Raw genomic sequence first — 128,339 nt, forward strand, 5'->3', positions numbered from 1 at the left:
TTTTCATCGGCATCTTTGAAACATAAACGTGTTTCTGCAAATGCAGCAATGTGTGAAGATAGTACATCATGATCAACCTTTATATCATCAAAATGCAAGTTTAAAGACCTGCACTTATTGAAAATTTTGAAAAACTGATTTGAATCAAGATGCTCAAAGGGTGTATAACACAGTTGAAGTGAAGCATGTTGTCGCAATCTTTCCATTTATGCATGCACCTGTTCATCAATGTGCAATGCAAGCTGATTGATATTCAAAATTTGTAATTTTGAAAGAGATCTTACTCTACTAAGTGCAACATAATGCAAATGTGGAACTTTTCTAATTTTGTGCAGTGATAAATTAATCACAACTTTGTCTTAAGTACTTCCTTGAGCTCTGTGCACAGAACGCCCTCCTGATGGCTGTAAAGGGAACTGAATTATTTGGAATATTTTTCTGTTATAAGTAAAAGATCTTTCAATATCAAAAATATGTGTCCAGTTAGCATCAAGTTCTACATGATAAAATCCACGATTCTTGTATTTCACTCTTGTTTCCTGTCCGGCTATTTCATTTTCTAACTGAACCCAAATAATGCTTGGACGAGTGATTTCTGTCTGTTTGTATTCAATATACTGGACAACACATGTTGCACCATTTGCAAGCCCATATTATGTATGAATGTTCACAGTTAAGTCATAAATCATGTACACAACTACAGTAAGGGAACTGTGAAGGTTTGAACTTTTATTTGGATCGTTGGGCAAAGTCCTAGTTGCATTTTCTTGCTTGTCTCTGGTAAGCTTTGGAGAAACCACACTGGTAAAACTTGATATTATAACCTTTTCTGTGGCCATTTTACTGATAAGGGAATCATTGAAAGAGTGCATGAGAAAGTTCTTTGCAAAGAGATGCGGGGCATTGATGTCATACAAAGGAGAACAAACGCTTATTTCACATAGTTTGAGTCTTGCCATATCAACATCTGTAGCCTGATTTACTCTGAGCCTGTTGAGTAACTCGGAGAACTCAAGGTCGTCTTTTTGTCTCATTCAGTTAGTTCAAAAATGTTAAAATGTTCTTTTCAAAGGTTGGAAGCTAATGCTGTAGCATCACAAGTAAAATCATTAAATATCCAATTTCCACTAACAGGTTTTAACTGATAGAGATCACCAACTGCAATGACACTTACACAACCAAACGATATTCTTGTTCCTTTCAGTTCTTGAAGTCTTTGATCAATGAAGCAGAGCATGGAATTGCTAACCATCGAAACTTCATCAATAATTACTACTGATAAACTCCTATATTTTGATCGAAATGATTCAAATTGTCACAAGTTAATGTTTGATCAGATTGCTTATACTTTTGCATAAATGCTGAGGACATAGTTAAGCCATTTATATTGAAAGCAGCTTTACCAGTAAAAGCACAAAGAAGCACTCTTACGTCATCAGCATTTTCCCCATCGTTCATGTTTAGAAATCGATATAATGTTTGGTACAACGCTTTTATAACAACACTTATTCCAACACCAGCACCACCTGTAAGAAATGTGTAAATGGGCTCATCTCTGGTTTTGATTCAATGAATGACATGATTGTAGAATTGCTTTTGTTTTTTATTTAGGTTGCATATGAGTTTTTTGTAGTAAGTTTCAGATAAAATGTTTTCATTTGTTACAGTCCTTTGAGCAGAAACATAACAACCTTGTTCATTACCAATATCATATTCTGTGTGTTTAAATACTCTATCAGGATTGAAGTAAATAAATGATTCAGAATCAATAGCTTCTTCCTCAGCAGTGTCGCCTTCCATTTGTTAGGTACTTGGTGCTATGTCATCAAAACCATCACAGTCTGCTTCAACTACATCTCTAGCAAGCTCTAATTCATCTGCAAAATGTTCATACTCTTTACATTTGGCATCAATTATTCTCTGCATATACAGATAGTGAGATTTGAAAGTATAAAATTTCCTGAGCAAATCTTTGTCTTCATCTTTCCATGGATAAAATAGCAGTAGCTTTTATCTGAAGTGATTGTCTTCATCAGTTTTTTTTATTGAAACGGACATAACGAATGACTTTTTTATTTTTCCTTCTACATATTTTTACACCATTTTTTAATGTAAGAATAGTATCATCAGTTCCAAATGTGACATCATCCTACTCATGAGAATCCTTGTCAATATCTGCAGCAAAATTGTCCTCATTTTCTTCATCATTTAATTTTGGAAAATTTTCTGGAAAATAAATGATGATCTGAGAAACATAATCAGCGAAGCACCAATTGTTTAAAGCTGATGGCCGAAGAATATCTTTTTAAGAGGTTGTCTGACCTTACATCTGTTGAATCATTTGGCATTTCATCAAGTAGTGATTTTTGCTTTAACAATCGAATACGTTTATTTTGGGGGGAAGTGTTTATGAATACAACATCTCTGGTGCTCTTTGCGAGTGACATTCCAAGAACTAAATACAGTTTCCTGGGCACTTACTTCAACACTTTTTGAAAAGACATTGCCAATATGTCGCACTTGTCTTTTGATATCAAGATTTCCATTTCTTGCTTCTTTTGCTGCAGCATGCATTAAAGTACTCATACCTCTCTGTGATTTACTTATGTATGAAACAATGTAAATCTTGCATGCATAAGGGTCAAGAACAAACTGAATGTCTATGTTTGCCTTCCAAGCTTTCAAACCAGATTCATTATATAAATTGACTCGTATGTCTTTAGGAGATCGCTTTAAGAAGACTTTGGAAGCTGACAAAGAACTTCATATGCACTTGATGTATTCTGCTTCAGGCATCTGCACAACAGTTTTGAGAAACTCTTCATATGTTATATCATACCCATCTTTGTGATCATTTATTTTCTTTTGAAGATTTTGATAAAATTTATAGTATTTGTCTTTTTCTTCTTCGAGAGGATCTAAAACCATGGTCTCAGAAAGTTGAGGCAGTGGATAACCAAAGCGACACAATTTTTCTTCTCCCTTGCGACAGGTTCTTGAGTGTTTATGAAGTTGAAGTTCAAGAGCATCAATTTTAGAAGAGCACTGCCAAAATTGATTCACATAAAGAGATATTTCTTCATTGCTGTTAACTCCAAACTTTGGAGCATTTTCTATCCATAAAAGCATGTGAATGTGTGGAGAACCACGCTGTTGGAATTCAACTCTGTAAAAATAATCTGTTAATTTACCAAGTGGTGTATGCTCACTTGTTAGCACAATGTTGATAAACTCCTGAACCCTGTGGTCAAAATATCTTGAACATATTTCAGGATCTTTTTGTATTAGCTTTATTTTTTCTTCCCATGTAAGATTTTCAATCTGTGTACTATTATTCAATTCCTTGCCTAAATTCAACGTTGAGAGCATTTTTAGTAGATCAGGCCACCTAGTATCAGCAGAAGATAGTGACATAAACCATGTTGGCAACCCTATTTGTCTAATCATAGCAAAGACATCTTTTTTCCTTGTTTCCAAATAGGCTGGAGAATTGCACAGTTGCTTGAATATGTAATAGCCCTTATCTTTTTTAACCATATTGTTCATGAAATTTAGATCTTTAGCCTGAATGACAGTAATTTTCTTGTTGCTATCTTTGCATCTTCGAACAGCAAGATTGACTTTATCATTTAATTGTTTCATTTACAATTTCTTCAGTTTGAAAAATATGTTTAGAACACTGTTAGCAGCCCGTCTATCTTTACTGCGTAATTCCCATTTAGCAATGTCGCTATAATGAACTGGAACAAGCCTTTGATCGTTATCCAATCGTCTCTGACCGAAGAAAATATAAGGAAAACAGAGATATTCTGCATCTATATCTTGATATTAACTCAATGGCCTTTAACTTCACCTGGTGCAAATGTGAATGATGCATTTCTATTTTCAATATTTGCATCATCTAATAGAGTATCAATGTTTCCGACATTTTCTTGAACCACTTCTTCAGCATCTGAATCATAAAGTTCTTGTTTTGATCCATTTTCATTACATTTTCATTACAAGACTCAGAGGTAGTGAGTTATCTGATGTGTTACACAAAAATGTTCGTCTTCATCAGACTTGGACTGAGTAACACTTCTATTCCAATCTGGATCTAATGCAATATTAGTGCTTTTATACAAATCACTATGTTTAATTTACCAGTCCAAAGCAGCTAAAACAATCAAAGGGCGAACATTTTCCGAAAAAGCACACAATTTATATGACATCTTTTTTTTTAATTTCACAGCCATTGTTATATTTTCATCAAGCGGTCTTGGAAGAGCGTTAAGATTCATGTAGAGGCTTCAGTTTGAAAAATGTGGGACCCCTAACATTGAACTCAAATTTGACTAAACGATGAGTGACACATTGAAAATGCTTACATATTTGCTTAAAAGGGTGGTTTTCCTTCAAACTGCTACCAATTTTGTGCAGCAAAATCTCATACCATCGACAAAATCAATCAAAATACAAAGCGATTTTAACACAACAAGGGCTGTTTGTAAAACATGCATGCCCCCCATACGGGCTGTCCGTTGTAGTGGCAGCCATTATGTGAAATGTTTTTTGTCACTGTGACCTTGACCTTTGACCTAGTGACCTGAAAATCAATATGGGTCATCTGCGAGTCATGATCAATGTACCTATGAAGTTTCATGATCCTAGGCGTAAGCGTTCTCGAGTTATCATCCGGAAACCATTTAACTATTTCGGGTCACTGTGACCTTGACCTTTGACCTAATGACCTCAAAATCAATAGGGGTCATCTGCGAGTCATGATCAATCTACCTATGAAGTTTCATGACCCTAGGTGTATGCGTTCTTGAGTTATCATCCAAAAAACCATTTTACTATTTCTGGTCACTGTGACCTTGACCTTTGACCTAGTGACCTCAAAATCAATAGGGGTCATCTGCGAGTCATGATCTATCTAACGATGGAGTTTCATGATCCTAGGCGTATGCGTTCTTGAGTTATCATCCGGAAACCATTTTACTATTTCAGGTCACTGTGACCTTGACCTTTGACCTAGTGACCTCAAAATCAATAGGGGTCATCTCCGAGTCATGATCAATCTACCTATGAAGTTTCATGATCCTAGGCATATGGGTTCTTGAGTTATCATCCGGAAACCATTTTACTATTTCGGATCACCGTGACCTTGACCTTTGACCTAGTGACCTCAAAATCAATAGGGGTCATCTGCGAGTCATGATCTATCTAACGATGAAGTTTCATGATCCTAGGCGTATGCATTCTTGAGTTATCATCCGGAAACCATTTTACTATTTCGGGTCACCGTGACCTTTGACCTAGTGACCTCAAAATCAATAGGGGTCATCTGCGAGTCATGATCAATCTACCTATGAAGTTTCATGATCCTAGGCATATGCGTTCTTGAGTTATCATCCGGAAACCATTTTACTATTCCAGGTCACCGTGACCTTTGACCTAGTGACCTCAAAATCAATAGGGGTCATCTGCGAGTCATGATCAATCTATCTATGAAGTTTTATGATCCTAGGCCCAAGCGTTCTTGAGTTATCATCAGGAAACCACCTGGTGGACGGACCGACAGACCAACATGTGCAAAGCAATATACCCCCTCTTCTTCGAAGGGGGGCATAAAAATAGACATTATTTTCAAAAATCTGAATGATGTTTATTCAACGTATTTCTGCGGAAAATTATATAACTTTTTAATAATATCAACATTTATGGGGGCAAGTTACGCTTAAATAGTAAAAAGAAAATTGCATATCTAGAAATATCAAAACTCGAACACATGTCATTTCATGACGATGGGGGCAGACATTTTTAGATTAATAAAATTGAAAGAAACATGCTAAAAACTCACTCAACGCCTTATTGACATTCCAAACGGTTGACGATGACAAATGCATTGGATTGTAAACATAAAACGGCAGGTCAAAGAGGCAATTAACATCAAACAACGAAGACCATCGCTTAACCGAGACGAGGAGCTGGAACTTCCGCCTGTGTACAATTCCCTCCTAGTGTCATGTGACCATCCTACGTCACATTACTCACTCAACTGACCAGCACATCGCTGATGAAGACTATGTGATATAGTCGAAATATCTGAGTAAGCAAATATTGCTCTGAGTTATGGAATTTATTGACTCAAACATTTTGGAAGTTATATGATACGTTTGTAATCAATAATATTTGACAGTTTTCTTCTTTTTGCAGTTTTCTTCTTTTTTATTCATAACAAATTAACCTGGCTTAATAAACACATAGCTCATACATGATATATATGTCTAACATCTATGAACTTAATAAGTCTGACTGTAGGAGGCCAATGCCAACCACTATTCCTATAAATGAAGGCAAAAGCAACATATGAATATGAATTCCCATCATCATAAGATAGTTATACCTGACTGCAAATACTTCACACTAGGCAAGATAGCTGCACAAAACCCAATGACATGTATTTTGGATATGAGCTGTGTTCTGTGAATAGGGGGTTTAATGCAAGTGCGTAGATGAGACTTTCTTGAAATGAAAAATATCATAAAAGCGAAAGGTGTAATCCATGATAAGCCTTTGCAGACTGCATAGGCTTAACTGGGACGACACTTGACAAGATGCATTGAACCCCCTTTTCACAGAGCACGGTTCATATAATTTCTTAGTCATGTAAATTGCTATATGTTATGCAAACCCCTTTAATCTCTTACAGCATTGTCAGTAAATTTCAAACTACTTTGTTAAGCAAATATTAACAGACTTCTGTTCAATAAAATAAGATTCATATGGCATGAGTAATTAGATAACAGCATTGAATAAAAATAACATATTTTGTAAATGAACATTAAGGTTATGAAAATATGAAAAGGAATAGCGTGTATGCTACAAATAAAAGAATGCAGACAGACACAAAAAACATATACTATATAACGCCCCCCCCCACCAAAAAATAAAAAGATGGGCTCTTCATCTACATTCCACACAAATCACTTATCACTGACATTGATTTGAAAATCCAATTTATAGTTTTAGATTTCATTTGAATTAATGAATAATAAAAATGGTTCAAATAGGACAATTACTTAAAAAGACATTTGACCTAACCAATAAATATACATTCATAACAAATGAATAAATACAAACTAATTGCAGACAAACCAATTAAGACATAACAAAACAAGAGGGCCTGAAAGGCCCAAAGTCGCTCACCTGAGATAAAAGAAATGACCTGGTTTTTGCAGCCCAAGATATCAATGGAACAAATGTTCTAACTAAGTTTCATGAAGAATGAACAACAAATGGCCCGCTGGCGGCCATGTTTTTCAACAGACCTGAACCAGTTTTGAACTCATCCAAGATAACATTGGGACAAATCTTCTGACAAAGTTTCATGAACATCTGACAATATATGTGGCCGCTACAGTGTTTACAAGGCAATTATTCATGACGCACAACGGAAGACAGAAAATTGATAAAAGGTGATCACAAAAGTTCACCATGAGCAAAAAATATTATGCTCAAAAAGATTGTCACCATGTTTGAAGATAATATTATTAAAACTAATTGAGTAAACTATATCAATATATGATAACAGCATTTGCCCTCAGCAAGTGTCATTCAAATTGAACTTAAAAAAATATTCACAATGTTTCACTATAAACAATTATAGACATACAAAACAAGATTTTATTATAGCCATATAAGGAAAAATGCCCTGCCCCTTGGAAGCCATTTTCTTCAAGCAAACATAATTTTTTTCGAACTCATCCAAGATATCATTGAGACCAATCTTCTAACAAAATTTCATGAAGATTGGACAATAAATGTGGCCTCTAGAGTGTTAACAAGGTTTTACTATAGCCATATAAGGAAAAATGCCCTGCCCCTGATGGCCATGTTTTTTAAGCAACCAAAACCATTGTTGTACTCATCCAAGATATCATTGGGACAAATCTTCTGACCAAGTTTCATGATGATCAGAAAATTAATTTGACCTCTAGAGTGTTAGCAAGATTTTACTATACATGTACCCATATAAGGAAAAAAGCCCCGCCCCCGTGGTGGCCATGTTTTTCAACCAACCGGCATCATTTTTTAAACTTGTCTAAGATATTATTGGGATGAGTCTTCTGACCGAGTTTCATGAAGATCGGTCTATAAATGTGGCCTGTAGAGTGTTAACAAGATTTTACTATAGCCTTATATAGCCATATAAGGAAAAATGCCCCGCCCCTTGGCGGCCATGATTTTAAAGCAAACGTAACCATTTTTGAACTCATCCAAGATATTACTAAGACAAATCTTCTGACCATATTTCATCAAGATTGGACAATAAATATGGTTTCTAGAGTGTTAACAAGGTTTTACTAAATATAGCCATATAAGGAAAATGCCCCGCCCCTGGCGGCCATGTTTTTAAACCAACCGGCATCATTTTCGAACTCATCCAATATATTGTTGGGATGAATCTTCTGACAAAGTTTCATGAAGATTGGACAATAAATGTGGCCTCTAGAGTGTTAACAAGATTTTACTTTAGCCATATATAGCCATATAAGGAAAAATGCCCCGCCCCTTGGCATCCATGTTTTTCAAGCAAAGGTTACCATTTTTGAACTCATCCAGGATATCAGTGGGACAAATCTTCTGAGCAAGTTTCATGAAGATTGGAAAATAAATGTGGACCCTAGAGTGTTAACAAGGTTTTACTATAGCCATATAAGGAAAAATGCCCCGCCCCCTGGCGGCCATGTTTTTCAATCAACCGGCATCATTTTCGAACTCATCCAAGATATTATTGGGATGAATCTTTTTACCAAGTTTTATGAAGATCAGACAATAAATGTGGCCTCTAGAATGTTAACAATATTTTACTATAGCCATATAAGGAAAAATGCCCTGCCCCTAATGGCAGCCATGTTTTTCAAGCAAACATAACCATTTTCCAACTCATCCAAGATATCATTGAAACCAATCTTCTGACCAAATTTCATGAAGATTGGACAATAAATGTGGCCTCACGGACGACGGACAAAAAGCGATCACAAAAGCTCACCATGAGCACGTTGTGCTCAGGTGAGCTAAAAATAAATAACACAAGAAGTCTGTTCAAACAGAAAAATTCCTTCAAAGAACACATATACAAATACAATTAATAATGTTTGAACAGTGACATTACAAATGTATTAATACATATTATATTGATTATTATATTTCCTCTTTAATTTAAGAAATAACAACAAGTATAAATGATCCCAAAATTGTTAAATGTTCTATTTATGTACAGTGCTTTAAACAATGATAATAAATATGCAGGTCTTTCATGGCTATTCTTGCAACGAAAGAACAAACAATAACTTTAATAGCTTATTTATGGAGTTCTCATGGTGCATCCACCGATAATTTCTGACCTAATCTTGAAGCAAAAGAACAGTTCTATCATCACTCAATAATCAAATGCTGGACTTAAATTAAAATGATTTGTATTTAAGAGATAACTTCATAAACCGCTTTTTTGTTTTATTGCATTTAAAGCCTCAGAAAATTAGAGTAGTTTTGGGAAATATGGAATAAAGAATTCATGTCAAGTATACAATATACACAATAAACCAAAAAAAAAATTAATTAAAATACAAATCAATAAAGAGGATGACAAAACTATCGAAAGGCAAGAATTAAGTCAGAAAAAAATCTGAACCAGAACAAGATAGAACCACAACCTAGACTGGAAAAGAACTACACAAATAATGTTCATCATTTGACAAAAATGTGTTTTCTATATCTTCTTTTTTATGGAAAAGAAGATAACAAGATAGTACTTTTATTTTGAATCCTTTCCTGTGTCATTCAGGGAATAAAAACCAGCCATGGACATGATGTAAAGAAAGGGGCACAATGTCATAAGGCACCTTATAGTGAGATGACATTGCCATACTGTGATCTTGTGTAGCAAAGTCTATTTCTTTTTAAGAAAAGTTGATATTGCTGGGAAGCTATGACGAAATGTAACGCAAAATTGGGTCTGATGCCATATGCGGCCAGCAAATTACCAGACACCATGATCTCAATTAATGACAACATGTGACCTTGCATAGATTTATATCAGCCAGCCAAACTACTATCCCGGCTCCACCAAAAAAAAAAACTAACTATTTTTCTAAAAATTTTAAGCAAATAATGAGTGTATCTATTAAACAATTGTTAACCATGTCTATATACATATATTTTGCAAATTTAAATGTATATTAAATATTTGCTCATCTAACCTATAGAAATGGTTTTGTCATTTATGTTAATTTATCACCTTTTTCCTTACTGTTGTTGTTTCTTTTTTATTTGACTCAATACCGAAATGAGGATATCTTATCATGTTGACATTCTTTGTAAATGTATGTGTTTTGAGTATGTAAGTCTTGAATGAAATGTCTGTCTTTCTGTTTGTCTGTCTTCACAAATGCATATTGCATAAGACCCATTTTTGCACTACACAGCACATGGTTGTTTTGTAACATTTTAAATTATTACAAAAGTATCAATATGCAGTCTAATTTTTTTTTGAAAACATGATAAAGAATTTGACATTGCCAACATGTTAAGTTTTTTAAGTGCAAATATGTACAAAATAACGCGGTTGTTGGTAAACAGACACTACTTAAAGTTAGAAAAACAAAACGGAATACAAAAGTCTTTTCATTTGACTTTGAATTTACATTCAAAATATAAACAGTGGTGCCAGCAGATGTCAGCAAGAGTACCTTGGCCATTCTAAACCCTCATGACTCGAAATAAGTTTAGGAAAGGACTGGGTTTTCTAGGTTTGGTTCCATCCACTCAATATCTACCATAATTGGGGTAATGAAGACCACGAGGTTAGTGATACAATATATTTAATAATACATGTATGTTCATAACACCCCTGGGGCTGGCTGTGGAGTTATGATTTTTTATATAATGGGCCTACTGCAAATTTTTCTCACATGAAAGGGCCCCCAGTACACTTCCCCGCAATAAAAACGTGCAGATGTGTTTTATTGCCCCTGCTACACAAGGGGATTAGCACTAATTTCCTCGAACAAACTGATATACATGTACAAAAAGAAGAGACACACCGTTTGGTCTATGCGCTCCTGAGATTTAATGGTAGCTTACTGAATCCTAAGTTTGGATACATGGACAAAAAATGAATTTGTATTATGTTAATTACATTTTGTGTCATATATTTAACAAAATTCTTATGTTTAGATTTTGGTTTGAGGCTTTAATTAATACATGTATGTAAAGTTTGAGATAGAACACAATAAAATAAAACAGAATCTAAACTAGAGCTTTGTCACAGACGTGACATATACCCCCACGTGCCGCATTGACACAGACTATTTTGCATGCTGTCTTCACAAAACAAGAGAATCAAATTTATGGCTATTTTTAAGAATTATAATGCCATTATCATTTATGGCCATTTTAACCTTTGAACTCTTGAATTCTTTCGCATGACATGCCATCCAAATTTATGGCCACTTTTTTAGTTTTGAATTCCAAGTGTGACCTAGACCTTGGAGTTATCGACATAATTCTTTCGCATGACTCATCGCTCAATGATTGTGAACAAATGAACCAGGTATTTTAAAAATCTCACAATAAATGACATAGTAATGGCCCAGACAAGATCATTTATGGCCATTTTTGGCCTTTAAACTCACAGTGTGACCATGACATTGCAGATATTGGCGTAATTCTTTTGCGGGACACACCGTCCAATAATAGTGAACAAATGTGCCAAATGATTTTAAAATTTCACAATGAACAAAATAGTAATGGCCCCCACAAACTCATTTATGGCCATTTTGACCTTTGAGCTCAGTGTGACCTTGACCTTGGAATTATCAACGTAATTCTTTCGCGCGACACACCGTCCAATGTGGGTGAACAAATATGCCAAATGATTTTTAAATTTCATAATGAACGACATAGTTATGGCCCGGACAAGCTCATTCATGGCCATTTTTGACCTTTGAACTCAAAGTGTGACCTTGACCTTGGAAATATCGACGTAATTCTTTTGCGCTACACACCATCCACTGATGGTGAACAAATATGACAAATGATTTTAAAATCTCACAATGAACGACATAGTTATTGCCCAGACAAGCTCATTTATGGCCATTTTTAATCTTTGAACTCAAAGTGTGACCTTGACCTTCATTATATCGACGTAGATCTTTCGCGCGACACACCATCCCATGATGGTGAACAAATTGGCCAAATGATTTAAAATCTCACAATAAATGAAAAAGTTATGGCCCGGACAAGCATTTGACCCTTGAACTCCAAGTGTGACCTTGACCTTGGAGATATCAACGTACTTTTTTCACACGACACACCGTCCCATGATGGTGAACAAATGTACTAAGTTATTTTAAAATCTAACGATAGATGACGTAGTTATGGTCCGGACAAACTTTCCATTTAAAACACACTAAGTGACCCCATGACCTAGTTTTTGACCCGGCATGATCCATATTCAAACTTGACCTATACATCATCAAGATACAACTTGTGACCAAGTTTGGTGAAGATCGGATGAAATGTCAGGACAGACCGACAGACCTACCGACCGACAAAGTGACTCCTATATAGACCCCATTACCAATGGTAATGGGGGTATAAATATTATGCATACCTAAGCCAGTGATTTGCTGAGAACAATAAAATGGCACTGTATGGAATATTGCTGAAAAAATAGCAAACCAAATAATACATAAAAATTTATAATGAGCTCAACTGAATAATGACCGTAATTTGGCCTACCAATAATTCCAAAAACATGCAGAAAACGCCAATTACAAGGGATAAACTCCCAAACCATCATATATTTATATCACAACTAACATCAGTTTAATAAACAGATAACAGGTATATTTGCTATTATCACAACACAGGAATATTGTAGTGCCTATCATCTTCTGCTAACAAAGTGACAACAGGCCAAGAGTCAGTGCCGTCCTCAGGGTAGTAGGCTACAAAATCTTCCTCGTTAAACTGACTCAGGCGGAGAACTCTAATACGGACACCCAGGCTGTAACCTAACAGGCACATTTCCACCTGAATAATGTAAGAGAACAAAATGTACTACAAAATCACAGGGTATTTTATAACTGCAACAATCAACAGAAATTTACATTTAAACATTTTGTTGCAATAGGATAAACAACTGAAATAGCCATTCAGAAGTATACAACTTTATTGAAATAGTGGGGTCTTCTCTAAACTATCTTTGTTCTGTCCATAGACTTTGCTGGAGATTGACCCAAGATGGCATGGATTAGTTGTAGCTCAATAACTTGCCAGAGATGTTCATGTTATTCATCAACATTTGGTATGGTTCCATTGGCAGTACAATGACTATTGCTTGGATGTATTGTTTTTTTTTATTTCCTTCACGAGTCATTTCAACTCAGGAAACACACAATTCTTTTTGTGGTAATTTAAATATATATTTATATGATTTTGTTTGTCCATATATTTTACTTACTTAACTTTATCAGCCAATATTTAATAATCCCACGCACTTCTAGTGCAGGTGAATAATTAAACAAACAAAACATTTAAATAACAAAGCAAATGAAAAACTGTGAGTGTTAGTGATACAAGCAATTACATTTGATTACCTGTTCCAGTCCACCAGAATTGCCGACACTATTAAGATGGTTTTTAATGAATGCTGCCACACTCTCCGAGGTGTCCCTCGCAAACAGCAGCCATGCAAACACAGGCACATTCCTGCCCTGCTCCATATCACCATGGAGACGTAGTGCACTCAGTGCCATCAGCAGTTTGACTCCTTCCATAAGGTCAAGGTCACAGTCAGGGTCAGAGTTCAGAGAGTCCACCAAGGATTGTTCCTTGTCTGCATTGCTGGAATGTTCTTTCATCTGTTCAATCTGAAACAGTCCATGTACAATGTGAAATGTACATAACATAATATGGTTCAATCTTTCAAGTTTAGAATTTCAGATTTTATTCAAGTTATTACAACAAGTAAAATTTGTGATTTTTATAACATAAATATTTTACTAAGTATTGGAATAGGTGCATTCATTCAACATATCTTATGCATAAAAACGTTCTTATTGCTTTAAAACACAAAATATAATATTTTATAAAGTTTTCAATGATTATATGAACAAAATCACTTCATTTTGTAAACTTTGCATTGCCACAATTGAATTTCAGACATTCAAATTCCTATAAACAAAAACATTCTTGGAACTGCTTAAAGCTTTGCATACTTTATGAAGCCTTTTTAACACACCTTTGCATAGTACGTGTTCAGACACTTGTTCATCAATTCAAGCTGATTTTGTGTTGTAAAATCCCTGCGTTTAGCAAATGTCCATTGACGAAGACCTGAAGATTTGTAATTGTAGGCCGAGGCAAGCGCTTGCATAGCATCATCTCTGGAAGACCAAGTGTTCAAGGGAGGTAATCCACTGATCAAAGTCTGAACAACAGCACTTCTAACACCGCAATAGTTGTCTCCCCTGATCCGACGTAGATGACAGGACCGGCAATGGTTGGGAATAGCTCTATAAGCCTGCATAACAAACAAGAACAATAGATTTTGTTCCATTAAAGTTGAAACACATGCATAGATTTTGCATTAAACTTGCAGTGCAATTTTAATTTTGATGCAATTTTAATTTTAATACATGATTTTTATATTTAGTATTAACTTATTAATATGCATGCATTACAAAACTGAATTAGTAAAAGAATATCTATGTTTAAAGCAAGTGAATGCAACTTATTAGTTTTATTCAGCACAAAAAACATTAATGATAAATATACAAGAATAAAAGTTAAAAAGAAGTGGTACCGGATCATCTACAAAATTAAGAGCTGAACACATCTTTTAGTTTGAACAGTCAACAATTCATTCATGTATTAAAAACAAGTATAAGATTTTTTCATATAACACATAGGTCAGTTTTGGGTTCTAAGCCAAATAGGAAAACATTTACCTGTATCTCTATAAACTAGATCGTTATTAATTTCATTTAAGTAAACACAATTTGATTAGGTACTATAAAAAGAGAATTATTTTTTATATTTAACATACCGATGATATGTGTTTATTTTCATACATTGCTTAAGAATCAGCAAATAAAATGTTTGATGTTAAAATGGTATATTCTTTCTTTAAAAGCTCAAAAAATAGCCTGTAAAATTCAAATCCTATTTCCCTGCTCCTTTCAAATGTTAGACCAACCTGTCTCATGAGGCAGGCTTTCGGAGTGTCCCCTCGCCATTCACTGTCTGCGTATTCCTCTATTGATACTCTGTCACAAATATTGAGAATCACGTTTAACTTTGTCTTCGATTCCTTGTCTAATGTTTCCACTTTCTCGGTCACTATTTTCTGAAATTCAAAACTCTGGGTTAGTCATTTCTATAGAGAATTTCTTAAAGGTCCTTAATGAAGTCTCCTCATAATCAATATTATCAATTATTATCTTCAGAAGAGCACAACATCATCAACAACATGATACTACAAATCAATGCAATCACCATTATCACCACAAGAATAAGGTAGATTGTAAATATAAATATTCGTGTTTACAATACAAAACCAAAAAAAAAATTCCTTGTGGATTGTATCCATGTCTTATACATAAAATTCTATCACAAAAGAAAAAAGAAAGGATATCATGTTTCTCATTTTATTAATCAGATTAGTTTGTTGAAGATTGCTAGTGATCGTGGTGTCCACAGAAAAAACAATTGGCTTAAATAAATGAATATCTGTCTACAAGTGAGATTTGTAATTGAGAAATTGTCCATGAAATTATTTTTTCTCTAGGAATTTGATTGCAAACAAATTGACAATTACTTTAATTCTATTTCTAATGGCTTACAATCTCCAGTTAAACTGATTATTTTAGGAGATTGGCAAGTTTTTTTCCCAACAAATGTGTGACAATTGTCTGTCATCAAGTTGTTAAGTGAACAAGATTAATCTGTTAAATTGATTTGTCAAATGATTTGTTGACAAGTTTAAGGTGAGATTACAATGTATACATTTAAAAAAAGCCTGCTTTGTTCTTTGATTTGAGTGGATGACAGGTAACTGGTAGACAACGCCAATCAGAATTATCTATTGTTTACATTTCTGCTTTTAGAATGCAGTACAGTCCACTCTCGTTATCTCGAAGTCGGTGGGAAGGAGAAACAAGATGTGTTTGTGAAACACCAATGTCCCCCTATATGATGTTTGACATTGTAAGATGACCTTGACCTTGTGAAGGATGACCTTGACCTTGACCTTTCACCACTCAAAATGTGCAGCTCCATGAGATACACATGCATGCCAAATATCAAGTTGCTATCTTCAATATTGCAAAAGTATTCATAAAATAAGCGATTTGGGCCACATATATTTGACCTCTGACCTTGAAGGATGACCTTGACCTTTCACCACTCAAAATGAGCAGCTCCATGAGATGCACATGCATGCCAAATATCAAGTTGCTTTCTTCAAAATTGCAAAAGTATTCATAAAATGAGCGATTTTGGCCACATATAATTGACCTCTGACCTTGAAGGATGACCTTGACCTTGACCTATCACCACTCAAAATGTGCAGCTCCATGAGATACACATGCATGCCAAATATCAAGTTGCTATCTTCAATATTGCAAAAGTATTCATAAAATGAGCGATTTTGGCCACATATATTTGACCTCTGACCTTGAAGGATGACCTTGACCTTTCACCACTCAAAATGTGCAGCTTCATGAGATACACATGCATGCCAAATATGAAGTTGCTATCTTCAATATAGCAAAAGTTATTGCAAAATGTTAAAGTTGGCGCAAACAGACAGACAGACAGACCAACACACCAACAAACAGGGCAAAAACAATATGTCCCCCACTACTATAGTGGGGGACATAAAAATATCGAGATAACGAGAGTTTGAGATATCCGATTAGGCGTTTTCAAAGACAAAATGAGACGAAAATTTACCTTGTTTTTAACATCTATATACCTGCTAAGTGGTCTAACTAAAGCCGTAAATATGTGGCATAATACTCTCTACTGACCTATCTATTACCTGATATATACTATTTTTACGATGCGCGATTAAATTTGCTATTTAAATGCTTAAAATGACGTTTTAAGTGTTACTGAATTGCATGAACACATGCGGTTATCATTTTCTAAACTGTCGAGTAAACATCTGGCTATTTAAAGTTATGATGCAATGGACGTCCAATCAAGACGAGGGTTTTTCATCTGAACATGCGTAAATCACGTTCCGGAATACTGAACTGTACATGTACATTGTGTAGTTTGAAATGCAAAGTTCAATCGATTATTAGTACAGGATAAAATAAACCCACGGGTTATAAAGTGACAGGCCTTACTCAAGTGTTAATGGCTAACGACATTACACACGTGTGGTCATTGATTCAATTAATGGATCAATTATCTGCCGCACAGTATCGAGAGCAGCCGGGCGAAGCAGGACGGTGAAGTATCAAAGAAAAATTTCTCACCTTAGCTGACACTGGGACAGTTATTCGCACTTCGAGATAAACCACAGTAAATACATGTAAAATTGGGACTCTGGACAAATTTTTATATCGAGATATCGAATTATTCGACATGATGATCAATGAGCAATCAACACATAAGCTTTAATTTCTATGGTTGAAATTAAGTGGAGTATTTCTTAATGTTTGCAGTTCTTGGGCCAGACTCACCAGATTTCCTGTGCCTGTATTGATTGGGTCACTATTTGTGATGGAGACACTGGCCAAGGGGGCGGTGCTGTACGTGTCACTGTCGCTGGGGGTTGTCTCACTGGCCGTGTCATCCACATCACTCAGCCTCTCCCCCTGGACCCCTCCATTTAAATCTGAGGTTACTGCGTTGTTCATCACTGGGGAAATTATGTGAATGCTTTAATGTCTCACTATTTCATTTATAACAAGAGATGTGTTTGTCAGAAACACAATGCCCCCTATTGCGCCGCTTGACCTTTGACCTTGAAGGATGACCTTGACCTTGAACTTCCACCACTTAAAATGTGCAGCTTCATGAGAATGCCGCTTTGAAAAAAAATTAGTGTTTTTTTTAACTTTGACCTTGAAGGATAACCTTGACCTTGAAGGATGACCTTGACCTTGAACTTCTACCACTCAAAATGTGCAGCTTCATGAGAACGCCGATTTTATTTTTTATTTTTATTTTACCTTTGACCTTGAAGGATGACCTTGACCTTGACGGATGATCTTGACCTTGAACTTCCATCACTCAAAATGTACAGCTTCATGAGAACGCCACTTAAAAACAATTATTTTTTTACCTTTGACCTTGAAGGATGACCTTGACCTTGAAGGATGACCTTGACCTTGAACTTCCACCACTCAAAATGTGCAGCTTCATGAAAACGCCGCTTTGAAGAAAAAAAAATTGACCTTGAAGGATGATCTTGACCTTGAACTTCCACCACTCAAATGTGCAGCTTCATGAGAATGCTGCTTTGAAACATTTTTTTTTAACCTTTGACCTTGAAGGATGACCTTGACCTTGAACTTCCACCACTCAAAATGTGCAGCTTCATTAAGATACACATGCATGCCAAATATCAAGTTGCTATCTTCAGTATTTAATAAAATTTCTATTTATCATTTGGCAGGTATAGAAATCATCTCCCTTTAAAGGTTATTACTTCCCTTGAATTTTGTCCAATGCAACCGGGGGGGGGGGGGGGGGGGGGGGGTCTCACAGTCAATTATGACCATGTCAGACATCACTGACAACCAAGGCCTGTGGTTTAAAAGAGATCATAGCCAGAGTTGATCATGCATCTATGGACATGACATAAGTCCACAGGTATGAAATGATCATCAAAGAAATTATAATTGTATCATTAAATAAAAAACTTTAAAAAATCAATCATTTGGGTTATAAATAATCAAAATAATAAATCTGTACAGTAACTGTAAAAAGAACTTCAATTCTTGGTAAGGAAATATATAATATGAGATTTATAATTATATAAATTACTTCCCTTGAAAATAATTGTCTGTAACAAATCTCTATTTTTAGAAGCAAATAATTAAAAGCCACTACCATGACTGTAGATTCACCCCTCAAAATGTGCAGCTCCATGAGATACACATGCATGCAAAATATATAAAGTGGCTATGTTCAATATTGAATAATTATCTCCTTTTAAAGCTTATTACTTCCCTTAAATGTGTATTTTTTACCGTAGATGTTGAAGGATGACCTTGACGTTGACCTTTTACCACAATGTGTTTGTCAGAAACACAATGCCGCCTACTGCGCCGCTTTGATTTATTTAACAAAAATATATACGTGGGCAGGTCTGATAACTATGTCAATTTAAAGCTTATTACTTCCCTTGATTTTGTTTTTTCGACCCTAGGCCTTGAAGGATGATGTTCATCTTGAAATTTTACCACTCAAAATGTGCAGCTCCATAAGATACACATGCATGCCAAATATCAAGGTACTATCTTCAATATTTAAAAAGTTATGGCCAATGTTAAAGTTTTTCGGGCGGAGGGACAGAGTGACACACTGACATACTGACTGACGGACAGTTCAACTGCTATATGCCACCCTACCGGGGTCATAAAAACTGCTGAGGTAAATATTTTCATGTGTCTAGTAGTTGCTACCACAATGTGCTAACAATCAGACAGGAATGAGGAGATGCTTATAAAACAGTAAATAACTAAATATTTCAAACAAGACCTTGGGGGATATTTAATTCAGCAAATAGAAATTATTAGTACATTATTGTAGGACTGATAACTACAGTATTTCCTCTGGTTGATTGGAAAGACTTAAGTTTCAGCATAATACAATTAATATAGGATTATAGGATAATGAAAGCAACACTTCTTCATTGGGTTGCACTATTGCTCTCCAAGAAAACAATGTGCATGTACTGTTCCTCACAAAGGCAGCCAACATAACTCACCAGGGGCCAAAGCAATGCGGTTATCCACGCCATCTACTGGAGAGACCAATTCAGAGCGCTCCTCGATTCTTGGCAACACTCTGGTGCCTGAATAAATAGAACTAATAGATGTCCAAGATCTGAGTGCAGCAAAAACAATAGGGTGGCTTCATACTGCAAAATCATTATTATACATTGTGTATGTGTAACATAAATTTTCACACATGGGTAAACCTATCAAAAAATTGAGTCGCGTTCTGAGAAAACTAGGCACAATGCATGTGCGTAAAGTGTCGTCCCAGATTAGCCTGTGCAGTCCACACATGCTAATCAGAGACGACATTTTCCACTTTTATGACATTTTTCGTTTAAATGAAGTCTCTTCTTAACTAAAATCCAATTTAGGCAGAAAGTGTCATCCCTGATTAGCCTGTGCGGACTGCTCAGGCTAATCTGGGATGACACTATACGCACATGCATTAAGCCCAGTTTTCTCAGAACAAGACTCAATTAAACATTATTGACAAACAATTATTCCCAAAGGTTAATGTGTGTACAGCCAAAATTACTGTATGCACGGACGACATTATTATCAAATGTAATCCACAAATACTTCCTACAATTGCAATTTGCAATTCAAATCACTTCTGAGTATGCATTACACTGTTTTTAGCTTACACTTAAGATTTCATGTGGAAAGAACGTAGTAAAACTGTATCTATACTACTAACTAAGAAGATTACTCTGTACTAGGGATTATAGCACATATTTGTCACATCCTTCATGCTCATTTTGTGTACTGTGTTTTTCCAGGAATGTTGTATCTCTATTAGTCAACACGCTGCAGATCACACAAAAATAAACATATGTGATCAAAACCTGATTGAACAAGTTTTTGTGATATCATTAGCAAGAATTAAAATCATAATAATTTGTATTAGTTGGCTTTATCATAACAATGGTCAAGTCAATTTGCACAAGATAAACAGGGCCCATTTCCTATAGTGACTAATCCAGCTGATAATCCACTAACACATTTCAGTTTTACCAATATAATTTCCACTATTTCTTTAGAAATTCAACAAATGCTGTGTACATGAAATTTCATGCAAATGAATATGGAATATTATGCAGTAAAAATTGCTAGCTTAAATTCATTCAGTTATATATAAAGCTTTTAACCCTTCCAGTGCTGGAACCGAATTTTGAAGGCCTTTGCAAACAGTTTGGATCCAGATGAGACGCCACAGAACGTGGCGTCTCATCAGGATCCAAACTGTTTGCTATTGTGATAGTATTTTTTGAAAAAAATCTAAGAAAATTCTAATTTTAGAAATTCAGCAGACAACATTTTAGCAGACCACAAATTTCCCAGCATGCAAAGGGTTAAGGTGAAACAGTTTATATGGAGCTACAGTTGGCGCTGGACCCTTAAATCATTCACATCTTTTCCAACAACAAATTTCTGGATTTTTTAGTTCATGCTACACTCTATAATGATCAAAACAATGCTTACAGAAAAGAAACAGCTGCACATAACGTAATGTACCTTTTCTATTTTCTATTTATGAATCTCCCTGCATAATAATAATGTACCACTTTCTCATGCATCAACAATAATTTTTTTTATCTCATGTAATATTTAACAGCGGAAATTTTATACTTTTTCAAAGTCTAGATATCTTAGTTTGTCCAGTTTCTTTATTATTCATATACGCTCATTACTTTCACAAAGCAGTTTTACATAAGATCTTTATTATCAAAATCACTACTAACATATTCTCCATGATCTACATAACACTTTTTTTGTAATCGTGGTCTTGTTGAGAAATCTTTAAAGACAAGATTTAAACAAAATAATAGCTATACATATCATTTTTCAAACGAAAAATATAAGTAATCCATGATAAAATGTCCCAACACAAAGCATAACCAGTAAATAAATGAAGGGATTAACAAGGATTAGTAAATTGAGGTCACTACAAAATTGAAATAATACAAAAAAGCTAATTTTATGTAATGCGCAAGGCATGCATTAGTGGTCCTTAACTCTTTCAGTGCTGGAACCAAATTTTGAAGGCATTTGAAACAGTTTGGCTCCAGATGAGACGCCACAGAACATGACGTCTCATCAGGATCCAAACTGTTTGCTATTCTGATAGTATTCTTTGAAAAAAACACGAAAAAAATGCTAATTTTAGAAATTCAGCAGACAGCCAATTAGCAGACGACAAATTTCCCAGCATGCAAATGGTTAAAAGTATTAAACCAAAATATATAGAAAACTTCAAAGAGTAACAGTATGCATATTTTTAAATCATAGTACCATAAACCATAAATATTTCACTAAAGTATTACCCTAGACAAATCATTTCACAGTGTTGACAGTCTGTGACAGTTAACAAGATTATTTTATGTTGCTGTTACAAAATTACAGTACAGCACAATCACGCTAGAAAATCCCTGGGCAAATTGGTATTAAGGAATATTCATCGATTTATTTCAGAAGTATAGTGTAGTCATTAACCCTGAATATTTCCTATAATCCTTTGATTCTCTATTATAGGCCAAATCTGCATATGTTACTAAAAGCCAAATGGCCTGAATGATGGAATGTAATATCCTATCATTACTAATGTGGCCGTGTTTTGCTACACATTATATTTGATTCAATTTAATCATCATGCAGAAAAGAAAAGACCAACTAAAACAAGAGATTGCCAAGCAAAATGGTCCCCTACCGTTGAAATTCCACCATTATCAGATTTTTTTTTTTTATTGTTGCCATAGCAACCAGAATTCTTGACGTAGGAACAAAATGAAATGACATGCATAATCTCCATATTGCCATCTATCCATGTTTAAAGTTTCATGAAAAAAATATCAAGAACTTTTAAAGTAATCGCAGGATCCAGAAAAGTGTGATGGACTGACAGACAGAGCCCAAACAGCAAGTCCCCTCCGGTTTCACCAGTAGGGGACAATAAGAGATGTCACAAGACAGCATTCTCTACTATTATTACGCTTTAATGGTATAATGTACTTTTTCCAATCACTTGATACAATAACCTTGAAGAGTTATGTGAAGCTCAATATGTATGGAGTTACCAGAGATAAATAAACCTGAATACACATGTATTCATATATGTTAAAAGGTGCTGTATTAAACTAAATACAGGTCACACTTTCAATATAATATCTTCAATCAAAACAGATCTGTATTTTCAAGTTAATTTTAATTAAAATTTTCTAAGTACATAATTGCTATTATTCTACTAAATTGAATGTCAAAGTTATGGACCTCAGAGTCAATGATCATACATGATTCCGGTGTTAGCTACTCAGAACTTGAGTTTTTTCATACAAACCTTAACCTGATATTTTTAAGTACATGACTTCTACTTACTTACTACTGGCAGCATGAACCAATGATTTTTTTAAACATAATTTAAATATGTCAAATGCCTGCAGGAATAATATTTAAGGTATTAGAAAGCATTTTCTTTTTGTTTTAATGGATTACTTTGAAAATTCTATTTTTTATGAATTTTTTAGCAACAAGGGGTAATGAACTTTAAAATAATGTTATTGAATTTCTAACCAAAAACTGGTTCCATGGGAATACTGGATGAAATGCACACTTTTTTTCAAAAGAATCCAAATTCTAATGCTTTTTCTTGATAAAATATCTCCTATACTAACTAGAAATACCACTTTTGATCAGAAAATTAATACAAAAAGATGTTTTAGTTGTTTTTAATTTCAATAAGCATACTGTTTACGTTCTGTTCATATCTTCCTAACAATCTGTTATGTCATCATTTTTATAGGACAATATTTAATGTATTGTTTTTTTATAATTTTGAAATGAAAACATTAATATTGTTTAAGACTAATAAACAAAACATACTATTTTAAAGTGATTTTTGTTGTAATTATTGGCATTTTATTTTACATGTTGAGCAAGTTTAGGTAAATCTTTACCTATGTATTTTTTTCAAACTATATATATACAATTAACATCTTTGTACCGAAAATGTGTTATAAGATAAAAGTTTCTCAATAAAAATAACTAAAACTAAATAATAACTCAATTTTAAACATATGTGTGTCATAATTTCAAAAATAAGTGGCTGGCTGAAGCTAAAGTAACTGATAAAACAATCATAAGAAGGATAAACTGAAGTATGATTTTTCAATGGTTTATGCGCTAAATTTGAGATGTCTTTTCTAGCAGTTAAATAAAGTGTTCCTGACCAAAATCAATGTTATATTACTTTCAAATCATTTATGTATTGGTATACAACAAGAAAGTGGTAAAATATTTGCGGAAAACATAAGAATTTTTTACGAAAACTTGTCTGCTGAAATTTACCGAGATGTTCCGGAAATGACCGATCGTCGGTTTCCGAAAATAATACATGTCGTGGTTTCTGAAAAACAAAATGGATGTACCCAAAGATTTTGGTGTTATTGACTATTACTGGTTGATAAATGTATGATTTTGCTTCTTTTTGAAAAAAGTGATGCTTTCAAGGCTGATAAACTTGAAATATGAAAGCTATTCGGTCGTTTGGCCTTTGTTTGTCAATACATCTGTACGATCGGTAATTTCCGTAACCACTCGTAAAATTGTAGCAGACACAAGTTTTAATCACAATACTTATGTTTTCCACTTATATTCGACAACTTTCTTGTTCAATATCAATACATAAATGATTTCAAAGCAATATTTTATTGATTTCAGCAAGAAACATCGTCTATAACCGCGAAAAAAAAAATTCCGAACTTTTTGGTTTACGATTTTAATTTTCTAAATAGCTTGCATAGAGCATGGCATTGAATGTTATGCAAGATAAATGTCTCTACTTTCTTGATTGGATGATTTCAGACTGTTTAATCCAATCAGAAAAGAGCTTTAAAACGTAATTTAGACCCATGTTAAGCGAGATAATAAAGAACCACTTTTTGGTTACTGCCGATTTGTGACATCACGAGTTGCCTCCCTTGTTGGTTCATGCTACTACTGGTCAAAGTTATGGGACTTGGGCAGTGACCTCACATCAGAAGGGGTAATCACACGAGGATCAAGATGGTGACGTCCTTGCTATATAACCTATATTAATCATGTTTGATTTGTAAATGATGCTCACTTTCCAGCCATATCAGTAAAAAAGTGAAAAGGGTTTATTTTGTATTAAACCATAGGATGACTTATGCCCCCTTTAAACGCTTGATAGAAGTTATGAGCTTTTTTCGAAACCTAAACGCAGATTTCGAATCCTAAGCGCGGACTCTAGGTTCAAGGTCAAGGTCACAGGGGTCAAAATTTGTGTGCGTATGGAAAGGCCTTGTCCATATACACATGCATACCAAATATGAAGGTTATATCTCAAGGGACATAGAAGTTATGAACATTTTTCGAAACCTAAACGCAGATTTCGAAACCTAAACGCGGACCCTATCTTCAAGGTCAAGGTCACAGGGGTCAAAATTTGTGTGCCTATGGAAAGGCCTTGTCCATTTACACATGCATACCAAATATGAAGGTTATATCTCAAGGGACATAGAAGTAATGAGCATTTTTCGAAACGTAGACGCAGTTTTCGAAACCTAAACGCGGACCCTAAGTTCAAGGTCAAGGTCACAGGGGTAGAAATGTGTGTGCGTATGGAAAGGCCTTGTCCATATTCACATGCATACCAAATATGAAGGTTATATCTCAAGGGACATAGAAGTTATGAGCATTTTTTGAAACCTAAACGCAAAGTATGAGGGAAAGACGGACAGACAGACGGATAGTCTGATCACTATATGCCCCCTTTTCTTCGAAAGGCGGCATAAAAATTGTTCCAGATTCGCAAATTTTCATTGTTATTATATTTGTAAGGAAACAGTAATACTGAACATTTACCATGCTCTAATATATCCATTATATGCATCTTTTGATGAATTAAAAACCTGAAAATTATAAAGCATTGCAATCTGAAACAATTGAATAAGTTGGAAAGTTCTGTTTTTGACGTTATATTTTGTAATACTATGAGGATTGCTTATATTTTTAGCATAAAATACGTGTCCTTCATTGCATGAGCACGGGCAGCCCAGTGGTCAAAGTGATACACTTTTACTCTAGAGCTCCAGGAGTCAGTGGTTCCAGCCCAGTTGAGGGTCACTTTTTTTTTCTTTTAGGCCAGAGTTTTATTATTTTCTGTTTAACGTGATATTTTTTGTAAAGTTTGAGTAGGAGGCAGAGCCCCAGATAAGGGTCGTATTTTCCTAATTACGAATTATTTTCAAGTCCGTTACGTATTTATTTTAAAATTTTGTCATACCATAAAGAATTACAAAATCAAGTTACAAATATTATTTTTACATCGGTTCGTATCGATTTTTATTGAGTTCTTTTCGCGTATTAAAGATCTTTTCGGTGCTTATATAGAATGGTTATCGGGTTTGTTTTACAAAGCGCATTTTTTTCCAATAAAAGCGGCGTGTACAGTCTATCTGTCAAAAAAACAATGGCGGCGCCCAGAGAGCGTCTTAAAAAACTGCAAAGCGTGCAAAAACACGCTTTTAACATATTGTACGCAAAGTGAGCCGAAGTTGAATGTTAAGAAAGACATTATAGAAAAGATTTTATACAATGTTGTATGTTCAGTTGCCGACACAGTCGGAAAAGCTAACAAAAATGCTGCACAAGGGGTCAAAACTTAAACCAAAAAAAACATTGAACGAGTGGAAGGGACAATTCCCGTTGCTAATCGTTGAATAGATTGAAGGGGATACCTGTTTTAATTGTGGAATGTGTAAAAATTCACCGAAGGCATGCGATGTAAGCACAGTTTGGGCATATGAAGGTATTTGAAAAATAAAATTGTATAATACTGAATAGACACTGCTGAACTCATATAAATAAAGTTGCTAGTATGTTTATTTTGATTTTTTGCATGAAAATAACCATTATTATTTATCTTTAGGTCATTTAGAAAAGTTAAGAATTATTTTCCAAAACTTAGTAGTAACGTTAAGAATAAAATTTCAGAGTTAAGAAATCTTTTTGAAAATCTGGTAGTAACGTTAAGAATTTCACAAAACCTTATCTGGAGCTCTGGTAGGAGAGAAAAAAATAAAAACTCAAAAAAGTTTCCTAGGAAAATAAAATAAAAATAAAGCATAATAAAAAAAAATATTTTTTATTTTTGGAAGTTACTGAAAACAGTAAAAATAACTACCTGTAAACTTGCCTAGTATTGCCAGACAGTGTCCAGTCAGTATAAAGTGTGAGGGGTCTCAAAAAAGTTTAAAAACATGAAAAGAAGTTAAATGTTTAAGCAAACTTTTGAGTACACACAAACTGTTGAAAAAGCAGATGGTGTCAATCACAACAGCATACCATGAGCATTTCTGCTCAGGTGAGCTAATAGTAAGAACAATTACAGCTAATTAACAGTTTTACAGGGGTCGACCTAGGGTCAAATTTTGGGGAGAAGTGACTTCTGTCTTGACTGGCATTTTTTAGGGAGAAGTCAGGAGAAATAAGGAGAAGTCTTGTTTTTTTGTTTTATCTTGTAATTATTTGCATTAGTGTTAACCCTTTTAAATTGCTGAATACAAGATGTGCATAATGAATCCTGCTTATTCAATCCTCTTTATAGTTAATTAAATCAACAACACAATAAACAACCCTCTTACGGCATTCAAGTGTGCAGGAAAGTGCTTAATATAAATTTTATTTATATACACAACCCATCCACCCCACAATTAAAAAAGTGTTCATTTTTTTTTGGGGGGGGGGGGGATTTTGGTATTATACATAAATATTTAATATTTATTTTGACTTCTAAATAAAACATTATTATTACCCTATACTCAAATTCCAGTAGAAACAACAATAAAAACATTTACATACACAAGTCTTTGACAATCACAACAGTGTTACCAAATGACTTCAATTAAACAAATCCCTCAAAAAGAAAGCTGTCAATTATGTCGGTAGATATCAAAAGTCTTTGATATTGGGGCCGATTTCTAGGAGTTAAAACTGTAAACTTGTAACACCTCAGCAGTTGGCAAATGGCCAAATTTTGTCTTCTAAATAAAACATTATTATTGCCCTATACTCAAATTCCAGTAGAAACAACAATAAAAACATTTACATACACAAGTCTTTGACAATCACAACAGTGTTACCAAATGACGTCAATTAAACAAATCCCTCAAAAAGAAAGCTGTCAATTATGTCAGTAGATATCAAAAGTCTTTGATATTGGGGCCGATTTCTAGGAGTTAAAACTGTAAACTTGTAACACCTCAGCAGGTGGCAAATGGCCAAAAGGCATTGATCAATATAATGCAGTACTGTCAGATACAGCATTAATACATTAGCTCCATAGAGGATGCAATATGTGAAAACTATCAGAGATTTAACTTTATTGGATTATTTGTATTTATTTTTATCGGGTGTGAGGAAATAAATTGTGTTTGCTGGAATTTTAATGGGAGGTTGCTTTACAGGTATTGTTTGTTTTATATGGATTTACTTGAAAATTAGGGCGAAATGAATTTCATTCAATATACAAAAACATGATGTAACACCAACCTATTTTTTGGATGTGTACTATATTCGGACATACTTTTTCGCCGATAAAGGTTTAGACTTCACTTTTTTTTTCAAAGTTATTTGTTTTGTAAAAACGGCATTGTTTTGTAAAATAGCCAAGGCTAAAATACACTTATAACTTTTTTAGAAGAACACTTTTTGTTGGATGCGGAGGAAAAAGTAAAAATAAAATTATTTCTTTCCGTTTTATTTTTATATCACTTTTCGGAAAATTGGATACGGCGCTCCCGTTAAACAGAAGATCAAAAAACTCTGGCCTTATGTTATTCTTGTTTGTTTTTTTACTGGAACTTTTAGATCTTATGTTTACATTTATCATTATAAAGCATTTAATGACAAACTTCAATACATGCCAAAATCTGTGAAAATGCCCCTTTAATAATGTTGCTTTCAATGGATTTTTTTTGTAGAAATGGATTAAATGTTTAGTTGAATAAACATTTGATTTTAAAAGAATTGCACAATTGTACAGCTTTTCACATTAAAGCACCCACATTCTGCGTAAGTGGATTTTTAACCCTGTAAGGTAACCTGAGCTTTTGCCTGTACAGAAACTTAATCAATAACAATCACATCTTTGATATTTGTTATAAATTAAATTTCATCATGGGTCCTCCAACCAATGATAATTAAATAGTGACCACCTTAATTATATGTTTACCAAAAATAAGGTGCTCAACTGTTTCTAAATAGTATAAAATGCTCAGCTGATACAACTGTCCTAATCACCAAGCTTCAAATGAGACATCAATTAGTAATTGACATCTATAGAATGTTTTTGATTTGTATGTTTTATTTAAAAAGTTTGCAAACATGTTTTCACGTTAAAATCTCTGTCTTTTTTGTATTTTAAATAGTGTTTCAATTAAAGTTTTTATTATTAGTTTGTATTTGCCATTACCTTCGAAATTGTAGCTTGTTTCAAAAACACAATTTGACAATTTTGGCAATAACTTAGGCCTTAGAACATGTGAGCATGTGGGTTTACTTAAACATTCTATGTTTAACTTCGTAAATTAAAGCAATCAATCATATTGATTAATACTTCTCACAGAGAATAGTATATACAAAATTATAAACTTTATCCCCAAGCTTTGTTATTTAGTGACTAGCAACCACAGAGCATACATAAAGTTACCTTTATTTCCTGAAATATTGGAAAATTACACTTTTAAATGAACTTAATGAAAACAAAGGTTTATATATTTATTAGAGCTTCAATAAAATGTGTAAAAACAATAAATACGTGCATGTATTATGATAAAAATTATTTTCTCAATATTGCTTATTGTTTGATTTTCTTTTAAGTCATAAACACAAGTACACACAACCAAATGATCCGATTACTAACATATGAACATAGACAACACAGTCTTTGAAACAACATGCACAGACAAATAATCAACACAAATTGAGAATATACACATGTATCACACTTCTAGGTTTATACACTTTAAATTTATTAAGTTACATGTATATATTTTTACATTTGACAAAATGTTTGTGTGTGACCCTTTGATTTTTATATCTGTTTGAATGACTTAAATGAAATATCGTGGCAAGTGAAATTCATGCACAAAAAAGCATTTACCAAGATGCTTAACAACCTCTAAATTGATCACTGTTACACTTGAACATTCTTTATGCACATTACCACACTGACACAACATTGTAAATATACAACATCACCACATCTTACCTAAATGTAGGTGAAACTCGTCCTCATACATGCTCCCATCCAGATCTACAGGGCAACTTATGGAGCTCGTATCCACGGAAGAAACGTTAACACTGTCCCCTTGCTGCTGGGAGAGGTTTCCCGCTGGAAAGGGGTCCAAACTCTCACTGAATATAGTGTCCATGATGTTCTCTAGGTCCCATGAGAGGTCAATACTCGCGTCCCCTGTTTCGCTGGTAGTTCGAGACTCACTGGAAGGTTCCTTTTCAAGGAAGATGCCTCGCTCTGTTTGCCGAAGTCGGATAGAAGGATACCGTTGAAAGATCTCTTGTAGTATTTCTGCAGCAGGATCTTTGTCAGAATTTGAATATTTGCTTGCTAAGGTCTGAATGTCTTTGCTTATTGTCTCGAACTCATCCTGAACAACATGAATATCATTTTCTATCCTGTTAAAAGTACTTGCATATACAATTGGAACTTCTGATTGCTCTGAATAAAGTAAGTCTAACTCAGGAGAACTGATGCCAGATATGCTATTCTCCTTTTCCCCTCCTACACTTTCTGGCCTTGGGCCTGAAACTTCAGGGGAAGTACAAGAACTAGAATTGTTACTCTTTGAGGTGTTAGCTATTTCATTCAGTTTGCGTTTCAATTTCCTTGGACACAAACCTTTGTCACCAACTGTTTGAGATGGCTGGTCAACAGGTAGGCTAGACGACAGGTCCCTATCATCATCAGTTTCAAATGTTTCAATGGATTCTAGATCGGCAATTTCACTGCGTATCTCTGAAATATCTGATCTAGTGGACTGGCGGCTGTGCTGACCCGATTTCAACCTTTTGGGCGAAAAATCGTTCTCAGAGGGTGGAGTCAGTAACACACTACTTGCCCCGTATTTATTATCTACAATTAGGTGTTCAGCGTTTCTACTACTACCAAACTCTGCTTCATACAGATTCTGATGCATATAAGTGTCAACCTCAAGATCAAGTCTTTCGTCATCTGACTGCAACCTCAAGTTTTTCTCACACAAAGAAGTTGGACTAAAATTACCTTTCAAAGAATTACTCAGCTTTTCTACATTTTCGTCAACATTTTCATCTTCTACGAATCCACTCTCATCTATTTTAAGTCTAAGAAGTCCCAAGTTTTGACCCCTTATTTGCAACCTGGAATTTTCTACTGATTCTGGCACATGAACTGCATCACCGCCCAGCAATGGCTGTGACTCTACCAGCCTATTGACTTGATGCTTGTCTAGATTCCCCTTTAAGATTTTCTCTTGATTTACGACCCTTGATTTGCGCTGACGCAGGTGTTCCTCTTTTACGGGGCTGTTGATGGAGACGACCCCACAGCGGTAGTATACAGGGATAGAGGAGAGAGAGGACTCGTTGTTTCCCATCTCAGTCTCACCAGTCTGAAACAATGAATCACAACATGTATTCAATAAACAAAATGACCTCATGGATATCTTGAAACACTACAAACAGCTGATTATAAACATATTAAAATAGGTATGTATTTATTAAATTGAACTCAAAATGCTGTCTGTTTGTAGCAATATACTATCAAGACAACCTTTATGATAACAAAACAAAACTATTTGTCTTAATACTTGGATAACAAACAAATGACAATTAACAAGGATTTAAATAAATTGTTACAACTTACTTAAACGAGATGTTGTTTAAAAATGTATTGAAAATGACAATTAATAAATCATTTAATTAAATGTCCAACAAATATGCTCAACAACTGTTACCCTTCACCAAATACAATATGAGAGCTTGATGCGCAATATGTTATTATACAAGTTCAGTGGCACTTTAATGGGTCATGTATTAGTTTATAATGATTCCATTTATAACTAAATAATACAAACAAGTAAACTGCATTGGACTGCTTCAAACAAGGACAAAATCTATAAAGGGAAAATTAACAACAACAAATACTACTACAGATAAGGATTATATTAGTTAATATATCTTTGAAGATATACATTTTAATCTTCAACTATTGTTACATAAAAGGTGTCAATATAATTTAAGCACCATACAAAACTTGTGATTGCTTTGTAGTTAGTAGGATTACAGCTGAAATCCTTAAAACTAAAGAAAATCAATCATCCATACACTCTAATAAATTTAAACTCAATATAAAGTGTTGTTTTTTTAGAAGTCATTGTTTCTTTATTATAACCTTTGAATGCCTGATTGTACAATTATGAAAATAAAACTTTCAAAAATCCTTCAAATAATATGAAATCTCTGATAACAATGAAACATACTGGTAAGATTATTTAAATCACAAATTCACTGGTAATTTTAAACAAAAAAAGAAAAAAAGTTATATGTTCAATTTCATTTTTGTTATATCTCAATAAATTCAAATAATTGTTTGAATATCATATATGTATAAAAATCATTTTGCAAAAACTATATTGATTTCATGAATTTACAACAGTTTCATCTATTATTGTAAATACCATAATACACTTTATAATCAATACATGTGTAGCCCTTAAAATTATATTGTACATCTTAATTTAAATTGTTCATTTACACTGGTATCAAATAACAAAATTCATAATGAGTTTTTTCTCATACACATAAAAAATTATTACACATAATAGGTACCTGTCTGTGAATATTATCACTCACTTTTTGAATTCCACTTTAAAATTGTGCCATAAAGTATTATGTGAAATGCATCAAATACATGTATGGAAACTATATACACAAATCCATGCATCAATAACCATAAAACATGATAAGATTGTGTCATACCTATTGTCATTGAAATGGATATTTGTTATTTAGCAGATACCAGTGTCAATATTATGCAGTACTTAAAAAGCATTTGAGTAAATCAAATTGACAAATTGATTCAATTGACCAAACAAATTTTAAGTCGTAAATATTTTGGTACTTTCATATGGCTTAAACTGCCATCATGGTGTGCCTGAAATAGTCCACTTAGTGCCACTTTATCTTCGGGAATTAACATTTCAGTTATATGATCTGGTTTTCAAACAATGCACATTGATGCATACCGATGAAGTTTAATCTTGACACTTCATATTATAGTAAACTCGAAAATATTTCATTGTGAACATTCACAACGGCAATAACTGTGAAATTATAAAGCAGAAGTCATGTTTAACATGCACTCCACATGCCTAATTGGGATCTACCTACATGTAAAATTTCAAGTTGATACCTCTTACAACTTTTAAGATATTCTCCTGAAAAAATTTAAGTAAAAAGGGGGAATAACTCGTAAAAAGCAATAGTAATGGTTATTGTGAAATTCACATCATCTAAATGAGATTACCTACCCTAGTTTCAAGTTGATACACTTAAAAATTGTCAAAATAAAATATTCACTGGACAAAAGTTCAATGCTGGAATATAAAAAAGGACAATAACTAAATAATTATTAAGGGAAGCTTTTTAGATTTTAAGCTTTTTCACATCACCTCAATGAGATCTAACAAGCTATTGAGTTGTAAGTTGAAACGGCTTTTAATTTCAAGATATGCTTGGTCAAAAGTTAAGTACAACAAGAGCTGTGTTTGTGAAACGCTATGACCCTACTGCTCCACTTTGAAGCCATATTTGACATTTGACCTTGAATGATGACCTTGACCTTCACCACTAAAAATGTGCAGCTCAATGAGATACATGTGCATGCTAAATATCAATTTGCTATCTTCAATATTGCAAAAGTTACGACCAAGGTTAAAGTTTTGGGACAGACACACACACATACAATGACAGACAGACAGGCAAAAAACAATATACCCCCCCTCCCGATCATTCGATCCGGGGGCATAAAAATAAACAAACAGCAATAACTTTACAAATATTGGTGCATGAGTTTATGCGTTTATGCATACACATCCCATTAAAAAGCTATCTAAATGTACCTTGTTTAAAGCTTCAGGCTGATGCCTTTTACAATTGTTCTGTATAAAATGTTTTTAATTATGTAACAGTGTACAAAGTGCATAATTGTGTAGAATGTTTAGGTATGAAAAGGTCATGACTTTAAGATAAGACTAAATGACAGACAGACAGACAGAAGGATGGAGGTCGATGGCAGTTCCAGTTACCCCACAAATAACTACATATACATAAACATCTTATGAAATACAATTATAACTTAAAGTGAAATATACTATTTATGATTTCTAATCCTAATTTTAAGCGAATGTATTTCACACAGAAAACTTTTTATTTACTGTCTGAGAGATTTTATGGCACATATATATCTTTGATGATTTTAGTCTGACTTAAACTGAGTGTAATCAACATAGACATTGTAAAACAAATAATCTGAACAATTTTGTGGAGAAATGAAACAGGTCAGAACTACATATTGTCATCAGTGACCAAAACAAACTTGATATGACACAATCATTTTTTTAATTCTTATTTTAAGTTTAACATGCATTCATAAAAAAAAAATCAAAAACATTATGGCCTACCTTTGTCTTTATTCGCCAACACAGGCAAGAACAAACACTGTTACAATTGCCCATCTAGACTTTAACCCTTACTGAAATACATGTACTTCCTATAAAAATTGAGTGCACTTTATTTGATTATTAGCTTAAAGACAACAACATGTATAACATATCCATTTAGTTTTACAAACTGCTACTAGTTGTATTATTCCTGTTAAGAATATTAAGTACTTGACTTATGATTACAGTAATTAAATCTTTTCCACTTCAAGTAATCTCATGTTCGTACAAAAACTTGTTGAATGCTGACAGTCACAGTTCTGTTTGTTATTGTAAATGAGGCTGTCTGTCTCCCACTGAAGAAGTCAAGTGTAAAGGACCTGATGTTCAGGTTATAACAATAATCTTGTAATAAATATCTGCCAAATAATTTCAAATTATCACTAAGAAAATCTTAAGAAAGCACAATTTACCTTAAATGGCAGATACTAGAAATATCTCCCCCAGAAGCTATGATTTTCAATTATTTTAGGAAAATACTAAAAATAGTTTAGGCACTGCGCTCATTACACCTTTAATCAGATAATGTTAAACAAAACAGACATTATATATCTTTCATTCACATCATCACACAATTAACCAGTATTAAGATAGACAAAAGTGTTACAAATAGTGTTTGCCATTTCAGATCTAATTGCAATTAAAGATGACCAAGTCTGCCACAGAGGACTGTTTGTAGCATGTTTCAATGACTTGAAAAACTATGTTTGGGAACTGAAGGGGTATTTGTAAAACTTAACTTCATGTTATAAATAATGACAGCACAAAAATGTATTGGAAGTTCTGTTTACATGTAGCAACTGCATCCCTGTATTCCTGATGAAGGTCTTGGGCCTAGACATGTGTTAAATAAATGAAATAATAGAAGTTGTTTCTATGTTTTTTATTACTTATTTTGACATAAAACTTACTTCAAACTAAATACATGATAAGCAACACACATTACTGTTAAATTATATTATTGTAAATATTGATCAAAATTATGCAATATAATAGGCTTGCAGTTTTTAGTTATTTGGTTAAGTTACTGGTGTGACCAATGTTATCAATAAGTTTTATAAATAATGATAAGATTAGTGATTATATTATGGCTAGATCTAAGAAACAATAAGCATCTGTGAACAAGTTACTAATGTATCACAATTTTGAATGACTGGTCAATGGTTTCTAATTTCTATCAAGTTCACTCATGTCATTAAAGGGATTTGTTCACAGCTTGTCAAAATGATAGCTTTCAATTATAGATGTCCGGCCCAGCTCTGCTGTGTATTATTATTTACATCACATATCATACTATTTTGGTCCTTCACTAAAATTTATTGCAGAACCAGTTTTCAGTATCTTTTTTTTAAACTCAATTGATTATGCAATTAATGACATATCTCATGTGACGTAACTTCTGTGACAAATCACACCAGTTTAAGTTAGACTCTCTGGATTATAGGGATAAAAACTTTGACTTGGAGGTTTTTTATTTTCAGTTATTTTTTTTTTTTAAAGGATCAAACGATTCAAAAACATATTTCCAATTAAGTATTTGTCAAGAATAATAGGAAGATTTGATAGGAATAAAATTATTGTAATCGCTCCGATTTTAAATCAATAAAGATTAAAGGAATTTGAATAACAGAAATTATAATGGCATATCGTGGTTATATTATGATTATACCCATCTGATTAATGTTGAGATCGAGGTCATTTGCTATAGATTTTGCTGTTTGATGAATTCTGTTGTTTAGAGCATATAAAGGCATCAAACGAATGTACAGAAGAATGCAGTTTCAATAATTATTTGTATTATCCAAATTGTGTGCTACGTTTCATTATAGTTATGTTTCATTATTTCGTTGAGTTGTGTCTTTAAGTTTATTGAAAGCCGCTGGCTAAGACTGAATGCGGACACCATTTTGTTCAGTTGAACCCGCGTGATTCGATTCTTTTCTTATATGAAAAATCAGCCAGGCTAAGCGGGCCAATATAATTTATATTGGCGGCTAGATACGAATAACGGCCTACTTTTTATAGTAACAATATGTTATATAGACTCATAATGAAAATACAAGTTAGTTACAGAATAATCATTGTTAGAAATTGATAAATTATAAAGCCTTACAAAGACGAAACAATTAACCCATTTATGCCTAGTGGACTCCCCAATCCTTTTAAATTGGATCAATTTATTTCCAAAATTAGGGATGTCTAGTATATTTATTTAGAATATTTCTTACAGAAATTTCTTTAAGCAAACAGCGCTGACCCTGATGAGATGCCGCATCATGCGGTGTCTCATCTGGGTCTACGCTGTTTGCCAAGGCCTTTTTCTAGACGCTAGGCATACATGGGTTAAATCATTTGGAGAGCTCTTTAAGTTTCTCTGCATGCATTTATCAAATCTGTGAACAAGTCCCTTTAATCACTTGATTCAAGGCTCTGCACATACAAATTACCTGCCAAAGTAATTTTGTAACACAACCCCAAAATGTTTGTTTAAATAACTAAAAACTGGTGTTTTCTTTCCAAAAAGTTTTATGTTACTGATGCTACTAGAAATGCTACGGTTGAAAAATAATGAAGAATTTCAACAGCATGAGAGATCTTGTAACATTTATTACAACTTATCTTGCTCATCATAAAATAACCACAAGAATTCATGTCTTACTGACACAATTCTTCATACTATAAATAAAATATTCTAGTTTTGAAAACGTGTTTTTATTTGAGAATTAAGCACACAGTAAACAAGTTTTACTATATATTTATTGAACTGATTTTTTTTAATTCTCATTGAGCACAAGCTTCAATGAGTCTATATTTAACATGTCATGTCATACCACATACAAGAATATTCTTCTTAACTATCATGTCAAACCTAGATCCATTTTGCTTGTAGCTCATCATAAACCGAGTCATGTACTGAGCTGTACTTAACTTGACATTTTTGTAAAACAAAAAATACAGTCAAACCTGAATTCAGCGGTCAGTCAAGGGAAATGATCAAAGTGACTGTTGTCCACAGGTGACCGTTGAATTCGGATCACAATTTTAAGAAGGTTGGTCAGTTGGTAGTATTACTACGTCGTTAACCCACCCAGTCGTTTGCATACAGTGTAAAACAAATGCTCATTGCATTAACAAAGCATAATAACAGCATTAACTTACGCGTGTACATTGAATAATAGAGAATTATATCTTTTAGATTGATTTTATTTCATAATGTTAAATTAAACAATGACTTTATCAACGCTGGTATAATTGTTTTCTCATGCATCTCATTCATTCAGTAAATAAAGCTTGTCACGTTCCGTTGAAGTCACGTCCGTAAAAGTCTAAAAAGCGGATTCGGTGTCATAAACCGATAGTACGGTGTAATTGTACCGTTCTAATTCAAAGAAATAGCGGTCATTTAATTAAGCGATAATTACTTTCAACAAGTCATAAACTCTGATAAATTCTCTTTAGAAGATACACCCACAATTATCCCCGGAAAAGAAACCTTCTCAACACCTTATAATTTGTTAACTCGCAGCGGGCCGCTTTTATGATATCATAGACAATTACCGCTTTCAGACGCTTTAAATGTTGCAAATCAGTCCATGTTTTGCCATTAAAGCTGATCACTAATCCTCTTATCGCCTTCTTATCAAAACACTCGCCAGCTTAATGTTGTTTTTAACACTTAATCAGCGATACAGATCAATTGACTTTGTCACGCGTTAATGCGTTAAGCATTCAGACAATAATTGCTATTAATACACATTGTTATTGTTAATGTCACCTGTTTAAAGTGATATTATGGGCATCTAACAGTTTATAGCTGGCTATCGCAACCGTTGTTTATTTTTGGTATTTTCACTTCATAGACAATGTAAACTTATATTTGTTAATTCAGCATCAACATACTAAAACACTATCCCGGAGAGAGAAAACAAATGCATTTGAATATCAACCGTCTTTTCGTTAAACAACTGATCATGCATGTACGATGTGAACCTAAATTTAGTTTTAGTGCAGATTCGTTTATACGACACAAAGACACAATTTTGTTTTACGGATCATTTCGGCTTAGAGGAGTGGGTTAGTCATGTAAAATAACGAATATAAAATATATTTTTTATAAACAACTCAGGTAGCAAAATGAGTTGCAGACAATTGGTCTTTAAATGCAATCAAAATGAAAATTCAATAATAATGGTGAAACAATTTTACATACCGGTCATGGATGCACAAATTGTTTGTTTACTTGCAGCGGGCCGCTTTTATAATATCAAAGACAATTACCGCTATCATACGCTTTTACCGCAAAATAGACGGACACATGATGTGCTGTGTTTTTAATTTTCGCGACTCGAGACGACTCGAGACGACTGACGCGTGACCGTTGATTTCAGGTCAAACATGAATTTCGGAGTGGAATGTAGTGGCCGTTGGCCGTTATGGACAGGTGGCCATTGAATTCAAGTGTAATATAGAGTGTTTTTCGTCGGGGGGATTCCAGACTGACCGTTGTCTGCAGGTGACCGGTAAATTCAGGTGGCCGTTAGGTCAGTTTCGACTGTACACATTTCCGTCAACACTAAAGACATACTTGCTACACTATTGCAAACAAAGCATACATTATATACTATGCAACCAAGGTGTTAACATAATCAGGAGTGTTAATTGACATTACAATCAAATATCAATAACAAATTGTTTTACAATTCAGATTAAGGGCTTTTCAAGAATCATCTTGAAGCATCAACAGAGGTTGGCTGTCTTTTTAATTAAGTAACTGGTACTTAAACACTGAGCTTACTTACCGTTTAATTTACCACTTGAAAACACCAATTGCTCAGCACACCTACTATTAGCATGAGCCAACAAGGGAGGCAACTCGTGTTGTCACAAATCAGCAGTAAACAAAAAAAAGGAATTTAATATCTTGCTTTACATGGGTCTTAATCATAACGTTTAAAATCTGACTTTTCTGGTTGGATTTAACAGTCCAAAATCATCCAATGAATAAAGCCTATTTATGTATCTTTAAGAAAATTCAATGCCATGCTGCATATAACCAATTTAAACAAGAGCACCGCATAACGGGCGCCACGATCGGCTGCAAAAGCTTGTCAGATTTTTTTTGATTTTTTTTTAGAGGTCACAGTGACCTTGACCTTTGACCTAGTGACCCAAAATGGGGTGGCGTGTAGAACTATTCAAGGTGCATCTACATATGAAGTTTCAAAGTTGTAGGTGGAAGCACTTGATTTTAGAGGCAATTTTAAGGTTTTTGTTAAAGTTTAATATTAGAGGTCACAGTGACCTTGACCTTTGACATAGTGTCCCAAAAATGGTTGTGGCATGTAGAACTCATTAAGGTGCAACTACATATGAAGTTTCAAAGTTGTAGGTGGAAGTACTTTGATTTTAGAGCCTATGTTAAAATTTGATATTAGAGGTCACAGTGACCTTGACCTTTGACCTAGTGACCCAAAAATGGGTGTGGCATGTAGAACTCATCAAGGTGCATCTACATACTATTATGAAGTTTCAAAGTTGTAGGTGTAAGCACTTTGATTTTAGAGCCAATGTTAAGGTTTTAGCACGACGCCTACAGCGGACGGCGGACGAGCTGGCTATGACAATAGCTCGGGTTTTCTCCGAAAACAGCCTCGCTAAAAATAAAAAAAAGTTTGTAATGTTTTTATTTCCGGTGTTCCTGGCTGAAATCAATTAAGTTTTAATTAAAATCATTTTTGTATTAGTATTCAGCAACAAAGTGGTAGAATATTTGTGAGAAACATAGGAATTTTTTTTCAAACGAGTGTCTGCTTCAATTTAAAGAGTGGTTGCGGAAATTACTGATCATACAGATGCATTGACAGACATTATACCGAATGACAGATAAACTTTCTTTTTTTTTAGTTTTAATATCAACCTTGAAATCACCAATGTATCGTATGAGAATAAAAATTATTCATTAAAAATTTTATCAACAAGTAATAGTCTAAATCTTTGAGTGCAACCATCGTGGTTTGCGGAAACTGCGGCATATTATTTTTCGGACCTATCGGTAATTTCCGAAACCACTCGAAAAATTTCAGCGGAAAAGTTTTCCTTAATATTGTTATGTTTTCCTCAAGTAGTCTACAAGGACGTATTCCAATACACAAATGAATTAAAAATTATATTTCATTGATTTTTGTGAGGAACACTTTCTATAAATGCTTATAAATACGCCTCAAGGTTCAACTTGAGTGCATAAAATATTGAAAAAAAAATTATATTTCAGTTTATCCTTCTATTGGATAGTTTCATCAATTCCCATAGCTTGGCCACTCAATTATTTTGCAAATTATGACCCATATATGATAAAACTTGAATTACTTATATTTATTTGTAAACTTACATAACATGAAAGGTTTTGTTGGTTTAAAAACTTTGATTTTATATAAAGTTTGAAGAACATATAGGCAGAGATTACGCATGTAATATAAAATGCCAATAGTTAAGAAAATATACCCTTTTAATCAGTATGTTGGTTTTATAAATCAATAACAAGATCACTTCATTAAATTATTTTTAAATTTATTACAAACTTTAAATGTTTTCTGATAAAATGATGACATACATAACAGATTGATAGGAAGATATTAACAAATCAGGGTAGCATGCCCGCCTAGAATGGTCATGTTAGTATGGAAGTACTTGATATCTTAATTTATTAGCCTTGGGTGTTGTTAAGACATAAAATATTTTATGTAAAGTCTCAAAGTGTGGAAAATATTTTAATTTAGTAAAAATAAGTCAATTTTACTCTTTAAGTGGCTGAGAAGAACTTGGGGTTGAATGAACAGGAAAAGGGGCTATATGCTTAATGATATTAAACACACAAACAATGACTATGTAACACCATTCTGTATGAATTTTCTGATCAAAAGTGGCATTTCTTGTTAATGGAGGAGATACTTAAACAAGGGCTGTTTGTAAAACATGCATGCCCCCAATATGGGCTCTCTATGGTTGTAGTGACAGCAATTGTGTGAATATGTTTTTTGTCACTGTGACCTTGACCTTTGACCTAGTGACCTGAAAATCAATAGGGGTCATCTGCCAGTCATAATCAATGTACCTATGAAGTTTCATGATCCTAGCCATAAGCGTTCTTGAGTTATCATTCGGAAACCATTTTACTATTTCGGGTGACCGTGACCTTGACCTTTGACCTAGTGACCTGAAAATCTATAGGGGTCATCTGCAAGTCATGATCAATCTACCTATCAAGTTTTATGATCCTAGGAATAAGCGTTCTTCAGTTATCATCCGGAAACCATTTTTCTATTTCGGGTCACCGTGAACTTGACCTTTGACCTAGTGACCTCAAAATCTATAGGGGTCATCTGCGAGTCATGATCAATGTACCTATGAAGTTTCATGATCCTAGGCCCAAGTGTTCTTGAGTTATCATCCGGAAACCACCTGGTGGACGGACCGACCGACAGACAGACCGACATGTGCAAAGCAATATACCCCTTCTTCTTCGAAGGGGGGCATAAAAACAAACAATATTATTATAAATGTTTTGGTGAATTTGTGTATTTCATTCACTATTATCATAGTACCAAGTTTTTTATTAAAAAACAATAACAGTTTTTGAAAGTTTGTAACCCGTTGTTGCCAAAAAAATCACACAAAAAAATATGCCTTCTTAAACCTTAAATATTATTCCTGCAAGGCCAATGCAAATGGAAAGTATCAAGCCAATTGATGATTCAGTTGACAAGTTATTGGTCAAAAAACGATTTCACACTTGGTGTGACAGTGACCTTGACCTTTGACCCGAAGTACATGTACTAAGAAAAGCCAATGCACATGGGAAGTATCAAGCCAACCGGACAATCCGTTCAAAAGTTTTATATGTGAAACCAACTGGACTACCGAACAATGGATATCTAGCAAAACAATTTACCCTCTCTTATTCAAAGGGAGGGGGGGGGGGGGGGCATAAAAAGGGTTAATTATCAATAACTTTATAAGGGTTAATTATCAATTACTTTAAATGGGTTAATTATCAATAACTTTATAAGGGTTAATTATCAATAACTTTATAAGGGTTAATTATCAATAACTTTATCAATAATTTTCACACCCCACTGAACCCTGTCATAATTCAGTTCTGTTTCATTAATTGCAGTATTGTATTTGGGGATTTGAATGTGTGTGCTACAGAAAAAGAACTCTTAAACATATAAGTGTTCCTTGCTTCAGGAGTGTTCTACAATTAGCACATAAAATAATATTGGATTTGACACAAAAACTGTGGCAAATTATCAGTGCAAATGGAAAATGTGATAAGAATATGAAAGAGCAACATTTTTTTTGGAAAGAATAAATGAACGTCCTAATCTAAAGACAAACATTATGCTCATGATGTTTTGATTTCAGCATACAAACATTATGCTCATGATGTATTGATTTCAGCATACAAACATTATGCTCATGATGTTTTGATTTCAGCATGCACTTATACTTCCATTATGCTCATGATGTTTTGATTTCAGCATGCACTTATACTTCCATTATGCTCATGATGTATTGATTTCAGCATGCACTTATACTTCTAAGTAAATCAATTTACTTACCAAATAGTGAATTATAAGAGCTCAGATTATTAACTCCATTTATTTAAAAACAAATTTCATGACTATAGAACTGCTACAATTGCTGCAAAATCCAATTTTGCATCCACTTAATTGATTACAAGTCACACTTTCTCCTTATATTAAAGACATATTTACTACCTCAAGAGAGAATCATTGTATGACACACCATCATATGATTGTCAGCACGGCAAAAACATGAAAAGTATACACTAAGCACGGTAGCTATTTATAACAACTGTTTGTTAAAGCTCTTAGGATAAGTACATCAAAAACGAATCAAGCCATAACCCAAACCCTATGCCACTGCAACACCAATACAACAACACAGACAAAGCAACACAATTCAAGATTCTTTAGAAACATCTTTTGCAATCAATGTTAACCAATACAGTGTGTTCGTCAATATTTTGATGGGAGGTAACTGCAATACATATAATTGGCAAATCAATACAAAGGGATAAAACCACACTTTAGAAAACAGCTGCTGCAGTACCATTTTAACCCTTTGCATGCTGGGAAATTTGTCATCTGCTAGAATGTCGTCTGCTGAATTTCTAAAATTAGCATTTTCTTAGATTTTTTTCAAAGAATACTATCAGAATGGCAAGCAGTTTGGATCCTGATGAGACGTCACGTTCTGTGGCATCTCTTCAGGATCCAAACTGTTTTCAAAGGCCTTCAAAATTGGGTTCCAGCACTGAAAGGGTTAACTCACATAACTACCATTAAATTAAAAATGTTATTGTTAACCCAATTCTGTAGTAAACAACAATGGTTGATGATTGCAACATTGTTATATTTAAATTATAAAATGTTGCTCTTTGTTCAAGAAAACATGATTACCTTCCTTAACTCTTCCTTCCTTTATTAGTTTTATCTTTGTCGACAGAAACACAAGTATCAATACAATTAAACACTCAGAACAGGCTACATGCAATATTAAAATGAGTTTCATCAAGTTTATCTAGTACTTTATCTATTAAGTCGTGTTTCTTAATGTGCAGAAAGATGATGTCCAAACAAAACAAATATGAACCAAAGCCACGTTAACCCTTTCAGTGCGGGAACCAAATTTTGAAGGCCTTTGCAAACAGTTTGGATCCAGATGAGACGCCACAGAACATGGCGTCACATCAGGATCCAAACTGTTTGCTATTCTGATAGTATTCTTTGAAAAAAATCTAAGAAAATGCTAATTTTAAAAATTCTGCAGATGACATATTAGCAGACGACAAATTTCCCAGCATGCAAAGGGTTAAGAGGGGGTAATTACATGATGATCTGAAGAATGTAAAGATTGCGACATCCATGCAGAGACAGCTATTTTTCATTGTTTTATACCTCTTATTGCTTTTATTAATTTTTAAATGCCGCTCACTTTTAAGCCATATCAGCAAGAAATTAGATTTTTTTTCTCCTGTAAATATTCACTCTATATCTTGACTTTGCTCACTATGAAATTTCTTAGCATTCATATTATTAACCCATTTATGCCTTTTATATAGCGTCTAGAAAATTGGCCTTGGCAAACAGCCTAGACTCTGATGAGACGTCGCATGCTGCAGCGTCTCATCAGGGTGTGCGCTGTTTGCTTAAAGGGATTTCTGTAAGAAATATTCTTAATATATAAATAAATATATGGGTTCATAAATGGGTTAAGCTCCTGCTAAAAATAGTGTACTGACAAAAGTTGAGATAAAAAAATAATAATACGACAAAAAGGCTAATAACTTTCTTACTGATAAGGCTGTAAAGTGAGCCGCATTAAAAAATTAAAAAAGTAATAAAGGTTAATAAAAACTGCAAAAAAAAAACACAAGTTTTGGCACCTAAGCCACTGTTTGATTGTCAGGTGATTACCCCCTCTGCCCATCTTCATACCTATGAGAATGTGCTAAGCAAGAGAATACATGTATACTACACTCAACAAAAGTCTTTAAACTGCAACAAATGTAACTTTAATATTATTTCTTTTTTGTTCCACAAATTGAAGCTTACAATTAATTAATTTATCAATAATTTGGAAAAATAATATTACCAATTTTGTTTCTGAAAAGGTTTTTAACTTGTCCAACTATTTTTTGAGATTGGATTTTCAACATGTCAAAACCAGAGTAATTTCAGGTCTAGTTTCAAATACAATTACTATTCAATTACAAAAGCTTTGTAGACTTGCTGTCCAAGTATTGCTGACAAAATTTGTTTGACCTTATATTCAAGTTTTTACAGGTACCTGTAGGGTCTGTCTTATAAAACAACTACAACATAATTTCAGAACTAAGTGCTTCATTATAACCTTTGCTAATGCTACAGCTATGCTTAACCCTTTGCATGCTGGGAAATTTGTCGTCTGCTAAAATGTAGTCTGCTGAATTTCTAAAATTAGCATTTTCTTCCATTTTTTTCAATGAATACAATCAGAATAGCTTTGTGGCGTCTCATCTGGTTCCAAACTGTTTGCAAAGGCCTTCAAAATTCTGTTCCAGTACTGAAAGAATTAATTGCAAGACGCTGCATCCTGCTGCACCAAGGTCACACCCTGCACCTTCAGACCCCCACCATTCCTTATTTTGATCTGATCAGATTAATATACAGCACATTTTATTTGAAGTTTCAATTCAATGAAATAACAACTTTTTGTACAGTGCTTAACACTGTTTTGAATGAAAATGCATGTAATATAAAAAAACTTGGTGTACAGAAAAAAACGTGATGTATTGTATACATGCCAAACCCTAGTTGGAGCACTGCTTTGCCTTCGCCTTGGGAGCCCTTATACCCAAAATAGTTAACCCATTTATGCCTAGTGGACTCTCCCATCCTTCTTAATTGGATCAATTTATATCCAAAATTAGGGATGTCTAGTATACTTATTTCTATATTTAGAATATTTCTTACAGAAATTCCTTTTATAAGCAAAGAGCGCAGACCCTGATGAGATGCCGCATCATGCGGCGTCTCATCTGAGTCTACGCTGTTTTCCAAGGCCTTTTTTCTTAGACGCTAGGCATAAATGGGTTAACAGGGTATCCTGTTATACAGGGTCTATTCTACTTACATACACTTCATGCTCGCCATATTTGTTAGTTGGACTGTCATATTGGTTGTGACCTCTGTACGACCAACCAGGGAGCTACCAAATGTTGTTAAACAAGCATGCGTATGCATTAAATTGTTAAATACCACTGACAATATTAACATGTATACATTAAGAGAAAGGACCTCCAAATTCTCTGATAAACAAACATGATTTTTTGAGATTTAACATATTTTTTCATGTTAAGGTATTTCAGAAATTCAATAAAATCATCTTATATAGTTATGTTTTGCAGTTGCTAAAAATTTTACAAACTCAGTGGTTAAAATAACTGTAAGAATCAGGAACATAAAACTTTTTATACTTTTGTAACAAAATTTAAAAAATCAAAAAAGCCAAATAATAAAGAATGAATAAAAAACTTTAAACAGACTCATAATGATACGGCCCAGTGCTTTGATTCTGACAAAAACTGATTTTCTAAATCTTCTGTTTAAGTTTTTGTCCTGAATATTTTTTTGCTAGAAATAGATTTTTTTTAAGTATGCAAACAAAATTGTGAAAAAACAAATTGCATGTTTGATTTTTTACTGCGGTAGGCTACCTGGGCAATTAGGAACCTAGAAATCTAGTGGAAACAAGAGCTGTCACCATAGGATGACATATGCCCCCTATAAACGCTTTGATAGAAGTTATAGCATTTTTCGAAACCTAGACGCAGATTTCGAAACCTACCAAACGCGGACCCTAAGTTCAAGGTCAAGGGGGTCAACAATTTTGTGCCTTTGGAAAGGCCTTGTCCATATAAACATGCATATCAAATATGAAGGTTAAATCTCAAGGGACATAGAAGTTATGAGCATTTTTCGAAACCTAAACGCAGATTTTGAAACCTAAACGCAGACCCTAAGTTCAAGGTCAAGGTCACAGGGGTCAAAATGTGTGTGCGTTTGGAAAGGCCTTGTCCATATAAACATGCATACCAAATATGAAGGTTATACTGTGAAACCATTTATTTTCGTCGGCACAAAATTTCGCCCTTTTCATAAAAATGACTATTTCGTCCGCTCTTAAATTCGTCCATTTCTGGTTTTGAAAAAAAACAACAGAAAACGTCCGATTTGTTTGTAATACATGTAATACGCGGTTGCGAAAAAATCGTACGGGTTTTTATGTATATGTACAAAAATAGTAGATGCAGTTAAAACCAAACAACCAAACACAAATCAAAATGTTCTTTATTAATTTGTAACAAAGCGCAGAATATATTTCAGTCAGTTGTTGATCACACATCGTCATATTTCAATTGCGTTTAATAGTATTGTCTTTAATCCGGATTCGCCGCGTGTAGGCTGTATAATCTGCAACACCAATAAAAAACACAATACACACAATGGGTAATAAAGTTGTTAACAATTAGCGCTAATCAACACTATTATACCTAAACGAAGTCGACGCATTCGATACAGCCTTATTGCATTCGCGTTTTACAGGAAATGTCAGTTGTCAGTACACTGTATAATGAACACCCCTTTGTGTCAAAACCGGATTTAACTTGAGTGTGAATAGTCGACTGTTTCATGTTCTTTGTATCAATACCATCTGTGTATCTGTATTATAAGTATACCAGTCAACAAACAAGGTGCGCGCTTCCGCATATGGGTATTCGGACGTTCAAAAAATTGACCTATGGTTTAGCGTTCATGCCGTCGAACGCATTAAGCAATATAACTCGTTTTTTTCACTATTTCTTTATTTGCAAAAAAATACTAGTGGCTTATCACTTACCTTGCAATCTTTTTTTCTCGCATTTTACGAGTGTGCGAGTGTTAATTTCGAGCCCTGTGTATATGCGTGGATTACGCTGGATTTAAATGCCTCATGCATACGGTAATTCATTCTTATTTGTTTCAAATATGGGACATGATTGTTCGTTAGGATCTTGAATTCATCCATCGGTCGAAGGACGAAAAAGGCGAAAATTAATGTCGGACGAATAATAATGGTTTCACAGTATCTCAAGGGACATAGAAGTTATGAGCATTTTTCGAAACCTAAACACAGATTTTGAAACCTAAACGCAGACCCTAAGTTCAAGGTCAATGTCACAGGGGTCAAAATGTGTGTGCTTATGGAAAGGCCTTGTCCATATACATATGCATACCAAATATGAAGGTTATATCTCAAGGGACATGGAAGTTATGAGCATTTTTTGAAACCTAAACGCAAAGTGTGACGGAAAGACGGACAGACAGACAGACGGACAGTCCGATCACTTTATGCCACTTCTTCGAAAGGGGGCATAAAAACAAAATCTTTCTTTTTATACTTCGAATTGATGAATTTGTGAATAATTATTGTACAAACTTGCCATATGACAAAAAAATACTTCATCATGAAGACAAAATGTTTTCACATATTTTGCAATAACAAGTGAGCCATGGGCCCTAAGGCGCTCACATGTTAGACCCAAAGGACCTAAACTCTTCTTAGATGTTGGAGTTCAGAAGAATAAAAGTGCATTATGAATCATAAAGTCTTAAACTATGAAAATCAAATGAACCTATGCAGGCAGAAAATAAAATATGAAAGGAAACTGTAAGAGCAAATCAATACACATATTTCTAGTTTACTAGTTTCTGCATTATCTGAATTCTATTTTTTTTAAACAATAAGGAGAACGGTTTATAAGTTATTAGATTACAAAAAAATATGGTCAATCTCTAAACAAACAAAAAATATTAAGGTAGTGATATTAGTACAGAAATTTGTCAAAAAAAAGGTGTATAAGAATGATCTCAAATATGTATCATGGCTCAATCACAAACTTTTATAATTGAAAGTATTTTCAATTTATTAAGAAACATATAAAAGGTGATCACAAAAGTTCATCATGAGCAAGTCATGCTCTAAAGTTTATAATGGAGGGTAAAGTTTAAATTATAAGACCTTTAAAAAAAATATGGCCAAGCACCGGAACAAAAAAGATAAATAAAATAATACGAAAAAAAAATGCTCACCAAAGAACTGAATCAGAATATTTGCTTGTTAAAGTTATTAGATTCTCTGAAAGTTTGGCTGTTTACCATGAGAAAATGGCGTCCTTGACAACACAAGAAGGGAGTATACCAGTTCCCAAAGGTCATTGTCCGCCTTTGAGTCCGCGACCTTTACCTTGCTTGGGACTTTAAAGGTCGTCGGGTAATCCTCATTCTTGGTTATGGAAGGCTTGCGACGAAATGTGGGACGAAAGAATTTGTGGTATATCTTGTACAAAACGTAGGTGCCGATACTGAAACTGATGCCAAGTACACACAAGACCCCTGCCGCCTTTACTGAAAACAACAGCATTCACAATTCAATGCTATGTATATTGAATGCTATCAGTATTGCAAGTCATTTGATAACAATAATCAGTAACATCTTTTGTATCGCATTTGAAAATCATTGAATACAACAAGATCTAGAGTATTTAAAATAACATTAAAAGGTTTTATTATTTTACACATAAGGTTTATATACAATGTTTCGAGTAAACTTTAAGTTAACTTAATTGTTTCTGTTTGATGACAATGTAACATTCAATAATTACATAACAGCTTAGCATGTAATATCTTATTTATAATATCTACAGCATACATGACGCATTTTTAGACCAAAGCAGGATAGGATAAATATATATATATATATTGTAATGGAAGCCTTGAGTCCTCATAAGATCTCATGAGTAACAAGTTAACGAGCTAATTCATTGAATTGATATTCTCGGCCAATTTCAAAATTTTGTTACAGACGAAATGACTGACAACACCCTATCTCAGGGGATAATGAAATCCATTAAATACATGATAATGCTAATAACCCTTTCCCACATAAGAAGCGAAGTGAAAATGGCTTTTGGGAAAACCATAAAAGCCTGCGAGTAACTTGCAGTCTGTTCAGGTTTTATGCTGTTTGCTGCTCATCATTAACTAAGGGTTGAAAATGCCTTTAAAATTTGAATTTAGTACGAAAGGTATATAATAAAATGTAACTTTCTGAGGGACTACAAATGTGTCAAAATAATCTAAGTGGTAAAAGTTAAAACAATAAGAACTCACAGTATGGTGGTACATCCATTATAACACAGGTGTCAGTATAAGGAGCCATTATAAGTGTTGGTTAAGAGTGAAATCTTAATATTTATTCTTATAAAAATCCAATAAATTACACATATAAATTCAAAATAACATTTCATTGGTATAAAACTTTATTAAATTTTACATCTGAATATTTTTAACTGAGCATATCACAACACAGATTTATAAGATTCCCAAATATAACTTAAGCTCTAGTATGGCAGATCTCAAGCATTTCAGCTATACATGGAATATTATGGATAACATGTGGTTGTGTACAAGACGCACATTTTATTTCAACACATGGCGACATATGTTATTGATACATGCAACAAACAAAAAATAATTACTGTATCAAAGAAGTTGCAAGTCACTTTCTGCAAGGATTATCTTTGCTTCAAACAGCACGTGCCACTACATGATAACTTACCAGTTGAATACTATCAATTTTATGTATTGTTTTGTTTCTTCTTATGCGATTATATAATAAAGAAAATTTTTGGGGTGTGATATTTAATACATATGGAACAATAAAAGAGCTAAACAGGATAGTTAAGTATGTGAATTGTACACAATATTTATTGTAAAAATTTAGCTTCCATCTGAACATTTAACACAATACCAATTACACTGTAAATTATTACCTTGTATAGTTTGACCATATACATTATCAATATAATATGAAATTAGTGTTACACTCTTAACCTGTTTACAGTATATTACAACATAGATCATGAGCATAAACAACATCAATAAAACTGTTACTTACACAATGAAAGGCATAACTCAAACAATAACATTTCACATAAGCATTCTCCAATACATTATTTCCCAACACAAACACTTATAATGAGTCAGCCCACAATACTGGTAAACTAATTCAATACTTCCTGACATTCTATTAATGGCATGAAATGGACAAGATCTTGAAGTGCAATGTCATGGCCTAGTTAAATCAATACATCCTGCTTCCAACATTCTGATGAATACAATTAAAATCAAATTTACTTTTGAATTGGCTGTTCTTGTGTCAAAATGCTCATTTTAGCAAATAATATTATTATATTCAGGGTATATATACATGCCTACTGTGAAAATTGATAATAATAATAACAAACTATGGCTATCAAAATGCTTTACCTCTTACCAAATAGACTTCATTCAGGTTATTGTGCAAACAACAGACTCCAACAGGTTATTAACGGGGATATTGGCTTATACCATTATTTTTTAACATTGACATGTATATTGTAAACATATTCATTTTTTCTGCTGCTCCCAAAGGGGCTGTAAACACTTAAGTTCTGGAAAAATCAAAATATGCTTAAACATTTATAAAAAATATAAAAAGTAATTAAAGAGAACTTGTTGACAAAAAATGTGTAACCAAGGGTTCTGTACATCACTGACATAGGACACCTTCTGACATGCATAAAATGACGTCCAGGCATTAGTAAGTGACTCAGTGTACAGCCTTGATTAAAGAGCAACTAATCCTGATCAATATGTCTCTCTACAGTGACTCACTAATACTACCTCAATACTATATAATACAACATGCACCACAGGTGATATTGATCCGGTGGGAAATATACATAAATTATATGACGTAAGTGGAAGTGCTAATCTGTTAAAATATGGTTGATATATTATGCTGCATGATTAACCAGTAGATAATCTTCCTGATAACATTTTTGTTAAATTTATACTAATAAGACATATTATGTTTCCTGGCAACCTAAAGAAGTATTAACTCTTTGACAAAGAAATACATGAAACAAGAGGGCCATGATGATCCTTCAAAGCTCACCTGATATTACCATTGAAGACTAAATCAGGTGATTTAGTTTTTTTACCACACTTGACCCAGATTCTAACATCGCCTCTAGAGTGTCAATATAAACATTATGACAAAGACTTCTGACATCGAGTCATTAAAATGGCCCTAGAGACAGTGTTGTTTTTTTTAACCTTTGACCCCTTTGACCAAAATCATTCACATCTTATCCATGTTCAAACTTGGCCAAGATCAGGGGAGTCAATTGTCCCAAATTTATAATCTGGAAAATTAAGGCCGGATGGGGAGGGTCTGCGTCCAGAGATAAAGGGCAGTGCCCCCCCACCCGCCCACTCGTGCCAGCCTTTATTGTGCTATTTTATTGTCTGGCAATTTCTGCTGAATACTATGCCTAATATTATAAATCAGACTGTCTATATCACTGCATGTGTATTCGTAATTCTATGTTTGTTGATTTGGGACGTCAAACATAAATAAATTCGGCGAAAAATACTTTATCCGAAAATGACAATTCGAAACATGTCTTAATAAATAACAATAAGGACATTACTTATGGATACTTTGTCTTACAGATTAGTCTCCCTTGATTTGCAATTATTTATAGTGCTATGTCTTATACATTAATTCTCAGTTGGAATTTCATTGAAATGCAATACAATTAAACAAGAGGGCCATGATGGCCCTGAATCGCTCACCTGACTAACCTTGCTACATCAACTTAAATTCTATCAGACCCATATACAATCCCAAGCCAGATTTCTTCAATTAATACATTCTGACAAAATTTCATTAAGACGTGATGAAAACTGTGACCTCTTTCATATACACAAGGTTTTACTAGAATAAGCCAAGTGACCTAATTTTTTAACCCAGATGACCCATATACGATCCAAAATCATATATTATCAAGATAAACATTCTGACAATATTTCATTAAGATCAGATGAAAATGATGACCTCTATTGTCTACACAAGGTTTTCCTACTATTTGACCTAGTGAGCTAGTTTTTGACCCCAGATGATCCAAATACAATACCAACCCAGATTTCATCAAGATTAACATTCTGGCCAAATTTTATTAAGTTGGGTTGAGAACTGTGACCTCTACTGTCTGCACAATTTTTTTAAACGTTGACCTAGTGACCTGGTTTTTGACCCTAGATGACCCAAATTCGATTACAACCCAGATTTTAACAAGACAAACATTCTGACCATATTTCATTAAGTTCAGATGAAAACTGTAACCTTTATTGTCTTCACAAGGTTTTTCTATGATTTGACCTAGTGACCTTGTTTCTGACCCCACATGACCCAAATTCATTCCCATCCCAGATTTTATCAAGATAAACATTCTGACCAAATTTAATAAAGATTGGATGAAAACTGTGACCTCTATTGTCTATACAAGGTTGTTTTTTTATTTGACCTAGTGACCTAGTTTTTGACCCCAGATGACCCAAATACAATCCCAACCAAGATTTCATCAAGATAAACATTCTGACCAAATTTCATAAAGATTGGATGAAAACTGTGACCTCTATTGTCCACACAAGCTTTTTCTATTATTTGACCTAGTGACCTAGTTTTTGACCCCAGATGACCAAAATACAATCCCAACCCATTCTGACCGAATTTCATAAAGATTGGATGAAAACTGTGACCTCTATTGTCTACACAAGGTTTTTCTATTATTTGACCTAGTGACCTAGTTTTTGACCCCAGATGACCCAAATACAATCCCAACCCAGATTTCATCAAGATAAACATTCTGACCAAATTTCATAAAGATTGGATGAAAACTGTGACCTCTACTGTCTACACAAACAAATTGTTGACGGACACACCCACACACGCACGCACACACGCACAACGGACGACGGACATCACACGGTCACATAAGCTCATGCAACTTTGTGACAGGTGAGCTAAAAACAAGAGCACCGCATAAAGGGTGCCAACGCTTGGCGCTGGGTGCATTTTTGAATAAATGAAAGCTTGTCAGATTTTATTTTTTTAGAGGTCACAGTGACCTTGACCTTTGACCTAGTGACCCAAATATGGGTGAGGCGTGTAGAACTCATCAAGGTGCAGCTACATATGAAGTTTCAGAGATGAAGGTGCAAGCACTTTGATTTTATAGCCAATGTTCAAAACCTTGACAAAATGTTAAGGTTTTAGCACGACGCGGACAGAGAACGACACAACACAACGAGCTGGCTATGACAATACCTTGGGTTTTCTCTGAAAACAGCCGTGCTAAAAATCATGCTTGTCAATTCTAGAAATTTAAGTCTACTATCATACTTTTTACAACAAATAAATAAAGCATACATAAAAGCAAATGCTAAGCATGTGAAACAATTATGACACACACATATATCAGGCTTTTCCCCAGGTTACAGTTTTAGCACAGTCGCACCGCTGTGCCTTAACTTCCAAATCAGGGTTACCACAACGCTGATAAATCAGTGCTTGAAAATTATAAGTCCTTGCAAGCTTTGATCCAAATGTACTTCGCTTTCTGCTAACAACCAATCAAAATATAAACGCCCTAATAAGCTGTTTGCAGGAGCTAAAACGTTTGTAAGACTAATGGGTTAGTTTAGTGACGTTTAGTTTGAAGGGGGTATGCACGATTTTGTCATTATTTTAGCTCTATTGCATACAGAGCCTAAGGCTTATTTGAAACTCTCTTTGAGAAAACAAGAACTTGTACTGGGTGTCTATGTGGGAAATTAAAACTAGAGCTTTGTCACAGACGTGATGAATACCCCCACATGCCGCATTGACACAGAATATTTTGCATGCTGCCTTCACAAAAAAGAGCGCACACCATGCTCAATGTTTAAAACGCACTAAGTGACCCTGTGACCTAGTTTTTAATCCAGCATGGCCCATGTTCGAACTTGGCCTAGACATCATCTAGATACAACTTCTGACCAAATTTGGTGAAGCTCTGATAAAACACTACTTGAATTAGAGAGCGGACACCATGCTCAATGTTTAAAACGCACTAAGTGACCCCGTGAATTTATAGTTTTTGACCCGGCATGACCCATATTCGAACTTGACCTAGACTTCATCTAGATACAACATCTGACCAAGTTTGGTGAAGATCGGATGAAAACAACTTTAATTAGAGAGCGGACTCTTCATACAGACCAACCAACCGACGGACCGACAGACAGACAGACCGACAGACAAGCTCAATCCTATATATCCCCCTAAACTTTGTTTGTGGGTTATAAAAAGCTCCCAAATTTGGGATCAAATACCTGACCTCCTGAACGCTAGGCAGACACCATATCCACTACACCACTGCAACCTAATGGGTTGTTTCACAACTAAATCTAGTTTGGTTAACATTATCCTTCCTAACTGTATATCATATTCACACTTGCGCATGCCAACTTTGAAAGCATCCTCTCTCTGAATTTGACATTATTCTAGCTTTGAATCTGTTCAATAATCTAATCAACCAATCAGCGCTCATGCAGCCTAATTCACACTTTCTACATGGAAATGTATACATTAACCGTTCTTGTAACAGATCAAAACTGACCTATCTAAAACAAGAGGGCCATGATGGCCTGAATCGCTCACCTGACTAACCAAATACCATCCCAACCCAGTTTTCATCAAGAAAAACATTCTGACCAAATTTAATAAAGATTGGATGAAAACTGTGACCTCTATTGTCTACACAAGGTTTTTCTAATATTTGACCTATTGACCTAGTTTTTTACCCCAGGTGACCCAAATACAATCCCAACAGATTTCATCAAGACAAACATTCTGATCAAATTTTATAAAGATTGGATGAAAACTGTGACCTCTATTGTCTACACATTGTTTTTCTATTATTTGACCTAGTGATCTAGTTTATGACCCCAGATGACCAAAATACAACCCCAACCCAGATTTCATCAAGACAAACATTCTGACCAAATTTCATGAAGACTGGATGAAAACTGTGACCTCTATTGTCTACACAAGGTTTTTCTATTATTTGACCTAGTGATCTAGTTTATGACCCCAGATGACCAAAATACAACCCCAACCCAGATTTCATCAAGACAAACATTCTGACCAAATTTCATGAAGACTGGATGAAAACTGTGACCTCTATTGTCTACACAAGGTTTTTCTATTATTTGACCTAGTGACCTAGTTTTTGACCCAAGATGACCCCCAACCCAGATTTCATCAAGATAAACATTCTGACCAAATTTCATAAAGATTGGATGAAAACTGTGACCTCAATTGTCTATACAAGGTTTTTATATTATTTCACATAGTAACCTAGTTTTTGACCTAGTGACCTAGTTTTTAACCCAATATGACCCAAATACAATCCCTACCCAGATTTCATCAAGATAAACATTCTGACTAAATTTCATAAAGATTGGATGAAAACTGTGACCTCTACTGTCTACACAAACAAATTGTTGACGGCTTTTCTATTATTTGACCTAGTGACCTATTTTTTGACCTCAGATGACCCAAATACAATCCCAACCCAGATTTCATCAAGATAAACATTCTGACCAAATTTCATAAAGATTGGATGAAAACTGCGACCTCTATTGTCTACACAAGGTTTTTCTATTATTTGACCTAGTTTTTGACCTAGCGACCTAGTTTTTGACCCCAGATGATCCAAATACATTCCCAAGCCAGATTTCATCAAGATAAACATTCTGACCAAATTTCTTAAAGATTGGATGAAAACTGCGACCTCTTAATTGTTTCCACAAGGTTTTTCTATTATTTGACCAAGTTTTTGACCTAGTGACCTTGTTTTTGACCCCAGATGACCCAAATACAATACCAACCCAGATTTCATCAAGATAAACATTCTGATTAAATTTCATAAACATTGGATAAAAACTGTGACCTCTACTGTCTACACAAACAAATTGTTGATGATTTTTCAATTATTTGACCTGGTGACCTAGTTTCTGACCCCAGATGACCCAAATACAATCCCAACCCAGTTTTCATCAAGATAAACATTCTGACCAAATTTCATAAAGATTGGATGAAAACTGCGACCTCTATTGTCTACACAAGGTTTTTCTATTATTTGACCTATTATGTGACCTAGTTTTTGACCCCAGATAACCCAAATACAATCCCAACCCAGATTTCATTACGATTAACATTCTGACCAAATTTCATAAAGATTGGATGAAAACTGTGCCCTCTACTGTCTACACAAACAAATTGTTGACGGACGCACACACGCACACACACAACGGACACCAGACATCACACGGTCACAAAAGCTCACCATGTCACTTCGTGACAGGTGAGCTAAAATATTGTAGTGAGAAAAGGTTTGCCATGTTATGTAAAAGTGCATTAAAGTTATTTAACTAAAGTGTTTATTCTTTCCAGGACGTAATCATGAAGACTCATTTTCGTACGCATTTAATCAGAACAAAGGATTTACATGAACTACATGCTTGCTAATCTTATTTGAAGTTAGAATTAGTACAAATGAAAATTCTGCTATGTGTTTCAAATTAAATGGAATATGGTCTAATTTGAACAATATCTAACATAGTACTTGATGCAACAAAAAAAATGTAGGTGAAGAACGTGTTTGAGATCGCCAAGCTATGCTTATGAATAAATATTTACATTAATAACCTGACAAATTATATTGCTCTATAGCTAGCAACAACATAATGGATCTGTGTATATGAAATAAGGAAATAAATGTATTTAAAATACATTTTTGAATAAATCTAGTGCAGATTTTTAATAACAGCATGTCAAAAGTTTCTTTTATATCAACATGCAAAATGGGGCATACCCCTTTTGCACAAACATCTTCTTGTGCAGCCATTCCCCTGTGCCAGGAGAAAAGCCTGTATGCACATGAATAGCTGTAACCTGAATGAAAGCAAAAAAACTAAAGCACTATAAGAATTTTAAAATGATAAGCACCAAGAACACAAAAGAAGTAAATTGAAATAACAGAACTTCATCATGCAGTTCTATAGAAACCAAACCATGTACATGTAGGAGACCAGATCTTCTAATAATCTTCTTAAATAACACACAACACGACAGCTTCTCTTACCATTAGTGACATCAACACGAACACATGTCGAATACGGCAGTGAAAACTGAACAACCAGTCTCTTTTCAGCAGAATCCAACGAATTTATTGAGTTCCACACATCAACACAGGCATCAGCCAAAGTATCCCAAGAAGAAGTCTTTGGTGTCACATTAACCCAATGTCTAAAACAACTACAAGAGCACTGCCCCTTGAACTTCGCGCTTTCCATCACAGTCTGGTTTAGTATGGTTTGCAAAAAAGCTTACAAATGTTCAACACACCTCTGATGAAAACCAGGTTGTTGATGGACATCTTGGAAACCAGAAAAGAATTAAGCCCTGGTCAGTCTGGAAAAAAGGAATATATTTTGCATGGGCCCAATATCATGAAATTATCCATTTTTCAGCTCAACAAAGAAGAATAGATTTGGGTTTTCACTAAGCTGAGTATTGAGAATTTAAGTCACTCAAAAAGAATCTCAAATCACAGCTTTATGCATATTCACGCATTCTTCATCAAACTTACTGCTGACTTGTTCTAAAAACTCAAACAAGGTTATGTGGGTGTGATGTGAGTTTTCACAGATGTTATTCATACAAGAATCAGAAGGTTTGTATCAAGAGGTATTGATGTTAGACAAATCTGCCACCAAGACTATGGACCATCTGTATGACAATAAAGTAAGTCAATTTAAAGCAGTGCTCCAGCTAGGCCTAAATTGAAGGGCAACCCACCCTGTCCTTCTGAACTTCCGCCCTTCCTAGGCCCCCCAAGCTCTTTAAAAAAAAATAATAATAAAAAAATACTCATATGATTATTGATAATTATCTTATTAAATGTAATTAATTTATTCCTCATTATAGACATTATATTTGAATGGTTTAATAAAAATGGGAATAATAATTATATTCTAACAATTATTAACAACATATAAATTAACAAGCAACAGGAAGCATTTCAGAAATGCCCGAGCACTCAAAAGTGCCCTTTTGACAAAAAACTGCGCTTCCAAAGTGCCCTTTTGACAAAAAAGCCCCCCCTGCCCTTTTCAAATCCTAGCTGGAACACAGTCAATTTAAAGTCAAATTAAGGTTGGTGATGTAGGTGTGTTGACAGTGTTAGAATACATCATACATTCAAATATAAAAGCTGAGTAGGATGCATTCTAGAAATAACTAGAGATGTGTTTGTCAGAAACACAATGCCCCCTACTGCGCGGCTTTGAAGCCATATATTTGACCTTTGACCTTGAATGATGACCTTGACCTTTCACCACTCAAAATGTGCAGCTCCATGATATACACATGCATGCCAAATATCAAGTTGCTATCTTCAACATTGCAAAAGTTATTACCAAGGTTAAAGTTTTGGGACAGAATGACAGACAGAATGACATGACAGACAGAATGACAGACAGACAGCAGGACCAAAACAAGATAATCCCGGTCATTCGATCTGGGGCATAATAAAAAAAACTTCAATTTGAGTAAAACATTAATTTTGATCTTCTGAAAATAATAGTCATCTTTCAAAAGTAGGCCAATGTCAAATTTTTAATGATGTCAAGTAATAAGAGTGTGTTGACAGTGTTCAAGGACAAGTAATAAGAGTGTGTTGACAGTGTTCAAGGACAAGTAATAAGAGTGTGTTGACAGTGTTCAAGGATCATAGGTATCAAAGCCTTGTACCAAAAGGTGTTGATGTAAGATAAAACCTATTATTTTGAGCTGACCAATAATATCAGGGTCTAGAAACAACGGGGTTTTCAGGGGTTTACACACGGGTTGGACAGAATGCAAACACATTTGAGAACTTTCTTTTTTTCAAATATCTCAAGTTATTGAAATACATTTGCAAAAGTCTTGAGTGCAAAAAAAAAGGTTTTTCTTGCAGTTCGTGCCGATATCTTAAGGTATAATAATAAATCCTTGAATAAATCAGAAATTGATGACAAAATTTCACGTGGCATTAAGCATAACCGTGCAATACAGAAGGAATTTTTCAACAAGAACACAGGCTTATAAAATAAAGTTTCATTTCACATGGCCATAAGCACCATAAAAATGTGTCTTTTATGCATTAGTTGAAACGCTTACGAAAAAAAGTTTTGAAGTTTAAAAAAAAAAAGCACCACTTACTTATGTGTTAACATCCATTAACATTTATTTGGGAACCCTACAAAGTCACATGATCCTGCACCCAGAACATGAAGCCTCAAAATAAGTCTAAGCCTTAAAGGTCAATGTCAAAGTCAAATGAGGTCAGGTGATGTGGGTGTGTCTATAGATATTTGAAAAAGGGGTCATTTTGGGTTCACCTTGTACAGAAAGATGGACAGAGACAAACAAGAGATGTGTTTGTCAGAAACACAATGCCCCCTACTGCGCCGCTTTGAAGCCATATATTTGACCTTTGACCACGAAGGATGACCTTGACCTTTCACCACTGAAAATGTGCAGCTCCATGAGATACACATGCATGCCAAATATCAAGTTGCTATCCTCAATATTGCAAAAGTTATGACCAAGGTTAAAGGTTTAGGACAGAATGACAGAGTGACAGACAGACAGGCCAAAAACAATATAACCCCGATCATTCAATCTGGGGGCATAAAAAGAATTGATTGACCAATCTCTGTATATGCCTCATACAATAATATCTGTAAACACTGAGTTGAGCATGATTGGTAAATTCTAAAAATATGAGAAAGGTATTGTCTTAAGTACATGCACATTACAAGGCCTATGGCCTCCCTAATGAGATGAGATCTTACAGATCTGAATGATCAAATAATAATGAGGCACAGCTATTAAGAAGCACAGTCATGTACAATAATAAATGGACATTAATTAACGAAAATAAAATTTGCCTGATGAAGGATTTTCCTGTTCACAAAAATGATTTAAAACGTTTAGACATTTAATTTCCTACCGCTTTATTACAAACTGGATCTTGTAATTTTTAAATAAACCTTAGACTCAACCTTCTGTTCTGATTTTGATATGTTTTACCATAAATTTATTTATACAATGTTATCCTGTTTAATGAGTATAACAGTAAAACAACTGCAATATATAAGCTGCCTTTCTCAGCTGGTAATATTTTTAATAACTTTGATAAAAATAAATTAAGTTCTACAATAATGTATATGAAACATCAAGTCTGCCAGCTACAAACAGGTATCACTCATGTATGCAAATTTAAAAAGCTTGATGTTTCTTGATTTTTAATTATTGCAATTTAAGTGATTACGTAACAAGTGTGAAATTAACAAGATTTGCTAATGTATAGATGAAAAAAATAAAATGTAGGTTTTCCATTTAAAAAATAATAATTTTGCAGTTTTAATACTTCACTGAGGTTTATATCCAGACTGTTCAAACTTATATCCTAGCTCAATTTGATCAACCTATGTATATTCTACATTAGCAAAGGAAGCGTGCAAGTGCATTTTGATGACTTAATTACAATTAATTTTGTGTAAATGAATAATTCAGAATTAAGATCTTAATATAAGTCAAAAACAAGAAAATGAAAGCAAAACTTCATTTAAATATTTTTTAATGAAATAGCATCAATAAAAAATGATTTTTTATACTTGTATATATCAGCAAACAAAGTTAATTGATTTTACAATTTAAACCTTAATTAAATTATCAATGCATACCTGAAAATATAGAAATTTTCACTAACACATGATCAAATAATGAAAGTAAAATGCATTTGAACATTTATTTATACTTTACCTATATTAAAGGTCATATCTATACTGTTCAAATTTACTCAACAAAACATTTGATTAGAACCACTTTTCAGAACGATGTTTTGATTAGATTGTACAAAAATTATGTTTAAGCTTAGGTTATCATAAAACCATTAACAGAAATTCAATTTATCTCTATTAGGTATCAATTAAGCTTTTTCATCATGTAGTTTAATTAATTGATTGAACTATAACTGAGTCTGCAACATAACCCTCTGTAAAACAACACTCTGGTTAGCTTTACACACACATTAGATCCTGTCAAAACCAAGAGAAAATAACTGTCTCTTAACCCTTCCCCCCATAAGAAGCAAAGTGCAAATGGCTTTTGCAACCAGCATAAAACCAGAAAAGCCTGTGGGTAACTCCCAGACTGTTCAGGTTTTATGCTGTTTGCTGCTCACCAGTAGCTCAAGGTTGGAAATGAAGCCTTTAAAACTTGAAACTAGTAAGTAAGGTCTTTAATTAAATTACACTTTTTAAGGAACTTCAAATGTGTCAAAATAAGTTTCTAAGTGGTAAAGGGTTAAACAGTATCATTAGGAAGATTCATCTGAATATCTGTTTTTATAGCATTATGACTGTTTCTGGCATGCTAAGCTCTATCTACATGTACATAAGTGGCATATTTCTGCTGAATAATCACAGTTATGGGCCTTTGTCAGTGATTTTACGCACTGATTAACAACATGTCTGAAGCATTCATTGAATAAATGCAGTTGATAAAGATGCATTTGTAGCAGATGCCAATGAAAAAGTCAATGGAATTGCTTTAATTTCATGTTAAAGTTGAATAACACAAGTTTGCAACAATGATTCACTCGTTTTGTTTCATCATTATAACTTTCTGTACACTAGCAATAATATGAGTCTCTGATTACCATGTATTTTAAATATTTGTTTATACACTTAAACTGCAAATTTTTTAATTCAATTTAAACCTGGAACTAACAAGAAACAGCTATGCAATAACAAAGACTGATCAAAGACATGTATGAAACTCACTGATGACAAATATCCCTTTCAGATATAACAGAAAATAGCATTCAATAAAGATGTAACTATGTCACAATATTGACGCAGAATACCCTCCGACGCCGCATGTCTAAATTAACGCAAGTTTATAGAAAATGAAATTGTAACCCATGAGTCATGGCCAGTTTTAACCAAAGGGACATCAGTTTTTGTTTAAACATTTCACAGAAAAACAATAACACTATATATATAAAACTTCCCTTACAGAGAATTAATTGAGTCTAAATAAATCACATGACCCCAAGGGGTATTACAACAGCTCAAACAAGCTTTTGATCATTAAAAAAAGGCCAAAGAAACATTTCTTCAGTTTAAAATGATTAAATTGTATTTTTGTTGTTGTCCCAAAGTCACTTTTTAACCTACCACTTTACTTAATAGTTGCACAAAACAAGGTCAACTGACTCTTATTTAACGTTGTGAAGTGTATTCAATACTTTTTTATCTGTCATTGAGCATTAGCCATGTTTCCTAGTATCAACAATTTAAAATCAAACTTTCTTTGTGTGCTTGCAGAGTGGCACGTTCTCCATTCTCAAATACACATGAAACCCACTTGTGAACCTGAGTTGCGTCAAATTTGCTGCGTCCTTTTGCCATCAAAAACAACCCTGAAGTGCCATGTATTTATGTGTCCGAACTCAACCAATTAAACCCTGTATTTATCAGACAAAACTTATCCCTGCCAAAGATTCAAGGAATGTTTATGAACATCAAGAACAGGTCATTATTTATCCTTGCCAAAGATTCAAGGACTTTTCTTGACCATCAAGAACAGGTCATTGGTTATCCCTGCCAAAGATTCAAGGACTTTTCATGACCATCAAGAACAGGTCATTGTTTATCCCTGCCAAAGAATCAAGGACTTTTTATGACCATCAAAAACAGGTCATTGTTTATCCCTGCCAAAGATTCAAGGACTTTTCATGACCATCAAGAACAGGTCATTGTTTATCCCTGCCAAAGATTCAAGGACTTTTCATGACAATCAAGAACAGGTTATTGTTTATCCCTGCTAAAGATTCAAGGACTTTTCATGACCATCAAGCATAGGTAATTGTTATCCCTGCCAAAGATTCAAGGAACTTTCATGACCATCAAAAACAGTTTGTGTACTCACAACCTTAAAATATCATGATCAATAAATGATGCTTGAACTCAAAGTTGATTAATCCTAGTTCATGAGCCCCAGTAAAAAGGGTTTGAGAGTTCATAACCTGCTCATTAACCATTTATTGATTTCATGAACAGTTCTGGCCCTCTTAAAATGGTTAAAATGCTTTATGAACATTTAAGGAACACTAATGAGAAATGAATTCAATAGTTGTGTTAAAAAAATATTGCATCAATTTATGATATGTTATAAATATTATTTCAGGTTTATAATGTTTTTTCCAATTTCTTGTCGAACTCTTGACTCATTACATGCCTGCACACAGTTTTCATATGTTTTACGTTACTGTACCAATTGCTTTTGCATGCGCCAAAAATCCTGAATGTAATCAATAACAATCAATTGCTCTATTCCTGTGCAAATCTTCCACACTTTATAACAAAGTAAATTGACAAAACGAAAATCCGTGCAAAGTTCTACATGTATCTGTCTCGGTCATCTTCCACAAACAATATGCACATTAATGAAAATAATGAAAAAAGCTAAAGCACAAATAACTGAATTACATCCTACTTTGTGTATGTACAATGTGGCAGCTGTTCCCATCAGTATAATTCCATTGATTGAATGATTGTGCCATTTTAGGGTCACTTAAGTATCAACAACACAAACATCAATTACACCCACAAAAAGTTAATGCATGTTCCTCAGTTTCATAACTATTGCTAAACACAACCTGATTTTATGCTGTATTGGAAATCAAATAAATGAAATATTCCGTTCCTGACTCTGTACACTTGCCTCCAGCAGGCCGATCCAATACATACATACACATACGCTAACTATAAGAAAGAGCATCCCAATCTGTATACTAGAGCTTTGTTACAAAAGTAACTAAACAATACAACTGCATCAATTTGTGACAAGCATAGCAGCCATAGAACTAAATGGATTATTATCAGTGCCAGATTAAAGTCTAAAACATATATTCATGGTGATGACATGTATGTATTTCAAGTTTCAAGTCAATAACTTGAAAAATGTGAAAGTAGTTTGCTTCACATACATAGAACATGTTATTCTTTTGAAATAAAAATCTGGCCATGACATTGATTTCTAACAGATCAGCCAATCAGTGCTTATAAGAAGTGAAACAAGAGCAGTGTATTGGAAAATTAAATGAGTAGATTCAGAGATATAATCAGATATAAGCACTGTTACATAATTTATTCCTCATTCCAAAAAGGTATTTCTGTCAATATTGTTAACTATTTACATCTCGGCGTGATAGCCATTATCACCAAAACTTTCTTTCTTCATAATTCACCAAGGAGATGGCAAATGTAAAAGGTAGATACCGGTACATCAACATTATGAACATAAAATAACTGAGCACTTTAGTGTCCTGTTGAGCATCATGATGTTGAAATTTAATGTCATAAAAGTAAATTTTTAGAATTCATATCAAGAACAAGAATATCATTAAAATCACTTACATTTCATTCACATCTTGATATAATTCACTGAGAAAAAATGCGCACTTTAAAATATGTATCAATAAGTAATGTTGTAAAATATGTATCAATAAGTAATGTTGTAAAATATGTATCAATAAGTAATGTTGTAAAATATGTATCAATAAGTAATGTTGTAAAATATGTATCAATAAGTAATGTTGTAAAATATGTATCAATAAGTAATGTTGTAAAATATGTATCAATAAGTAATGTTGTAAAATATGTATCAATAAGTAATGTTGTAAAATATGTATCAATAAGTAATGTTGTAAAATATGTATCAATAAGTAATGTTGTAAAATATGTATCAATAAGTAATGTTGTAAAATATGTATCAATAAGTAATGTTGTAAAATATGTATCAATAAGTAATGTTGTAAAATATGTATCAATAAGTAATGTTGTAAAATATGTATCAATAAGTAATGTTGTAAAATATGTATCAATAAGTAATGTTGTAAAATATGTATCAATAAGTAATGTTGTAAAATATGTATCAATAAGTAATGTTGTAAAATATGTATCAATAAGTAATGTTGTAAAATATGTATCCAACAACTTCTTTCCTTAAAAATATATCAAGAACAAGATCTGCTTCACCATAGCAAGTACATGAAAATATCAAACACATCAACAACACTCACACAACATGAACCAAAGAAGAATAACAGTATGTCTTTTGCAGATGAAAATATTGCTGCAACACATTTCTCAAACAGGGAAATATGTTCCTGGTTTCAAACTGTATGCTGTTAATAAGAATTTTTTTTAAGATTTCCTTGTTATGTTGTTTAACAAAAATAAGTTATTTTTGTATACAAGATTTCTACCAAATTATCTTGATATTCAATTGCCTTGCACTTTTATTAATGAAAAAAAAGACCTTAATTTTTAAATTTATCCCATTAAACAAGTAGATTCTTTTCTGACTTGCCCGACCTATATTTTGGTTGTCCTAGGCAAATGGACAACTATCAATGTTAAGCCCTTTGTATACATTTATAGCATTAAAAATGAGAAGTAGAGTCCTCAACATGTATGAGCTTGAATTGTACTGTCGAATTTTAGATCATTTAACACTTTGGAATATATATAATTTCAGACAATTTACATGCCTGGTGTTCTAAGTCTTAGTATTACATTCACCCCCAACAATCACTTCTGGGCATACCTTCTGTCATTCACATCCACCCAGGCATACTTTCCAACAGTCACATCCACAAAAGGCATGCCACATTTCAGGACATACCTTTAGTCAGTCACATAAACCCAGGCAAGCCACACTTCAGGGCACACCTTGAGTCAGTCACATAAACCCAGGCAAGCCACACTTCAGGGCATACCTTGAGTCAGTCACATAAACCCAGGCAAGCCACACTTCAGGGCACACCTTGAGTCAGTCACATAAACCCAGGCAAGCCACACTTCAGGGCATACATTCAGTCAGTCACATAAACCCAGGCAAGCCACACTTCAGGGCACACCTTGAGTCAGTCACATAAACCCAGGCCGGCAACACTTCAAGGCACACCTTGAGTCAGTCACATAAACCCAGGCAAGCCACACTTCAGGGCATACCTTCAGTCAGTCACATAAACCCAGGCAAGCCACACTTCAGGGCACACCTTGAGTCAGTCACATAAACCCAGGCAAGCCACACTTCAGGGCACACCTTGAGTCAGTCACATAAACCCAGGCAAGCCACACTTCAGGGCATACCTTCAGTCAGTTACATTAACCCAGGCAAGCCACACTTCAGGGCATACCTTCAGTCAGTCACATAAACCCAGGCAAGCCACACTTCAGGGCATACCTTGAGTCAGTCACATAAACCCAGGCCGGCAACACTTCAGGGCATACCTTCAGTCAGTTACATAAACCCTGGCAAGCCACACTTCAGGGCATACCTTCAGTCAGTCACATAAACCCAGGCAAGCCACACTTCAGGGCATACCTTCAGTCAGTTACATAAACCCTGGCAAGCCACACTTCAGGGCATACTTTGAGTCAGTCACATAAACCCAGGCAAGCCACACTTCAGGGCATACCTTCAGTCAGTCACATAAACCCTGGCAAGCCACACTTCTGGGCACACCTTGAGTCAGTCACATAAACCCAGGCAAGCAACACTTCAGGGCATACCTTCAGTCAGTCACATTAACCCAGGCAAGCCACACTTCAGGGCATACCTTCAGTCAGTCACATAAACCCAGGCAAGCTACACTTCAGGGAACACCTTGAATCAGTCACATAAACCCAGGCAAGCAACACTTCAGGGCATACCTTCAGTCAGTCACATTAACCCAGGCAAGCCACACTTCAGGGCATATCTTCAGTCAGTCACATAAACCCAAGCAAGCCACAATTTGCTTATAATGAAAAAGGTCATTACAGCCCCTCATGATCTCACAAACATTCACAGCTGTGTAACATTCATCCAGTCACAACAAGTTTCATAGTAAGCTATAATTATCCTCACTGTAAAGGGCAAAAGCTGTTGCAAACAATTTATCCAACATTTCTCAATAAGCAGAGAGCACTTCAATGTTTTTGTTGTTACTGCATAACGGGTGCAACGCGCGGCTGCAAAAGCTTGTCAGATTTTTTTTTTAGAGGTCACAGTGACCTTGACCTTTGACCTAGTGACCCAAAATGGGTGTGGCGTGTAGAACTCTAGTCTAGGTGAATGTACATTTGAAGTTTCAAAGTTGTGGGTGGAAGCACTGTGATGTTAGAGGCAAAGTTAAAGTTTTATATTAGAGGTCACAGTGACCTTGACCTTTGACCTAGTGACCCAAAATGGGTGTGGCATGTAGAACTCATCAAGGTGCATGTACATTTGAAGTTTCAAAGTTGTAGGTGGAAGCACTGTGATGTAAGAGGCAAAATTAAAGTTTTATATTAGAGGTCACAGTAACCTTGACCTTTGACCTAGTGACCCAAAAATTGGTGTGGCGTGTAGAAGTCATCAAGGTGCATGTATAGATGAAGTTTCAAAGTTGTAGGTGGAAGCACTGTGATGTTAGAGGCAAAGTGAAAGTTTTATATTAGAGGTCACAGTAACCTTGACCTTTGACCTTAAGTGACCAAAAAATGGGTGTGGTGTGTAGAAGTCATCAAGGTGCATGTACATATGAAGTTTCAAAGTTGTAGGTGGAAGCACTATGATGTTAGAGGCAAAGTTAAAGTTTTATATTAGAGGTCACAGTGACCTTGACCTTTGACCTAGTGACCCAAAAATGGGTGTGGCATGTACAACTCATCAAGGGGCATGTACATATGAAGTTCCAAAGTTAAAGGTGGAAGCACTTTAATTTTAGAGCCATTGTAAAGGTTTTAGCACGACGCCCGGACGGCGGAGGATGAGGAGGCTATGACAATACCTCGGGTTTTCTCCGAAAACAACCGAGCTAATAAAATAACCAACGTGGCTACTAAAAGTGTATTCTTGTTTTATACCGGTAAACTGGTACCGTATGCACAAAAAGATCAAGAAACATTGCATATGTTACCTGATATCCAGTCAACTGAATTCAACATGCCCTTCAATTAACACGTTTTGTCACCGTAATTTTTTTTAGTAAGTCTAAGATATCCTAATGTGTAAATAGAGACATTTGAAATTAAAATGCACACATTTACTAAGTTCTATATATAAATTCTATAATTCTATATATAAAATAGAAGACAACTCAAACCAACAAAAAGGAAATGTTCCTTTACACAAAAGGATAAACCACTTATTAATATTCCAACGAAGCCGACAACTGATAAACCACAATCCAGGTGTATCACATTTTCCAGCCAAAGAACACAACGCACCCAGCTATGTTATATCTATTAGTTTAGGAGTTTCCAATAAGAATTTCTGATAAATACTGTATATTTTCACATGGTGGCTGTTCAATCAGACTCTAAATCATGCTGATACAGGTACCAGACGCAGAATTGCTGTTGGGGTAATTCATGGGTAGATGTTTTATTTTTCCACCATAACAAAAAGCATTATTTCAACAAGAGGACCTGAAAGGCCCAAAGTCACTCACCTGAGATAACAAGATATTATTGGGATGAATTTTCTGACCAAGTTTCATGAAGATCAGACTATAAATGTGGCCTCTAGAGTGTTAACAAGGTTTTACTATAGCCATATATAGCCATATAAGGAAAAATGCCCCCCCCCCCCTTGGCTGCTATGTTTTTCAGCAAACGTAACCATTTTTGAACTCATCCAAGATATCAATAAGACAAATCTTCTGACCATATTTCATGAAGATTGGACAATAAATGTGGCCTCTAGAGTGTTAACAAGATTTTACTATAGCCATATAAGGCCAAAAAAGCCCCGCCCCTTGGCAGCTATGTTTTTCAAGCAAACGTAACCATTTTTGAACTCATCCAAGATATCAATAAGACAAATCTTCTGACCATATTTCATGAAGATTGGGCAATAAATGTGGCCTCTAGAGTGTTAACAAGGTTTTACAAAAGCCATATATAGCCTTATAAGGATAAATGCCCCACCCCTGTTGGCCATGTTTTTAAAGAAATCAAACTCATTTTCGAACTCATCCAAGATATCATTGGGACAAATCTTCTGACCAAGTTTCATGAAGAAAGGAAAATAAATGTGGCCTCTAGAGTGTTAACAAGGTTTTACTAAAGCCATATAAGGAAAAATGCCCGCCCCCCCCCCCCCCCCCCCCCCCCCCGGCGGCCATGTTTTTCTACCAAATGGCATCATTTTTTAACTTGTCCAAGATTTTATCGGGATGAATTTTCTGACCAAGTTTCATGAAGATCGCACAGTAAATGTGGCCTCTAGAGTGTTAACAAGATTTTACTATAGCCAAATAGAGCCATATAAGGAAAAATGCCCCACCCCTTGGCAGCCATGTTTTTCAAGCAAATGTTACCATTTTCATACTCATCCAAGATATCATTGGGAAAAATCTTCTGACCAAGTTTCATGAAGATCGGAAAATAAATGTGGCCTCTAGAGAGTTAACAAGGTTTTACTATAGCCATATCAGGAAAAATGCCCCGCCCCCTGGCGGCCATGTTTTTCAATCAACCTGCATCATTTTCAAACTCGTCCAAGATATTATTGGGATGAATCTTCCGACCAAGTTTCATGAAGATTGGACAAAAGATGTGGCCTCTAGAGTGTTAACAAGATTTTACTATAGCCATATAAGGAAAAATGCCCTGCCCCTTGGCAGCCATGTTTCTCAAGCAAAGGATACCATTTTTGAACTCATCCAAGATATCATTAGAACAAATCTTGTGACCAAATTTCATGAAGATCGGAATATAAATGTGGCCTCTTGAGTGTTAACAAGGTTTTACTATAGCCATATAAGGAAAAATGCCCCGCCCACTGGCAGCCATGTTTTTCAATCAACCTGCATCATTTTCGAACTCGCCCAAGATATTAATGGGATGAATCTTCTGACTAAGTTTCATGAAGATCAGACAATAAATGTGGCCTCTGGAGTGTTAACAAGATTTTATTATAGCCATATAAGGAAAAATGCCCCGCCCCTTGGCAGCCATGTTTTTCAAGCAATGTTACCATTTTCGAACTCATCCAAGATATCATTGAGACCAATTTTCTGACCAAATTTCATGAAGATTGGACAATAAATGTGGCCTCTAGAGAGTTAACAAGGTAAATGTTTACGCCGCACAACGCACAATGGACAGCGCACAACGGACGAATAGCGATCACAAAAGCTCACCATGAGCACGTCGTGCTCAGGTGAGCTAAAAAAATATTAATGATTATTAATTTATTAAAACAGTGTTTTATTGTTCTTTCTTTGAGTGGACAGGTTTAAAGTTTTTGAGGTCACCTACAGTACCATGTTATCGTTGGAGTGTTCTGCTGCTTCTATTGTGGGTCTTCAAAACTCAGTCCATTTCGGCTATCTTTTTGGGACAAACAATTCATTACCCCTTCAACTATGCCAGTCACTTTAAAACTCTCCATCTGTACCAACCACATTGCACTTATTACATGTATGTGGATCACAAACACAACTGATGAATGTCATAATGTCTACAAAGTATTTCATGTACATTTTCATGAAATACAAATTTGATATTTTATTAAGATGTCTTTTTTCAATGGCTGATGCCATACATCTTAAGGTAGCGCACCTCTAATGGCACATATCCAAATATAATTTAATTAATTATTTTCCTAATCAGCATCACTTCACTGATCTACATGCAAATTTGTAGGTAGGCTTTCCATGCTTTTTAAAAAAATATACAGATTTTTTCAAACCCACCCTCACGCTCGGCTTTTGTCCAGTTTATTTTCACCCCTGGGGTATATAAAAGTTCCATAATTCATTCAGATTTCCAAATATGGGCATGCAGTTGGTGTGTACAGATGCAGTAAAGGTGTTTAAAGTTTAAACAAGATGAAATAAGTATTCTTTTACAGATATTAATTTTTTAACAATTTTTTATCTATGGAATAGCGCCATGAAATGTAAGTGATTTCAGCCAAGTAAAAATTCGGTCGGTTAAAAACAAAGTGTCATAAAATTCAAAGTAGTATCATTTAAGTTATATTTTAAACTATTTTTTTTATAGAAACACTATATACAGCAAAAATACCAAGAAATAGACAGATTTAGCGTTTACTTTTTTAAATAAAAATAACAATGCAACATGCATCATTCGTATTTTCAGCAGTAAATTACCCAATTTAGCCATAACGTTGTTTTAATTTTAAAAATTGTAGGATGCTCTAACAATTTTCAACATATTTGACAATAAACATAGCTTATATGCTATATTAAATCAAATTACGTTAGAAAAGAAATAAAACGTGTCGCAAAAAGTATGCGATGTCGGCAGGATTCCAACCAGCGCGGGAAGATCCCAAAAGATTTCTAGTCCATCGCCTTAACCACTCGGCCACAACAACTTCACATCATGCATCCTTAAATTAGATATCCATAAGTAAACAGGTAAAAAGGCTCGTCTATCTTTGAAGAAATCGCGAAATCGTATTTTTCAGATGATAATTGGATCAAAGTCAATATTTATAGTGAAAATAATGTATTCTAAATGAATTTTGTAAACACAATCATATCAAAATTCGAAGTTTGAAAAAAATTAAAATGCATCTCTCGGAAATAACCGATCATTTAAGATCGGCAATGATCGTAAAATAAATCGCGGGAAATCATTAGAGGTGAGCTACCTTAATGATGTTATCATGACATCCATGTGAAGGTTAGCCACTTCTTGAACAATACTACAAACTAGAGCTTTGTCACAGACGTGACGAATACCCCCACATGCCGCATTGACACATAATATTTTGCATGTCGTCTTCACAAAAAACAGCGGACACCATGCTCAATTTTTAAAACGCACTAACGCACCATTCTGAATGTTAAAAAAACGCACTAAGTGACCCCTTGACCTAGTTTTAGGCCCGGCATGGCCCATGTTCAAATTTGTCCTAGAGATCATTTAGATAAAATTTGTGACCAAGTTTGGTGAGGATTGGATGAAAACTACTTGAATTAGAGAGCAGACAACATGGTGAGGTTTTAAACGCACTTACATGTAGATACCCTGTGACCTAGTTTTTGACCCGGCATGACCCATATTCAAACTTGACCTAGACATCATCTAGATACAACTTCTCACCAAGTTTGGTGAAGATTGGATGAAAACAACTTGAATTCGAGAGCGGACAACATTGTGAATTGAAAACGCACTAAGTGACCCCGTGACCTAGTTTTTGACCCCGCATGGCCCATGTTCGAACTTGACCTACACATCATCTAGTTACAACTTCTGACCAAGTGTGGTGAAGATCGGATTTAAACTACTTGAAATAGAGAGCGGACACCATGCCCAATGTGTAAAACGTACTAAACGACACTGTGACCTAGTTTTTGATCTGGCATGGCCCATGTTCGAACTTGGCTTTCAGATCATCTAGATAAAACTTCTGACCAAGTTTGGTGAAGATCAGATGAAAACTACTTGAATAAGAGAGAGGACACCATGCTGAATGTTAAAAAAACGCACTAAGTGACCCCGTGACCTAGTTTTTGACCCGGCAAGGCCCATGTTCGAACTTGGCCTTAGGATCATCTAGATACAACTTATGACTAAGTTTGGTGAAGATCGGATGAACATTACTTAAATTAGAGAGCGGACAACATGCTGAATGTTTAAAACGCACTAAGTGACCCTGTGACCTAGTTTTTGACCCAGCAAGGCCCAAGTTCAAACTTGGCCTAGACATCATCTAGATATAACTTCTGACCAAGTTTAATGAAGATCGGATGAAAACTACTTGAATTAGAGAGCGGACACTTAATACGGACCAACCGACAGACAGACAAGCTCACTCCTATATACCCCCCTTAACTTTGTTTGTGGGGGTATAATTACACTGCAAACACATCAAACAAATGGACTAACTAAATCTTACCAAGAAATAATCTGCTAAACAAAATTCAACAGCAAATAAACATTAGTTTTAATCAACATTTTTGTATTTATATACATAGCTTTATATATTCAACATTGCAATATGCTTTCAAGGTTTGTATTCACCAGAAAATAAATGATGAACCCAAAACAAAAATAAACGTTTACATTTATAATTTTTAAAACAATATGTGTTTGTGAAAAACTATGTCCCCATATATTTGACCTTTGACCTTGAAGGATGACCTTGACCTTTCACCACTCAAAATGTGCAGCTCCATGAGATACACATGCATGCCAAATATCAAGTGCTACATGTATCTTCAATATTGCAAAAGTGTAAATTGAATGAGCGAATTGGACCCATATATTTGACCTTTGACCTAGAAGGATGACCTTGACCTTTCATCACTCAAAATGTGCAGCTCCATGAGATACATTTGCATGCCAAATATCAAGTTGCTATCTTCAATATTGTAAAAGTTATGACAAATGTTAAAGTTTGACGCAAACCAACAAACAAACCAACAGACAGTGCAAAAACAATATGTCCCCTACTAAAGTGGTAGGGGACATAAAAAATTACACATAACGTTCATACTACAGGATATAATATAACATTTCATAATTGCATAAGTAAATGTTCCAAGCCATATTTGGCCCAAAAGAAAGAAGGACAATAAGATAGCTGATTCCATAAGTCTTTTGGGCATTCTCCTGTGATGATCTGGTTATTGATGGTTTCTTATTAGGGATAAGAACAAATCCAGAAACAGTTTTCAAATATTCATTTCTCCTTATAAGAATATAGTCTTATATTCTTATTGTATATATATATTATATAGTCTTATATGCGGCTTGCATGTGTTGTCATAAGAATCAATTAAGGGGTTAAACACATGGTATTAAATTGTTGGGTCATTATAACTCTCATTGATCTTGCAATAATCCATCTCAGCAGGATGCTACATGTAACTAACAGAATATTTACTAGCCTTTGACACTGATAATGCTACTGCAAGGCAATGATTTAAACATCATCATGTATTTGATAAAGGCTGTTATCAAAACATTGAATTAAAACAACAGCTGTCAGCAAAAACACTTACACATAACAGTGCAGTAGTGCCTAAGTTGGCGCTAAGGAAAAATAATTAGTAGCCAAATTTCAGTGTTACGATTACAACCTATATATAAGCTAATTTGCTTTATATTATATGAGTGTACCTGTTTATATGTGTCATTTGTGTGAGACTAACAAAGAATTAACAACAACATAATTATTACCTAAATGTATTTGTATCAAAAAGCATTGATTTAAGTTATAAATCAAACCACATTTAAATAAAATGTTTTTCCCCTGAACATAAGTCGTTCATTGACACATTTTATCTATAGTTCGAATGCATTGATCTTTCTAATTGTGTGCATTAATTCCAATATCAATTTTTCATTCTAAAATTCTACATGTATGACTGAGTTGCATGTTTATATTTGTTCACACCACGCAGACTTTTGCAAATTGACATGTGATGTGTGTGATATTATTCACTAGAAATAATTTATATTGTACTTATTTATCTACCTTTGTTTACATTACACTGAGTGCAAACGAATGGGTGGGGTAACAACCTAGCAATACTACCATCTTACCAACCATCTACAAAAGTGGACACAGAGAACAATGGTGACCTGTCTACAGCGGCCACTTTGGCTGTTTCATTTGACTGACCTGTTCTCAGGTTGGACTGTATATTCATATATTTGTTCCCATCCCTTTTAATTATCAAGTGATTTTATAACATGATAAAATGAAAAAACTAACATAAATTAATTACCTGGTAAATGGCGAAGTTCATTGGCTGCTGCTGTGCACCGGTGTTGTATACGCCTACAGATGCGACACAATCCCATAGCTATCATCTGACAACAGCATCTGCATGAAAAAAGTGATGTGTTTCCAAGTAGGAAAATTATCCAACCACTGACAAAGTGAAACTTAAAAAAAATGAGGAAGCACAAACTTAATGTTTAAGTTATGTCGTATTACCCTTCAATTAACCAGACATTTTGTCCTTATGCCCCTATATATACATGCCTGAGGTCATTGAAATGAGAGGCAATTTACTGAAATAAAACATACCCATGCATTACTTCTTTTCATTACAAAAAAACAATACATTATTAGTCAACTGATAATATAGGCTACATAAGTATACAGGTCACTTAAGGCATGTTGATATTTAAGTAACATCTGCACTTTTCTTACATGTAATAATGCCTTATTTCTGTAGTTATAAATAATCTAAAATTCAGTCTGGTATTTTTCAGAGCCCAACATTTCCGTGCTTTCACAGCTTGACATAGTTGGTCAAGTCATTTATACAATGGCGATATTATACAATAAATTTTCGACACTATCTTGCACACCTGAATTAAAGCTATACACTAGCTTTACACTAACATCTAAAATTCCCACATATACTAGTGACTTTGTTTCTAACATGACACAAAATAAATCAAAACTCCATCATCATAAGTTTTAAATGCATGGATCCATGTTTTGAGCAAGCAAGTATTTTGTGCTCAAGTGAGCTTAAAATGTTCTAAATTTCTCATAGTCCTACTGTGCTAGTAAACTTATCCTCAAAAAAGTAATAATTAACTGTAAAATACACCTGCAATATGTACATGTAGAAAATATGAAGTTGAAGAATGTGCATAAAGACAATGGTTCTAAGAGGACTAGACAGAACACAGACAGAATGAAGCACTAAAAAAATCTATTGTTTTTAAAACACTCTTAAAATTTTGTTTGCGCATATATTTGTATCCTTTCTTTCTGAGTACTTTATTTTTCTGAGTACTTTAGTATTTTAACCAGTTAAGCAGTTTAAAATCTAACTTACTACATTGTATATTGATTAGCAATTGACAACTCCTTATATTGTAATAATTTTGTTCATAAAGGGCTAAGTTTCCAATACAAAATAACATTGCATAAAAAAGCACATTGGGTTTACTGTCATTCCAAACAAAAGCTGACCTTTGCACTGTAAACAACAAAGGCATTGTGATTCTGGATAGAAATCGGGAATTAATAAGCTGTCATAAATCATGATGAATTTGGCCATTTGCGATGGACAGGCGGTTGTAATATTGATAAATACAGATATAATCATATATTAGAAAATGGATTTGTCAATCTGCAAGCAGGCCTCAACACTAACGTTGGTCTGGGGACCCGAGGCCCCCAGATTTTGGCGAGAGTCACCAGTTGTTTCAAGCTGGGTGATCCTCCCAGAACCCTTAATTTATAAAACCACTTCGTATTGATTGACCATTTGAATCCACGTAATGTAATCTTTTATTTCTTATAAGTTTATAAGAAGACCTTTCGAAACAGTAAGTACTGGTGGCGAAGGGCACTGCTGAAGATGATTATGACAAGCAGGGGTTTATATCATGTTTAAATAACAAAATGAAACTGTTTAACAATTTGAATTGAGATGCTCATTTTCTGATGCTTGATTTATTTCTCATTTCAGATGATATACATTTGTGTGATTCTAGGTTTTAATAAAAAGTTCTAAATCATTTATGCAGCATACTGTTAAATTATTGTTAACTACAGTCGAAACTGACCTAACGGCCACCTGAATTTACCGGTCACCTGCAGACAACGGTCAGTCTGGAATCCCCCCGACAAAAAACACTCTATATTACACTTGAATTCAACGGCCACCTGTCCATAACGGCCAACGGCCACTACATTCCACTCCGAAATTCATGTTTGACCTGAAATCAACGGTCACGCGTCAGTCGTCTCGAGTCGTCTCGAGTCGCGAAAATTAAAAACACAGCACATCATGTGTCCGTCTATTTTGCGGTAAAAGCGTCTGATAGCGGTAATTGTCTTTGATATTATAAAAGCGGCCCGCTGCGAGTAAACAAACAATTTGTGCATCCATGACCGGTATGTAAAATTGTTTCACCATTAATATTGACTTTTCATTTTAATTGCATTAAAAGACCAATTGTCTGCAACTCATTTTGCTACCAGTTGTTTATTAAAAATATATTTTATATTCGTTATTTTACATGACTAACCCACTCCTCTAAGCCGAAATGATCCGTAAAACAAAATTGTGTCTTTGTGTCGTATGAACGAATCTGCACTAAAACTAAATTTAGGTTCACATTGTACATGCATGATCAGTTGTTTAACGAAAAGACGGTTGATATTCAAATGCATTTTTTTTCTCTCTCCGGGATAGTGTTTTAGTAAGTTGATGCTGAATTAACAAATATAAGTGTACATTGTATATGAAGTGAAAATACCAAAACTAAACAACGGTTGCGATAGCCAGCTATAAACTGTTAGATGCCCATAATATCACTTTAAACAGGTGACATTAACAATAACAATGTGTATTAATAGCAATTATCATCTGCATGCATAACGCATTAGCGCGTGACAAAGTCAATTGATCTGTATCGCTGATTAAGTGTTAAAAACAACATTAAGCTTGCGAGTGTTTTGATAAGAAGGCGATAAGAGGATTAGTGATCAGATTTAATGGCAAAACATGGACTGATTTGCAACATTTAAAGCGTCTGAAAGCGGTAATTGTCTATGATATTATAAAAGCGGCCCGCTGCGAGTAAACAAATTATAAGGTGTTGAGAAGGTTTCTTTTCCAGGGAATATTGTGGGTGTATCTTCTAAAGAAAATTTATCAGAGTTTATGACTTGTTGAAAGTAATTATCGCTAAATTAAATGACCGCTATTTCTTTGAATTAGAACGGTACAATTACACCGTACTATCGGTTTATGACACAGAATTCGCTTTTTATACTTTTACGGACGTGACGTCAACGGAACATGACAAGCTTTATTTACTGAATGAATGAGATGCATGAGAAAACAATTATACCAGCGTTGATAAAGTCATTTATTAATTTAACATTAAGAAATAAAATCAATCTAAAAGATATTATTCTCTATTATTCAATGTACACGCGTAAGTTAATGCTGTTATTATGCTTTGTTAATGCAATGAGCATTTGTTTTACACTGTATGCAAACGACTGGGTGGGGTAACGACGTAGTAATACTCCCAACTGACCAACCTTCTTAAAATTGTGATCCGAATTCAACGGTCACCTGTGGACAACGGTCACTTTGATCATTTCCCTTGACTGACCGCTGAATTCAGGTTTGACTGTATTATATTATGTTGGTTTTCTGGTTTATCAAGTGGAAAAAAAATATTTAAATAAAATAAAGCTTATTAAGACTTATGAACGTACTTATTGTTATTTATGTACATGTATTAAGATACTTCTAAAAGTAATGGAAATATAGTCAATGCCATTATTCATTAATGTAGTAAGGTTCCTTAAAATGATTGTCTTATTAATAATTATTAAAGTCGGAATTACTGGCGGTTTTCACACTGCGATAAAGTGGGGACAACTTTTTTGGGGTAAGTGAAACCCTTGACAAGGATGACAATGATGATAATATTGATGAAAGACATGATATCAAAAGTTTACAAGACAAGTCTTATGAGCTATTTATGGGTCTGCTTTAAATGGCAACAGAATTGAATATAGGAAATAAAAATGTGTACTAGTATGCTTCTTGTACTTATTTGCCTTTACGCTGAGAGTCGCTGTGCATCGAAACAAGAGGGAACCCTAGTTTGGGTGAGGGTCACCAAAAGTTGAAAGCAGGGTTCCCCCCGGGTACCCTGTCAAAAAAGTTAGTGTCCAGGCCTGCTGCAAGTTAAGAGTTATTTTGATATTTCATTCAATTTCACAACGCTGCAAAACAATATTAAATTTTATATAACAATATTAGCAAATATGTTTTATTAGGGTGTTTAAAAATCTTTGGTACAATTGTTTAACAATAATTATAGTTAATTTTAATCATACAAATAAAGCTCTGATATTAAATGATCAATTACAATTATGCTAAATAGTTTATATGCTTGTTGAGTCGTGGGTAATTTTCATCAAGTTGTTGCATCACAAATATTTTATAAATATATGACAATAAATCAATATAAACATAATTATTAACCTTTAGTTTGTAATGTTTGTTGCTTTTTTTTCAAATGTGAACGGGCTGTTATAATAATAAATAATTGATTATCGTTATGTTTATGGTATCAAAAAGCCGTCTTGAAATTAGATTCTTGTTGAGCTGCGCATTCTGATTCCAATTTCAAGATTTTGCATACACATGTGCTATAAATAGCCTTAAAACTGACATCACAGGGGAGGTTCACAATTGAGTAGCATGTGGCTATGCTATTAAGTAATAAAAACATCATTTGATTTTGAATGAAAAATTATCAAATTATAACTAAAAGACAATTTCTCTGAAAACAAACATTCACTATCAAATATATATAACAAGGTATTCAACTCAAAATGACCCCAAAACAGGGTGCATCGCTTTTAACAGCCATAACTTCAAGAATTGTGCAGCAATTTCCATGAATTTGGTCCTATTCAACGCAGAAATAAATTTCCTTTCTGGAAATGTACATGTTCACATCTTGTAATATTTTTACAAATTTTTCTGAGTCCAATTTTAAGAAATTTTTAAGAAGTTTTTAAGAAACATGAAAAACAACTCATGTGACCAACTTGCCATCGATCAGACCCGATTCAAGCATGAAATCTTCAGGAGTAAAGACACACCATTGCGTTGATCCAAAGAAATCACTCTTGTCTTTAAAATGTCCGCCAGTTAAAATGTATGTAAACAAATGTTTCAAACGGCGCTGGACAGTTGGTGTTGATGCATAACGAAACAGCAAGAACGGTAACAATGTTTTTCATATGTTTTATTGAATTAATAATTATAGTACCGAGGTGAGTGAACTTTGCAGGGAAAATACCCTTTACTCAATGAAGATTTCAGTTTTAGATAGCCCCCCTGCCAGTTTTCAAATCCTAGCTGGAGCACTAACGTTGCAGGGCCTTTTAGCATCTGCACAACAGAAGAGAGGATGTTTAGTCCCACTGTAGGAGAGTTGACATGAAGCTGCCAACTGTGTATGTGCACTCTACCCTTCTTCCAGTATTGTTCATCTCTATTACTGTCTTAGGAAAAAAAGTTTTATATAGTGGGATTTAGCACTTGATTAGTATGAAACACTAATGTTGTTGTTGTTACAAACCTTGGGGTCAAATCCGTTGTACTTCCGAATGTAAAACAAATTAGCCAATTGACATTTCTCGGAGAGAGAAATATAAAAAACGCGTAATTTGCTTGCAAGTAAGTCGATTTGAATCAAGTTTTTGGTGTCCGTGGGCATATGCATGCATTATGTGACATGCCTCGTTGTTTGAAAGGAATAGGACGGGAGCTATCGATTAAAACTCAAAATTATTGTGTGAACGTCTGTCCCACATTTATTCGTGTAGACCGTTTGGTTCGAAATATTGCGTGGTTATCGACCGACTGTGAGTAAACGGCTGGACGGATTTCTTTGAAGTAAACTTTTTATGAAAGATTGTCCAATTGCCCATAACAGGACCAAGGGATGCTTTGGATGATTATTATTTTTGACATTTTTGCCGCCCGCGAAGAAAGGCCTATGAAAATTCTAGTTAATGACCTTGTTATGATTTTAATATCAGAGGGTGGGGCTTTTTTTTCGCTTTTTTTCATTTTTCTCTCAATAAACATGATTTTATATATTTATTTGAATATACTATCCAGGGTACGTTACTTCCACCTGTGAGAAAGCCAAGTGTGGAATCTGCTTTTTTGGTGGTGCTGGGAACTTGCAAAAAATCTGTTATCATTATCAAAAGAGGATTAACACAACAATTAAAGTTGCCGGCCACGGAGAAACAAGTTATTTATCAAAAAGAGTTCCTTTTAATATGTTTCACTATTTTCAATCTCAATCGTCACTTTATTTGACGTGTCAAAAATTAAGAGGTTCGAAAGATTGTTCGTCCATCATATCTAACCTTGTCATGGGCTTGTGATTAAATGTGAATTGTACTCCACCACACAGTTGGAAAAAAACACGATTAAAATGCTTAAAACCTTACAAAACAGACAATTACCTCTGGAGATTGATTTATCTTCATATTTTTCACATAGATTCCTGCAAGTTTATACAATTACATCAAATATTACATTACAATAACAATAACGTTTACAATATTTTTTTATTGGAACCAGGCGCTTGACTAAATCTTTGCACATGAGCGTTTACTTCATCACGATTGCAAAACGCTTGCTCGGGTTTATTTAATATCTTGTGATGACACACACTAACGGTTCTATGGTGTAATGGTTAGCACTCTGGACTTTGAATCCAGCGATCCGAGTTCAAATCTCGGTAGAACCTCATCTTTTTTTTCTAATTCAAGAAAGATTTTTTTTTCTGTTATCAACAATAGAAGTTGATTTCAAATTGATATTACTCGTGAATAGCAGATTTTTTGTTAGATAATCAGCATGCTGAACATTGGCGAGTTGTTTAAATGAGCAACAAACTTAAAATAGCAAGCAATAGCTTATATTAGTAATCATCAACAAAATAATAACATAGATTTATCAATAATATGCATATTCTAAGTGAAGCAAGAGATGTGTTTGTCAGAAACACAAAACCTTTTTGCGCCGCTTTGAAGCCATAAATTTGACCTTTGACCTTGAAGGATGACCTTGACCTTTCACCACTCATAATGTGCAGCTCCATGAGATACACATGCATGCCAAATATCAAGTTGCTATCTTCAATATTGCAAAAGTTATTGCACAACTTTAACCAAGGTTAAAGTTTTGGGACACACACATACAATGACTGACACAATGACTGACACAATGACAGACAGGCCAAAAACAATATACCCCCGATCTTTCGATCCGGGGGCATAAAAAGGGCCATAATTCTTACAAAATGCTTGATACAGTTGTCTGCATTTGTTTATAGATTGGGGTCATGTTGGTTAAGAAGTACCGGTATGCAAAATATGAAAGCAATATGTCAAGGGACAAATATTTGAGGTGGTACTCAAACTTTAACATTCCAACGTTAACGCTCATGCAGACGCTCACGCCGGGGTGAGTAGGATAGCTCCACTATATATATCTCATATATAAAAGTCAAGCTAAAAAGAGTAGGGTTGCATTCCTTGTGCATGGCACTTCTCATTGATATCTATTCACCCATGAATTTAATCTTTAAATCTTGTCTGAGATATAGGCCTGAAAAGTTACATCATACAAAAAAAAGGGGATTAACTCTTATTTTAGAAAGTGAAGGATAACAGTTCTTGTGCAAGGCATTTCTCTGCATTGATATCTAAACATCCATTAAGTTTCATATTTAAATCTTGTAAAGAATCGAATACATGTATGTAGCCATGAAAAATTACATCATACAGAACAAGCGGGCCATGGTGGCCCTGGGTCGCTCACCTGAGTTAATGTTAAGCAAGGGTTGTAAATGTGTTTTGTGGAAAGAAAGGGTTTGTTGTTTCAGCAGATAAATATATATATATATATATATATATATATATATATATATATATATATATATATATATATATATATATATACCGGTATATGCGTTATAGGTAGTTTTGTGTGTGTGTGTTTATAGTTTTTAAAACAGACATTTGTTAACCATAGGGACAACGCTATATTTTGGAAAAAAGTAATATGAGAACAGTAATTAAATAATGAACATCAGCAAAAGAAAATGGAAGTACATTTTTCCACAAATTGTTGTCCAGCTTTGAGATCATGAGATAAGCATCTCAGCATCTTTGGATGTTACAGGGGATGACTGCCGTGGTTACAACTTGTTTTTGCAAGAACAGCTGCATTAGATACTGAAAACAACTGTATTTTTCAATAGATTGTGCACCAACATCCTTACTACAACAAGAGTGTTAACATGTTCAATATTTTTAATATAGTCTTATAAGTAAAACTGCCGTTACTCTGGTGGCCATGTATTTCAACGAACTGTAATCATTTTCTAACTCGGCTAAGCTAGCATTAGAACAAATCTTTGGACAAATTTCTATGAAGATTGGACTATAAATGTGACTTCTACAGTGTTAACAAGGTTTTACTATAGTCATACAAGGAAAACTGCCCCGCCCCCTGGCGGCTATGTTTTTAATGCGACCGGAACTTTTTTTCAAACTCAGCCTACATTCATAAGAACAAATGATCTGACCAAATTTCATGAAGATTTGACAATAAATTTGACTCCTAGAGTGTTAACTGGTTTTACGTTAGCCATATTAGGAAAACTGCCCCAACCCCTGGCGGCCATATCTTTCAACGGACAAGAACCATTTTAAAACTCAATTGAGATATTATTGTGACAAATGTTATGACCAAGTTTCATAAAGATTGGACTATAAATGTTACTTCTAGAGTGTTTACGTTTTACTATAGCGATATATGAAGAACTGCCTCGCCCCTTGGACGCATGTTTTTCAATGGACTGGAACCATTTTCAAACTCAGCCTAGCTATCATAAGAACAAATGTTCTGACCAAGTTTCATGACTCCTAGAGTGTTTATTTTAGCCATATAAGCTAAACTGCCCCACCCACAGGTGGCCATGTTTTTCAACAAAACAGATCCATTTTAGAACTCAGCCGAGATATCATTAGAAAAAATGTTCTGACCAAGTTTCATGAAGATTGGACTAAAAATAAGACTTCTAGAGTGTTAACAAGGTTATACTATAGCCATATAAGGAAAACTGCCCCGCCCACTGGCGGATGTTTTTCAACTGACCGGAACCATTTTCAAACTCAGCTGAGATATTATTGGGACAAATGTTCTGACAAAGTTTCATGAAGATTGGACAATAAATGTGACTTCTAGAGTGTTCACAAGCATTTTCTTTAATTTGACCTAGTAACCTAGTTTTTGACCTCACGTGACCCAGTTTCGAACTCAACCAAGATATCATTGGGAAAATCTTCTGACCAAGTTTCATGAAGATCAGACAATAGATGTTGCCTCTAGAGTGTTGACAAGGCAAAATGTTGACGACGTACAACACACAACAAACAAAATGCGATCCCAAAAGCTCACCATGAGCACGTTGTGCTCCCATGAGCACGTTGTGCTCAGGTGAGCTAAATAGGGCAATTACTCTTATTTAAGAAAGTGCTGGATTATGGGTGGAATTTGCGTGGCATTCATATGATCGACATCTATACACCCATGATGTTTGATGTTAAAATCTTTAATCGTATCGGAGATAAAGCTGTGAAAAATAACATCATACAAAAACAACAAAGGGCTTCTTAAAAAAGTGTATGGTTATGGTTCTTGTGCATGGCTTTTTTCATCAATATCTGTAATCTCTGTGATACAGCCCTGAAAAGTTTGTCACAGGTGGACTGACTGATAGGCTGACATTGCCAAAACTATATCCCTTCACTGTTGGCGGGTCAAATCAAACAAGAGCACTATTACCTAATTATAGAAATCGCTATTCATTGAATAATCCAAAATAAAATGACGTCAATATCATAATGGGCCTAGCAAAACATGAAGAACATTTCCAAATCTCAGTGGCTAAGAGCAACAACATATTTTAAAACCTAACTCAAAAATATATGGGCCTTCAGACACTACCTGTTTAGAGATTTCATACAAGACAGCCTGTTCAGCTTAGTGAAGATTATAAATAGGGAGATGTACTTATCGAGGCGTGATCCTAATTTTACTGATCAATATGTGAGCAAAGTACAAATAAACTGTTAAATGTTTTAGTTCTATTTTTTGATGGAATAGGCAACTAGGCTGTAGTTTTCTTGTAGATTTTTTTAATACGTGCATTAATTTAATAATTAATATATCAAAGCATGCCATATAATAATGTGTTTGGAAATAAAACGCACTTGATGTATTACTATGCGAGTCTGTTGTTGTGTTCTTTTTACAACAGTACAGCACAATTTATGCAAATTATCTAAAATAGCAACAACTCTATATAGAGTGTTAATACATTGAAATAACATTAATCATTGTATTCTTTTCATTGAGATCTTTAAAATGGTGTAAGACAATTGTATATTTGCTCAAAAAATAATACGATATGTATGCGCCATAATCTGGCAGACAAAATCAATTTACACAAATTTTCAAAGGACCATAACTCTCTTTATGTTTGGTCGAATTTAAAACTAATGGTACCATTGTGTTTGTCTCAGTGAGATCTTTCCAATGATGTATAACACTTGTATATTAAGTACAAATTAAAAAATTACATTCTGATGCTACTATTATAAACTTAGGGATAACATTATTATTTTCAGACATGTGAGAAGAAAATATTTTAAATTGTTTGGACTTGATAACCATTGAAATTTACAGGCATTCATTCTGACCACTAAAATTTTCCTGTTACAAACTCATGTGAACCTTGCTTACAATTTCTGTATTGATGAAAATAAGAATGAATGCTGCTTTGAATGGCACATTTATTTCGACAATTATACATATTTAAAGGGCTTTTACCAATCCAATAAATAGGAAACACACTCCACATAAAACATGTTACTTCCATCTTATAACAGTTCTGATGACTATTAGCATTATCATTCACAAAGCTGTCATTTCTAAAAAAAACTGTTTTAATATACTCGTGTCAATTCTTTACAAAATGAAAAGAAACAAACTGTATAAATATAATTTTAAGTAACACTTTGATTAAAAACAACTAGCTTTGTAACATAAACTATCTAGGTGAAGCAAAGAAAAAATTGAACAATACTTAAGGACATAATCAAAACACTATTACATACTTCAGAAAAGAACACAAATTAACTAAGAAGTCTCAGTTCAATGCTTTGCAGCCTGGGGAACAGCCAGATTGTCCAGCTCACGTTTATGTCCTGATTCAGACAACCACAGGTGAAACTGGCTCTCCACCAATGCCTGGAACTGCTTCCGCTGTTCCCGTGACAACCCTGCCTCTTTAACAGTCTTCTGCCAGGAGTCAATCTGCCGACTACGATGAGCAATGGCACGGTGGTACTTGCTTGGAAGACCCCCTGGAATCTCCTTGGTGGCGCCCTCCATTTCAAACGGAATGTTGAACGTAAAGAAGTCACTTGGCGGAAGAAGCTCCCAGACTGGTGCATCCTCTTTGTGGTCCGGACCGATACACAATGGATGGTCCCACATGTTCATGGCAGCTCCTAGATTATTATTGATAGTCAGAGGTCAGCCAATTCATGTTTCCATGTACATTTTACAGTCTATACTTACTGAACTTAGTTTCAAATTAAGAAACCCATTCCCATTGGTTGAAAAAAATACTGTTCAATGTAATATTGGTAAAATGACTTTACAAAATTACTCAAAAACATATCACAAAAAAAAAAATTATGTATAAATCTGTAATTTGTAAAGTGTGTGTCAATCCCATTATTGCGTTTTGTATGACATCTAAAAAAATTAAGTCTAAAACACATTATGTACATATACTTACAATGACCAACATAAAACACACATATTTTATATAAACCAACAATTTATATAAATTTCTGCAATGAAAAAAAATCAAACAACTTCACCTGACCCATTGCAATAGTTCAATATAGTTACCAATTCCCACTTCTGCCATGTGTTCCTCCAATTTCGGATAGTAGGTGTGGTAGGGTGCCAGGCGTATGGAGTCATTTCCACTGAGTACAACAGGCGGGTTTGGGGTAAGCAGGTATAGATTGCACAGCGTACAGGAACTGAAATGAACACCATGATACCAACACAGTTAGTAGGAGGATTGTTGCCCAGTTTAAGGACAGTGAAATAAATGTAGTCTTAATCAATTTTTGGCGTAGAGCAACATCATTGTAATATTACTGTAGTTACAGTTTTTACATACTTAAAATATACAAAAAGTTGAGTCTTATGATAAACATACCCAAAAATATTCCCTACTTTCAGTGTCCAAAAATTTAGATACAACCCAAAAAAAAAGTTTTTAATATATTTTCAAATTCCTGAGTATTACGTCTTTTGTCAAATGGTATCAATGAATTATAGCGTGTCCTTGTGTGTACATCGTACAGTTTCTGATATGTTATGATATGCTTTCAATGAATTTAAAATCATTTCATATGTCTAAACAAGAGATGTGTTTGTCAGAAACACAATGTCCCCTACTGCGCCGTTTTGAATTAAAAAATTTGACCTTTGACCTTGAAGGATGACCTTGACCTTACCCTTTTACCACTCAAAATGTGCAGCTCCGTTAGATACACATGCTTGCCAAATATCAAGTTGCTATCTTCAATATTGAAAACGTTATTGCAACACTTTAACCAAGGTTAAAGTTTTCCACAGAATGACAGACAGACAGACAGGCCAAAAACAATAGACCCCCGATCATTCAATCCGGGGCCATAAAAATATACCTCAAGGCTGTTTTTGGACCACCACTAACCAAGATAAGCCTTTGATTTGATACACTTTTGCATGATGCTTTTATTATTGAGCTAAAATTAACTGTGCAAATTATTTTATTGTATTCTTTATGCTTAAATTTTTGTTTGTAATACTTTAAATAGGTCGCAAAATAATTTAACACAATGAACCTTTTATTGTGAGGGATACTAGAAGTAGGAAACTAAAATTTTTAAAGGCATTAAATTAACAAATCTTAAAGCATGAGCAAAATAATTAGAAAGAAATTACCTCCACTGAGTATCAACAACTTGAGCTTATATATCTTTCACCATGCAATTTTAATATTCACCATCATCAACTTAAGGAGGTTTATTAGTACTTAAAATTCTGATAAAATAAAATTGTCAAAAATTAAGAGTCATTTATATTGTTTAAAAAACAGGATGTCTGAAAATTAAGTCACGAAAAAATTATTTTGGCTAAAATACAGAATGTCCAAAAACTTAGTATCCCAGAAAATTGTAGTTGCAGATAACATTGTTGTCCTCTAAATTTAACATAGAGTATCCCACCAAAATTTACCATTCAGTTTCTGTATTGGAATTTAACATAGGAGTGGTGACACTGCAAAAAGACAGCATTTATATCATTATTTATATCATTTTTACATATTAAAATGGAACATACATAAACAATGTAGCTATCTCAATAAATGCAACCCTATTTAAAATCTGAGAAACCAGTATTTATTTCACTAGTACAATTAACAAAGGAAAAGCACATGATAAGTGTTTTTCCCAGGAGGGCACAGGGGCATGGCGCATTACTTTCACAAAGGGCATATTAACGCGCATTTTTGGGCAAAAAAGTTCTGTGAATACGTGGTTTTGGGAGAAACATGTAATCACAACAGAGGAAGTTGTGGGAAAAAAATAATCAAGCACATTTAATAGTGATTAATGCATTTAACTTCCTTTAATTAATATTAATATATTTACCTTGCAATGTCCATTAAAGTTCCATGCTGTTTCAGTAAACTGTACAGCACGACAAACATAATAAAGCAATATATGCATTTGAATCCGATTATACACAGATCCACTAACTTATAAATGAAACCATGTTTGTCTTGTCCCATTTTATAAAGATAATCTTATTCAGATGTTTTAACTTTGCGAGTAAACTGAACGCTAACAATTTGCAAACACTCGTTTCCGTGACATAGATCTACCGAGCAGATTACTAATAAATATGTTTTTGGTATCTTAAACATTTATGCATCGTTGATTACCACAGGCATTTCATCAAATCCTTTCTTAATGTATGATCTCCATCGTTTACTTGTTGTTGCTGTTTTTTCATTTAATTACGCATAGAAATTAATGTTTTGAGATGATTGAATTTTGCATGAAATGCACTATTTCCACGAGGATAACATCAAGAATTTCACCAAGTCTCCGAAGTAACTGTCCACAATTTTATCGTGGAGAAGTACACATTTCGGACTAATTAGAGTGCTTGGCATAACAAAGCCTCTGAAATTATCGATTGATATTGACACAGGGTTATTCACGCATGACTAATTCACAACCGCCATTCTTGGCCTTGGGGCCATTCTCTGATACTTGTCGGCTTAGAAGTTTGGTCAAGGGGCAATTAAGATGTTATCAATAAGGGCATGTGGCGGCTTTTGCCTTTCAAAAGGGCAGAGTGGCACTTAAGAAAGGCGGCGTGGCGCAGCGCCCTGCTAAAAGGGTCTGGGAAAAACACTTCATGATCAAACCTACCTTACTGTCACCATTCTTGTGCAAGCAATTAGCGTGACAGATTCACAGTGGCTGAGGTATACATGGGTTTCCACAGGACCCAATATCACTGTGGTATTGTGACACTTCTCTATGGTAACAGATCTGCAAGGTCAAAACATCAATCTTAATGAAACATGAGGGTTAATTGGACATGTTCGCAGATTGAAACTATGACATTTTTCAATTCCTAATAATTTAAAAATAAAAACAAGAGGGCCTGAAAGACCCAAAGTCGCTCACCTGAGATTAAAAGAAATGACCTGTTCTTTGCAGCCCAAGATATCAATGGAACAAATGTTCTTTTTAACAGACATGAACCATTTTTTAACTCTTCCAAGATATGTCCAAATTACATAAAGATTGGGAAATAAAATGTGTCTTTTAGACTGTTCACATGTTGTCACAATATACATATAAAGAAAACTGCTCCACTCCTTGGCGGCCATGTTTTTTCACTGATCACGACCATTTTCAAACTCGTCCGAGACATCCACATAACTTATGTTTTGACAAAATTTCATGATGATTAGGCAAAACATGTGACTTCTAGAGTGTTCACAAGCTTTTTTACTATATAAATATAAGGAAAAAGACCACCACCCCCTGGCGGCCATGTTTTTTTACCGATCCAAACCATTATCAAACTCAACTGTCCTTACGCAAATGAACCGGTCACAGGACGGTTACAAGTTATGTAACTTTGTAAGCACTTATGTAATGCGGAAATATTTATTTGACAAACTCTTATTTCAGGTCAGGATGAATATATTGACTGGTTGTAATTCAATTAACTAAAGGCGTTCAGTCAGGGACGCCTAAATACACGCAAAGAATTTATTTATAAGTGAAAACCAAGGCAGCTTTAACAAAAATAACAAATTTTTATTCCAAGTACTCGGAAAATGAAGAACAATGACAGAAAATTAAGAACAGGTACAAGCCAAGTCTAAAGAATCTAAGTATCATTACAAAAATGAACAACATACAGCAAATTACTTAATGCATGTAAAAAGAAGTTCAAATCTGTAAAAAAAAAAAACTGATATAAGTTACTGTTAGTCTAGAAAGTGCTTCAAAACTCTAGTTTATAAAATAGGTCTAATTTAATCTAAAGAACAATATTAATGGAGATTAGCAAACTTCAGTGAATCAAATGTAAAAATAAGAAAAATTTACTACAGTTATTGAAATAGAATAGTCTTTCTAATTTACAAAATGCCAAATTAAAATAATCTAAATAATAAGAATAATTTAGAAAATAATGCCAAAATGTTTTGATGCTGGTGTTAAAAATAATTTAGAGTTTAATTGTTTCAAAATTCCAACCTTTTTCAAGAGCTGTTTACTTTTCAAGAAAGCATCAAGAGGTGTTTAAATCAGCCAATACAGCTTATTTTATACAATTCAGAAGAGATCAATGGCAGAGTAGTCAATTTACCCTCAGAACAGTGCATTTATCATTCTAACACGGCACGTGACTTGTTGTCTATAGACAAAGAAGGAAATCAAGCGTGGGTTATTCTGCAATAACTTATGGGCGGAGCTTATACACTGAAAGCACGCGCTGTAGCTAAACAAAACATGCCGATACATTTTCCACCAGCGTAATAATCCGGTATTTTATGAATGAAAGTCACGTGACAAAATACTACGCTATGAACAGAAATGCGTAAACTTGACCCAATTTCCCACGGTGTTCGTCTGCTGCTTCGATACTGAAATGGCTGAAGTTTGAATCGGAGTTGTTGTCTTGTAGATTCAACACTCTTGCGTTAATTTAAAGAGTACAATGAAAACATGTTAGTTTACGCAAGTTGTTGTTCTTAGTTAACCAAACGTGAGAAATGAAATGGGTTTTTTCCATCCAGTTTGGCTGTTATTGAGGGCGGAGATCTGATCGACAGAACAGCCGAAAGCTATTTTTATGGGCGGAGCTTCACATAAAATAGTATGCAAGAAAAATAAGATACATTCTATAAATCTTTAGTAAAAATCGTGTTAGAATCGAAATAATTCGTGTACGTTATAGTTTGTGGTCGAATAACCCACGGCCGGAAGTTTAGATGCGTGGTTTCAAATCACTCGTGCTTCGCACTCGTGATTTAATCCCTACGCATCTAAACTTCCGGCCGTGGGTTATTCGACAACAAACTATATCGTACACGAATTATTTCTTAAATGATCAATATCTTCCCAAATTCCAGAGCAGAACTAAAAATAGATTACTGAACCAGGTTAAACAAGGGAGATAAATACTGCATAACTACTGCAAAATCATGTACATGTTGTCTTTCTTTCAGTTATCTCTTAGTTGAAAGGCTTATCATAAGTGTTAATGACTAAAACAGTTATGTTAACTATGAAAATTTTGTGTTAAGAAAAATTACATAACACAGTTAATGTCACATAATATTGACATAATAAAACCAAACTTTACTACACAGGAAACCAATGTTCTGACCAAATTTCATGAAGATTGAGCAAACTAGAAAGTTAACAAGATTTTACTATAGCCATATATAGCCATATAAGGAAAAATGCCCCGCCCCTTGGCAGCTATGTTTTTCAAGCCAAGGTTACCATTTTTGAACTCATCCAAGATATCATTAGGATAAATGATCTGAGCAAGTTTGATGATGATCGGAAAATAAATGTGGCCTCTAGAATGTTAACAAGGTTTTAATATAGCCATATAAGGAAAAATGCCCTGCCCCCTGGCGGCCATGTTTTTCAACCAACCCACATCATTTTCAAACTCGTCCAAGCTATCATTGGGATGAATCTTCTGACCAAGTTTTATGAGGATCAGACTATAAATGTGGCCTCTAGATTTTGCTATAGCCATAAATAGCCACATAAGGAAAAATGCCCCGCCCCTTGGCAGCCATGTTTTTCAAGCAAACATAACCATTTTCCAACTCATCCAAGATATCATTGAAACCAATCTTCTGACCAAATTTCATGAAGATTGGAAATAAATGTGGCCTCTAGAGAGTGAACAAGGAAAATGTTGACGTCGCACAACGCACGACGGACGACGGACAACGGAAAAAGGCGATCACAAAAGCTCACCATGAGCACATTGTGCTCAGGTGAGCTAGATATCAAGACAGTTTAGGTGATAAAAAGCATTCCATGACATTATTGAAAAATAAAATCTGTTAATCCCTTTACGTATTTACAACAGATATTTCTATTGCCCAAGCAAATTAATAAATCATGAAGAATAATTGTTAATTAAGACCTTGTATAAAGCTAAATAGTATAGAAAGCCAGTTATTGATTGTGAGACATTCAAATTTGCTTCTAAAACAAATTTATTCATTAAAGTTCAGATAAAGAACGTTATAATATGGAAAAGAAAAAGGGTCAAATGTAAATTAATCACTTCGATCAATTGACAAATCAATATGATAAACAAAAAACGACTATTGTCAAGCAATATGGTCTCCTACGGTGAAACTCCACCATTTTCAGAAATATTTCTAGTGTATTTGTTGCCATAGCAAAAGAATTCTTGACGTAGGAACAAAATGCAATGACATGCATAATCTCCATATTGCAATCTATCCATGTTTCAACTTTCATGAAAGAATGTCAAGAACTTTTTAAGTTATCGCAGGATCCACCATTTTCAGCAATATTTCCAGGCTATTTGTTGTCATAGCAACCTGAATTCTTGACGTAGGAACAAAATAAAATGACGTGCATAATCTCCATATTGCTATCTGTCCATGGTTCGAGTTTCATGAAAAAATATTAAGAACTTTTTAAGTTATCACAGGATTCAGAAAAGTGTGCAAGACTCACGGACTCACAGACACAAGGAGTGCAAACCATAAGTCCACTCCTTTTTAACCCGTAGGAGACAATAATGATCTATGAATCTTACCTTAGTTGAGCAAGTAAGTAAAGGAAGACTAGGTGACATCTATGGATCCTTTCTTAGTGGAGCAAGCAAGTAGAGGAAGGAAGAGTGCCATCTATGGATCTTACCTTAGTTTAGCAATAAATAAGAGGACGGCAAAGTGACATCTATGGATCCTAACTTAGTGGAGCAAGCAAGTACAGGTAGGTGGAGCAACATCTTTATATCCTATCTTTGCGGAGCAAACAAGTACAGGAAGGCGGAGTGACATCTATAAATCCTACCATAGAGGAGCAAGCAAGTACAGGAAGGCAGAGTGACATCTATGGATCTTACCTTAGTGGAGCTAGCAAGTACAGGAAGGCAGAGTGACATCTATTGATCTTACCTTAGTGGAGCAAGCGAGTACAGGAAGGCAGAGTGACCTCTTTGGATCCTACCTTAGTGGAGCAAGCAAGTAAAGGAAGGCAGAGTGACATCTATGGATCATACCTTAGTGGAGCAAGCAAGTAGAGGACAGCAGAGTGACATCTATGGATCTTACCTTAGTGGAGCAAGCAAGTACAGGAAGGCAGAGGGACATCTATGGATCTTACCTTAGCAGAGAAAGCAAGTAGACACAGGCAAAGTGACATCTATGGATATTACCTTAGTGGAGCAAGCAAGTAAAGGAAAGCAGAGTTACATCTATGGATCTTACCTTAGTGGAGCAAGCAAGTAGAGGAAGTAAGAGTGACATCTATGGATCTTACCTTAGTGGAGTAAGCAAGTACAGGAAGGCAGAATGACATCTATGGATCTGTCCTTAGCGGAGCAAGCGAGTACAGGAAGGCAGAGTGACATCTATGGATCCTACCTTAGTTGAGCAAGCTAGTACAGGAAGGCAGAGTGACATCTATGGATCTTATCTAAGTGAAGTTAGTAAGTACAGGAAGTCAGGGTGACATCTATGGATCTTACTTAAGTGGAGCAAGCAGGTAGAGGAAGGCAGAGTGCCATCTATGGATCTTACCTTAATGGAGCAAGCAAGTAGAGGAAGGCAGAGTGATATCTATGGATCTTACCTTAGTGGAGCAAGCAAGTAGAGGAAGGCAGAGTGACATCTATGGATCTTACCTTAGTGAAGTTAGCAAGTACAGGAAGTCAGGGTGACATCTATGGATCTTACTTAAGTGGAGCAAGCAGGTAGAAGAAGGCAGAGTGCCATCTATGGATCTTACCTTAATGGAGCAAGCAAGTACAGGAAGGCAGAGTGACATCTATGGATCTTACCTTAGTGGAGCAAGCAAGTAGAAGAAGGCAGAGTGACATCTATGGATCTTACCTTAGTGGAGCAAGCAAGAACAGGAAGGCAGAGTGACATCTATGGATCTTACCTTAGCGGAGCAAGCAAGTAGAGGAAGGCAGAGTGACATCTATGGATCCTACCTTAGTGGAGCAAGCAAGAAGAGGAAGGCAGAGTGACATCTATGGATCTTACCTTAGTGGAGCAAGCAAGTAGAGGAAGACAGAGTGACATCTATGGATCCTACCTTAGTGGAGCAAGCAAGAAGAGGAAGGCATGGTGACATCTATGGATCTTACCTTAGTGGAGCAAGCAAGTAGAGGAAGGCAGAGTGACATCTATGGATCTTGACACTGCTGTTTTCTAGAGTGCTTGAGCTCTACATAAGAAGACAGTGTAAACTTTAAAAATATTTGTAAACTTTCTGTCAAATATGTTTAATCAATAATCTTTACTTTCCCAAACGACTTACTTAATAAACAAGAGGGCCTGAAAGGCCCAAAGTTGCTCACCTGAGATAACAAGATATTATTGGGACAAATCTTCTGACCAAGTTTCACGAAGATCGGAAAATAGATGTGGCCTCTAGAGTGTTAACAAGGTTTTACTATAGCCATATAAGGAAAAATGCCCCGCTCCCTGGTAGCCATGTTTTTCTACCAACCGGCATCATTTTTGAACTCTTCCAAGATATTACAGGATGAATCTGCTGACCAAGTTTCATGAAGATCGGACAGTAAATGTGGCCTCTAGAGTGTTAACAAGATTTTACTATAGCCATATAAGGAAAAATGCCCCGGCCCTTGGAAGCCATTTTTTTCAAGCAAACATAATTATTTTCGAACTCTTCCAAGATATCATTGAGACCAATCTTCTGACCAAATGTCATGATGATTGGACAATAAATGTGGCCTCTAGAGTGTTAACAAGGTTTTACTATAGCCATATAAGGAAAATAGCCCCGCCCCGTGGTGGCCATGTTTTTCAACCAACCGGCATCATTTTTGAACTCATCCAAGATATTACTAAGATGAATCTTCTGATCGAGTTTCATGAAGATCGGACTATAAATGTGGCCTCTAGAGTGTTAACAAGATTTTACTATAGCCTTATATAGCCATATAAGGAAAAATGCCCTGCCCCTTGGTGGCCATGTTTTTCAAGCAAAGGTTACCATTTTTTAACTCATTCAAGATAGTAGTGGGACAAATCTTCTGACCAAGTTTCATGAAGATCGGAAAATAAATCTGGCCTCTAGAGTGTTAACAAGGTTTTACTATAGCCATATAAGGAAAATGCCCTGTCCCCCTGGCGGCCATGTTTTTCAACCAACCAGCATCATTTTCGAACTTGTCCAAGATATTATTGGGATGAATCTTCTGACCAAGTTTTATGAACATCAGACAATAACTGTGGCCTCTAGAGTGTTAACAAGATTTTACTATAGCCATATATAGCCATATAAGGAAAAAGGCCCAGCCCCTTGGCAGCCATGTTTTTCAAGCAAACGTAACCATTTTCGAACTCATCTAAGATATCATTGAAACCAATTTTCTGACCAAATTTCATGAAGATTAGACAATAAATGTTGACTCTAGAGAGTTAACAAGGCAAATGTTGACGCCGCACAACGGAAAACGGACAAAAAGCGATCACAAAAGCTCACCATAAGCACGTTGTGCTCAGGTGAGCTAAAAAAATCAAACTTATTTCATAAAGTAAGTTCACATTAAAAAATAGATCAGCACATTTCATAACTTCAGTTGGATGCATTTTGAGTTGTTTAATTTACTGTTAAAAGTATAATGTGGTATGTTCCACATTTATGGTTCTCATTCAAATTTAATAACAGGAAATTTAATAATAATGTTATTATATAATACATACATTTAAATTAACATAATAGTGATATGATAATTAAACCAAACATACCCTTGATATTGTCTGCTTGCCAACTTGACTCATGATGATTATTTTGTTCCTACAAACAAATTTAGCCTTGAAAATAAAATTGATTTTAAAATCATAAAAAAATACTACCTGTCAGACTTACACAGTAAACTCCTTTAAAAATTCACAATAAGCAGAATGGATATTATTTCAAACAGACTTAAACAGCAAATAAATAATTAATTTAAACTAAAGTTTACCCTTTCATGTGTTCTTTTGGTACAACATGGGCATTTGTTGCAATACGACCTCGTTTGTTTGAGCTTTCTTTTACTTCCTTAGAGTCATCACCTGCTAATTAAACAAAACTAGGCATGGAAACACATCAAAAAATGTGCCATGCTCTGTGAAAAAGGGGTTTAATGCATGTGCATACAGCATCAGCCCATATTAGCCTCTGCAGTCTACATAGGCTAATCAGGGAGGACACTTTCCACTTTTATGATATTTTTTATTTTTAGAAAGTCTTTTCTCAGCAAAAAACCAGTTTAGGCAAAGTGTGCCGTCCCTGATTAGCCTGTGAACACAGTTGATAATACTCTAGTATACAGAATTACTTATTAAAAACTACATAAAAAGATTGCATAATTTCCAAACAAACCTGTCTTATCACACACTGTGCAACACATCTAAGTTAACCCTTTACAAATTAGATACGTATTTTGATGCATTTGTAGTCCCTTAGAAAGTTGCCTTTAAGTAAAGATCTTTCTTAATGGATTCAAGTTTGACAGGCTTTATTTCCAACCAATGGTGCTTGATTTTTTGAGCACCAAAAATCATAAAACCTGAAAAGACTGCGAGTTGCAGGCTGTTCTGGTTTTATGCTGTTGCACATAGCCTTTTTCACTTTGCTTTTAAGTGGGAAAGGGTTAAGATGCAAATTTAAAACAAGTATAAATGCTAAGCACCAACAACACTGGTAAGTTATTTCAATAACTGTATCCATTTCCTTCCAATCCCTCACATGTCAAATATCTAAGGAACATATTGATAATGAATGTTTCTTTGCCGTGAGCTAAAAATTCAGTTGTTACTTAAATTTGTTGTCAGACCTTTGATAAGGGCCCACAGTATCTGGAATTAAGATTTATTACAGATACATGTTGCAAAGAAAATTTTCCAGTGAGAACATGAACATCACATTAGGGCATTTGTGTAGTCTAGACTTAAACATTTAACCCCATACAAATAATACATGAACCGTGCTCTGTGAAAAGGGGGTTAACGCATGTGCATAAAAGGTCCTCCCAGATTAGCCCATGCACAGGCTAATCAGGGATGATACTTTCCACCTAAACTGGATTTTTGCTAAGAAGAGACTATCTTTAAAGGAAAATACAATAAAGCAGAAATTAGAATAAATACAATAAAAGCGGAAAGTGTCATCCCTGATAAGCCTGTGCAAACTGCACAGGCTAATCTGGGACAACACTTTACGTACATGCATTAAACCCCCTTTTTACAGATTTATAATGATAAATGTTTAAGTAAATCAGTAATATCCTCTCACCTCCCATTGGCCAAGACAGCCTCCGCCCACTGGCAATGCATGCTGAGATGCCAAATGGATTTTGAACCAGGGAATCTTTTATCCAATTTTGTAACAACCTTAGGGAGAAGCTCTTCATTAACTGAAACCAAAAATAAATATACCTCATTTTAATCAAATAATCACTTACTTCACATTAATCTTTAAGAGAAATAAAATTTGCACTATAATTTTGAAACAAGCAAATTCATTGAATTGATATCCCCCACCAATATACTTCTGGACACAAACGTTTTCTGGACGGATGGATAACGCCAACGTGCATCATCCTCTTATCCATTTATATACTCATACCAGGTTTGAATTAAATCCATCAAAGCACTTCCAAGATATGGCTCCGGACACACAAAAAAAGCATTTTTTCAAGATACAAAGGGCCATAACTCCTTTATTATCCAATGTTGTACAATGCCATTTGACGTGCATCATCTTCTTATCTATATATATACTCATACCAAGTTTCAATGAAATCCGCCAAAGCACTTCCAAGATATGGCTCCGGAAACAAAAAATGATTTTTTCAAGATACAAAGGGCCATAACTCTGTTATTAACATATGGTGTACAATGCCATTTGGCATGCATCATCCTCTTATCCATATATATACTCATACCAAGTTTCAATGAAATCTGTCAAAGCACTTCCAAGATATGGCTCCGGACACAAAAGAGCCGGATGGACGGACGGAAAACGCCAAAACAATATCCCTCCGCCTATGGCAGGGGATAATAACAACTACCAAATCAATAAAAGAAAATATTTAATATCACAAGAAGATGCTGCCAAACAGAATATATTTTAAATGGTAGTTATTTAATATCTCAAGAACATAATGCCACACATGCTATATGTTGTATAAGCTATATGCTCCATGATCTCTACCTTAGAGTAGCCACTCCTGTGTTGCAAGGTCTGCAGCATGGCAATGTCCTGAATAGGCAGCATGGTCTTGCAGCGGTCCACTGAGCCCGCCAGTATGAACCCCAGCGCCTCCACCGCCTCCAGGGTGAGGCTGAGGTCTCCCTGGGAGGAGCCATACGTATCTACAAGGACATATAAAGGGAATTAGGTAATATATACATAGTGCAGAATCAGTGTACATCAACTAGCAGGTTCAGCATACAGTTACTCAATCTACTTTGCTTTGCTTTAACGAACCAGGCACTAAGAAGTAAAGAGGAAATATTCATGAAACAACTGTTTCTATTTACTCGCTGTGGTTGTATTAACCAGCTACTAGTATTCTTAAATTAAAAATTTAAATATGAACTTTCTCCAGAACGGTTTATTTATTCTACAAATTAACAAACTTTATATTAATTTTGGGTGTGTATTTTTGTAATTAACAATAATGAATGCATAAAAATACCCCTATGTCTCGCTAGAAAGATCTAAATGTATTTGTGTCAATGTTTTTTACATTCATATTGCACCAAAATAGTGCAATTTGAAATAAAAAATTGCTTGAATACAATTATTCCAATCAATAATCTAACACAAACTTTTTATACACATTACACTCCACTTCGCCAGACAACTTTCAATGTAGAGTTTAACCTGAGCCAAAACAGAAAATAATACAGAAATGATCAGTTCCTTTAGAACAGTACCGTATTTTGATTGTTGGTCTTGAAACTAGACTGGTGACTTACAAAGGCCTTCTGAAATAAGAACTGTATGTTACATGTATACAGAGAGATCATACCATGTTCTAGTAAAAGCTCCAAGATCTCATGTATGTTGTTCTGTATAAACACCATATGACTGTGATCATCTAACACCTGAAATATCATACAAATCGTGTAAACTTAAGTCAACAATATAACCCACAATAAGACATTCAGTGCTTTTTAATTACTTAAATACCTTGCCTGCATTCAAATATGCATAAAAGAAACTGGAGAGACTATGAAATCAACTATTCTGTTTCAAACTACTCTTTTATCCTTCCTTCGTTAGGGTTTGTTCTAGATGACAAAATCATTACAAAGTAAACACAAGAGCACCGCATAACAAGTGCCATGCTCGGCTACGGGTGCAGTTTTGAATAAATGAAAGCTTGTCAGAATTATTTTTTTAAGGTCACAGTGACCTTGACCTTTGACCTCGTGACCCAAAAATGGATGTGGCGTGTAGCACTCATCAAGGTGCATCCACATATGAAGTTTAAAAGTTGTAGGTGGAAGCAATTTTATTTTAGAGCCAATGTTCAAAACCTTAACAAAATGTTAAAGTTTTAGCACGACGCGGACGTCGGACAGCGGACGACACGACGAGCTGGCTATGACACTACCTTGGGTTTTCTCCAAAAACGCCAAGCTAAAAATCATGATAATGTAAATTCATGGTAATAGGAATTCATATATTCTGGCATGTTGCCAACATATGTTTAGGATTAAGTTCTCAAGAAGATATTTCACCAGGGAATATATGTTTTGTTAGATAACATGGACACAAATCAAAACAAGTGACAATACCTCACCTCTTGGTTGCATTCTACAGTTGTTCTGTCCCTTACCTTGTTACTATTCCTGGGGGTATTCCTACCACTGGTATCCAGGTCAGGGGAAGAAGACCTTGTAGGCCATCTGAACAGAGCTGTTAAGGCTTTAAAGTAATACATAAGTGGGGGAGTTTTTCTTTTTTTTTGACAGCTTATTTTAGTAACATATTAGCAGTCAATAGACCTTATAACTGATTTTCATCACAAGCTCAGCAAATCTGAATGTCAAACCACTACTGAGTGCACAGCCCAAACAACAACAAAAATGTATGACAACAATCTTCAAACTATAATCTCTACTAAAAACGAAAAACAAGAAACATTTCATCTCCAATATAGTTGCAATACATACATAACACAGGTACTCATATAAAATTTCCTCTGCAACTGAGCAGGCATGGGCAAAGGATACTCATCTCCAGCTACAAGTGAAGCCTTCAGAGACACCTTATTGAGCTGTTGTATATACAGGAAGAGGACAAACTTCAGGGTCCCCACTCGCACCTTGTTCTTCATGCCATCTGGTGGGAATGATGTCAGTATGTGATTAACCCTTTCAGTGCGGGAACCGAATTTTAAAGGCCTTTGCAAACAGTTTGGATCCAGATGAGACGCCACAGAACGTGGCGTCTCATCTGGATCCAAACTGTTTGCTATTCTGATAGTATTCTTTGAAAAAAAATGAAGAAAATGCTTATTTTACAAATTCAGCAGACGACATTTTAGCAGACGCCAAATTTCCCAGCATGCAAAGGGTTAACAATTGTGGGTGAGCCATTAGGAAATGGTAACTCATATGGAGAATATTAACCCTTTTTCCACTTAGTATTTTTACGCTTTTGTAGTCCTTTAGAATGTTAAATTTCATTACAGACCTTTCTTTCTACATTCAAGTTTGAAAGGCAAGATTTCCAACCCTTGAATATTGATGAACGGCAAACAGCATAATACCTGAGCAGACTGTGAGTTCTGGTTTTATGTTGTTTGCACATAGCTATTTTCATTTTGCTTCTGTGGGAAAGGGTTAAAGAAGTGAGTTCACGAATTACAAACTGTCCATTATCATTTAAAAAGGTGTATTATTCATTCATTAATAAAGGACAAAAACCAAATGTATGACATGGACCCTGTTCTTAGTATTTATATCCCACTTTCTAATTCTTAAAAGCAAAATAAATTTAGGATAATACACCAAGATAATTAAGAATTCTCTGTATTGCTTGCATTTATAGAGGGCCTTAAAATGCATTTAATAACTCAAACTTAATTCTATATCAGGCTTTTATTTATTTAATCAAGTTCTTTTTACCACTTTTTTGTGTAATGTCTACGGCAGAAAATGTATTAATTCAATTTAATTGTTATTATGTTACTATGTAGAATACATATTTTACATTGACCCCATTCAAACTGTGATCATCATATTTTAATATTAAAACTAGAAATGGCGCGGCAGATGCCGACGCGTATCCCCACGCCGAATGTTTGACCTAGGTGTGCCCCAGGGTTGGTAATGGGGCCATGCATAGCTGAGATTGACCGTATTGTCATAAGAGAAGTTCATCATCAATTAGAAGTGAATTGGTGTAGAAATGAAGAAGTTATAGTAAAAGGCAATTTTGGGTGGGTGTGACATATGTGGGCAGGGCGCCCCAGGGTTGGTAATGGGGCCATGCATAGTTGAGATTGACCGTATTGTCATAAGAGAGGTTCAGTATCAATTTGAAGTGAATCGGTGTAGAAATGAAGAAATTATAGTAAAAGGCAATTTTGGGTGGGTGTGGTCTATGTGGGCGGGGCGCCCCAGGGTTGGTAATGGGGCCATGCATAGTTGAGATTGACTGTATTGTCATAAGAGAAGTTCAATATCAATTTGAAGTGAATCGGTGTAGAAATGAAGAAATTATAGTAAAGGCAATTTTGGGTGGGTGTGGTCTATGTGGGCGGGGCCCCAGGGTTGGTTATGGGGCCATGCATAGTTGAGATTGACCCTAATGTCATAAGAGAAGTTCAGTATCAATTTGAAGTGAATCCGTGTAGAAATGAAAAAATTATAGTAAATGGAATTTTTTGGTGGGTGTGGCCTATGTGGGCGGGCGCCCCAGGGTTGGGATTGGGGCCATGCATAGTTGAGATTGACCCTAATGTCATAACAAAAGTTCAGTATCAATTTGAAGTGAATCCGTGTAGAAATGAAAAAATTATAGTAAATGGAAATTTTTGGTGGGTGTGGCCTATGTGGGCGGGGCGCCCCAGGGTTGGGAATGGGGCCATGCATGGTTGAGATTGACCGTATTGTCATAGGTGAGGTCCAGTATCAATTTGAAGTGAATCGGTGTAGAAATAAAGAAGTAAATGTAAAATAACCTAAAAAAATGAGTGATAATTTCTGACGCGGCCCCACCCCAACCCCTATAACTTTTGACCCAGGGGTCAGATCAAAATTCCAAATAGTGCAGGGTCGCACATATGCTCATAGCTACCATGTGTGTAAATTTCAAGGTTCTAGTGCTTTTAGTGTAGGAGGAGATAGTGGCCAGGACGGACGGACAGACGGACGGACGGACGGACGGACGGACGGCGGAGATCACCACAATATCCCCACCTTTTTTTCAAAAAGCGTGGGGATAATTAATAAATTTAGGTAACACTGAAGAGTTCACCAAGCCTCTGCTGGATTCATTCATGCATTAAACAAATGTTAAATGAAACATAACATTCACAGAACAAAACATGAATGTGTTTCTTGGACATATTAACATGCATGCACAACAAGATGTGGGTGCAACCTGTGTATAAAAACAGACAGAATAACTACCGTAATTAATATAAGTTTTCTGTTTAAGCCAAAATAATTATTTTTCGTGACTCTTGATTTTTGAATATGCATGTTTTCGTCTATCATTAATAACTCTATATCTTCAGACAGTATATTTTACATCAGTATTTTACCAGATTTCGGCACTGTATTCGTTTATCTTGTGACACTTTGATCATGGGGTTTTACAAACGGATTAAGATCATAAAACCTGGGAGATGCATGTCTGAGGTCAATGGACCATAACATTTGCGTAATGGGTAAATAACCATACATGTATATACCGGTAGATAACAACCGCTTCACCCAACAACATTTTAAATGATATCTTCCTATTAATGAAACGTTATTTTTAATATTTTTACTTTTTGTTCTGTTCCATTTCAGGCAAGATTAAGCAAAGCTGTGAAGTTGTTTTTATTTTAAAGTAGAAACACTATTGTGCATTAATTAATTGCTTTCATTTCAATATAATTATAATTTTCCGTAATTTTTTTTTAATTTTGTGTCTCTAAATTTTCGGACGCCTGCAATTTTTTAATATTTTCCGTAAATTTTCGGACACGAAAAAAAAAAAATTTAAGTGTCCAAAAACTTAAGAGTAATTACAGAAAGTCATAATGATGATGGTTTCAATCAGTTAAAAAATAAATTAATTCTTGGAAAAACTCTTCTGTGCACATTGCATATTTATAATCTTAGCACTTTAAACTTGATTCTCAAAACCTTGAGCAGTACTTCCCCACCTTTGATGAGGTCAGTGGCCTCAGAGATGCGGTGGTCCCATTCCAACCTCTCAACGGCCGATGTGTTCTCCGACAGCAGATGGCATGTGGAGAAGTAGCTAAAAACGAGACATAGTGACAGAGACTTAATGTATATATTAACTAGTCATGCAACTGTAATGACAACCACACTCTAAATTGTAGAACCTGTCAGATATTTTGTGATAAAAGACAGTTTTATTTGGTTTTATTTGGTTTGTTGACCAATTATGTCTTCCCACTTTCTTTACTATCAGGCCATTATCTGATAGCACAATTTCAGCCCCGTGCATACTTGAGGTGAAAATGCTAATCTGAAAGGTTTATTATCTTAAATTTTTAAGAATGTTGTAAAATGTTGCAAGGTTTTCATATGAGCTACCTTTATGAGAAAAATCCATCAAAACAATTCCATCCAGACAATAAAGTTGCTGTTTTGTAATTTTGAGAAACAGTTACTTTGACCCAACTGACCCTTAATGCAACCTCAACCTGTGTCTGCATGCAAGCTTCATATAATCAAAATTACAGGGAAACTCTTCCATCCAGACAAAAGTTATTGAGTGGAAACTGTTTTTCTAATTTTTGTAAATGAGACCTTGACTGGCCCCAAATTCCATCCCAATACAGGGGTTTTTCAGCACTGTTTGCGCCTCCGGACAACGGAGGCACTCCCAAAGCAAACGGACCCGATCCCAAACCGAAATTATAAAAAAAATCCCAACTTCCCAAAAAAAAAAAAAAAAAAAAATTTTTTTTTTTTTTTTTTTTTTTTTTAAGAATGAAATGTCTTATAACTTGTGTGACTAACCAGTGTTTGTTTTGATCAAAAATATTTGCTATAAGGTTTTGACTGTTCAGTTCTTATCACAGAGTGTAACTGTAACTGAAAAACAAAACTGCAGTACTTGAATTAACATTGAACATGCCCAATATTGCATCTGTTTACATAAAGAAGACAAAATAACCAAATAAAAACAAATTTATTTGTTAAACCACTGAATTATTTAAGCATGATTAATTCACAATTTTTTCCCAAATGAGCCGTTTCATCGAAGCAAAAATTCCCAAAATGACCAATTTTGTCGATAAAAAATTCCCATTTTGGTCAGACTCCTTTTCCCAAAATAGGCAGAAAAACCCCTGCAATATAGGTCTGCATGTAAGCTACCTATAAACAAATAACAGAAAAATACATACAGCCAAACATAAGTTATTAAGTGAAAACTTTTGTATCTATTTTTGATAACAATAACCTTCAGACCAATGACCCAAAATTGAATCCCTCTCTAAATAAGCATTAAACCTACATAAACACAAAAGTGCAGCACACTATCTCCATCCTCACTGACCTAATGGAAGGCTCACCTTTAATAAATTTTATAGCAACAGTGAAGTTTAACTCTTACAGTGCTGGAACCGAATTTTGAAGGCCATTGCAAACAGTTTGGATCCAGATGAGACGCCACAGAACGTGGCGTCTCATCAGGATCCAAACTGTTTGCTATTCTGATAGTATACTTTGAAAAAAAAATAAGAAAATGCTAATTTTAGAAATTCAGCAGACCACATTTTAGCAGACAACAAATTTCCCAGCATGCAAAGGGTTAAGATGAGTATTTGTCACACAGATACATTCTTGTGCAACATTTTTGTTGCATTCAAACAGTAACCTACATTTCTTATTGCTTGGTAAGGTTAGCAATTGTTTATAAAGACACTTAACACACATTTTCTGTTATTTCCATGAATGCAGTTGATATAGATTAAGTTATGAGGAGATATTCATGTTCACCTCAACCAATTTTCAAAGTACAAAAAGGGGCATAGTTTTGCTTAATTGCCGGTCAGATTAGGAAACCTGGTCAGTTACCTCACACAATGACCCCAAAAACATGTGTGTGAAGTTTCTATTGATTTCCTGAATACCTGTGGTAGAAAGAGTGATATGGGAATGTATGTTTACTTAAATCAGAGCATTGCACGGCCACCAATGTACAGTCACAACATTTGGGCAGAAGTATAGCTAGGACTAACAAATACATTTTGTTATATGTGAATGTTGAATACTGTATGTATAGGTAGCAGACAAAGGATAAGTATGAAATAAACACTGTATCACCTATTTTATTTATTACTTATTTCAAATTTTAGTTGACTTGATTGAGAAAAAATAGGATGGAGCTGCCTTTCTTTTTCTCTAAATTTGTTTTTTCAAGGATTTGAACTAAATAAATTGGATTATGAAACCAGAAGCTTTTACTGAGTATTTTCTGCAATGTAAAAAAGGCCGTAAAACGGACCCGACCCAATCGCAAAAGGACACGTTCCCAAACCGAAATTGTAAAAAAATCCCAATAACCTAATTTCCACACAAACACAAAATATTTCTTTTTGAATTATTATTATATCACAATTTTATTTCATAAACATTTAACAAAGTATATAATTACAAGTTATGCTTTTCCCCAAAATGGCCTGAAAAAGGCCTGATGTGTCTTTATTTGTTGATAAACAAAATCCCAATTTGATAAATTGTGTCAATAACAAGAGCTGTGCTTGACAGTATAACGTACCGGTAAGCCATCATGGGAAAATTGTTCATATTTAATAATTTATTAGACGATCTTTCAAAAATAAAAAAAGGAAAAAAAAATTGGTTTAGGGGGGGGGTGAGAGGGGGGTATAATGTGGGGTGAGGTAATTTATTAGATGATGTTTAAAAAAAATTGGATGGGGTGGGGGTGGGGGGTGAGAGGGGGGTATAATGTGGGGTGGGGTAATTTATTAGATGATGTTTAAAAAAAATGGGGGTGGGGGGTAGGGGGGGTGGGGTGAGAGGGGGGTATAATGTGGTGTGTGGTAATGTATTAGATGATGTTAAAACAAAATTGGGGGTTGGGGGGTGGGGGGGTAGGGGGGGTGGGGTTAGAGGGGGGTATAATGTGGGGTGTGGTAATTTATTAGATGATGTTAAAAAAAAAATTGGGGGGGGGGGTTGGGGGGGGATTCTGGGTAGGGGCGTGGGGTATTGTTTGGGTGGAATCCATTGTGGTATTCAGGTAAGTGTTGTTTTGTCAAAGTAATAATAAAATGTGATCATAAATAAAGAAGTTATGGCAATTTAAGCAAAATGTTCAATTATCTAAGTGTAAAAGGGGCCATAATTATGTCAAAATGCTTGATACAGTGGTCTGCTCCTGTTTATAGGTTGGGGTGATGTTGGTAAACAAGTATGCAAAATATAAAAGCAATATGTCAAGGGACATTGAAAATAGTTGGGGTAGTACGAAAACTTTAACATTTGCTGCATATTCTAAGTGGAAAAGGGGCCATAATTATGACAAAATGCTTGATAGAGTTGTCTGCTGTTGTTTATATGTTGGGGTCATGTTGGTAAACAAGTATGCAAAATATGAAAGCAATATGTCAAGTGACAAAGAAAATATTTGGGGTAGTACGAAAACTTTAACATTTGCACGCTAACGCAGACGCCAACGCCGGGGTGAGTAGGATAGCTCCACTATATATATATTTCATATATAATAGTCGAGCTAAAAATTCTAAAATTTGCCATTTTATCAATTTAAAATTTGAAATATTAATCCCTAGTTGGCCAAACTCAAACCTTGACTTACAAGCAGGCTGGTCATATATGTAATTAGCCTGTATCTAGAAACCAACTGACAGACAGAACTGTAGTGTAATGATGTAACATCAGCAATTAAACCTTAAGACAGGCATGAAACAAACAAAAGCCTCTTACAGCCAGGCCAGTTCCTCAGACAGATGAAGTTTGTTGCAAGCAATATGTCTCCATACTGAGTAGCTGAAACACATAAAACATTTACAATTAGAATAAGCCTCAGATTTCATAAAAGAACAATGATTTAAGGCAAACAATGGTATTCATTATATATAAACAGATCTACTATTTATAAGGGCAACAAAAACATCATGATCATGTATCTATCTACATTTCATTCAACATCATATTATGTGTAAGCAAGCTCCTTGTTGATTGGTCAGCTACCATGTGCACTTCAATAACATTAAGGTCTAGCGATGTCTCATATATTGGTGAAGAATGGTTTTCGTTTACTGTTCACATTGCAAACAATTTCATAGAAACAATGAGAAAAATAAATAAAAACCAGTCAGGAATAAAATGGTGGAAGTTTTCAACAAAATCTTACGAAATTTTAGCATTTATGCAATTCAACGTCATCTATTGTGTTAGCAACTCCATGTTCTTTGGTCAGCTACCAAGTGCACTTCAATAACCTTAAGGTCAAGCGATGTCTTATATATTGGTGCAGACCGGTTTTTGTTTACAGTTTCATTGCAAACAATTTCATAGAAACAATGAGAAAAATAAATAAAACCAGTCTGGAATAAAATGGTGGAAGTTTTCAACAAAATCTTACAAGATTTTAGCATTTTCGCAATTCAGATTTTTCTAGAGCCAAATCCTCAATTTTTGCTCAAATGGCAAAGGACATCGTGAGCACAGCTATGTATTTATTTTGCCTCTAAAAATGTTTTTGCAACAATACACACCTGAGCCTTGGAAACCCTGTTTCTGCTTTAGTCTTTGCATATATTACTATCTTCTTTATGTTCTGAAAGAAAACCGTGCTTTTTCAAGGCATTCAGATTTCTATACTATAAAGTAACTGGAAAATGTATGTAACTAAATATATGCCCTTTTATAAATAATAATATTAATAATATTATTGATATATGTTCTATATCTGGACTCAACTCACTATAACGTTTCTAATCGGGATCACAAGAACAGCTCTGCTGAGAAAATTTGTAGCGAGTTAAGTCGAGATATAAAGCAAATATTAATTCAAAATAAACTTTAAACACTTTCTTACTGATATGGCTAGACAGTTTACAGCATTTAAAAATTCAACAAAAGTAATTAAGGGTAAAAACAGGAATATCAGTAGATTCTGAAAACCAGGAGTCAAAACGACCCAAGGTCTCAAAATTATTAGTGGTCAAAATAAAAATGATTATGGTAAAAGTACTTAAGTAACTTGAAATGTTCATAAATGCATGTTTAAGGTTTTGCTTATTTATTATAATAATGAATAAAAAAAATCTGGTCCTTTTTTCAAGTTGCATTGTGAAAAACAAATGTGTCAAAATGATGATGCTAATTGTTTGCAGGAGTCAAAAATGAGAAAATTGCAACTTGCTGCATCAAAATGCAGGATTCTGCTTCAATTGAGATCACTGTATAAAACTGCGAAAAATATCTGTTTCTGCATGGACATCACTATCTTGACTATCACATGATTATCCCCTCTGATACTGTCTATATTTTTTTTATTATGTTTTTGCTTGACTTTAATTCTACTAAAATAATAAATGTTGAACATTTGTCAAGGTAATCACATGTAAATATCATTAGCATTGAAGACTTTTAACACTCTGCTAATGAATAAAAAACAAGGGACAAAATTGTCACAAAACCAGGTTTTCATTGTGAAAAAAATTCTGATAAAGGGAGACAACTCAAACTGAACTTTTGAAATGAACAAACAAAATTAACCACCCTTGTAAGTTTGTTTTAAAATAAATCTATTTTTAGTCGTGGCGACCTTGACATTGGAGATATTGACGTGATTCTTTCGTGGGACACACCGTCCCATGATGGTGAACAAATGTGCCAAATGATTTTAAAATCTCATAATGAATGACATAGTTATAGCCCAGACAAGCTCATTTATGGCTATTTTTTACCTTTGAACTAAAAAAGTGACCTTGACCTTGGAGATATTGACGTAATTTTTTCGCGCGACACACCGTCTAATGATGGTAAACAAATGTGCCAAATGATTTTAAAATCTCACAATGAACGACAAAGTTATGGCCCGGACAAGCTTGTTCCGCCCGCCCGCCAGCCAGCCCGCCCGCATTCGCCAATCTAATAACCAGTTTTTTCCTTCGAAAAACCTGGTTAAAAATCATGACCAGAACATGTTTACACTTACTGTAAAGTTGAGTCTGGGATGTGGTGCGATATGCAAAGCTCCATAGCTGAATGGTTCAGCCTTCACCCAGAGGCTTACATTTGGGTCACTTGCCATTCTGATTTATGCTGAATAATTATCAATCTGCAAAAAATGCAAGGTAATTATCTATTAATGGGTAGGCAGATTTATAAATATGCTTTAAATTATTAAAGCCATCAATAGCTTGAAGAAGACTTAAAAGATATATGCTATATGCTTGATGAGTTGTGGATAATTTTTATAAACTTATTACATTAAAAATATTTTATAAATATATGACTATGAATCATTAAAAACATAATTATTAAACTTTGGTGTTTATATGTGTTGCTTTTTTTACAAATATTTATCGTCTGTAATAATAATAAATAATTGATTGTCTTGTTAGCAGGTTTTTTATCTAATTTGGGGAAAAGGGCCTGGCCTTTTCTTAGGGGAAACAAATTGCTCGAAATGCCGGACTTTGGGGAAAAATAATGAAAGTCTTAAATGATCAATTTAACATATTTTACTGTTTTAAAAACAAATTCAAGGCAACAGATAATTTAATTATTCAATATTTTTCTTTTTTCTACACTGGATCAGGTTAACATATATAATTAAAGGTTTAAAAAAAAAACAAGAGATGTGTTTGTCATAAACACAATGCCCCCTACTGCACCACGTTGAAGCCATTTTTAAATATATAGCTCTATTACATCTTTGATGTTGAGGGATGACCTTGACCTTTCATCACTCAAAATATGCAGTTATAACCAAGCTTAAAGTTTTGTTCAATCCGGGGAATAAAAAAAATCTGTAAGAGGGGAAAAATACATCTTGGGGAAACGGCCGATATTCAGCGGGTCTCATTAAGGAAAAAGCAAGGGACAATATTGTCACAAAACCATTCATTCTTAAGAACCCTAGCCCCGGGATGCTATTACAATCCATTTCTGATTTCTAATCAGCACAAAATCATTATTTTTAATTCTTAATTAAGATACCGCGTTTTTCTTGATATTGCTTCACTTGATTTAAAAATCCAAAAATATGACAAACATGCCATACTGAGTATATGGATATTTTGAGCGTATTTGGGTAAATCGTGCTGCCGATTATTACGAATGATGTTGTGAACGAACGTTTTGTTGAGAAAAAATTCTTGCAGGCCTATTTATGTTACAAAAAATAATGGAAAACTATATTAATATTACTGTTCATTTGAAAATTAATAATTAATCTGTTTGATTCTTCGAACGAACAGGGTTTTTTCATAAAAGAATTATTTCTTGGCGGTGAATGTGTTTAATCAGGTCGTGTCTATATTGGATCCTAAATAAATTGCTACAATGGATACCAAATCTATATATTTGCAGCATCGTTTACGACAATGTTTTTTTGTTTAATAAATTATTTGAAAAGAAAATCGCTGTTGATAAAGACCAAATTTAGATTAAAGGGTGTCAAAGTATCAATAAAACTGTTGATATGCACAATGCATACATGCCATACGTCCCGGATTGTCCGGGACAGTCCCGGAAATGAAGAACTTGTCCCGCTGTCCCGGAAATCTGTCAAATGTCCCGGAATTTACACAATCCATATATACATGTACCTTATCTTAGGCTTAACTGCACCTCGAATCTGTGTATATCTGCAGCGTCTCCATGACAATGCCTACCCGAATAGGCAGACTACGCTACGTGTCAAAATCGATCAATTAACAGGGGTCCTGTTATCAAATCGATTGTCTCACGTTCGCGGTCAAACCGAAAAGGCGGCATTGTTTAATGTGATTGTTAATTTACTTTAATCTACTATGTCATTATTTCCCACTGCGTTAGGGCAAAGGATAGTTGTTCACACATCTGAAGTCCAACATCGCTGAGTGAAAAAATTAAAAGCAGTTTATGTTCGCACGTTTAACCGACAAAGAAGTTGAGTAAAAAAGTAAGCATATAAAATGTTATTGTGATTGGTTGTATGTATTGTGAATTGATTTGAGTTGACGATCTAACGGTACTGTATTGTTGTATTTTTTATTATATAAATTTTATAAATGAATAAAGGCGTATCAACAACTACGCGTTACACACCGGTCTTAATAACAATAACGCAGTGACGTCACCATCTATGTTTAGAACGCTTTCACTGAAAACACGTGGCTTGTATCTAGTAACGGAAGTAGTAATGTTTAATTTGACGTTAATAGAACAAGTGTATTTCGGATAGAATTTCGAACTTTTGCAAATAACGATGCGAAACAAAAAAAAAACGTACCAAAAATGCATATGTCTATAAATATCGCTACATTTTATACATGTCCCGGAAAATCGGCAAAAGTCCCGGACAATTTAACTCAATGTCCCGGAATAGGTCTGCAAAATTATGGCATGTATGCACAATGGCTACCAGTAAAATCTGTCTTTTCAACCGAAGTACCGCTCATCAAAACAAAATTGTATCCATTCTAGACGATTTCAAGAATCTAGCCAGCTGTATTGATACGTACCAAATTTGGATCCATTCTAGACAAAAAAAATCAAGAGTCTAGCCAGCTCTTTTGATAGAGTCTAGCCATCTCTATTGATACCGAAATTGGATCCGTTCTAGACGATTTCAAGAGTCTAGTCAGCTCTCTTGATGCTTACCAAAATTGGATCAATTCTACATGATTTCAATAGTTAACCAGCTATATTGATACTTACCGAAATTGTATCCATTCTAGACGATTTCAAGATTTAGCCAGCTCTATTGATACTTGCCAAAATGGAATCCATACGACAATTTCAAGAGTCTAGTTCTATTGATACTTACCGAAATTGGATCCATTCTAGACGATTTCAAGAGTCTAGCCAGCTCTATTGATACTTACTAAAATTGGGATCCATTCTAGACGTTTTCAAGAGTTAGCCAGCTCCATTGATACTTACCAAAATGGGATCCATTCAAGACGATTTCAAGAGTATAGCCAGCTCTATTGATACTTACCGAATTTGGGATCCATTCTAGATGATTTCAAGAGTCTAGCCAGCTCTATTTATACTTACCGAAATTGGATCCATTCTAGACGATTTCAAGAGTCTAGCCAGCTCTATTGATACTTACCAAAATTGGGATTCATTCTAGACGCTTTCAAGAGTTAGCCAGCTCCATTGATACTTACCAAAATGGGATCCATTCTAGACTATTTCAAGAGTATAGCCAGCTCTCTTGATACTTACCGAATTTGGGATCCATTCTAGATGATTTCAAGAGTCGAGCCAGCTCTATTTATACTTACCGAAATTGGATCCATTCTAGACGATTTCAAGAGTCTAGCCAGCTCTATTTATACTTACCAAAATTAGATCCATTCTAGACGATTTCAAGAGTATAGCCAGCTTTATTGATACTTACCAAAATGGGATCCATTCTAGACAATTTCAAAAGTCTAGCCAGCTCTATTGATACTTACCAAAATTGGATCCATTCTAGACAATTTCAAGAGTCTAGCCAGCTCTATTGATACTTACCAAAATTTGATCCATTTAAGACGATTTCAAGAGTCTAGCCAGCTCTATTGATTCTTAATAAAATTGAATCCATTCTAGACGTTTTCAAGAGTTAGCCACTCCATTGATACTTACCAAAATGGGATCCATTCTAGACGATTTCAAGAGTAAAGCCAGATCTTTCACCGAATTTGAATCCATTCTAGAAGATTTCAAGAGTCTAGCCAGCTCTCTTGATGCTTACCAAAATTTGATCCCATCTAGACGATTTCAATAGTTAACCAGCTCTATTGATACTTACCGAATTTGGATCAATTCTATACGATTTCAAGAGTCTAGCCAGCTCTGTTGATGCTTACCAAAATTTGATCCAGTCTAGACGATTTCAATAGTTAACCTGCTCTATTGATAATAACCGAAATTGTACATTCAAGACGATTTCAAGAGTTAGCCAGCTCTATTTATACTTACCAAAATTAGATCCATTCTAGACGATTTTAAGAGTCTAGCCAGCTCTATTTATACTTACCAAAATTAGATCCACTCTATACGATTTCAAGAGTATAGCCAGCTCCATTGATACTTACCAAAATGGGATCCATTCTAGACGATTTCAATAGTATAGCCAGCTCTATTGATACTTACCGAATTTGGGATCCATTCTAGACGATTTCAAGAGTTGAGCCAGCTCTATTTATACTTACCGAAATTGGATCCATTCTAGACGATTTCAAGAGTCTAGCCAGCTCTATTTATACTTACCAAAATTGGATCCATTCGAGACGATTTCATGAGTATAGCCAGCTCTATTGATACTTACCAAAATGGAATCCATTCTAGACAATTTCAAGAGTCTAGCCAGCTCTATTGATACTTACCAAAATTGGATCCATTCTATAAAATTTCAAGAGTCTAGCCAGCTCTATTGATACTTACCAAAATTTGATCCATTCTAGACGATTTCAAGAGTCTAGCCAGCTCTATTGTGTACGTACTAAAATGGGATCCATTCTAGACGATTTCAAGAGTATAGCCAGCTCTATTGATACTTACCGAATTTGGATCCATTCTAGAAGATTTCAAGAGTCTAGCCAGCTCTCTTGATGCTTACCAAAATTTGATCCCGTCTAGACGATTTCAATAGTTAACCAGCTCTATTGATACTTACCGAATTTTGATCCATTCTATACGATTTCAAGAGTCTAGCCAGCTCTGTTGATGCTTACCAAAATTTGATCCAGTCTAGACGATTTCAATAGTTAACCTGCTTTATTGATAATAACCGAAATTGTACATTCAAGACGATTTCAAGAGTTAGCCAGCTCTATTTATACTTACCAAAATTAGATCCATTCTAGACGATTTCAAGAGTCTTGCCAGCTCTATTTATACTTACCAAAATTAGATCCATTCTAGACGAGTTCAAGAGTATAGCCAGCTCCATTGATACTTACCAAAATGGGATCCATTCTAGACTATTTCAAGAGTCTAGCCAGCTCTATTGATACTTACCAAAATTTGATCCATTCTAGACAATTTCAAGAATCTAGCCAGCTCTATTGATACTTACCAAAATTTGATCCATTCTAGACAATTTCAAGAGTCTAGCTAGCTCTATTGATACTTACTTAAATTGAATCCATTCTAGACGTTTTCAAGAGTTAGCCAGCTCCATTGATACTTACCAAAATGGGATCCATTCTAGACAATTTCAAGAGTCTAGCCAGCTCTATTGATACTTACCAAAATTTGATCCATTCTAGATGATTTCAAGAGTCTAGCTAGCTCTATTGATACTTACTAAAATTGAATCAATCTAGACGTTTTCAAGAGTTAGCCAGCTCCATTGATACTTACCAAAATGGGATCCATTCTAGACAATTTCAAGAGTATAGCCAGCTCTATCGATACTTACCGAATTTGTATCCATTCTAGACGATTTCAGCAATACACTGCGCTGATAAGCCCTTCACAGTTTTCGCTAATTAACGAGTACATGTATATATAAAAACCATTACAGGAACATTGTAGTATCAATGTGTTTATTATCACATGTATGAGTTATATAATATATATATATAGTTATAGTTACTATGCAGCTTTATAGTGTTTATAGGATGTAACATCTTTCAACAAAAATATGTGTTTTTAAATAGTTATTTGAGTGGAAATTAAATGGCTATTTTCCTTTTTTGTTTAATTTGGCTGAAATGTGATGATAATGTTTAAAGTAAATAAACTACCTAATTGCTTAACATAATCATAATTAATTTGAATACAATTAAGCATGAACTGGGTTTAGCTTTTGAGCCGTTTTGGCGGAAAAGCCCTACTGATTGCTAGGATGACATTCAAATCCTGATTTTACGAAATGATGTTCGATCCATTATTTCTATTTTTGATTAATACGGTCAACAGTAATAGCGTTTCAACCACTATTTATTCCATGGTCGTGACTGCGATTAATTAAACTAATACTTTTGATAATGGGCGATTTCCGAGCCACTTTATCCAAACTGAAACTTATTACCAGCCGGTATGAAATTTCAAAATAACAAGGGCTGTTTGTAAAACATGCATGCCCCCCATATGGGCTGTCCATTGTAGTGGCAGCCATTGTGTGAGTACGATTTTTGTCACTGTGACCTTGACCTTTGACCTAGTGACCTGAAAATCAATAGGGGTCATCTGCGAGTCACGATCAATGTACCTATGAAGTGTCATGATCCTAGGCAAAAGCGTTCTTGAGTCATCATCCGAAAATCATTTTACTTTTTCGGGTCACTGTGACCTTGACCTTTGACCTTGTGACCTCAAAATCAATAGGGGTCATCTGCGAGTCATGATCAATCTACCTATGAAGTTTCATGATCCTAGGCGTATGCGTTCTTGAGTTAGCATCCGAAAACCATTTTACTATTTCAGGTCACCGTGACCTTACCCTTTGACCTAGTGACCTCAAAAACAATAGGGGTCATCTGCAAGTCATGATCAATCTACCCATGAAGTTTCATGATCCTAGTAGGTGTATGCGTTATTGAGTTATCATCCGGAAACCATTTTACTATTTTGGGTCACCGTGACCTTGACCTTTGACCTAGTGACCTCAAAATCAATAGGGGTCATCTGCGAGTCATGATCAATCTACCCATGAAGTTTCATGATCCTAAGCGTATGCGTTCTTGAGTTATCATCCGGAAACCATTTTACTATTTCGGGTCACCATGACCTTGACCTTTGACCTAGTGACCTCAAAATCAATAGGGGTCATCTGCGAGTCATGATCAATGCACCTATGAAGTTTCATGATCCTAGCCCCAAGCGTTCTTGAGTTATCATACGACAACCACCTGGTGGACGGACCGACCGACCGACCTACCGACCGACCGACCGACATGAGCAAAGCAATATACCCCCTCTTCTTCGAAGGGGGGCATAAATATTATCCAATATAAATGGGCTAGCAATCATACTGGAGCAACATGGGTTTTATCTCTATGTTTTGTCGACTGTGTTATCTGTAGCATGTGTCAATTGTTAGATTTTGTTGGGTATCCGTTTTATATTAATTACAAGGGACAAAATTGTCACAAAACCAGGTTTTCATTGTGAAAAAAAAATCTGATTAAGGGAGACAACTCAAACTGAACTTTTGAGATGAACAAACAAAATTAACCCCCTTTGTAAGTTTGTTTCAAAATAAATCTATTTTAAGTTGTGGTGACCTTGACATTGGAGATATTGACGTGATTCTTTCGTGCGACACACCGTCCCATGATGGTGAACAAATGTGCCAAATAATTGTAAAATCTCACAATGAATGACATAGTTATGGCCCAGACAAGCTCATTTATTGCCAATTTTGACCTTTGAACTCAAAGTGTGACCTTGACCTTGGAGATATCGACGTAATTATTTCGCGCGACACACCGTCCAATGATGGTGAACAAATGTGCCAAATGATTTTAAAATATGACAATGAACGACATAGTTATGGCCCGGACAAGCTTGTTCCGCCCGCCCGCCAGCCAGCCAGCCAGCCCGCCCGCATTCGCCAATCTAATAACCAGTTTTTTCCTTCGGAAAACCTGGTTAAAAATGTATTCAAATGCCATTTCTTTTACTGGTTGTGGGCATTTATTCAAGTTGCGTTTGATGAATCCCAGAGTTTGTGAAGCTTTCTTGGTAGCGTTATCGATACGAGTGTTTAATTTCAGATTATCACAAAGATCGACTCCTAAGTAAGGGTGATGTTAAAGATTTTCGAGGGTTTCGTTATTCATAGTATTGTAGTCTTTTCTTAGTGGAGTTGGAGATATTCATGATGGCGCATTTTTTCGGCGTAAGCTGTATTAAGCCAGCTTTTCACCCTGACTTGACCTTTGTAAGTCTCCAATAATACTAAAATAAAATTTCCCGCGGCTAGGTACGAATGAATACACTTCATTTATTCCATTGGCTGATTTGAGTATAACACCAGAACATTGGAAACATATCCGCGTCTTTGTAACACTGTTTTACTGCATGAAACAATTTTATCTCTAATGAAAAGGCTCAATAGATAGAACAGTTTTACAATCAATTTTCGACATAAATACAGTTTGTGCGTTCACCTTTTATTTTCAGAGAATTACCAGCGCAAAAGCGTTTATACTAAAGGCTATGTTGTCATATTTAGAACTTACTTGCATTGCATTTCAACCCGCGAGGTTTCGGGTCAATTCGCGGCCATTTGTGAAAGTCAGAGTTTATATACAGTTCATCACCGGAGTTCGCAGAAGGGGTTGCGATCATTCAACACCGGTCTTACTGACAATACCGTAGTGACTGTAATGCATTGCATTCTAATCCGCAAGGTATCAAGGTCAGTTTGCGGTCAGTTGCACAAATCTTTATATAAACGCCGTCTCGTAAACTTTGTGCACTTGAAGTCTGTTTTGATCAGAAAGATACTAAATAAAGATATTCGGCGATATTATTGTGGTATGTCAATCATCGATTTTTAATATGGTTTCAACATTTGCATGATAAGGACCAATTTTGATAAAATTAATTAGAAATTTTTATCCATTTAGACCAGTTTATTAAGCATGAGCACAATAATTCACTATACTATAATTATGCAATTAAATAAGATTCGAGTATTGCCGGCTGACCTATATGCACTCGTTTATTTTCATGTTTCTTGTGTTTTTCTATTCTGTAAATATAGATATCTGAGTAATAATATCACATAAAGCAAAATAAGACACGAAATCTGGCGCAACACCCTGTAATTGATTTGCTTATGATGTAGCTAAGAACTGCGCAGAAAAAAGGCATCCGCTACTTTTTACCTCATAGAGATAACTTTTGATCGTTCATAAACATCGACCACAATCAACGCTGTATATCTTTTTTAAAGATATTTCTTGTTAACATTAAACTCCATCTGCCAAGATTTGCTCCAATATAGGTTTATATTTTCCATATTGACAATGAGTTTCATGTAAACCTGATGAATATTATTTTGTGTATGTTCCTCTTGTGTATAATTTTTTACCCTGTTAATCACTAGTATTAAATATTAATACTATCTGATACAGAGAGGTTTGTAAATAACTTTCAAATAATCAGAACCGTATATAGTGATATTTATCTTAATTATTAAATAAAGGCTGTTTTTTTTTTTCGTTATTTTATTATTTAAATATATAAATTTGTATTGCAATTATGGTGTGTAGTTAATTTTAAACTTCTAGTTGAATAACTGTGCTAAATTTCTCTGTACATGATTCTAATATCTGTTTACATCTTACTAAATTATAGGTCAACCCTCAGCAGATTGAACAGCTGTTTTCAGGCATATATACAGCTGTAGGTCATGATCTTACTAATTTTTCCACTCACTTTAACACTCCAGTCCTTGTAAACATTATCTACTATGGTTGAAAGTGTACGCAGTAATTTTAAATTGCTGGTATAGGTAAAAGTGAAGTATTCTAGTAAGAATATATTAATTTATTTAAATTGTTGTGTTTTGGGTATACAAAAGAAATTAAATCTCAGGAGCAATTTTTCTCTGATCATTTAGTAGTAAGTCTGCACATTGGCCTTTAACCAAAAAACAACAACACATTGCCATGGTAATTATGGCAGTACTTATTATTTTCACTAGTTTGTATGTTTCAAGTCAAACCGGAGTATGTACTGAGAAAAATTATAAAAGTTGTTAAAGATAAAAAATGGATCAATAATGTTTTTTTAAATAGGTCCCAGAGGGCCTGTGTCGTTCAAACAAATACCATACAATATTCAGATGCAACCTCAATTGCAGGCTCCTTATCTTTGTTGTTTAGGTCATAGGATAATAATAGTTTTTATAACATGCATATAAGGAAAACGCCATGGTCCCCAGTGTATAACTAGACACAAATTGAAAATCAACTCTTGGTTGAACCCTCAACAGGGATAGAACCACTGACAACTGGAGTACTGGAGTAAAAGTCTACTGCTTTGACCACTCGGTCACTTGTGGTCATACAATGTGGAAGGTATTTTATACTTTATATAAGCAATTCTCGTAGTTTCACAAAATATAACAACGACAACAGAACTTTCCATATTATTCAATCGTTTTGCATTGCAACGATTTATAATTTTATAAACCACTATAGTGGTGGGCGACATAAAAATCTGAAACAATTTTGACAATTTACAAAAACTTGAAAAGGCCCCTTTAATAAAAAGCAAAAAGGTGTGGCTTATTTTCATCCCTGGGACATTATATGATCAATCAAAAATATTTTGACAATGTACAGAATGAATCCAAATTCGGTCAGTATCAACAAGGCTGGCTAAACGCTTGAAAATGTCCAGATTGGATCCAATTTTGTTAAGTATCAATAGTGCAGGCTAGACTCTTGAAATTTTATAGAATGGATCCAATTTTGGCAAGTAACAATAGTGCTGGGTACACTCTTGAAAATGTCCAGAATGGATCCAAATTCGGTCAATTTCAACAGGACTGGATACACTCTTGCAAATTTCCAGAATGGATCCAGTTTCGGTCAGTATCAATAGAGCTGGCTAGACTCTTGAAATTGTCCAGAATGGATCCAATTTTGGAAAGTATCAATAGAGCTGGCTAGACTCTTGAAATTGTCCAGAATGGATCCAATTTTTGTAAGTATCAATAGATCTGGCTATACTCTTGAAATTGTCCAGAATGGATCAAATTTTGGTCAGTATCAATAGAGCAGGCTATACTCTTGAAATTGTCCAAAATGGATCCAATTTTGGTAAGTATCAATAGAGCTGGCTAGACTCTTGAAATTGTTAAGAATGGATCCAATTTTGGTAATTATCAATAGAGCTGGCTAGACTCTTGAAATTGTCCAGAATGGATCCAATTTTGGTAAGTATCAAGAGAGCTGGCTTGACTCTTGAAATTGTCCAGAATGGATCCAATTTTGGTAAGTATCAATAGAGCTGGCTAGACTCTTGAATTTGTATAGAATAGATCAAATTTTGGTAAGTATCAAGAGAGCTGGCTTGACTCTTGAAATTGTCCAGAATGGATCCAATTTTGGTAAGTATCAATAGAGCTGGCTAGACTCTTGAATTTGTATAGAATAGATCAAATTTTGGTAAGTATCAAGAGAGCTAGTTAGAGTCTTGAAGTTGTCAAGAATGGATCCAATTTTGGTGAGTACCAATACAGCTGGCTTGACTCTTAAAATTGTCCCGAATGGATCAAATTTTGGTAAGTATAAATAGAGCTAGCTAGAGTCTTGAAAGTGTCCACAATTGATCCAATTTTAGTAAGTAACAATAGAGCTGGCTTCACTCTTGAAAATGTCCAGAATGGATCAAAACTCGGTCAATTTCAACAGGACTGGATACACTCTTGCAAATGTCCAGAATGGATCGAGTTTTGGTCAATATCAATAGAGCTGGCTACACACTTGAAATTCTCCAGAATGGATCCAATTTTGGTTAGTATCAATAGAGCTGGCTAGACTCTTACAATTTCCAGAATGGATCCAATTTTTAAGTATCAATAGAGCTGGCTAGACTCTTGAAGTTGTTCAGAATGGATCCAATTTTGATAAGTATCAATATAGAATTTTATGGTCATTAGTTATTGTTTCTCTCCTTCACTTGCTAATGCTCATGTGCTATTAGCTACAAGCATGTGAATTAATATTGCATGTTTGACTTCTTGTTCATGATGTTGTTGAGGCATGGTCAAGGTCCTACTTCTTGTATGTTTAAATTTCTATTTGAAGTTTATTTGCTGTTTATTTTCAACTTTCAATCACAATAGTAGATTTTTCTCTTTATCCGTCCATGGTCTGTTGCAATATTTTATTTGCATGTCCACTCTTTGATTTCTTCATTCAAGCCTCTGTGTCCACACAAACTTAAAGAAATTGTTCTAATTACTGTCCCCCTGGGCAATATTGGATGTAAACCTTCTGGCATGAACGCCTTGCTCAACAATCTGCAAATTAAAACCAGAAAATCCATTACTAAGTTGCATCACTTTAAAAAACAAACAAACAAAGGGGCTCTTTAACATACATGGTGTCACATGAATAAAATACAATGGAAAGGTCAAATCTGTTCAAACCTGTTCAACATACATGAAAGTGTGGAGCAATTTTGAAGGATATTTTAATTAAACATGATACTGCTTATTAATCTACATCTCTTGGCCTTGTGGTTTCATTGAAAATGTTTTCAATTGTCACTGTTTGTTTATTTTGGTTAAAATCAAAACAATTGGCTGCTAATTAAGATTTCTGAGCACCAACGTTGTTTCAGGTAAGATAATACATGTATATGATTAAAATAACATTTACAGACACCACAGTGGATAACAAGATGATGTTTTAAGCTAAATATATAAGCTATAAGTCACTTTGTTTCAGAGACGATTTTTTGCTGTTATCACTCTGGTTGACTTGCTAACATAACTAATGAATGATATGCAATGCTTTCGCTTTGAAAAAAGAACAGTTCAACACCTGAGCACGGAACATTCCATGAAAGTTTTATCATGGATCTCTTAGTGTTTCAAAAGAAAATGATATCAGTTATTTCAGTTAAAGATGTTAACACACCACCACAGAAAATTACCATTAACAATATCTCATAATAGATCATTAACAGTATTTCTTAAACTACTCCAGATGATGATCAATCTATTTATCAAGAATAATGTACAAGTCATTAATTGCAATTAACTTATATTTGCAGTCTCTTGTCTTTTTTTACTTATTTTCAAATTCATAAATTAATGTTAGATTACCAAAAGTTATAATAAATGATATGCACATGCTGCCTATCACAACAATTCATATATTTCATTATTTTATTAAATTTCAGTACATCTGAGTTCCACTCTGAGTTCCACAGGTGGTTTTAATTTAGTATTTGTTTTTATCAGAGTTCGTGAATCTGCAGTAACAGTATTATTAACTGAATAGATCAATTCAATACAGGGAAAATACTTGTAGATTTAAGGCTAGTAGACCTACTGCCAATGTATACATTTTGGGCCGAATCAACTATGATACCTTATCTGATAACAGTTCATATTAATCTATTATTTTAACTCTAAATTTCCAAATTTTTGGTGTTAACAACACATCTTTCACAACGTCACTGGAATATTGACTGAAAGCGGTCACCAAGATACTGTTTTTTTTCTTATCACCCTACTGAAGTATGATTTCATTTAAAGCCACACACCTTGAAATTTAGCACATGTTGATCAATACATATAGATGCAATTTAAAAGTGTGCAAAATTTTTTCTTCAATCTATAGCCTTGTTAGCAAGTAAATTTTTATTCTGTTTAATTTTAAAACCGAAAGTAGAATTTCTTTACGTGTACGTCCGTTTCGTCAAACACGATTATTTTTTAGTTTTAAAGGGCAAAAAAGACGGATTTCTACTTTGTAACCAATAGATATATTCTTATTGAGATAGATAAAATTAAATCTAAAGCCTAGTTAACAAGTAATTTATTATTTTTCAACCGGTACCGCTTTTAAAACCGAAAGTAGGATTTCTAGACGTATACGTCCATTTTCGACAAACGCGATTATTGTTAAGTTTCAAAGCGCAAAAGAGACGGATTTCTACCTTGTTACCACCTGATATATTCAGCGATTTTCCCTGTCCAATTGGGAAAAGTACCCGTACCGGTCCAATTGGGAAAAATCGAGTCGTGAAAACCTCAAAATTGGGAAAAATCGAGTTGTGAAACCTCAAATTGGGAAATTGGTGTATTTGATTTTTTGCTCCCAAATACTTTAAAATTGATAATAACCAAGTGTTTTCAAGTTTTCAATATTATATAAACCTAGGTTCAAGCTATAGATCTGCAAAGGGAAACTAAGAAAATGTTGCTTAAAAAAAAAAAAAAAAAAAATTTTTTTTTTTTTTTTACCTTTAATTGGGAATTTAAGGACAGCAATTGGGAAATTTGTATTTTTTTCGTAATTGGGAAAGTGCCGTTTACCGGTACTTTATAAAGAAGGAGGAAAATTGCTGTTATATTCTAATTGGCATAGATAAAATATGTTTCTTATTTATACTTAAATTTACTATGCCATGTATTTCATTTCAAGATGTGTGGCTTTAAAGCACACCTTGAAATGAAATACATGTTAATCAATACATATAGATGCAATTTTAAAGTGTGCAAAATTGTCATTAAATCTATAGCCTAGTTAGCAAGTAATTTATTAATTTTCAAACGATACTGCTTTTAAAACAGAAAGTAGGATTTCTATAGACCAGTTCACGTGTGACGTCACCTGCACCTGCATGTTTACATCCGGACTACATTGGTAGGCAAAAGAAAGACACAATCAATTGGAAGAAATAGAGCGTGATCGTTCATATTTACACGATTTTATTTTTTAACATGCCAACAAGTTGTTCTACTTTACTGAAACACAGATTGAAAACAAGCAATAAATAGATCAATTCCAAATAAACAACCTATAAAAATTAACTAAAATGGTATTTGTCTGGGAAAACTAACACGTTGACACATTAAATAAACATTTAATTAAATTAAATGCAATATTTTTCATTTCATTGTTTGCATCAATCTTAAAATCATGTAAGCCTTTGTATTACTGTGTTTAAGTTCTGCATAAACCGATTATCGCGTTTTTATCAAAGATTGTGAAGACTTCACTAACAACATGGTGTAAACCACACTGGGTGGCAGATGACAGTCTGGGCATTCAACACATTTGAGGATACCACCATGTCTTCTCTTTCTGGTAGTATTAAGCAGTCATTTGGTTAAATTATTTACCGCTGAAATACTTAACAGTTGCTTAAATTAGATATGTTACATATTGTACAAATTAAAAGTCATGTCCAATATGGATTATCAGAAATTGTAAGCAGTAAAGATATTAGCCCGTTTCATTTATAAAAAATAAAGTATTCAATAAGTATATAATTTACGTAGAAAACATTTAACGTATTTAGCGGGTATCAGTTAATTAAAACCACGTCATTCTGAATGATTCTGTATGATGATTTAATGTTACAGCAATGCACGAACGACATCATAAAAACAAGAAATTACGCTTAACACCAACGGGGGTAAATAATGTTTTCAAAAAATAATAATAAAACAATATGTATATAGATATATGTGTGTTAAAATGTTAAATATGTGTCACGCATACTACTAGTAACAAGTTTTCAATATACATGAATACACAGTTCAATTCGCATCATGTAAAGTTGTGTTTTTCAGCTGTATGTTAATTTTCCTCAATAGTGTCATTCTCTGTACAAAACCCATCAAAATTAAAATAACATGTAAATACCGTCATGCACTTTGCTTATAATAGGGCTTTGAAGTACATTTTTCAAAGCACCCCTTACACTTTCTATCACTCATTTTTATCACACTAGCGTACTGATGCCATTGATAATTATTATTTTATAATTAGATGTATTATTATTGTAATTATTGAAGCTTTTATGCAAAAAAATAATACCGCTAATACATTATAGAGCTCTTTGTTGTGTCAAATTGCCGGTCTTTCAGTCTTCAGACAATCTTTACTTTGATACTTATGACGCATTGTTTAAGATGCAAATAAATGTATTAATAAATTCTTTTTGCACTAATATTATATTTTTGAAATATTATTTAGGTGTTGTTTTTTTCGGACCTTCTTTCCGATTCATTTACTAAACAAGTGTCGTTATCCATATGTTTTGCGCTACTATAACCCATGCTTTTGCCTACCAGTGCATTGCGCATGTGCAAAAATCAAAACAATAACAATGAACTGCTCTATATGTAAATTGTATACGTCCATTTTGACAAATGCGATTATTTTGAAGTTTTTAACCACAAACAAAATGGATTTCTACCTTGTAACCACATATATATTATAATTTGCATAGATAAAATATGTATCTTATTTATAATTAAATTTACTATGTCAAATAAGTTGTGTGGCTATAAGTAATTAACTGCAGACTCAGTCACTCTGTTTTAATATATTCACAAATGCCAAAATGGGGGTACGCCATACATGCCATAATTTTTTAGGTCCAAAGCGGGACATTCCATAAAAAATTGTCGGGACATTTGACCAAAAAGCAGGACACCTAAAACGATCTATCATTCCACATTTACTATAGTCAGTATAGTACTAACAAAACTCTTGATACTTTTATTCAAGACATAAAACATCTGATATGAAGCATGAAATCTTAAACATAACAATAACAGTTTTATTAAATTAGATAATAGCAAACAACGAAGATAATATTCATTCTGTTTAAGAGTACAAAATCTAGAACATTACGACAACAATACTCATTATATTAATTTCAATGGCAAACATTAACGCAGGGGAGGCTATCCAGTTGACTGAAAGTACGGGTTACAGTACACTATCTACGAACAGTGACATCAGTTACACACGGAATGCGCGGCCGTACACATTTCCGTATTTTGTTTTTCTTCCTATATACACAGATTAACTGAATTGTGAATTGTCAGGCACTGTATTGGGGTAGTTCAAACTGTCATGAATAACAACACGTTGTTTTTATTACAATAACACAAGACAAGATGGGTAACTCTTTTACTGTTTGTTGCGATGTTTTTTTAAGCATGTGTCCATGCGCAGTTTGTTACTTGTCAATTGCCGCGGTTTTTAATTGGAGTAGGGTCAAAACTGTCATGCATAGCACCTCATTGTTTTTAGCTTAATTGGAGTAGGGTCAAACTGTCATGCATAGCAGCTCGTTGTTTTTATTACAATTACACTAGACAGGATGGGTAGCACTTATTGGACTGTTTGTTGCGATTTTGGTATATTGCAACATTCGGAATATCCCGCTATATTGGAACTAAACATTGAATGTAAAAGACTCATTTATGACGTAGCGTTAATTTACAAAACAATTGTTTTGTAAACCGT

General features: G+C 34.6%; 2 protein-coding genes and 1 non-coding gene across 8 annotated transcripts; 1 reads left to right on the forward strand and 2 right to left on the reverse strand.

The window, feature by feature from the left end:
• Positions 1-6,106: 6,106 nt before the first annotated feature.
• On the reverse strand, positions 6,107-82,529 carry LOC127856624 (uncharacterized). Of its 5 annotated transcripts, none has more exons than XM_052392944.1 (11): positions 82,484-82,529; positions 76,221-76,318; positions 49,667-49,827; positions 46,514-46,588; positions 30,304-31,702; positions 20,003-20,089; positions 17,748-17,926; positions 15,251-15,400; positions 14,294-14,575; positions 13,650-13,922; positions 6,107-13,083 (listed from the first exon to the last, which is right to left on the reverse strand). In XM_052392944.1, exons 2-11 carry the CDS (start codon positions 76,303-76,305, stop codon positions 12,910-12,912), a joined length of 2,865 nt encoding a protein of 954 aa, XP_052248904.1. In that variant the 5' UTR covers positions 76,306-76,318; positions 82,484-82,529; the 3' UTR covers positions 6,107-12,909. The 5 variants fall into 5 exon arrangements, with proteins under 5 accessions (XP_052248904.1, XP_052248895.1, XP_052248909.1 ...); XM_052392935.1 differs by lacking the exon at positions 46,514-46,588 and adding an exon at positions 58,500-58,828 and having other exon boundaries at positions 82,484-82,510; XM_052392949.1 differs by lacking the exons at positions 76,221-76,318; positions 82,484-82,529 and adding an exon at positions 51,380-52,064.
• A 169-nt stretch (positions 82,530-82,698) lies between these two features.
• On the forward strand, positions 82,699-82,770 carry Trnaq-uug (transfer RNA glutamine (anticodon UUG)). Its single transcript has one exon. It is a non-coding gene; the product is annotated as a tRNA-Gln (tRNA).
• A 4,103-nt stretch (positions 82,771-86,873) lies between these two features.
• On the reverse strand, positions 86,874-112,694 carry LOC127856654 (TBCC domain-containing protein 1-like). 2 transcript variants are annotated; one of them, XM_052392963.1, is made up of 16 exons: positions 112,594-112,694; positions 111,377-111,499; positions 109,929-109,990; positions 109,135-109,197; positions 105,351-105,448; positions 102,199-102,307; positions 101,802-101,871; positions 100,989-101,064; positions 100,166-100,326; positions 99,245-99,365; positions 97,932-98,022; positions 97,714-97,762; positions 96,081-96,160; positions 90,608-90,730; positions 88,017-88,153; positions 86,874-87,607 (listed from the first exon to the last, which is right to left on the reverse strand). In XM_052392963.1, exons 2-16 carry the CDS (start codon positions 111,470-111,472, stop codon positions 87,249-87,251), a joined length of 1,695 nt encoding a protein of 564 aa, XP_052248923.1. In that variant the 5' UTR covers positions 111,473-111,499; positions 112,594-112,694; the 3' UTR covers positions 86,874-87,248. The 2 variants fall into 2 exon arrangements, with proteins under 2 accessions (XP_052248923.1, XP_052248922.1); XM_052392962.1 differs by having other exon boundaries at positions 97,932-98,025.
• Between the last annotated feature and the right edge of the window lie 15,645 nt (positions 112,695-128,339).

The sequence above is a fragment of the Dreissena polymorpha genome, chromosome 1 (genome assembly GCF_020536995.1).
Source record: "Dreissena polymorpha isolate Duluth1 chromosome 1, UMN_Dpol_1.0, whole genome shotgun sequence".
In the NCBI taxonomy this organism is placed as follows: Eukaryota; Metazoa; Mollusca; class Bivalvia; order Myida; family Dreissenidae; genus Dreissena; species Dreissena polymorpha.

Excerpts from the sequence above, each read along its gene's own strand:
- LOC127856624 (XM_052392935.1), bottom strand. The coding sequence starts at position 58,710 with ATGGAAAGCGCGAAGTTCAAGGGGCAGTGCTCTTGTAGTTGTTTTAGA. Across the intron at positions 17,927-20,002 it reads CCGCATTGCTTTGGCCCCTG|TGATGAACAACGCAGTAACC; the intron begins GTGAGTTATGTT and ends TAATTTCCCCAG. Across the intron at positions 13,084-13,649 it reads ATTCTGGTGGACTGGAACAG|GTGGAAATGTGCCTGTTAGG; the intron begins GTAATCAAATGT and ends TACATTATTCAG.
- LOC127856654 (XM_052392962.1), bottom strand. The coding sequence starts at position 111,472 with ATGGCAAGTGACCCAAATGTAAGCCTCTGGGTGAAGGCTGAACCATTC. Across the intron at positions 101,065-101,801 it reads CCCCCAGGAATAGTAACAAG|GTGTTAGATGATCACAGTCA; the intron begins GTAAGGGACAGA and ends ATGATATTTCAG. Across the intron at positions 90,731-96,080 it reads TACTTGCTTGCTCCACTAAG|ATCTGTTACCATAGAGAAGT; the intron begins GTAAGATCCATA and ends TTGACCTTGCAG.